This window comes from Nicotiana tabacum, chromosome 9 (assembly GCF_000715075.1).
Source record: "Nicotiana tabacum cultivar K326 chromosome 9, ASM71507v2, whole genome shotgun sequence".
Taxonomy (NCBI): domain Eukaryota; kingdom Viridiplantae; phylum Streptophyta; class Magnoliopsida; order Solanales; family Solanaceae; genus Nicotiana; species Nicotiana tabacum.
Window position 1 is genome coordinate 12,894,265 of NC_134088.1, and position 144,179 is coordinate 13,038,443.

Sequence of the window (144,179 nt, forward strand, 5' to 3'; positions counted from 1 at the left end):
ACTATAATGCAAGGCCTTAGAACTATTTCATAAAATTCATGTACTAATGTGACAATTTAAAATGAGTTGCTTTTCCATTTGTAGATCAATCAAAAGAGACAAGAAAAATTTAGAAGAAAAAAAATAGATTGGCATTGAAAAGTTAAATTACTGGAAGCATAAAAATAAAATAAATATAGTAGAGGAGGGAAAAACAAACCTGAAGAGGGAGATAAAAGTACTAATTAATAAAAGAGAGAAGAAAATTTCATCAAAATTTATTTATTCTTTCAAACAACCTTAACCAAATCCAGAAAAAACTATATTTTGGAATATTTTAGTAAGGATAATCATACATACTATATGGTAGTGGCGACAAAATAGATAAAAAAAAATAGCTATCCTCTCATATTATCCACCAAAAATGGGTTAAATAATCAACTTTTCTAAAACGGGTCAAATATAAATAAGAACCATATTATCCACTTAGAAAATAGATAACTAACGGATAACTAATGAGTTTAACTTTTACATTTGTGAAGACTCAAATTGCAGGTTCCTTAAGTTTAAGAGACTAGGAATTCTCCCAAAAGTGATTATATTCAAGAAGCAATGGATAATATAAATATCCATATTATCCGCCAGTTAATCCATTTTCTATCCATATTAAATATGGGTGGGGTCGGATAATTTATCCGTTTTTACATTACTTGTTTTCAACCCGTCAATATCCGACCCAACTCGCTCGTTTGTCACCCCTACTATATGGTATATATAATACTTAATACTTGAAATTGTATTTCTTACACCAAGATTATCGTCTATAAAAGATATTAGGTCAGATACAAAAACATAATATATCATGCTTATTTTCATAAAAAAATATATATATAAATAACCTACCTAAATTCTTAATCGTTTCAAGTTCAAAGGATAACCAATAACTCTGCATTCAGCTATTTCATCAATGTAATATTTATTTTTTAATTTAAATAAATATTACATTTATCTAGATGTCAATTATTATTACACATAATTCATATATTCTTATTCTAAATTTATACACTTTTTATTAATAAACATAAAACACGTGCAACGTACGTACACTAAAACTAGTTTAATAAAAAAGGTAAGATGAGAAAAAAAAAAGGTAACGACGCGACCGCACCAAATTAGTCGTCCATAAAGTGACATTTTTCATTGTTATGTAACGACAAATTTAACGATACGATACAATAAAATTTAAGTAACAATCAAAATAAATATTGTATTTAAAGTAACAATGCGATACAATACAACCGGTAACAACCATCCAAACAAGCTGTTACTCCCTCTTGTCCATTTTAGTTGATTTTTTGGATGTTTTCACACGTATTAAGGAATCCATCTTTAATATTAATTAACAATAAAATTGACTATATTAATCTTAATTTGTTCATTGGAAATATAACAAATACTCCTAGAAAAAGAAGTTAATTTCTTCTTGATATCTGAAGAGATCAAATATTATGAACCATAAAAAAGAGACCAAAAAAATAATTAAAGTGGACCGAAAGAATTAATATTATTTTTCTCCCTTTTTTTGGTGCACCGATGTTCTAGAAACCTAAAATCCACCTCTAATTACCACCTCTCCAATATTGAGTTATTTGTATTTTCATCTGTGTTGAAAAATATCTCATCAAAAAAGCTTCCAGATTTGTGAGATCTATGAAACCTTCTAGCTATGAGACTAGGGTCGGAATAAAAGAATCTTTCACATAAATCATAAATCATAAATATAACCATAGTTTGTTACTTTACGATTCATCATGTCTGTTATCATTTTGGCAGCACCAAAAAAATCTTGAAATTCCCAAATAATTGTTTTTTACCAAATGTAACAACCAACAACCATGGAAAAATATTTCAATTCTGAAAATAGTTACTCCTTCCGGTTTATAATAAGTGATTATTTTATTTTTTTATTTTGATCCAAAATAAGTGTTCATTTACGTAATTAAAAAGAATTTATTTTATTTTTTCAAAATTTATCTTTATTTACATATTTTAATGTGTCAAGGTAACAATTAATTAAGGTTAATATAGTGAATACATATATTTTTTTCTAGGAGTTCGTATTTCTTTAATGAGTATGCCAAAAATAAAATAGTAACTTATTTTAGACCGGAGGGAGTAGTAAATTACTAAATATTTGCTAAATAACTATGCACATGGGGTTAGAGCAAAGAATATTAAAAGGGTAAAATCTACTTTACTCCTTTACCTTTAAGGGTTGGGAAACAATACCCCTCACAATATAAATGGGAAAGGGAACCTCCTTATGCAATATTTTTTTGGTTGGATTTTTTTATTTAAAATATTTTTTCTCTCTCTCTCTATCCTTTCCAAGGTGAAGTATAATAATTTTCATCTAAATCAATACTTGAATTTTGTCTTTATTGCTTGTAAAATTTAAGATATTTTTCTATTATATTGAGGCCGTTGTTAAAAGTTTTGCAAATAAAGAAAAAAATCTTGCATACAAAATTCAAGAAATATGATGAACGCACATTCACCATGGTTACTTTAGCATTTCAATTTGAAGGGAAAAAATACATTGAAATAGTTAATTCTCTGACATACATATTAGATGAAAGAATTGGTGCTATGAATATTAATTTATTTATGTATTTTCTTTGTATATTAAAATTATTATACTAAATCAATTATTAAACTTTACTTATTTTGAAAATATCTTAATTGAACTAAAATTATAATTGATAATGTCACATTTAAAAATTCATTATGGAGGCATTTTTATGTTTTTCATTACATCATATCTTAAACTATACAAGAAGAAGGCTAAAGGGGAACTCTATAAATTATATAGATCCTAATTATTTTTCATATATTGAGATTTTGGCTATAATGAAAGAACTTGATTATTCTAAAAATTATCTATTCAAACAAGTAAAAAACATTATTAAAAAAATTATTTCACCGGAAAATTATTGCATAAGGGTTCTCTTTCCCATTCAAAATGGGAAGAAGGTATTGTTTCCCAACCCTAAAGGTTAAAGGGGGTAAAGTGGAGACTCATATTAAAATAACTACAAACTATTAGTCAGCTAAATTCCACTGTAGTAATCCATAAATTTTTCTGTTCAGTTAATTCATAAGTAGAAATATCTATCAAAATTTCATTGCAGCAATAAGTATTACTACTAATATCAATAATAAAAAGCTAATCTATATTATATTAAAAGGAGGACAGTGAAACATGGGATTAAGTCAAGTGGCATACTAAAAAAAAGCCACTTGGCACTTCTAACAAAATCGAAATAGATTTGAGACAAATTTAATAAGGATTAAGATAAACTAAATTTGATCAAATTTAATTTACATGGTTATTGGATTTGTCTTTGACTAGATATCATTTGAATTTAGTTTCTAAGATTATGCACGTTTGAGTTATTATGTAAGGAAATAATAATTTATTTTTGGTTTACTAAAAGAAAAGTAATGACCCATATGATATCCTCATTAAATGCTACATTAATAATAATTGGGTTATATGTAAGGAAAAAAAGGAGTCAGTTTTGGTTTAGAAAGGGAGAACTTAAATTTAGTATTAGAATAATCATGAGTTTTGGAGTTTTGTGAATATAAGTAATATCTTGACAGGAATAAAATTATATGACACAAAATATGCATAATTTCCTTTAAAGTGAGGAAATCAAGGATGCATGACAGGGCTGATTAAGAAATATTTTTGGAAAATGAATAATCATACAATAATCACGAATCATATTTGGAAAAAAATATTGTGACCAAGAGTCGTTCCAAAATAAAAAACAATCAAGCTTTGAATTTATTCAAAAAATTTCTGCCAAAGGAAAGGTCATTAATGATTGAAGACACCCTTAACGATAGACTCTAAACACTAATAATGTCTGCTACTTTATAAATACTACCAAGAATACTATATTATTATTGGAATATAATCCTATAATACATTACAACTTCAACCTTTAAAGTATACATCATATACAAAAAACTAGGTTGAAGCCATTACTCCTTCAAAAAAATTATACGAAAACTAACCTCATCAATGATATATCCGATACAAAGATGCTATGGAATGTAAAGGTTCGTGTCGTGTGATTATGGATGGTTCCAGATCGCAAAAAGACATAATCCATTTTAATTGGAGATGATACTGTAGGATGAGAAGATATTTATGTTATACTGCTCAATTTATTTTCTGGAGTTTATGCAGTGAGAATACTTACAACGTAAATGCATATTCAAGAGTTACTGTACAAGAATGCTTGGGGATTTTTAAAATATCTCTATGGTAGAGGTTAACTTTTTTGGTTTATAAAAATATACAAGTTCATTGCTTGCACTATGCAAAGTTTTCATAATTTATTTAGATGCTTTACTTGATAAAATTGACATTTAAGTTTTTCTTCTAAATCTTTTCTGCTTTATACTGGCAGAGTCAAGAAAGGACAGCATCATACAATTAAAATAACAGCAAGATCAATACTATAAAAGAGAAGGAGATGATCTCTGCTTATTCCTTTGATTCTGCAAACATATGCTCACGGATAATACATTATTTTTTCTGGAGCCAATAAGATAATGAAAGTACCACTTAATTTTGTTGCTTTTTTGCATTGTATATATTAAGTTCAAGCACGAAGATAGTGGCACAACCAGCTTAAAGTACCACTTATATATTCTTTTGTTAAATCAAATCAACTCTAAACTTATCCAAACTTTTGAATGAAAAAAATAAATAGATCAAATCTTATTCAAGTTTTTAAATTTAAAAAGAAAACTCCAAATACGAAAAAAAAAGAGCCTTGAGATTTCGATGGAGTGTAAAGTATGAGCATATGCATATTTTTTTAATACCTATTATTGGATTAAATATTAGATGAAATAAGTATATAAGAATTCATAATAGGGGAAAATAATATAGAAAGACGGGGATGGTTATAGTGTGAGAGAATTTATACGTTAAATTGCTTTAAAAGATAAAATAAAATTAATAAATAAATTTAAACAATGAAATAATTTAGAGGAATAGTCATACAAGATAAATTTAAGTTAAATTTCAGTAGTAATTAATAGAAAACTATATTCATTGTATTATATTAAACTGGTAAGTTACTAAATATTCATATGACAATTTAATAATAGTAAGTAAGGAATAATATAATTAGATAATCAAAGAACAAAAAAAAGAGAATAAAATATAAATTTCATGGATAATATTAAAAATATAAAACTTATAATTAAATTATGATGAGAAAAATCATACATATATTGTGATATAGACATAACAGAAATCATAATAAATAAAAAGTCTAAAGGAATATTCCTATAAAAATTCCAAGTGATAGAGTAAAATTATATACTCCTTCCGTTTCAATTTATGTGAACTTATTTCCTTTTTGGTTTGTGCCAAAAAAAATGACCTCCTTCCTTATTTGGAAACAATTTACTTTTATGCAATGATTTATATTCACACAAAATATATGTGCCTTATTTTACACCACAAGTTCAAAAGTCTTATCTCTTTTTTTAAATTCCGTGCCCAGTCAAATAGGTTCACATAAATTGAAACGGAGGGAGTATATTAATTAAATTCTTATATAGAAAATTTTAAGTTAATAACTAGAACTCATAATTTCATAATATATATATATACTGTCATAAATGTTAATAACTATAACACATAATAATAATTAAAAATATTGGTAGATTTTCTTATAAAAAAGGTTATCTCTTTATAGTTTTGATGATTCAAAATTACAATTAAAAGGAATATTATATTATGGACACACGAAAAGTGGGGGATAAAGTTAATGTTTGGATATTTATACTATGAACTAATTAAAATTTATGCACAGTCACTCACTCAACTTTTATTTTATTACACTAAACTCACTGAAGTACCAAAAAGATATTTAACTTTGTCTAAGTATGTACAAAATAAAACGTATATTTATTGACTTATAATGTACAAATTACCAAAGCTCAGAAACTGTAATTTTATCCCTATTATAATATATATTTCCAGAAATATAAAAAAAAAAGAAAAAGAAAATATAGAGCTAAAATACTTCCCAAACAAAAAAAAAAACTCTCACCAGTAACCACCACCATTACTCACACGCTCGCCGCCGTGAGAGACAAAGCCTTCACCGACGGCAACGGCGGAGAAGGCGGCGGCGGAGGGAGTCTAGAAGAGAAATTCCTCAAAGGGGCTTCATCATCCTCATACCCATCTTCAAAATTCAACGCGTAACTTAACGGGTCGTAACGGAACTCAGCGGAAGAGTGCCGTTTGTGTCGGTTCCCGTTACCATTACCGATGAAATTGAAGATTGTACGGCACTTGTCTTTGATATCAGGGAAGTCGTTCTTGATCCAAATTAGCGACGGGTTTTCATCGGAGGAGGGCGGAGGAGGCGGACGGTAGTCGAGGGAGTAGAGTTTGGTGGTGGGGGTAGTGGTGTTATTACGGTGGTGGTGGGGGAAACAGCACGAGAAACAGAGAGAGTTTTTGAGTTTTTGTTTGAAAGAGAGTGGTGATTTTGTGAATTCGTCGTCCTCCATTGGAATAGTAGAGAGTGTAGAACTTGTGATTTGTGAGGAAAAGGGTGCGGAGTATTGTATAGGGCTTCAGTTTGATTTATTTCTATGGGGATTTATTTTCACTATATTCCCTTTCCCAAATTTGTACCCTCTTATTTCGGAAATACAATAGTTCTTTAGACTAACAACCAAATTAAAGTGAGTTGCAATTACACATAAATACAATTCACACACATACATTCTAATTAGCTAGCCTATATTCAATTCTGCAAAGTTATAGTCCAAAAATAATAGGTTAAGATTGAACATCCAATTTCAAATAAGTTCTCTAATCATCATTCAATTTTTTTTTAAAAAAAATACTCTAACTTTTAATCCAATCTTTAAATCAGTAATTGTGACTCAAACACTAGTTCAACGAACTAATAAATGGTGGTGAAAATTAGATTTTTAAGGTAATTCACCAGTGTTGAACAAGCTTAAATTTCGAATATGGTTTGTTGAAAAATTTAGAGTGGGTGTTGCCTAGACTTGTTAAAGTATGAGGAAGTCGTATACAAAATTTAAAGTCGTTTTATAGATATTTGTACTGGTTTTGAACAAAAATTGCAACTGAAAACCGTGAAAAAATTCGTTTACAACGGCTTGTATAGAGGTGTATAACAGTGTATAATAGCGTATAAGATGTGTTTATAGACCCATATATACTGTGGTAAAACATTATACATTATTATACAAAAACTTACGTCATTTTCTTCCTTGATTCCCTTTTGTAATCTAACTCAAACTTAGTTCAAATCTACTCCAAATCACTTCAAATTTAAGTTTTAAACTGCTCTTGATTTTTTCAATCTATTAGACAACACCAAATAAAAACACCGGAAAAAAAAAGAAGTAAAACATTAAAACCATTTTCAAAAATTTTAACAACAAGTGTGTGGCCGATGGCGGGATTTCTCACCAATCATGACAAACATAGAATGTTATTAGTGTAACAACAACTTAATTATTCATAAGTTAAATGTACTATTCATAGACAATGATTTAGAACTTTGCTCGATTTAATTGAAAAGATGATTATAGAGATAGCCATAACATATAAATATGGTAGTGTCTAGTGTTAATACTATAACGACATACCCATATTTTTCTGTATCATTTCGATTTTCAAATATGATTGGGTAATTGAGGCTACAATGTTTGCATGATTATAAGGTCAGCAATTGATGAACGATGCATTAAAGTTTGTTATTTATATGGAGGAAAAGAAGAAAGAAAAAAAAAAGAACATTGGAAATAGGTCTTTAATGTTAGGTTAAGTGAGAAAAAAAGAATTTCAAATCATATACAAAATGAGTTAAATTGGGTAAGAAGCTAGAATATGGGCTAATTTTGGTGATATTATTACTCCAACTGATAGAGAGAATAATTTAATCTTAAAGTAATAATATATGTCACTTAATGGGATCCGAAACCAAAATGTGATTCTTTTGACTCAAAGAATCAAAATGTCTAGAAAAAAATATGGTAACCAATTTATGTATAGCGTCTTTTAAAAAGACGTTATATTTGAATTTAATAAAGCGGGAAATGATAGCGTTCTTTATTAAGACGCTATATGTATAAAGTCTTAATAAAAGACGCTATACATATATAAATGTCTTCTTCCCCACAGAATCAATAGAATCGTCACCTCCCCCCCCCCCCCCCAATTTTAAAATCACAACCCCTCCCCTCCTCATTTTTAATCAAAAAAATCTCGAGTGGAGCCCACCGGTCCCACAGAAAGTGTAGATTCTCGGTCCCACGTGCTAGTTAGGGCGTTATCTCTGAGTGTGTTGCTTGTTTCGGCTCCAAATCATCAAATTTTCAAATTTCTAAAAACTTTAAATCGAGGTATTCCGACTTAGTTTTTGTTAAAACTCGTATAAAAAATGCATATTAGTTGTTTTTTACGTTCTCTATATTATTTGGTGATTGTTTTGCGATTTAACTAATTTATTATTTTTTATCCGGATTATATTATTAGTGTGCTAAAAAAATAGTAAAATAGAGAAATTGTTATTAGTTGTTAAAAAATGTTAATTAGTTACTTTTTACAGTGATATATGTATTTTCATGATTGTTTTGTGATTAAATTGGTTTGTTATTTTTATCCGGTTTAGATTATTTATTTGCTAAATGACTAGTAAACTAGATAAATTATTACTTTAGTTCCCTATAGTGGTATCTTGTGGCCTAGTGTAGTGCTCGTATTGTAATGTAGTGCCCTTTTAGTGTAGTAAAACGTAGTGGCCTTTAGCATAGTATTCTTGTAGTTATAGAAATTAATCATTTAAGTATCTCTTATACCCAAAAATACGTCAAAAAATTGATAGTTCAAACACAAACTATCTCCAATTGTAGTCAACAAACGTAAGAAAATAACACGAGGAAACAACAATATTTGTTAAATTAAGTATTGTTATATGAATATTAAATAATTAAATCGTGTATAGTTATGAAAAATAATTATTTAATTTTATTATAGTAAAAAATAAGTCAGTGATAAACAAACATATAAAATAATAAACTAACATATACAATAATAAATTAACATATAAAATAACAGACCGGTTGAGTGATAAATCGGAAAAATTTTCTCATCATAAATATAAAAATTCAGGATACCTTGCTGTTACTGGGCCTCAAATATTGTGTCCGAAATCAAAATGTGAATATTTAATAATTAAATCTTGTATAGTTATGAAAATTAATTATTTAATTTTATTATAGTTAGAAATAGGTGAATAACAAACAACATATAAAATAATAAAAGTAATATATAAAATAATAAAACTAACATGTTAAAGTAAGATATAAAATATGAAATTATAATATTGAAAATGTATCAATCTAATTAACAATATAGTAAAAATATCGAAAAAAATTTAATATTAAAGGTATTGCAATATATTTAAGCAGTGAAAAAGAAAAATAATATAATTAATTTTGTTCAATTTACAGTAATCGTCATGGAGGTTGCGCCTTCGCATCCCGGACCTGCCTCGCTAGAGCTACTATTGCTACAGGCCGAGCATAGGTCTTCCTACATATGGGAGTGGCAGTTATCGGCCCAGACATTCCGTGCTAGAAGAGTAGACGATATATGGGACTTTCTTAAGACTCGCCATCTCAGTCCCTGTATAGTCAGACGCCTGCAGGATACGAGTTTCTATAGGATTATTGAGATTGGATGGTTGCAGCTAAATTGGTCGCTGATCACGACTTTGATAGAGTGGTGGAGACCATAGACGCAGACATTCCATTTGCTCATTGGCGATGCTACTATCACGCTGCATGACGTGGAAGTTCTGTATGGGCTGCCGGTTGATGGACTTCCTATTGCTTTGCCGCATGCCATGAGAGAGTATACGAGAGATTAGTACCTAGAGACATTGCAGCAGCTCACCGATTTTCGGCCAGCGGATGAGGGTGCATTAGTTGGGGCTAGTCATCTTGCATTGACGCCCGTGTGACTGCATTTGGAGGCAATGCATGCTGACATTACGGATGATACACCGGATCTTCATATTAACTGGTACACGAGGTTGTTGCTGCTGCTTATGTTTGGAAGGGTATTGTTCCCGAACACTTCGGGAAACCTAGTCAACTTGAGATTTCTTCATCATCTTGAGCGGCTAGATGATTTACATGATTACAGCTGGGATGCTGCTGTTCTTGGTACTTGTACAGGCAGATGTGCTGGGCATGCATGGGCACCCAACGAGACGTTGCAAGATTTATGTCGCTATTACAGGTAAAAACATAGTCAAATACTCTCTTCATTATAAGATACATCATTAAAATATACCTTAAATTTTACGTCCAAATTGTATATTAGGTTTGAGCCTGAGAGCGGTTCCTGCAGTTCCATTCACCTCTACCACCCATAGCTCAGGATGCACCACCTCCACTGTTTCTCCCTTTAGCTAGGAGGTGGGTTGATAGGCGAGGATACAGACGTGAGTACAAGGCTCGACATAATTTCCCTATTGCAGGGATTTGTTGGATTTGCTGGAGGCCGCGCAGGTAATTCTATACTTAAGTTTACTTGGCCTGGATTTATATGTGTTGCGTATACTCACAATTCCCGTTTTTACGTAATAGTTCATTTGAGGCCATATAGTGACGAGATAATAGTTGGTTTGCCCGATTATTGCTCGACCGGACGACTTTGTAGAGCTCTTCCATCCCGTTGGTGTGTCTCGATATTGTCGAGCATCATGCCACTGAACGAGTCCTTCGCCAGTTTGGTCGACCGCAGCTTGTACCTCCACCGCCGGCTTGGCTTAAGACACATTACCAGCGGGATGATCGTTTGAGGGTTGACCAGGCATATGAGGCATGGCTAGAGTTGCAGATCGAGAGTTGGGACCAGCGACATGACCTAATTCCACCACCCTCTCCACTAGAGCATATGGATGGCAAGCTTGAGTATATCGGCTGGTACCGCATTATTACGCAACTTATCATCAAGAATCCCGTTCATCGAGCTGGAGGTCGGTTCGTTCCATACGCCGGGAGGCATGAGGTGCCGGTATGTTATTTGGTATACTTAGTTATAACGTTAACCTTACCGTTCCGTAATTAATATTTTACATGTTGTGCAGGTTATTGGCCTACATCTGTTCCACCAGTTGGGACTGCAGATGCAGCAACATACCGGTGAGGGAGCGGCTGCTTTGCATGAGTATGACCGACAAGTTATAGATTTGGCTGCCCAGACATTGCAATAAGCCCGAGATGATGAGCGCTTAGGACACGAAGCTAATTATATGGTGCCAGAGCAGTACCTGTCACACCTCTTTTTTCCGCCCCCACGAGGGTACAAGGAGTTTTTCCAATTAAAGGACAATCGAAACGAGATTTGTTTATTTATTTCAGAGTTTCCACTTGGGAGATTTTAGGGTGTCCCAAGTCACCAATTTAATCCCGAATCGAGGAAAAGAATGACTCTGTATTACAGTCCGCGAACCAGAAATCCGGATAAGAAATTTTGTTAACCCGGGAGAAGGTGTTAGGCATTCCCGAGTTCCGTGGTTCTAGCACGGTCACTCAACTGTCATATTCGGCTTGTTTATCTGATTTTTATACAATTATGAGCTTATGTGCAGATTTTAACTCTTTACCGCTTTCATTATTATTATTATTATTATTATTATTATTATTATTATTATTATTATTATTATTTTACAGGGAATTGCAACGTTGTGAAAATGTATTTCGAACCGCGCCACAATCAATGTACCCGTGATCGTCGACACACTTTGACTCCGTTGAGATGTGGATTTGGGTCACATAAATGTGCGCCCGAGTTTAAGAAGATTAAATTATTAAAGGCGCGCCTAAAGCGACTAGCGTATTATTTACTTTGGGTAGGGCCGTGAAATTTTGCTAAACGGTCCATCTCGAACTCTAAGCAATTTTAAAGCAAATATTTACTGAGGGCCCCGCAAATTTGTATTTTTTATTTGGCGAAGCTCGTCTCATTATTTTTAAAAGGATAATCTTAGCATGACTACATTTTCTATTTTTCGTTTTCTAAAATAAATGAAGAAAAGGTCCTACTTTATTTATATACTTTCGAGTTATTATAGTAATGTTTCGAAAGTGAGTCGTTTAAAGAGTTTACATGGGTAGCGCATAGAATATTCTACATACAGACAGTAAAAGAAAGAAAAAACTACATTAAACTATAACTTCAAATCTTTCTCATTTTTGCATTCATGCTTCGAGTGGCTTATAAGATGAACCAGTGTATCAGTTTGTGTACCTGGTATTTGGAAAGCAATGAAAGAATATGAAGATCAGTAGAAGCAGCAGTAGTGTAAATACACATCAACAACAACAACCCAGCAGCAATTCGACTCAGGTTCAAGGCCCAGAAAACTTTGAAGAAAACCGAACAACACAATAGAACAAACCCAAAAGTATGTAAACAAAATAAACAACAACAACCCACGCGTATATTAAAACCCGAAACTAAACTCGTTTCTCACTTTGTTTTTGTTTTCTCCTTTTAAACTCTATCACACTCTCTTCAGATTTTTCAGAATGTATTCCTCTCTCAAAAATGTTCTCTTTCTTCTTTTATTCTGTTAAAATCTTTTTCTGTATTCTGTCTATTCTGTTTCTTAAATCTGATTCAAGTCCTTCTTATTTATCACATCCCAAACCCTTTAATCAATTAATAAATCAACCACTTTCTCCTACCAAACCCATTATCTTCCCACTCATCCCCCTTTTAAACCCACTACCTAATGTTTTGTCCTCCACTACATTAAATAAATATATCAAACCCCAACCCATTACCTCTTGTCCCCCATGCCTAACATAAATAATTATATCACCCACACCCCATTACATTTTGTCCCCCATGCTTAACATAAAGAATTATTCAAAATGTTCAATTCCCAAACTACCCCTCCGACCTTATTGCAATTACCATTTTACCCCTGAACGTAATGCAATTTACCAAACTACCCCATCAGCTATAACCAATTCACTTAATCAATCTCAAACAAAATATAGCCAATATGACCAATTTTTTACCCCTGGCATTTTACGACCATAAAATTGGAATTCCACACGAGTCCCAAATTTTCGTGTGCTATAGCCCACGCCTTCCGTCGTGGGCCCGGGACCTCGGACCCGGATAGCCTAAAAATTTTCCGGGACATCGAATACGGCCTAAGGAACCATATTCACCGCTCCGCCATGATCAAATTATGTTTTTTGGCAGTTTACGGCCATAAAACTGGAAATCCGCGCGAGTCCCAAATTTTCGTGTGCTATAGCCCACGCCTTCCGCCGTGGGCCCGGGACCCCGGATCCGGATTGCCTAAAAATTTTCCGGGATGTCAAATACGGCCTAAGGAACCATATTCACCGTCTCGCCATGACCAAATTACATTTTTTGGCATTTTACGGCCATAAAACTGGAATTCCGCGCGAGTCCCAAATTTTCGTGTGCTATAGCCTACGCCTTCCGCCGTGTGCCCGAGACCCCGGACCCGGATCGCCTAATATTTTTCCGGGACGTCGAATACGGCCTAAGGAACCAATTAAACGAATTCAACAACAAATCCTATGAACACAGATGAACAATATCAAATTAATGTGAATAAATTAACCATATTGGGAACCAATCCTGGTAAACTTAGACCATTAATTTGGATGAGCAAGGAAACAACAATATCAACAACAAAATAATCTGAAACAACATGAATCACGATTAACAGAAATGATGCAAACTGAAAATCATACCATGAACAACAAAAAGCAGGAATTATTTTGACTGAACAAATTTTAACAATAATCCTACTTTCAGATTCAACAACAATAACAAACAAGTAGATTCAAATCACTAAACTCAAAAATTAATTTAACTCAAACTGAATCAAACAAAATTATAATGAAGATGAATGATTCAAACTAAAATATATTGAACTACTACAGGTAGATTTCAGACTACGATTGACATGCAGATGCAAGGGACTAAACTGAATGCATTGGGAATAAAATCGTGATTTAACTTAGACAAAACTTGAACGAACAGGGAACCAAACCACATGATCAACAACAAAAAGCAAATTGGCACCATTTCAACAAATAGCAAACTACAACAATACAAATATACAAACCAACTGACGGAAACGAGATAATATTGTGAGCACGTGATTTTTGTTTACACGATAATTACTCCAAAAGAAATCAAAAATAATAACAAATGGTCTTGCTGTACAATTTTTGGAATTTACGTGGCATTTTTGGTAGTTATTTGTTGGTCTTGTCCATTCTTATTTGGGCTTATCGAACAAAAATACAAAAAAATATGTCGTTTGTAATTAAACCATAATTCGGTTATTAAAAGGAAAACCACAAAATATGCAGGTGTTATTCTATTTGTTGTCCTTGAGTGATTTTAAATGTTAATGTGTGTGATAGTTGTTTAATATTTGTAATAGTTTTGTTTTACAATTTGGGTGAGATTTTTAGAAATTAAAGAAGAAAGAAGAAAGGGATTTTCGGATTGGGCCAGTTTGAATTAAATAAGAACAGGCCCAAACCAAAATAACCTAGTCCGAATACCCTTTTATCCGGTCCAATTAGGCGGGCCACACGACCGTCCAAACGACGTCGTTGTGTCACCCTCAATTTGGACCGTTGATTTCAGAAACCCGGCGGCAACAACGCCGGTGACCACCAAAGTTACACCCCTGATGCACCTCACCACCCTGAACATGGATCTGTTATCCCCTTGCCTCGAATCATCCCCCATCGCCTCGAATCTTCGTTTGAAGGTTCGAGCAAAACCCCGATCTACACCAACCCACCTCAAATTCACACCAGCCTTTACCCTAGCCTCACTCGTGAGTAAACCAAGCTTGGTTTGGTCCGAATCTACCCACAAATCCCAAAACCCCAAATCTGAAGGTTCGAACCCTAGAACACAAGAACTATTGGAGTCCGTTTAGATTTAAACGGAAGGTTGGGGTTTAATAGACCCTAATCGAAATGTTCTCGGTCGAGAACACCTCAATTAAGATCTATTCGACCTCAAATAGGCAAATCCAGCTCGGGCCTGGGTCATCTGTGTTTTAAGCTTGTCAGGGTAAGTTTCACTTTTCCTTTTTGTTGTTTGTCTTAGTGTGTTATAGTTTATCAGCATGATCAATTAGTTTGTTTGCTCATTTCTGGGATTTGCTGTCAGTTGTTCCCCATCTCCATAAAGACCTTTTATTCTATCGATTGTTATGATTGTTTATGGTTGAATACGTATAGTGATATACATATTTCAATTTGATTAACATCGTCGAATCAATAATGCCTGTTGGTTTCCCTGTGTCGTGCAAAATTGTCAAAGACAGTTTGATGACCTATTTGTATTATTTGTTTGATCGACTGATTGTTCTACGTTATAATTAGTATAGTCGATTAGATAAACGTCGTCGATTAGTTTTATAGGACTGAATGTTCAAATGTCCTGATTCTGATAAGCTTCATATTGATTGATCGAACCATTGTCGTTTAGCTGATTGTTTGAAACTATCTGTGAATGGTTTGTTAGCTGCAGTACAATACTTGGAACTCAGTTAGGATAGTTGTTGAATTTGAACCCCCATAATTTCAGAATTTCAGTTTGTTGAAGTTGGAATAAAACAGTAATAGTCAGGGGTAGTTTGGGGTTGTAAAGTTCTGAAATGCTTAAAGGCAAGTGGGATGACAGTAAGGTACTAAAATATTAATTCAACTAATGGATTTAATTGACCAATAGTGGGATTGATGACATGTTAAGCACCTTTAATAGCTGGAAATCAGTAATAGCATGAGTTTAATAATAAAAGGTTGAAGATGCACATGAGAATAATGGTGGAACCTGTTGTAAAGTAGGATGTCCACTGCCTTTTGAATTTCAGCAGATTTTTAAAATAGAAAACCCATTCCTAGACAAGGCTAAGTGGAAATGACAACCACTAAGAGTTGTTAGCCTGGGCAGCCTGTCATTAAAGGGAGTGGGGGAAATATAAGAGAAGAGGGGGGAGGAGAAAAGGGGTTCTAAAAAAAAGAATTGAAAGGCAAAACAAAAACAGTAGGAGAGTTCAAAGATATATTTCTGAAAAATCAGAAAAGATAGTTCTGAAAAGGAGAACAGACAGTGGAGAGTTTAGAGAGGGGAGAGTTATGAAAAATCAGAAAATATAGTTCTGAAAATAGGAAGGCAGAATAGTGTGTTAAAAGTTTAGGTTTCACAACAAAGAACTTCAGTTTGTCTTCTGCTCAGAAATTCAAAACCAGAAACTACTGTTTTATTGTCTCTGCTTGCAATCTTAGCAATCTTCTTGTACTGTTGGGATTTATCGGGTAGCCTAGTTGTCTGTTGATTTTCAAGCATTACTTTTCAAGCTACTGGCTTCTTTCTTTGGGTTCTATTCTTTCCTGAAGATTTCTGCTGCTGTCGTTACTGGTTTTACTAGTCCTGCTATACTGCTGCTTTATGTATGCTACTACTGCTCTACTGACTTTTCTGCCTCTTCAATTGTAAGCACTTTCCAGGTACACATTTGAATCTCATACTGATGTAACAGTAAAAGCATGAAATTAAAGATGCAAAGGAGTTTAATCAGTTGCTATTGTACTTACAGCTTTATAAATGTTGTTAAAATTGTGTAATTCTTTAGTTTGTAGCTCAATAGAGAACACATTAGTGAGCTCGTACTTAATTGAAACTTAGTTGGTCTAAAACTGCGATATATGGTTTGTTTAGTAGTATACACGATGTAGCTATGTAATTCATGGAATGTACAATTAGCTAGTATAATTGTTAATTTGAACTCCCTCTCCAGTTATGTTTTGAATATGTAGGGCAGGTGGCCTTTAATCTTGCCAAATGCAATATAGTTTTAATCTTTTGAGTTTCAACTTTATTGGATCCTGCTTAGGCAGTTTATAGGACAAGTTTCGAATCCAATTAGTAGCATCTTCTAATAAGTAGTTGATTCCATTAATCAAGCCCAAATAAGTTAGTTTAAATTCGAACTTGAAGAACATTTAGTGTAAGTTTAGTATTTTTATTAATCTTGCCTGCAATCTCCTTTAGCAAATTAACAGCATGTTCCCCCGTGAAATAAGGCACGAAACAATTCCCGCCTCATAAACAACTAATCAGATAATCAAACAAGAATCCGGAGTTGGCCAAGCATGCAATTTAATTAGAATGTATTTTCTTTCTTCCATTTCTTAGAGACGAACATAATAAAGATGTAGTCATTGTAGGTTTACCCGTTTCATAAAATGAGACGAGCCTCGCCAAATGAGATGCACAAACTGCAGGGCCCTCATAAATGTATATATTGAATACTTAGAATCTGGGATGGGTCCTTTAGCGAATTTCATGACCCTCCTCAAAAATAATAACGTGATAGTCTCTTTAGGCGCGTTTTAATAATATTACTTTCTCAAATTCGGGTGCGCATTTATGTGACCCAAATTCAAATTTCAACGGAGTCGAAATGTGTTAACAACTACGGGTGCATTGATTGTGACGTGGTTCGAGATGCATTTTCACGACGTTGCAATTCTATAAAAATAAATGATAATAATAAAAGCGGTTTAAACTTAATAAAAGCACATAAGTCATAACATGTATTTAAATCAGATATTTAGCCATTATAACAATTTAAGCGACCGTGCTAGAACCACGGGATTCGAGGGTGCCTAACACCTTCCCTCGGGTCAACAGAATTCCTTACTTAGAATTTCTGGTTCGCAAACTTCATTTGGAAAGTCGAATATTTTCCTCGATTTGGGATTCAAGATAAACTGGTGACTTGGGACACCAAAAGCCAAACCTTTCCCAAGTGGCGACTCTGAATTAAATAAATAATCCCATTTCGAATATTGTCACTTAAATTGGAAAAACTCCCTCGCGCATTTATCCTTCGGGGCGGGTGGATCTCTTTAGTGTTTTTTAGGTTTTTTTTTTGTGTTTTGTTTTGTTTTTTTGAAATGCAAGATAGGGAGATGGGGTGTTGGGTATTTGGGTTATGGACTGGGTCGACCCGTGTTGAGATGGACCGGGTCGTGGGGAAGGTTGGACAATTTTTTGGGCTTGTGGTTTGAAATTGAAGAAGAGGCCCAATTCCGATTTTTGTATTTTTGCTCTCTTTTCTTCTTTTATTTTTCTAAAACCAAATTCTAAAAATCCTTAAATTATTATTAAGAACTAAATTAAGTTATAAAAGCGCAAATTAACTCCCAATAAAAATTAACGCACAATTAAGTAATAATTAAGCATAAAATTGTACAATTGGACATTAAATACTAAAAATGCAAAAGATGCTTATTTTTTGTAATTTTCAATTTTTGTAAAACAAACTTAATTACTAACAATTGTAGAATTAAATCCTACATGCAAAATGTGACATATTTTTATATTTTTTATTAATTTAACAAATAAACATGCACAGACAGAAATACAAATAATTATCAAAAATGCCACAAAAATTCTAAAATTGCACACAAAGGAAAATTGTTTTATTTTGGATTTTTGGGGAGTAATGCTCATATAGGGCAAAAATCACGTGCTTACAGCTGCCCCTCTTTGCTCGAAGACACGAAGGGTTTTCGTGCAAAGATAAAGTGAGTGATTTTTGCCCATCCGAGTACTCCGTGTGAAGCATTTTTTTTTTTGAAAAAGACTTGACCGAACCTTTGCTTCAGAGGTTTCCTACATATCTTGGGCTAAACAGGAATCAAGTCAATGTAGTTCGGGAAGTTTTGGTAGTTGGGACTACCCTGGGACTGCAAGGTTGCTGCTGTTGCATGCTATTACCACTGCTTACCGATCTTTTTGTTACACCGTGCTTAAAAGAAAACAAGAAGCTAGGCTAGACTGCAATTTGTTCTTGTTGCCTTGCTTTCTTGTCGGCTTGTGTTTCTTCCGGTGCTTTTCTTCCGAGACTTCTGGCCCTTTGCTTTTTTGAATACCAGTTTTCATCATTTTGTTCGGTCCGCTGGGGACGTGGCTTTCTTCATTAAGCTTTTCGGTGGTTCCCCTGGGGATACATCTCTCTTCATCAGATTTGTTATGCTGGCTATGATTTAATGTTCACAAGCCGCTTCTTTCAAGACGCGTCTTTTCTTCCTTTTGACTCAGGCGCTTGAATTTGTGCTGGGACCTTTTTTGCAACCTTCTTCTTCCCGGTGCTGGGGATTTTTATTGTTTCCTGCTGGGGATTCCTATTGTAACCTTCTGCTTTACTGCCTTCTAACTTGATCTTGAAATGTATTCCTCTGTTGTATGGGCGGGCTCCCAACTTCAACACTTGAAAAGTAAAGACTGAAATGTATTCCTCTGTTCTTATGGGCGGGCTCCCAACTTCAACACTTGAAATGAAAAGACTGAAATGTATTCCTCTGTTGTATGGGCGGGCTCCCAACTTCAACACTCGAAATGAAAAGACTGAATGTATTCCTCTGTTATTATGGGCGGGCTCCCAACTTCAATACTTGAAAAATAATACTGAAATGTATTCCTCTGTTCTATGGGCGGGCTCCCAACTTCAACACTTGAAATGAAAAGACTGAAATGTATTCCTCTGTTATATGGGCGGGCTCCCAACTTCAACACTTGAAATGAAAAGACTGAAATGTATTCCTCTGTTCTATGGGCGGGCTCCCAACTTCAACGCTTGAAATGAAAAGACTGAAATGTATTCCTCTGTTCTATGGGCGGGCTCCCAACTTCAACACTTGAAATGAAAAAACGACATTCCTCTCTTCAGGCGGGCTTCTGACTTCAAACAAACAACTTTTTAAAATAAACGTCATTCCTCTCTTCAGGCGGGCTCCTGACTTCAACAACAACTTTTAAAAATAAAATGCCATTCCTTTCTTTAGGTTGGCGAGATTTCAACAACTTTTAAAAATAAAACGTCATTCCTCTCTTCAGGCGGGCTCCTGACTTCAACAACAACTTTAAAAATAAACGCCATTCCTCTCTTCAGGCGGGCTCCTGACTTCAACAACAATTTTGAAAAATAAACGCCATTCCTCTCTTCAGGCGGGCTCCTGACTTCAACAACAACTTTAAAAATAAACGCCATTCCTCTCTTCAGGCGGGCTCCTGACTTCAACAACAACTTTAAAAATAAACGCCTTTCCTCTCTTCAGGCGGGCTCCTGATTTCAAAAACAACTTTAAAATAAAAATGCCATTCCTTTCTTTAGGCTGGCGAAATTTCAACAACTTGTAAAAATAAAACGCCATTCCTCTCTTCAGGCGGGCTCCTCACTTCAACAACAACTTTAAAAATAAAACGCAAATTCCTCTCTTCAGGCGGGCTCTTGACTTCAACAACAACTTTAAAAATAAACGTCATTCCTCTCTTCAGGCGGGCTCCTGACCTCAACAACAATTTTGAAAAATAAAAACGCCATTCCTCTCTTCAGGCGGACTCCTGACTTCAACAACTTTTAAAATAAAAATGCCATTCCTTTCTTTAGGCTGGCGAAATTTCAACAACTTTTAAAAATAAAACGCTATTCCTCTCTTCAGGCGGGCTCCTGATTTCAACAACAACTTTAAAAATAAAACGCAAATTCCTCTCTTCAGGCGGGCTCTTGACTTCAACAACAACTTTAAAAATAAACGTCATTCCTCTCTTCAGGCGGGCTCCTGACCTCAACAACAATTTTGAAAAATAAAAACGCCATTCCTCTCTTCAGGCGGGCTCCTGACTTCAACAACTTTTAAAATAAACGCGCCATTCCTTTCTTTAGGCGGGCGAAATTTCAACAACTTTTAAAAATAAAACGTCATTCCTCTCTTCAAGCGGGCTCCTGATTTCAACAACTTTTAAAAATAAAATGCCATTTCTCTCTTCAGGCGGGCTCCTGACTTCAAACAAACAACTTTTAAAATAAACGTCATTCCTCTCTTCAGGCGGGCTCCTGACCTCAACAACAATTTTAAAAATAAAATGCCATTCCTTTCTTTAGGCTGGCGAGATTTCAACAACTTTTTTTTTTAAAAATAAAACGCTATTCCTCTCTTCAAGTGGGCTCCTGACTTTAACAACAACTTTTGAAAAATAAACGGCATTCCTCTCTTCAGGCGGACTCCTGATTTCAAACTTAGGAGGAAATGCCTTTCCTATGGGTAAAACTAAACTTAGGAGGAAATGCCTCTCCTATGGGTAAAAATAAACTTAGGAGGAAATGCATCTCCTATGGGTAAAAACAAACTTAGGAGGAAATGCATCTCCTATGGGTAAAAACAAACTTAGGAGGAAATGCGTCTCCTATGGGTAAAAACAAACTTAGGAGGAAATGCATCTCCTATGGGTAAAAAACAAACTTAGGAGGAAATGCCTCTCCTATGGGTAAAACTAAACTTAGGAGGAAATGCATCTCCTATGGGTAAAATGAACTTAGGAAGTGCGTCTCCTATTGGTAAAACTAAACTTAGGAAGTGCATCTCCTATGGGTAAAAAACAAACTTAGGAGGAAATGCCTCTCCTATGGGTAAAACTAAACTTAGGAGGAAATGCATCTCCTATGGGTAAAAACAAACTTATGAGGAAATGCCTCTCCTATGGGTAAAACTAAACTTAGGAAGTGTGTCTCCTATGGGTAAAATGAACTTAGGAGGAAATGCATCTCCTATGGGTAAAAAACAAACTTAGGAGGAAATGCCTCTCCTATGGGTAAAAATAAACTTAGGAGAAAATTCCTCTCCTATGGGTAAAACTAATTTAGGAGGAAATGCATCTCCTATGGGTGAAACTTTAAACTTAGGAAGTGCGTCTCTTATGCGTGAACCATTTCCTTCTTCCTGAATTATTTACTTACCTGTGTTGTCTTCCCTCGAAATTGCTGGGGATTATTTTGCTGGGGATGAATTTTCCTTTTCTTCCTTACCCACTCTGGGTTGTCCGACCCTCTTGAAACTTGGTCGAAACTCTGTTGAGGATGCTTCTACATCTCGATGATCCGCTGGGGATAACCCTGCGAACTGCTGAGTAACCCTGTTAGGGATAACACTGCTGAGGATAACTCTGCTGAGTAAATATGTTATCTTACTCCTTCCAAAATTACCTCCTTTTAAGTAGGATGTTTCATTCCTCTGCAAACTACTTCCCCCTTTCTTGCCTTTTTTTTTTTGCATAGCTTCTTCCTTCGAAGACTACTTCCCTTAAGACTCGTTTTGCCTTTCCCCGAAAGGAATCGCTGAGGATACCGATTTTCACCAAGCTTGTATTGGACTCCTCGAGACTGCTGGGGATAACACTGTTGGGGAATTATTTACTTACCTGTTGGGGGATAAAATGTTATCAGCTGGGGATAACGCTGTCGAGGATAACACTACTGGGGTATCCTGATTCCTTCAGAACTAGTGCTTCACTCTTCGGAAGGCTGTTGGGAATGATACTGGCCTTCTGCTTTTTCTAAGCTCAAGTTTCATCCCTTTGTTCTGTCTGCTGGGGAACAACTTCCTCCATTGAAACTTATTATGTTGGGGGCAACACTGGTTCAAAGACCACTTCCCTTGAGGCTGGTGTTATCTTTATTCTTCCCCAAATGGGTACCTGACTTCCAGAAAATTTTCTAAATGGAAGGAAAATTTTCTGCCCCAGTTTGATAATCTTTCTTGTGGCATGCATTTCTGTCATCAATGCCATTTCCTTTACCTGTTTCAAATCAATCAAAATTTGTTAGTTTAAAGCGCGGTGGTTGGTTGTGATACTCCACTAGGATGGCTTTTCCCTTTCTCCTTCCTTGCTCTGCGTTGGGGATGATATTATTTGCTGGGGATAATCCCTTTCTGCTGGGGATATCCCTCTTCTTTTGTGGCATAGCTCGGAAACTGGCATTTCCCGACCTTTTAGTCTCGCATGAATTTCCCAAATCATGCCCATTGCTCTTCTTGATTTGTCCACGGGCCTTGGCCTTGTTCCTTACTGACTTAGACCATTTGGATGTTCTAATCGGATTCGGTCTTGCATAATTAGAAAGCTGATGGCAGATTTTGAAGTCATTTCTCACTTGTTCTGACCAAACAGACTCTACTAGGGAATTTTTCTATGAAAGGAGAAAGATAAAAAGGAACAGAATAAAAGACAAAGGAAAAAGATGACTCTTTAACAAAAGAAACTATAAATAAAAACCTATCAAACGCAGATACCGACTCTAATGGTCATGACATGCATATGTGTCCTATCCTCCGCCGTCAATCATCTTTCAAGACCTTCCCTTGACAATTCCCCATCTGATTCTCAATCTTATTCGACTCGAAGTGCCCGAAGGGTTTTCACTATCAAGCCTCTCTCATTTTGGTTTTTTCTCAGCTCGCATCGCCTTATGGTGTGCATAAAGATTTTCACCGATAAGACTCTCTCATTTGTATCACTTTCCAGCTGGGGATTTGGAGTGTTGCCGGTATGACTCTCTCTGCTGGAGATTAGAGTCCTTTCTGCTGTGGAACAGAATGTTATGTTCGCCGGTAAGACTCTCATTTGTCTGACTTGGAATCTTTTGAAGACTGATCAGAAGGTCTTTCTTTGGACCGTAATGTGAGTTTTTTGGATAGGGCTAGAAAGAAAGGGTATTAAAGACTTAAAAACAAATCAATTTGGGGTTCAAAATTACAATCTTCGGAACCAGATTTGTTTACAACAAGCGCAACCCTTGCCCCAATTTCTTGCTTGGGGATTATTTATTTATTTAATTTTTATTACACCATGACCGAGCCGTGAGGCGCCTACGTATCCTCTTTGAGGAATCAGGTCAAACGTAGTTCCCAATTCCTCTGTTTTCTTCTGACTTTCATTTGTTTTTTTTTGTTTTTTTATCATTTTTCGTTTCTTCTTTCATTTTTCTTTTGTCGTTTTGTTGAATTTTTTTCTTTTTGTTTTATTTTTCTTTTTCTTTTTCTTTTCTTATCTTTTATGTTTGTGTTTCTACTCTTTGCTACTAATTCCGAAAGAGGGGTATGAAAGAAAAAAATAAACAAGGCTCAAAAGGGGTAACGAAGGATAAAGTGTTTAGGTAGCAGAACGAAATGCCTTCATCATTCCAGTCTTCAAAACATGCCCAGTGCAAACAACATAATTTAAACAAAGATTTGTAGCCTCTTCTGATGGTGCTGGACTTGACAATTATATTCAACATTTGCTTTTTCATTTGTCCTTTCTAAAGCACCGTTGGGCGACACTCTCACTCTCGTTATCATGAACGACCCTCATGCCAATTGGGCGAATCTTGCTTTTAACGGTTTTCTTTGTGTTTTACTCGCCCTAGTTCCACATGACTCGGGCTCCAAATAATCTCAAATGTTTCTTACTTCCTTTAAATGCTTTGATCACCTTCCCAGGGTTTTATGATTAACTTTTATGATTAGGCCCAAACTGTGTGCGCATGTCATGTCACTAGAATCGGCGTTGAATAAAAACGATAAAAGGACTAAACAAAAGAAAAATGGAAATAATAAAAGACCGAATTTTGCATTAGATTACCGGTGAAATGGTTTGAATAACAAGACAAACAAAACAAACCAGAATAAAATCCTAAAACAAACTGGACAAGACTTAAATAGACCGCTATGACGAAATGGAAAGATAAGAAGGTTTGACACAAGACAATATTCGGATTACAACCTTAAGAATAATCCGGACAACAGAAATGACAACAAAATAAGCCACCACAAGCTTCTCTCTTGCTAACCAAGGAACGGAGCGTCCTCCCACCTTGTCATCAAAACTGGCATCTTAGCCACTGAGCTTCGCATCAGTATCGCCCAGACCATTGCCAACTTCAATATCATCAACCTTAGTCAGCAAGTCCCCAATAGGATTTGAGTGCTTCTGCTATCAGGCCTGACCCCCGCAAAATGTGCATCATTATGTGCGGGTAAGGGATTCTGTGCGATGTTCTCGGTGTCATTGTCTTGGATTACCACAAACCAACCACCTTAACTTTCTTTGCGATTCAAAACAAAACAGGTTAGAATGGACTCAGTCGGTCCTCATTATTAACAACATCTTTTTTTTTCTCTTTTTTTTTCTTTCTTTTTTTTTGTTTCTTTTTTTTTCATTTTTTTTGTTTCGTTTTTTTTTGTTTCGTTTTTTTTTGTTGTGGTCGAATCTTATGGAGATTGCCTACGTATTATGACCCCGCATGAATCAGACCTTGCGTAGTTCGGCCCAATAAAATATAAACAATACTAATTATTTTTTTTTCAATTTTCATATTAAAATAAACTGGGTTTCAAAGGTTTGAAGATGACCTACAAACTCGAAAATCAAACCCACATATTATAATTAAAAGATTTACAAACGCCAAAAACAAATGGCCAGCTTCCTTTCTCCGTTTGACAAATGCAACCAAATGGTTATTTTTGCAAACGTGGCCCCGTCCAAATTTCACATGAATTTTGAGGCCGGGGAGGATTATTTTATGACACTTTACAAACTTGTCCATTCTTTTACGAAAATAACCTTTCGACAATTGAAAGATACTCTAAGGCTATTTCGGCAAGAACGGTTTAAGACACTGCCGAAGCTGGCTCGACTTATTTTGACCAAAAGCCCAAACGGTCTGACCGCTGACTTTTTGTTTTTTTTTTCTTTTCAAATTACAATAAAAACCTGGTGTTGCAAACACGGCCCTTCAGCGCCTCGGAGACGAAGATTTTTAAGGCTGTGTGGGTCAACTGGACCAAAATCCCTAAAAAAAAATGACCCAATATGGCTGTTTATACAAAGTCAGTCTTCTGGCGTCCCTTTCGGGAACACTCGGCTATTTTTGACAAAAACAGTATCACCCGACTTATTTATGACTCTTTTTATCATTTTTCAAAAATAGAAAACTCAACATTGCAAACACGGCCTTTCAACGCCTCGGGGACGAAGATTTTTAAGGCTGTGGGGGTCCACTAGACCAAATCTGAAACATGACCCGAAAAGTGGTTGTTTATGCAAAGTCAGCCCTCCGGCATCCCTTTCGGGCACATTCGGCTATTTTTGACAAAACAGCATCACCCGACTTATTCATGACAAAATTAAAATTTTGACATATTTTTTTTATTTATTTATTTGTTTTTGGCTATTTTAGCAAAAAAGGGGGGTTGGACCCGATGAGGGTTGCCTACGTATCTCACATCCGGTGAGAATCAAACCCGCGTAGTTCGGGCAATTAACCGAACTATTTTTGGAAACAAGACTTTTTTTTCTTTTTCATTTTCCATGGCACGACAAACTATTTTTCCTTTTCTATTTTGAAAACAAGACCAAATAACGACTCTCTTTTTTTCTTTTTCATTTTCAACAAACAATAAACAACCTATTTTTCCAAACTAAAAATAAAAGACACTTTTTTTTCTTTTTTCAACAAACAACTTTCCGAAAATAAAAGATTCTTGTTCCTATTTTTCTTTTTTTTCATTTTCTCAAAATTTCTGCAGAGTTTCGACAGTACTTGGTTATTGAGTTTTTTCAAAAATAATCAATTAACTCCCTAACCGCTATTTCTCTTTATTTTTTCCCCTCAATTTCACAATATTCAAAAACCGGTCAGCATGCGGGCCCGAGACAAATAAATGCACAGAAAACAAATAGGATGCATCAGGATGGTTTTTTCATTTCAGGTTGTTAGTCCTAGACGGACCCAACCCCTGTGTTGAGTCCCCTAAGTCAAATGCAACGTGATGCAAATAAGCGTTCCTACTAGGGATCCGGCATGAAGTCACGTTATTCTATGTTCAATACCTGGGTCAGTGTTCTAGACTTTGTACCCGAGCGGACAACTCGAGTCGAGGAGGGGGCAACTTACCGGGAACCAAAAGGCCATCCGGCTTCGTAACTTGTCCGGCCTCTTCTTATTTCAAGGTATGACACTAACAGAATAGGGAGTCTCAACCAGTAAGCACATCCCCGGAGGTAAGAAGAGAAAGGTTTCGGCACAATTTATATACAGTTCAGATAATATCAAAGCGGTAAAAGCAGCATTTAGCACATTAGGCTCAAACATGTAAAAATCAGATAAAGCCAAATATAACAATTTATCTAAGCTCGAATTTCTAACCCTGAACCAGTGGTTCTGGGTTAATAATTCCTCAGCAGAGTCGCCAGAGCTGTCACACCTCCTTTTCCGCCCCCGCGAGGGTACAAGGAGTTTTTCCAATTAAAGGACAATCGAAACGGGATTTGTTTATTTATTTCAGAGTCGCCACTTGGGAGATTTTAGGGTGTCCCAAGTCACCAATTTAATCCCGAATCGAGGAAAAGAATGACTCTGTATTACAGTCCGCGAACCAGAAATCCGGATAAGGAATTCTGTTAACCCGGGAGAAGGTGTTAGGCATTCCCGAGTTCCGTGGTTCTAGCACGGTCGCTCAACTGTCATATTCGGCTTGTTTATCTGATTTTTTATACAATTATGAGCTTATGTGCAGATTTTAACTCTTTACCGCTTTCATTATTATTATTATTATTATTATTATTATTATTATTTTACAGGGAATTGCAACGTTGTGAAAATGTATTTCGAACCGCGCCACAATCAATGTACCCGTGATCGTCGACACACTTTGACTCCGTTGAGATGTGGATTTGGGTCACATAAATGTGCGCCCGAGTTTAAGAAGATTAAATTATTAAAGGCGCGCCTAAAGCGACTAGCGTATATTTACTTTGGGTAGGGCCGTGAAAGTTTGCTAAACGGTCCATCTCGAAGTCTAAGCAATTTTAAAGCAAATATTTACTGAGGGCCCCGCAAATTTGTATTTTTTATTTGGCGAAGCTCGTCTCATTATTTTTAAAAGGATAATCTTAGCATGACTACATTTTCTATTTTTCGTTTTCTAAAATAAATGAAGAAAAGGTCCTACTTTATTTACATACTTTCGAGTTATTATAGTTAAGTTTCGAAAGTGAGTCGTTTAAAGAGTTTGCATGGGCAGCGCATAGAATATTCTACATACAGACATTAAAAGAAAGAAAAGACTACATTAAACTACAACTTCAAATCTTTCTCATTTTTGCATTCATGCTTCGAGTGGCTTACAAGATGAACCAGTGTATCAGTTTGTGTACCTGGTATTTGGAAAGCAAGGAAAGAAGATGAAGATCAGTAGAAGCAGCAGTAGTGTAAATACACATCAACAACAGCAACCCAACAGCAATTCGACCCAGGTTCAAGGCCCAGAAAACTTTGAAGAAAACCGAACAACACAATAGAACAAACCTAAAAGTATGTAAACAAACTAAACAGCAACAACCCACGCGTGTATTAAAACCCGAAACTAAACTCGTTTCTCACTTTGTTTTTGTTTTCTCTTTTTAAACTCTATCACACTCTCTTCAGATTTTTCAGAATGTATTCCTCTCTCAAAAATGTTCTCTTTCTTCTTTTATTCTGTTAAAATCTTTTTCTGTATTCTGTCTATTCCGTTTCTTAAATCTGATTCAAGTCCTTCTTATTTATCCCATCCCAAACCCTTTAATCAATTAATAAATCAACCACTTTCTCCTACCAAACCCATTATCTTCCCACTCATCCCCCTTTTAAACCCACTACCTAATGTTTTGTCCCCCACTACATTAAATAAATATATCAAACCCCAACCCATTACCTCTTGTCCCCCATGCCTAACATAAACAATTATATCACCCACACCCCATTACATTTTGTCCCCTCATGCTTAACATAAAGAATTATTCAAAATGTTCAATTCCCAAACTACCCCTCCGACCTTATTGCAATTACCATTTTACCCCTGAACGTACTGCAATTTACCAAACTACCCCATCAGCTATAACCAATTCACCTAATCAATCTCAAACAAAATATAGCCAATATGACCAATTTCTAAACGAATTCAACAACAAATCCTATGAACACAGATTAACAACATCAAATTAATGTGAATAAATTAACCATATTGGGAACCAATCCTGGTTAACTTAGACCATTAATTTGGATGAGCAAGGAAACAACAATATCAACAACAAAATAATCTGAAACAACATGAATCACGATTAACGGAAATGATGCAAACTGAAAATCATACTATGAACAACAAAAAGCAGGAATTATTTTGACTGAACAAATTTTAACAATAATCCTACTTTCAGATTCAACAACAATAACAAACAAGTAGATCAAATCACTAAACTCAAAAATTAATTGAACTCAAACTGAATCAAACAAAATTATAATGAAGATGAATGATTCAAACTAAAATATGTTGAACTACTACGGGTAGATTTCAGACTACGATTGACACGCAGATGCAAGGGACTAAACTGAATGCATTGGGAATAAAATCGTGATTTAACTTAGACAAAACTTGAACGAACAGGGAACCAAACCACGTGATCAACAACAAAGAGCAAACCGGCACCATTTCAACAAATAGCAAACTACAACAATACAAATATACAAATCAACTGACGGAAACGAGATAATATGACAATTAATGGAGACAAACGACTATGTAAAACTTCTTATGTGATTAAGCAATTAAACAAACAAACATCACAAATAAAAAGGCCAAGATATCAGTATCACGTGAGTCATAAAACTGGAACGAAGGGAATCGAACCAAACAACTCATATACCCACGACGCAAGATCTGAAAATCGAAAGATGAGCAATGTTAGAATATGACCTTCTTAATAGAACTTCTTCATTTTCAACATCAAAGAAACTCCATTGAAAAGCTCGATTTTTGAATCACAAATGGAACTAATGAACGAGCGATCTCGTCGGATCCGAACTCAAACTGGCAACTTGGACATGAGCTCGAACGGACGAACCATTGGACGATCTCGTATCTTGTAATGAGGACGAGGGGTGAGGGTGATGTTCGATGAAGAAAGCTGAAGCAGTAGCAGCATGACAGAGCAGCAGCAGCAGCAACACGGAGGAGCTGGAGCCTAGAAGGAGTCGCGACGGACAAAGCTGAAGCAGGCTGGGAAACAGAAGCAGCAACACTGCTTGGAGCAGCCATGGCTGCTCGTCGTAGCTGGACGCGGGCAGCAGCAACGACGATGAAGCAGCAGCGACGAGGGTGGAAGAAACAGCAGCAACCATGGTAGAAAGAAGAGAAGCAGCAGCATCGATGTTGAGAAGAAGACGCAACAGCAACGCAGCTGAAACAGATGTTGGACGAAGCTGAAGGCAGCTTAATCCTAGTGGTTTCGTTATCGGGGTTGTGACTGATGGAGGAGCTGGTGTGTTTGGTCTGCTATGGACGTGAGGGTGGCGATGGACTGGAGGGTGGTCGACAACGAGGAAGCAGCCATGGCTGCTAGGGAGGGGAGCTTGGTGAAGCTTTTGGAGAGGAAGAAGAAAGAGAGGGGGCGGGTGGATCTCTTTAGGGTTTTTTAGGTTTTTTTTTGTGTTTTGTTTTGTTTTTTTTGAAATGCAAGATAGGGAGATGGGGTGTTGGGTATTTGGGTTATGGAATGGGTCGACCAGTGTTGAGATGGACCGGGTCGTGGGGAAGGTTGGACAATTTTTGGGCTTGTGGTTTGAAATTGAAGAAGAGGCCCAATTCCGATTTTTGTATTTTTGCTCTCTTTTCTTCTTTTATTTTTCTAAAACTAAATTCTAAAAATCCTTAAATTATTATTAAGAACTAAATTAAGTTATAAAAGCACAAATTAACTCCCAATAACAATTAACTCACAATTAAGTAATAATTAAGCATAAAATTGTACAATTGGACATTAAATGCTAAAAATGCAAAAGATGCCTATTTTTTGTAATTTTCAATTTTTGTAAAACAAACTTAATTACTAACAATTGTAGAATTAAATCCTACATGCAAAATGCGACATATTTTTGTATTTTTTATTAATTTAACAAATAAACATGCACAGACAGAAATACAAATAATTATCAAAAATGCCACAAAAATTCTAAAATTGCACACAAAGGAAAATTATTTTATTTTGGATTTTTGGGGAGTAATGCTCATATAGGGCAAAAATCACGTGCTTACAGCACCATCGTGGGCCAGCACTGCAGCCTGAACATGGTCGGTGTGGTAGGGTTGCCCAGAGAGAGGTAGGAGTGTCCCACGAGGTAGGGTTATCCCACGAGGAGGTGGTCCCTAGCAACGGGGCGTTGGGGCACTTGTTGAGGATATTGGAGTTGATCAGTCGGGTGACCACCTTGAGCCACACCATGCTCCTAGTGATATGCCGTCATCTAGCCTGGGGCTTACTCCAGGGACTTCGCAGATGACCCTGTCAGCTCCATTGTTGATCGCGGGCACGACCATTACCTCACATGGCTAGGATGCGTATTTTCCTTACCCTCCAGAGGCATCGACGGTTGCTGATGATCGTCCGGTACGAGATGTGGATATTGGGCGCCGACTGAGTTATGGATCATCACCGAGGGATGCTGAGCATCTTTTACAGGATTTGGTTAGTTTGTATTATTATTATTATTATTATTATTATTATTATTATTATTATTATTATTATTATTGTTATTATTATTATTATTATTATTATTATTATTATTATTATTATTATTATTATTATTATTATTATTATTATTATTATTATTATTTATATTTATATTTTTAGCTAACACGTACATTACTAATATATATTTCATATACTAAAATATCTTATTATTCTGTAGGTTATTGCTGGACTGACGACCTATTCTACCGAGCCTGCCAGCCTTACTGACGATCATGCTGCAGACATCCTCTGATAAAGAGGCGACGTGATGAGGATGATCCTAATAGTGTAGCCGAGCGAGATGGGATGCGCCTGAGGCCAGCGGCTTCTTTAAAGCATAAAGGCTGTGAGACACAATGATTTTTATTCTATTTATATAAATATAACAATTAGTAAATAATAGCAACTTTATTTATAATTTACATTATATGTGCATTATGTTTTTATTTCTCGGTTTCTTTGTTATTTTAATAATACAACTGGGCAAAACAAATATAGCAACTTAACATAATTTAAATTCGGTACAACTAATGAAAATACATGACACAGAAAATATAAAGATAAAATACTATACTCAACACATATATGTGTTTGTTTAGTCACTACCGCCTATTATTCTCTGCTCCAACCACTTAAATTTCTCTTCCATTTTATTTTCTTCTTCTTCTTTCACCTCTTTTATTTCTCATGCAGTGCCACAATTTCTCGTTGCATTTCAGAGATCTGGCGCTGGTATTCACCGCTCATATTTCAAACATACTGCAAACATAATTTGTAGTATTCCTGGTTAATGGGTTCATCATACCATTCCTCAAACATACAATGATTTCCGTCATTGCATCCAAACAATTGTTGACACATTCAGTATCTGCGCCCAACATTACAATCGGACCAACATGCCTTCAAAATTGCACATTTGCTACAATAGCACTTTGGTTGATCATTGTGTCCAGATATTTGTTAATGCAAGAAAAATGAAAAAAATTATGGAAAGTTTTGTTATTTATTTTGATTAAGCGCAGATAATAACTAAAGTGCACTAGTCATTTATAGGCAAGAAAAAAAAGTCATAACGTGGTATTTAACTGCGTTATGTTTCACGTGCTAATAATTCTTTACGGTACAATACAACTTTTCCAGAAGACATATTTTCCAGAACGACAGTTTTATCAGGTTGACAAGACAATACACATAATGTGGTATGTAACCGTGCTATGCTTCGCGTGATAATGATTCTTTACGGTATAATAAAGCTTTTCTAGAACGGTAACTTTTTCAGGTCGACAAGACAATACACATAACGTAGTATTTAACCGCATATGCTTCGCGTGATAATGATTATTTCGGGTATAAGAAAGCTTCTTAAACAGAACCAAGTCACATGTATTTCAAAGACCTTTTGAATAAATATTACAACATCCATTAAAAAGATGTCACTAACATTTAACAAGTGGTGCAAAAGGGTGAAGGTAGTTCAACAGATCCCTATGGATCACGTCTTAACACTATTGATCTCTACCTTGAAAAAAATATGCTGGGTTGCTACACTTACTTGAGTGATGACAAGTGGTATGGTGTTCTACGTACCTTGTAAAATCAGCCTATCAATATACATACTGATCTCAAAGTCGCAGGGCACATTATTGAAGGTGAAACGCATTCTACAAAGCCCGAAGGTATGCGAATTTAGGGGGGAAAACTACAATGGGTTCCTTTTTACTCAAAATGGTGTGATTACGAAGTATTATGTCGCTAGCATGGGCTTGTTGTGCCACAAGCACTATCTGCAGCCTTCCAAACAAACACACACAAAGATGAACCAGAAGTGATTAGGTATCTAATGAAGGAGATTCTAGAGATGGAAAAGGCACTTGGTGTTCATCATGCAATGGATGATCTTAACTTCTTGAGAGGAATGGAGGATTAGTACTGAGATTTATTAGAAAATGATAAATTTCATAGAGACAATGATTATCCTGTTTTCCCAATAGTTGTCGAGCGGGAGGGACTACCTAAGTTTCTACCACAGACATTGGGCGTAGGTGTCTCATATTGTTGTAGAAATCAGGAAAGTGGTTTTCTTGATGATAGCGATGAAATGCGAGAGATGTGTGTCAACCGGGGCCTAGATTACGATGCCCTCGGTACCGAAGGGTACATACACAATGTTGACGAAGAAGTTGAAGACAATGACAATAAAATAGTGCCAAACAGCGCCGATAATGGCGAATGACAATTGTTTTTTTTAAATGGGTTTATGTTAGATTGTTGTACTGAAGTATTAATGTTAAATATCAATAAAATTTAACAGGAATGGAAACATAATTTTATTTCATACATTCTGCAAGATAAACAAGTACATACACTTATTACAACCACATTATGAAAACATAATACCACGCGTATCCTTGATAGTTGGGCACATTAGATGAACTTCCACCAGGAGCTGGATTACCATCGCCATCTAAACCAGCTGAAGGACATTTACGATGGTTGTGTCCTGTTTGCGAGCATATGCCATAGTTACACGCATAAACTGTATCACCAATATCTATTTGGTTCCGTATATGCGGTCTTTTTTGCACTTGTAGCTTATGCAAATACTCCTTGTTACACACTATTTTAAATGGTTTCGGTGGCCAATAATGCTCAGCACCCATAGGCTACAACTATCCACTATAAGTGTTTAAGTATGCAGCAACACTATATTACTTATCAACGTAGCTGGTTGCCGCGAAACCTGTATGTTGAAAGCACTTCATGGCATATGAGCACGGCATGTGGTAGATGAACCATTTCCCACAAGAACACAACCTTTTGGCTTCATTTACGGTGTGTGTATTATTCACCTAATTTTGATGGATAGCGGTACGAACTTCAAAAATATTTTACTCGTTGCAATACTATAAAAATGAATACCAATGTGTTCGCCTCCTGTATTTCTCAAATCTTTTCACTGGTATTGGCATAACTTCAACACCCCTCTCCATCAATGGTGATGCACCTCTAGCCCTTTCAACAAACCTCTCTGCCATCTGTTTGAATGACATCTGCACCATGGCAGTGACAAACAATCTACGTGCAGACTTCAATAACCCGTTGAAAGACTCTAACACATTTGTAGTCAGGGTTCCCCATCGTCTGTCACCGTCCGTATGCAATGTCCACTTGTCAAGCTCATGTCGCATCAACCAACCATAGGCTCCTTCGTATTCCTGCTTGATCAATTCTATGTGCCTCCTAAATTTGCACTCTTGGTGATCAGTTGCAGCCATCCACATTAAATCATACAAGTCCTTGTTGGGATATGCCTTCTGGAATTGGCCTTCAGGTGCCTCACATAGTAACAGTGGCATGCATACGGTTCCTACCATGCAGGTAAATGTTGTACAAAACTTAAAATACCGCCATGCCGATCCAGATATTAGACAAATACCTGAACGTTGTCTGACAACGTGCTCCTTCAAGTGGTTCAAAAATAGCGTCCAAGTCTCTTGGCTTTTATAGGAACAAATAGCAAAAGCTAGGGGAAATATACCTCCATTACCATCTACTGCAACGACGATCAACAACTTAATACCATACTTTCCATAGACACGAGTACAGTCTATGGATATTACCAGCCGACAATGCACAAAACTATTAATTGCTGGTTTGAAGGCCTAGAACATATATCTGAATATATGTTTTGGTATTCCAGGACTCCGCTCAACACTCTCAGGGTTAAAGTGTTGCAATGCAGTCATGTACCTGCGTAGAGATGCAAATGACTTATCCCAGTTACCATAAATAATTTCAAACGCACGTTTGCGCCCGAGAAATGCCTTTCTTTTGGTAACGGTACACCCATATTCCTGGTGGACAGATGTAATGCACTCTTTGATCTTGTACCTTATGGAGGCTTCAATGTGTGGAATCAAGACAAGAGAAATCAAGTCAACATCCAAGTGAAAGTGATTCCCACTGAATGTGTTCATTTCATAATTGTGGGTGCCAATGTATTTATCCACAACCCACATATTTGTTTTCTTCTTCCTCGCATGCAGCATCCAATTACAACCCGTAAACCATCTACAACAAATAAGCTTGTATACATCCGGAGATGACTCACATACCATCATCTCACAACACTCTTTTACGCTATACATTTTTACCGCCCTGCTTAGGCGCGTTTTATAAGGAAAAAACATGTCTTTTGGAAGCACCGTTAGTCTAGATTCATTCTACATTACTGTCCGAATTTCATCAATATCCCTTGCTAGGGAATCCATATCCGGTATACTTGGCAAATGATCAAGGTAGGGAATATGCCTTGAATGAAACGGCATGTGAGACTCGTACACTGTTGGTCTAACGGGAGGTGGAACATGCTCTCTCATCAAATCAAGTTCAACATTCTCTTTCTCCTTATCATCACCCTCGTCAAGGAAGGGTGTGTCATCTCCAGACTTATCGACATTGTTGTCATAATCACTATTCTCTTCCTGACTCTGCGCATCTACCAGATCCCGATTAAATATGCCGTCTTCGGGCAATTAAGTAAGGACAAGACCATCAAGTTGCTCATTTTCACTGTACAACTAAAGAAATAACGAGTTACTCAAATTGGTCCAAACAATACATATAACTTTATATATTCACTTACAAATCATAATGTGTTGATATCCCATGATGCACATTATCTTGTTGATGCTGACTCCCGGATGGATCATCATGATCAAACACACCAAAATTTGGCATATTCCAACTGGACGTTGGTTCATAACTTGTAAAATTCATATCTGGTCGGTATGCCATGTGGAATATATGAGTGTTAATACAAATATAATACATAAAAATATACATCGTAACACAAAGAAAAATTAAAGTTAACCACTCGGCTTGTGAATTATGTAACCTAGGGAAGAAATTATTTTCCGCTCCTCATTCGCCCGTGGAGATAAGTTTAGATCCGGCCAAACTCTTTTAGCCGGAACCTGTTCGGCTAAAACTGCTCCAAAATATGATTGAGGGATATCCCTACTTTGCGCAACCTCATTATTACGAACGCCTTCAACCTTGACATACATTTCCAATAGTTTTATCACAATAAATTTTCGGTATTCATCCGGAGTCCTCAAAAAATCTCTCAGAGTTTCATCGTCTTCGATGTTAAACTCAGCATAACAAGCAACCCCTTGCGGAGTCATAGAATACAAATATCTTCCGGTTACTTTAAGATTCACCAAATGTTTGCTCACACTCATTTTTTTACATAACAACGATACCAATGTATCGTACTCTATTGTCAGTGGCTACTTAACATGACACTGTTGAGATAAACTATAGCTTACTGAGTTATTCGCCACCACAACCTCATCCCCCCAATATAATGAAATCCTAATTCTTTGCTCTTCAGACATTATGACAAAATGCAAAACAACTTGACGAAGAAAATTTTTACAAGACTTGAGAATATTTCTGAATGGAATTTTACAAAATACTTAACGTCTTTAAATAAGGTAAAACCTAATCCGGGGGTTCAATTATTTGAGGTATAGCGTATTAGCTTAAGGCGCTATACCCAGTTGAATTATTGTTATGTCAGTTAAGCCCAGAAGAATTATTTGTGGTCCCACATAATATAAATAGCGTCTTACTAAAGAACATTATATATAGCGTCTTTTAAAAAGACGCTATATATAAATTGGTCACCATATTTTTTTTCTATACATTTTAGTTCTTTGAGTCCAAAAGAACTACATTTTGGTTCCGGACTCCATTTAATATGTATATTAACTACACATATTTGATATTTATTGATTTGACGTAAACATCGAATAAGATATATTTCTTTTGCCTAAAATATCACTAGTTCAAAAAGATTATCATTATAAATGGTTTTTTTTTTAGTTATGTAGCTCTTTTAACCAGATATTGGTAATAAAAGTAGTAGATCCATCATTGTTTTTCAATTCAAATTATAACTAGACATATGAGATCATTTTATCACTATACATCCGCGGAGAAAATTTCTAGATATACATACAGTATTATCTCTTTGCAAAAGTTTGTATAAATTAATCATGATTAATGACTATATTTTAGCTCTACATATCACTTAAACATAATTATAGTAAATTGGTATATGTTAATTTGATATAAATATTGAATGCACCTAATTCTTTTCCTATTTCTCATCCTCGCTGACTTCGTTGATCTTTTATTTTCCGTTTAATGTTGGCAAATGTGAAAATTTGTTATGTGATAAGGAGGTTGTTGGTTTAAATCGTGAAAATAACCTCTTACAAAAATGTAAATTAAAACTTCACACATAAAATCCACTACAGTCTGGTCCTTATAAGAATTCCACACATAGCGAGAATTTAATATACTAAACTGCCTCTTTAGAGAATATATTCATATATAATAGTTATTTATAGTGTAACTCTTATAAAAAAAAATTTGATTCGTGTAGCCAAAAACATGACTTTTTAATGAAGTAAATAATTGTGCGAAATAATACGATCATCTAAAGCGGAGTCGAAAATGTTTTAGGTAACATAGACATTGCTTAACATAGGAGGGAAAATTTGTTATATTCACATTTAGAAGGAAATTTGATTTTTAAGCAAAGTTGAAGAGAAAAAATGAGTTTTGCCAGAAATACATTTATAGTTTTACAGAAGAATTAACCTAAATAGTCGTTCATCCAACAGTTTAAATTAAATATAGCCAACGAATATATAATATATGTATAAGCTATATATAATAAGTATATAATCTATGTATACCGACTACATAAACTAGATAGTAAATCCAGTCGGCTTTTTGTATAATGATCCCTAGTTTATGTAAAAATAGTACGGTATAGCCAGTTTTCGGACTAATCATTCAAAAATAGCCAGCGTTTACGAAGTCAATGAAAAATAGCAACAGAGACCGGTCCAGCATAATATACTGGAGTTCGGTGCACCTGTGTATGAACTCCAGCATATTATGCTGGACCGGTATACTTTGCTGGCTCCAGTATAATATACTGGAGACTGGAGCACCTATGCTGGAACTCCAACATAAGTACTGGAGTTCGGTGCACCTGTGTATGAACTCCAGCATATTATGCTGGAGTTCCAGCATACTTATCCTGGAACTCCAGTATAATATGCTGGAGTTCAAGCATACTTATGCTGGAACTCCAGTATAATATAGTGGCGTATTTTTCGGGTTTTGAACAGTGTTTTCGCTCAAATTTATTTTACATGAAAAGTGGCTAAATTTTAATCACTTTTAAAACTGGGCTATTTTTAAGCGACCGGTTATAAATCTGGCTATTTTTGAATTTCTCCCCTAGTTTATACACGCAAGCCCGCATAGGCGAGCATTCACCTCTTTATGTGTAGCCCAAATATAATTTCGTCCACCATGTTATACAAAGTGTTCATGGAGAGAGATAGAGATCCATAGTTGGATAAACAGCAGTTGGCCCTATATTTTGGCCCAACAAACAGCTTGGCCAATTTCTCTTGGGTGATTGATACAAAAGGAACTTTTTGGAGCAGGTCTTAGAGAAATCTTCTTAAAATTGGCGGTATTTAAAAAATGACCTCGGAATCGCGCACAACTCTTCAGGAGTTTCTCTAATGGATCAAATTGTTCATCGAAGTATATCGGATTGTCATACTTTTGCTCTTTAAGATTTCGCTACCGAATTGGTAGAGTTGACACTATTATTACTCTATCTGTACGTTAAGAAGATTACTGGATTGTCATGCTTCTACTCTTCAGGTATTTCTTTATCGGTTAGTAGAGTTGATGCTATATCTTTTCTACTCATCTGTTAAGTTGTTCATCGAAATCTACCGGATTGACACACTTTTTCTAAGTTGTTTTAACAGAGTGTTCTTCACCTTTGCAACTTTAATTTCGATCAAATCATCCCAAATCTGCTCCAAAATGATCTCAAATTTGAAACAGAGCTTCCAAGTACCAACAGAAACAATTCTCAATCACCAATTTAGTCGAATAACACCAAATAAAAAAGACCTACTTTGTCTTTTTCAATATTTTCTATGGTGCAACTGTAGAGTATTGAGATTTTTACGGTAAATCACCAAAATCAATGTTTGAACTAAAAGCCAAGCACAAATTATCAACATTCAAACGATTTTTAAAATAATCAATCATTAACTTTTATTTCCCACCACCAAACAAGAATTTCAACCTTTAAAATTGAAAAGCTATGATGTTAAAGTTAAAAAGGGACATGTTGCTACGACCGTGAAAAATGGGAACATTATGCCAATTTCAGATTTCTCTCTCACCATTTAAGCAGCCCAAAGGTTCACTGCAGCAGATCTGGCCCAAATTCTCTTTCGAGAGAACTCAGTCCACACATCTTTTCTTTTATTTAGAAGAATTAACACAAATAGCCGTCTATTTAATTTTTAAATTAAAAATAGCCAACAAATATATAATATATGTATAATAAATATATTATATGTGTATAACTGTGTACAGTTAATATATAATTTATGTATACCAACTAAAAAAATAAATAGTAAAGTTGGGCGGCTATTTGTTTAACAATCCCTTTTATTTATTGTTTTTCCTAAACCTATGAAAAATTGACACTGCTCAGTTATATTGGAATTTTCTTCCATATTCATGATGATGAGACATGCAAAAAAATATTTTTTAAAAATCAAACAAGAAGACTAATGATGGAAAAAGGTATTATTTTAAAATAAATTGCATACTACCTCTATGATTAAACCAATATATTTTAAAAGAAGAAGCAATAAAGAAATTGAACTAAAAGTCCTATGAAGTTTCCTACATCCTTCCTACTACCTTCCTTTCATAGTTCTATTTAATCAACTTTATTACATCTACCAAATGAAAGAGAAAGAAAACAATACACTATAGACATAGACAAGAGTTAGGTCTATTAATTTTTCTTCTTTCTTATTTCCTTTTTTGAGTTTTGAGTTCAAAAAATGGCAGGTATGCTTGCTGGTGTTGAATGTGCTAGAAGAAGAAAGTTTCATAAAAACAGTGGCTTATTAGATTCATCATATAATACATCTGGTTTTTCATCCACAAGGAAGTCTTTTCTTTGTCTCTACACAAGCAGCCACGAACATATTCTTAGCTCAAGCTTTTCTAAGGTACTAATTCCTTTCCTATCCCCTAGTAATAGCTACTGTGTGGTCGAAGGATGGTTAGTTGAACACTTTTCGTCGAAGAAGAAAAATTGTAATTTGTTATATATATAGGTCAAATTCTTTCTCCTATTTGTGTCTCTTTTGTCTAATTGAATTGGATGTACATATAAAGTCGAATCTACGATGAATCTTGTACTTGAATCCATTTCTTTCTGTTTGAACTATATGTACATACGCTAAAAATATTTAAAGTATATACTTATAATAAGATCATACTTGATTAAATCCACCGTATCTAAATCTTGAATTCGCCTCTATGTACCTTCCCAAATAAAGATCTTGTGTTTGTAAAGGCATGATAATAAAAATTCTTGTGTTATTTGAATGAATAGGAAAGAAGTGCAACAAGCCAAGAATATGAAGATGAGAAACTAGGAGAAGTTGCTAGAGAAGCCAAGCAAAGGCTAGATGAGAGGCTTAGTGCCCAATGGAAATCACAAGATAAGAGGTGAAAATCGTTCTAAATTTCTTGATGGCGCACTTTAGCAGAACCTCATACTACTTGCTAACTTGCGCCCCCTCCCCCCACCTACCCCCACTACTCCCCCATGCTTGTCTTTGACCCTTTATCTTAATGGTGCTGATTGTGTTTTTCTTTTTTGTGTAATTGATTTCAGGGGTGTTAAGGGATTGAAAAGGCTGGGACAATGGAGGGGGGTGATTTGCTGATACACAAATGTTTGGATCAAAGAAGTTGCAGTTGAGGAAAACTGTTTCTAAAGGATATGAAAAATGAATGTATCATTTGCTAGCACTAATTCACAATGGCAATTTTGATTACTAGAGTGTATATATATTTTCCCCTTTAGGGGTGCCCAAGATTTCTATATTATAAAAGTCTTTCTTGTACAACAACAACAACAATAAAAAGCTCAGCGTAATCTCATAAGTAGGGTCTACCCTAATTTGTGACAGTGGAGAGAAAAGTCTAAGCTTTCTTGTAATCAAGCAAATTGACTAGCTTGTGGGTTTTTGAGAAATGCTTTCTTGTAATCAAGCTGATTGACTAGCTAATGAGCTTTTAAAATATGGTCTTTGGAAATATTGGGCTTTTATTAGAAGTTTCATACACGTCTGTCTATTCAATTTTTTCTACTTAATTTTTCGAGTTCTTGGAAAGATAATGTTTCAAGAATTGGGCGTGCATATGTGGTGAACCGAAAGGTCATCTCATGTTTTAAAATTCAATTTTGTGCTTTTGAGCTTTAAACATCTTATTTTATCCCTCCTCGATTTGCGTGCGCAGGACGAACATGTTTCTAGAAAGTTTTTATGTTAAAAAATTGATAAAAATAAGAATTTTGCCTAAAAATTTCATTTGAGTTGACTTCGGTAACATTTTGAGTAAACGGGCCCGGATTCGTATTTTGACATTCCCGATGGGTTCGTATCGTGATTTGGGACTTGGGCGTATGCTCGAAATCGAAAGTCCCTAGCCTGATTATCGGACTTGTCGAAATTTGAAAGTAAAAGGCTTAATGAAATTAAAATGTTTGACCAATATTTGACTTTTTGGATATCGGGTCCGTATTTTGGTTTCAGAACTCGGTATAAGTCCAATACCATATTTGGTGAGAAACAAAGTTGTTTTGACGTGATTCTGACATCCGATTGTGAAAATAGAAGTTTAAAAGTTTTCTTGAAAATTTCATTTTGATTTGGTATTCAATTTGTAGTTTTAGGTGTTATTTTGTCGATTAGATCACGCGAGCAAGTTCGTATGATATTTTTAGACTTGTGTGCACTTTTGGTTTTGAGCCCCGAGAGCTCGGGTGAGTTTCAGATAGGCTACAGAATGAAATTTGAACTTAGAACCTGCTGGTGTGCTTCAGATTTTGTTGCAGGCCTTTGATCTCGCATTTGCGAGATCAGGATCAGGCTTCACATTTGCGAACTCTGATGGGTCCACATTTGCGAGCTACTCATCGCATTTGCGAAGAGTAACTGGGTCACATGATGTTCGCATTTGCGAACAATGCTTCAAATTTACGAAGGGGGTCAGGTGGGGGCAATGATCGCAAATGCGATCAATTGGTCGTATTTGCGGAGAAACAGTGTTCGCATTTGCGGACTTCACATCGCAAATGTGGTGGATGCAGAGATGCGATGGTTTTCACAATTGCGATGGATTCTTCGCATTTGCGGGTCAGGTTGCAAATGCGACATCTGCAGTTGATCAAAACTTGACTTAGACGGGATTTTTGGTTCTTTCTTCAATTTTTCAAACTCAAGAACCTTAGAGGCAATTTTCCAAAGAACTTTTCTTCCCCAAATCATTGGTAAGTGATTCGAAACTAGTTTCTTTCAATATTTTACTATTTTTCCTAAGATTTCAACCTAAAATCTAGAGTTTTCATGGTGGAAATTGTTTTTTTTAGGTAGGATTAGGGATTTTTGTAAATTGGGGATTTAGACCTCAAATTGAGATCGGATTCCAAAATAAATTACATAACCGGGCTCGGGGGTGAATGGGTAACGGGTTTTGGTCCGAATTTCGGGTTTGGACCAAGCGGGCCCGGAAGTTGACTTTTTTAAAAATGACCTAAATTGAATTCTTTACAATCGTAGGTAGTTCTTAAGGTTTAACTTGAATCGTTTGGTTAGTAATTTTCTAGATTCTATTAGTTCGGAGGCCTATTTGAAAGGAAAAGCCGTGGTTGAGCTTTGAGTTTGGTTTTTGAAGCGAGGTAAGTGTCGTGGTTAACCTTGACTTGAGGGAATAGGATTTGTTTGTCTATTTGCTACATGTTTAGATGTGGGGTACAATGTATATGTGAGGTGACTAGTACTTATGCGTTGTTGTCGGGTTAAAGCATGTGAGTGAGACTTGGTTTTATGTAATTATTGCTTTCTTTGATCATGTTATCCATGTTTAGACTAATATTGTCAAATTGATCGTTCTTATCATGTTTACGGATTTTTTGGTGATAATTGAGTATTGATTTCAAAGTTGAGGTTGATATTATGGAACCAAAAGTTGAAGAAGGCTTGTTCTTGTTATTCTATCTCCCTGTTGTTATTTGTTCATTGCTTATGGTAAGGAAGAGTGTTAATGCACGAAGCGTGATGCCGTGCCACATTGTGAGTGTAATGCACGAAGGGTGATGTCGTGCCAAATTGTGAGTGTTAATGCACGAATGGTAATGTCGTGCCATACTATTTGTGTTAATGCATGAAGGGTGATGCCGTGCCATGTTACGAGAGTTAATGCACGAAGGGTGATGTTGTACCATATTGTGAGTGTAATGCACGAAGGGTGATGCCGTGCCAAATTGTGAGTGTTAATGCACGAAGGGTGATGCCATGCCATATTGTGAGTGTTAATGCACGAAGGGTGATGCCGTACCATGTTATCAGAGTTAATGCACGAAGGGTGATGGCGTGCCGTTTCTATTGATTTATATGGTGATGTTGAGAGTAAAAGCACGAAGGGTGATGCCGTGCACTTTTCCTTGTTGTGTTTAATTGTTTTCGTTAGTTCAAAGCATATTGGTTGTTCTAGTTATCATTACTGCAGTGATTCTCTTATCTTGTATCCCCCTCCCAATATTACTTGTCTAGCTCTTACTTATTGTTATTTTGTACATATATTGTTATCTGCACATGTTTATTATGTAGGTTTCTTGTCATAGCCTCGTCACTACTTCGTTGAGGTTAGGCTCGACACTTACGAGTACATAGGGTCGGTTGTACTCATACTACACGCTGTACTTCTCGTGCAGATTTTGGTACCGACCCTAGCTGATCGTGAGGTTAGCAACTGGATTGCTTGATAGGAGACTCAAGATAGATCTGCTGGCGTCCAGAGACCCTGGAGTCTCTTCCTAGTCTTATTATTTTACTATTTCTTTTCCTTCAGAACAATGTATTCTCTTTCAGACTCTGCTCGTAGTAAATCATAGTAGGTCGTGAGTTGTTACTCCAGATCCTAAATGTATCAGATGTTCGGGTTTTATGCTATTCAGCAAACCAATTTTAGATTCTGTCTAGCTTAATTCTTCTTGTTATTGAAATTGGCTAAAATTGGCATTAAGAATACTCTAACGTTGGTTTGCCTAGCAAGTGAAGTATTAGGCACCATCACGGTCCCGACGGTAGGACTTCCGGGTTGTGACATGTTGATATTAGAGCACTATGTTGCCTAGGTCTCACAATTTATGAGTAGGCTTAGTAGAGTCTGGAGGATCGGTACGGAGACGTTTATACTTATCTTTCAGAGGCTACAAAGTTAGGAACAAATTTCACTTCTATTATTCTCTGTCGTGCGATTTTGTTCTCTCATTACTAATTGAAATCTTCTACTCTTGTTCTCTCGCAGATGGCGAGAACACATACCGCATCCTTAGCTGAGCAACAGATAGAGCCCTAAGTGGCAGCTCCTACGAGGGGCAGAGGTCGAGGCCAAGGTCGTGGCAGATGCTGAGGCAGGGGTAGGGTTCAGCCCAGAGCTCGAGCAACAACATCAGTAGTGGACCCTCAGGTAGAGTTCGGCGATGAGGTTCCAGCCCATATTGTTCCAGCAGGACCAACTCAGGTCCCAGAGTTGTTCATCGCCACCCTAGTGCTTTAGGATGCTTTGGTTCGTTTGGTGGGCCTTATGGAGAGTGTGGACCAGACTATCACATTTCACGTGACACCAGTCGTCTCTCAGGCAGGAGGAGGAGTAAAGACTCCTGCTACTCACACCTCGGAGCAGATGGCTCCCCAGTATCATACTCCAGCAGCTCAGCCAGTTGGGGTGGTACAGCTGGTTGTTGCGGCACAGGCCGCCGGTGGTGGATCAGAGATGTCTTCTGAGAGCTTATTGAGGCTGGACAAGTTCACCAAGCTCTTTCTAGTTCACTATAGTGGTGCAACCTTTGAGGACCCACAGGATTATCTTGACCGATGTCATGAGGTGTTGCGGAACATGGGGATAATGGAGACCAATAGGGTCGATTTTGTTGTGTTTTAGATGAAGGGTTCTGCCAAGAGATGGTGGAATGATTTTGTATTGACCAGATCAACTGGGTCGCCTGCTTTTACTTAGGACCAGTTCTCTCAGATATTTCTTGAGAAGTTCTTTCCCGTCACACTGTGAGAGGATTATTGCAGGCAGTTTGAGTATCTTCAGCAGGACATTATGATCGTCATTCAGTATAAGACATGTTTTGTAGATCTTGCCCGTCATGCTATTCTTCTGCTTCCTACCGAGAGAGAGAGAGAGAGGGCGAGGAGGTTTATTTAGGGGCTTGCACAGCCTATCAGGTTGAAGATGGCCAAGGAGACTGGGAGCGAGATTTCTTTTTAGATGGTTGCTAATGTTGCCAAGTGAATCGAGATGGTTCTAGCTCAGGGGAGTGGTCAGGGGTCTGACAAGAGGCCTCGTCACTCCGGTGGATTCAGTGGAGCCTCATCAGGAGGCCGGGGTAATTTTGGTATAGGCCATCTTTCCAGGCCATTTGATTCAGGACTCCAGGCATCCCATGGTGCTTCTGGTGGTCGTGGCCCTTATATGCATTATTCCGACCAGCTAGCCTATAGTGCACCACCAGCTCCTATAAGTGCACCTCCAGTCCAGAGTTTTCAGGGTTGACACTCCGGTCGACAGGGTCAGTTTCAGGGTCAGCAGTCGCAGCAAACGAGGTCCTATTATGCTTGTGGTGATCCAAGGCATATTGCTAGATTTTGCCTTCGTGCATCGAGCAGTTCTCAACATCAGGGTTCTCGTGCCATGATCCGGGCATCGGGTGCTTCAGCGCCCGCTCAGCCAGCTAGAGGTAGGGGTCATGCAGCCATAGGTGGCGATCAGGACATTAGAAGTAGAGGTCAGGCTGCTAAAGGTGGAGGCGAGCCAACTAGGGCCTGTCCTAGAGATGTAGTTCAGAGTGGTGGGGCCCAACCCCAATGCTATGCTTTTCCAGCCAGGCCTGAGGCTGAGTCTTCTGACGCCGTTATCACAGGTACTGCTTCATTTTGCAGTAGAGATGCTTCAGTTCTATTTTATCCGGGTTCTACTTATTCGTATGTATCATCCTATTTTGCTTCATATTTGGTTGTGCCTCGTGATTCTTTGAGTGCTCTTGTGTATGTGTCCACACCTATGGGAGATGCTATTGTTGTAGACCGCATTTATCGTTCGTGTGTGGTTACCATTGGGAGTCTTGAGACTAGTGTAGACCTCCTACTTCTCGACATGGTAGACTTTGATTTTATCTTGGGTATGGATTGGCTGCCACATTATCACGCTATATTGGATTGTCACGCCAAGACGGTGACCTTAGCCTTACCGGGGTTGCCTCGCTTAGAGTGGAGAGGGACTCATGGGCATTCTACTAGCAGGTTTATCTCTTATATGAAGGCTCGACATATGGTCGAGAAGGGGTGTCTAGCTTATTTGGCTTATGTCCGCGATTCTAGTGTGGATGTTCCTTTCATGGATTCTGTACCAGTTGTTCGAGAGTTTCCATAGGTATTTCCTGTAGACCTGCCGGGAATACCACCCGACAGGGACAACGACTTCTGTATTGACTTGGTTTCGGGCACTCGACTCATTTCTATTCTGCCATACCGTATGGCCCCGCCAGAGTTGAAAGAGCAGTTGCAAGATATGCTTGATAAGGGCTTCATTAGACCTACTGTCTCGCCCTGGGATGCACTCTGTGTTGTTTGTGAAGAAGAAAGATGGATCGATGAGGATGTGCATAGACTATCGACAGTTGAATAAAGTTACCATCAAGAATAAATATTCGGGTCCAAGGATTGATGAATTATTTGATCAGCTTCAGGGTGCCAAGTTATTTTCAAATATCGACTTGAGGTCTGCCTACCATCAGTTGAGGATTAGGGAATCTGATGTCCCTAAGACAGCGTTTCGAACTCGATATGGCATTATGAGTTTCTGGTGATGTCATTTGGGCTGACAAATTCCCCAGCAACATTCATTGATTTGATGAACCTGGTGTTCAAGCCTTATTTGGATTCTTTTGTGATTGTGTTTATTGATGATATATTGATCTACTGAAGCAGTCGAGAGGAGCATGAGTAGCATCTTCGGATCTTACTTCAGACTCTAAGAGATAGCCAGTTATATGCTAAGTTTTCAAAGTGTGAGTTTTGGTTGTATTCGGTCGCTTCTTGGGGCATGTTGTATCAGTAGAGGGCATTCAGGTATACCTTAAGAAGATTGAGGTAGTTCAGAACTGGTCTAGACTTACTTCAGCCACGAAGATCCGGAGTTTCTTGGGTTTGGCGTGTTATTACCGTTGGTTTGTAGAGGGGTTCTCATCTATAGCTGCCCCATTGACCAGGTTGACCTAGAAGGGTGCCCCGTTCAGATGGTCAGACGAGTGCGAGGCGAGCTTTTAGAAGCTCAAGACTGCTTTGACTACGACTCCGATGTTGGTGTTGCCCACAGGTTCTGGATCTTATATGGTATATTATGATACATCTCGTATTGGACTGGGTGCGGTATTGATGTAGGATGTCAAGGTAATTGCATACGTTTCATGGAAGTTGAAGGTTCACGGGAAGAACTACAATGAGAAGGGCCACAGTTCCCAGTATTCTATTCATCCGGGCGCCACCAAGATGTATCAGGACTTGTGGCAGCATCATTGGTAGAGGATAATAAAGAAAGATATAGTCGCATATATGTCTCGGTGTCTAAATTATCATCAGGTAAAGTGTGAGCAACTGAGACCTGGTGGTTTGCTTCAGAAGTTAGAGATACCTGAGTGGAAGTGGGAGCGTATCACTATGGATTTCGTTGTTGAACTCCCACGGACTCAGAGGAAGTTCGATGCAGTTTCGGTCATTGTGGACATGCTGACCAAGTCAACACATTTCATTCCTGTAGCAGTTACTTACTCTTCAGAGCGGTTGGCATAGATTTATATCCGCGAAATCATCCATTTTCACGGTATGATTGTGTCTATCATTTCTGATCCAGGTACACAATTCACCTTGCATTTTTGGAGGGCAGTGCAGTGTGAGTTGGGCACGCAGGTTGAGTTGAGCATAACATTTCATCCTCAGACGGACGGACAATTCGAATGCACTATTCAGATATTGGAGGATATGCTCCGTGCTTGTGTTATAGACTTCGGAGGTTCGTGGGATCAGTTCTTGCCACTTGCGGAGTTTGCCTATAACAACAGTTATCAGTCGAGCATTCAGATGGCTCTCTATGAGACATTATATGGTAGGCAGTGTTGATCGCCAGTTGGATGGTTCGGGCCGAGGGAGGCTCGGTTATTGGGTACAGATTTGGTACAGGATGCCTTAGATAAGGTCAAGGTTATCCAAAATCGACTTCGCACAGCTCAATCCAGGCATAAGAGTTATGCCAACCGTAGAGTTCATAATGTTGCATTCATGGTCGAAGAGAGTGTTGCTGTGGGTATCACCCATGAAGGGTGTGATGAGGTTCGAAAAAAGGGCAAGTTGAGCCCTAAGTATATCGGGCCTTTTGAGATTCTTGAGAGAGTGGGAAAGGTGGCCTACAGGCTCGCGTTGCCACCTAGTTTATCAACAGTTCATCTGGTGTTCCATGTGTCCATGCTCCAGAAGTATCACGGCGATCCGTTCCACGTGTTAGATTTCAGCACTGTCCAGTTGGACAAGGATTTGACTTATGAGGAGGAGCCGGTGACTATTCTAGCCCGGCTGGTTCGTCAGTTGAGATCGAAGATTTATCCTTCAGTTCAAGTGCAGTGGAGAGGTTAGCCCATCAAGGCAGCTACCTGGGAGTCTGAGTCGGACATGCGGAGTAGATATCCCCACTTTTTCACCAATCCAGATACTTTTCTATGTCCGTTCGAGAACGAACGATTATTTTAGAGGTGGAGAATGTGATGACCCGAAAGGTCATCTCATGTTTTAGAACCCAATTCTACGCTTTTAATCTTTAAATACCTCATTTATCCCTCCTCGATTTGTGTGCGCAGTCCGGATGTGTTTTTGAAAAGCTTTTATGTTAAAAATTGATTAAAATATTACCTAAAAATTTCATTTGAGTTGACTTCGGTCAATATTTCAAGTAAATGGATCCAGATTCATGTTTTGACAGTCTCGGTGGGTCCGTATCTTAATTTGGGACTTGGGCGTATGCCAGGAATCAAATTCGGAAGTCTCTAGCCTGGGTTATCGAACTTTGTCGAAATTTGAAACTTAAAGGCTTAATGAAACTGAAATGTTTGACCAATGTTTGACTTTTTGGATATCAGGTTTATATTTTTGTTCTGGAATCTGTTATAGGTCCAATACCATATTTATGACTTGTCTGTGAAATTTGATGAGAAACGGAGTTGGTTTGACGTGATTCGGACGTCCAAATGTGAAAATAGTAGTTTCAAAGTTTTCTTGAAAATTTTATTGATTTGGTATTCAATTCGTAGTTCTAGGTGTTATTTTGGCGATTTTATCGCGAGAGCAAGTTCATATGATATTTTTAGACTTGTGTGCACTTTTGGTTTCTAGCCTCGAGGGCTCGAGTGAGTTTCGGATAGGCTACGCAGTGAAATTTGGACTTAAAACCTGCTGGTGTGCTTCAGATTTTGTTGCAGGCCTCTGATCTCGCATTTTCGAGATCAGGCTTCGCATTTGCGAACTCTGATGGGTCCGCATTTGCGATCTACTCATCGCATTTGCGAAGAGTAGCTGGGCCACATGATGTTCGCATTTGCGAAGAGGGTCAGGTGGGGGCAGTGATCGCAAATGCGATCAATTGGTCGCATTTGTGGAGAAACAGTTTTCACATTTACGGACTTCACATCGCAAATGCGATGGATGTAGAGATGCGATGGTCTTCGCAATTGCTATGGATTCTTCGCATTTGCAAGATTCGCATTTGCAGGGAAGGTCGCAAATGCAACATCTGTAGCTGATCAAAACTTGACTTAGACGGGATTTTTGGTTCATTCTTCAAATTTTCAAACTCAAGTACCCTAGGGGCGATCTTCCAAAGAACATTTCTTCCCCAAATTATTGGTAAGTGATTCTAAAATAGTTTCTTTCAATCTTTCTTCACTTTTCCTAAGTTTTCAATCTAAAATATAGAGTTTTCATGGCAGAAATTGGGGGAGGGGGGTTGGTAGAATTAGGAATTTTGTAAATTAGGGATTTAGACCTCAAATTTAGGCCAAATTCCAAAAGAAATTACATAACCGAGCTCGGGGTGAATGGATAATCGGATTTTAGTCTGAATTTCGGGTTTGGACAAAGCGAGCCCGGGTGTTGAGTTTTTCAATAATGACCTAAATTGAATTCTTTACAATCGTGGGTTGTTCCTAAGGTTTAATTTGAATCGTTTGGTTAGTAATTTTCTAGATTCTATTGGTTCGGAGGCCTGTTTGAAAGAAAAAATCGTGGTTGTGCTTTGAGTTTGGTCTTTGGAGCGAGGTAAGTGTCGTGGTTAACCTTGACTTGAGGGAATAAGACTTGTTTGTCTATTTGTTACATGTTTAGATGTTAGGTACAACGTATATGTGAGGTGACGAGTACTTATGCGTTGTTGTCGGGTTAAAGCATGCGGTTGAGACTTGGTTTCTTGTAAGTTTTGCTTTCTTTGATCATGTTATCCATGTTTAGACTGGTATTGTTAAATTGATCTTTCTTATCATGTTTACGGATTTTTTGGTGATAATTGAGTATTGATTTCAAAGTTGAGGTTGATATTGGGGAACCTAAAGTTTAAGAAGGCTTGTTCTTGTTATTCGATCTCCCGGTTGTTATTTGTTCATTACTTATGGTAAGGAAGAGTGTTAATGCACGAAGGGTGATGCCGTGCCACATTGTGAGTATAATGCATGAAGGGTGATGTCGTGCCAAATTGTGAGTGTTAATGCACGAATGGTAATGCCGTGACATACTATTTGTGTTAATGCACGAAGGGTAATGTCGTGCCATGTTACGAGAGTTAATGCACGAAGGGTAATGTCGTGCCGTTTCTATTGATTTATATGGTGATGTTGAGAGTAAAAGCACGAAGGGTGGTGCCGTGCACTTTTCCTTATTGTATTTAATTATTTTCGTTTGTTCAAGGCCTATTGGTTGTTCTAGTTATCGTTACTACAATGATTCTTTTATCTTGTATCCCCCTCAGCATGTCCCCCCTCCTTATATTACTTGTCTAGCTCTTATTTGTTGTTACTTTGTACATATATTGTTATCTGCACATGTTTATTATGCAGGTGTCTTGTCATAGCCTTGTCACTACTTCGTCAAGGTTAGGCTCGACACTTACGAGTACATGGGGACGGTTGTACTCATACTATACTCTACACTTCTTGTGCAGATTTTGGTACCGACACTAGTTGATCGTGAGGTTAGCAGCTAGATTGCTTGACATGAAACCCAAGGTAGATCTGCTGGTGTCCGCAGACCCTGGAGTCTCTTTCTAGTCTTATTATTTTACTGTTTCTTTTCCTTCAGAACAGTGTATTCTCTTTCAGACTCTGCTCGTAGTAAATCATAGTAGCTCGTTAGTTGTTATTCCAGATCCTAAATGTATCAGATGCTTGGGTTTTATGCTATTCCGCAAATCAGTTTTAGATTCTGTCTAGCTTAATTCTTCTTGTTATTGAAATTGGCTAAAGTTGGCGTTAAGAATCCTCTAACGTTGGCTTGCCGAGCAAGTGAAGTGTTAGGCGTCATTACAGTTCCGACGGTGAAAATTCCGGATCGTGACAACATATCTACCACCACTATTTTCTTGATCACTACTTTTGTCATTGGTTTCTCTTTTCTCTCATTGACCTATTTTGTTAATCCATTAACTTGCATATAGTTATTTATGTTTCCATAGTCTTGGAAAAAAAGCTAAATAAGAAAGAAAAAATAATTTCAGATTTTGCTTTGTTAAAGGTTGATTTTCTAAAGTTATGACCATCCTATTAATTGCATTTCCTCCTATATTGCAGTTTAAGCGGTCATAATAAGTTACTTATCTTCTTCTTTAAGCTATAAACTTTTGCTATTGTATATGCGAAATTATTTGTATCACTGAGGGATGTGTGGGATGAGCAAGATTTCTTCATCTTTTATTTGATGTCTCAGATTTGAGCTTTGTAACGGAGAAACTCCTGATACAATTTGGGCTAAATAAGAGTGCAAACATCTCAACTTGTCCAAAGTTGCACTACAATAAATTTGGCCTAATGACACACTAACTTTTAACAACGCTTAGAAAATATTTCCAAAACTATATGTGGGAATACTTTTCAAGGATGGCCTTTGTTGATAGCTTTTGGCAACACATTTTATGGCCACGCTTGCGAAACATATCTTTTAGACTGAGACAACGCAACTTAAGTGCTGCCAAACATAAATTAATTGGCAACACTTATTCATTTATATTGCGATGCTTTTAGAGTGAGTTGTATTCATAATTCTAAAAGCAACACTTCACTAGTGTGCGCTAAAGAAATTCAATAAAATTCCTCCTACCATTAAAATTTCCCGTGAAACATTTCCCCCCATTTTGAAAGTGCAAATAGTTTCCCTCCTAATGACATCAGTTCATTAGGTTTTCTGTTTTGCCAACCTCCGCCATAATCTGCATAGACACTATCACCTCTTGTGCCGAATTTGCCTCCACCCTAAAATTTGTAGCGATGTCTCATTTTCTTTCTGAAATGTACTCTTATATATGCCAATATTTGCTTAAGTGAAATTCAATCAGGAAAAAGAAAATTTCAACAGAGTTCAAATACAGATTTCATTTGTGTTTGTTTCATAGTACTAGTCTTAAGTTTAAACGTACATGTGTTTAGATCTTAAACATTTCTATACTAGCTTTGCCTATTTGCAGAATTTCTTTTGGGATTGACCATTGCATATTACCTGTTTGATGGAATGTTTGTCTGACCTATCCTTACCGTTGAAATCATTTTGGTTTTGAAGTCAATTAATGAAGTGAAATTTGTTGGATAAATAGTAAGAATTTGAAAGAATTAGTAGGAAGCATAAATTTAGTATCAAATATGGATTGACAAAAAGCAATAATGAGTGTTTGAAAAGGAACTGAAGCATTAAGAAGGTATTTTTATGAGATGAAAATTTCTGGACCTATTTGGTTTGCCTTTTCTTATATGCTTATATATTTTAATAACTTGTTAGTTTGTATGTGCGACACAATTTTCATGTCTGCCACATCTTGCTTCATTTCATAGTACAACTATTTTCTATTTTTTTTTGGTAATTAAACTTTGTATTACCAGGGAAAAATATTTACAAGTAAGTCAAAAAAAAAAACCTTACAAGATAACCTTCTTTCCTATACTTCACCCCCTCCCCATATGCTGTTATATACACTTATATCTAACTATTACACTGGGTACCAATCTAGTCTATGTAGTATCCCCGCTGTATGTTTGGTACTTCGGTAATGTATCTCTTGAATGATCTTCTTACTCATTGCTTCCCAACCTGTCACCTTTGCTTGAAAAATTCTAGTATTCCTTTCTTTCCATACATGGTATACTGTTGCTGCTACTGTCATTTTATACAACTCTGCAGCAGCTGTATTTCTTTTCATAGTACAACTATTATTATGTCCTTTTGTTGTCGAATTACTTTCTTCAGTGCTTTGTATGTTTTTGTTTTGCATTTGAAGCATTATAGTGTTACTTCCCAATTGTGGAGTTCAAAATGTTAGTCTAAGTTTTCTACTTAAGTTTGACATAAAGTTTTTGTAGCATAAACGTATAAATGCTTATGACTTAATGGCATATATTGAGGCTTGGTAGTTGAAACTAAAATATTTTGTTATTTATATGGTTTGATAATTAAAAGATGTGCAAGAAGATATGGTACTTTTTTTCATGAAGCTTTATGAATTAATGATAAAAATATGAGATAGTGATGAAGATATACTTCAATTACAATGGGATTTAGTTTTCTCTATTGTAAATGAGATTTAGTTATATGACGTTCTCTAGCCCATAAGGGGGAGAGATGACCTTTACTTGTATTTTGGAGGAGAATAACTTTTTACAATTATATAATCTGGGCACAAATTCTTATTCTGACATTCTATTGTCTAGTAGCTAATTCTTGTTCTCTCTCATTATTAATTGTATAGCTTCTGAAGCTAAGACTAAGGCTCTAGTTTGATATTGAATAAACATGGCAATATGTTAGTTAGGTAGATCAATTTGGCATATCAATTGACGCATACTATTTATTTTTTTATGCTAGCACAATATTTAGTTCTAATGTTATTAAGATTTTAACTTTGTGGTTGAAATCTCAAATTTTAAAGATATTGTCCTACTTGTGACAGTATTGTATTTTGCATCAATTCAGTTCTTGCTTGCTTTAGTATAGGTTATACATGTGGACATTGGAGTGAACAAAGGATTCTTCATGTTCTCAAATAAGATCAACGTAGAGCAAAAGTGAGGAAGGCAAAGAAAAAGGATAGGGGTACTTCAGAGGTATGTTAAGGCATTATTCATTGGCATAGTTGGTAAGTAAACTGGGTAAACTAACTTTTTAGCTATTAACTTCCTGCTCTCCTTAAAATTGTTGTAGGAGGATTAATTGATAGAAAATATACATCGACCAGGTAATCAAACTTTGGATGTGCCATCTTTGGAAAGAAAATGTTCTGCAGTATATCGATTAGTTGAGCATAATACACAATTTATCGTCTTTCTCCTTCATTCTTTATCTCTTGATATATGAAACTTGCATATTTCTATTGTTGATTTAGTCTCTATTGTGTATTATCTCAGCTTAAGATCTTCCTTTGAGTCAACTGAAGAGGTAAATTTGGATTTGTCTTCTTTGGCTTACTATCTTATTTTTTGTTTGCTAGAATGGGAAGTACACAAATACAAATCTTGTTGTTTGAGAATTAATTTCAGATATCTTGAAATGAATTTTTTTCTGGTAACTCCAACAATTATGAATTTAAAGAGGATGCCAAGTGAATGAAGGTATCCACTTCCCAACAGGTATATCTTTTTCACTCACTTTCAATCACACAAAACATTTTAAATGTCCCCCCCCCCCTTCCCTTTGTTTAGCTCAGCTTTTAAGTGAATAAAGATCTACATGATTATCTTTATTATAATAGGTATTTAAAATATTGAGACCAATATTGCTTGAGGGTAAAATTGAGTTAGCAAATTGTCTGATGAAAGTTTTTTAGTATCTCTCTATACAGATTGGAGGGTTAATGGAATAGAAGTTGTACCTACACTTTTAATTTCTTGCAAGATTCTAAGATACAATGATAGCTAAGTGATTATAGTCACCTGTAAGAGGTACTCACTGGTAGATTACATTTCTATCTCAAAAACTATTAATCAGATAGCAGACTGGACATACCAAATTCTAGCTAACAACATCCTTGATTTGGGTAAGGTGTTTGTATCTAGTTATTTTTAGCTTAATTGAAAGTGAGCTGATTGAGTATATGCTATATGTTAAGTTAATGTTCATTTTGGAAAAGAAATCCACTAATCTAGTTTTTCCATCAGTATACAGGAATTAAACAAAAGGAAGCAACATAATCATACTATAGAGAGAATATAACTAGATGCCTGGATGTTAAGAAAACAAATGAGGAAGGCCAATTGAGCATGATTTTTGTCCATAGGCTCTGTTACTCGAATCATTCGATTACATTTTCATCTTAGCACTACAACATATATAGATTTTCCTCTACTCTGTCATTTGTTTAAGTCGTGTATATGTATATCTCTTACTTATATGTGATAGTATTGTCCTGAGTCCCCAAGGGGCCAACTCTACCACATTGCTCTGAGTTTGCACTTGCATACTATGAATTTCTATCTAATTAATAATTTTATTTTGTAGGAAAGTTCTGGTGGACAATTAAAAATGGTGCCAAAAGACTTTGATCTATTGGAATTTAACGATGAAGACTTTGGACAATTACGATTTTTGTAATTCCTGATACTACATTTGATTTTGTAAAATTACAAGCATGAACCTTGAAATAATTTGCTTCATTGTATTACACAAGATTTAATCTTTTTTTGAAGTTCATTGCAAGTATATGCATTGGAATTATTCTTTTGTTATTTTTTTATATAATTGAGTGTTTGAGATCTTCGTACGTGATTATGGGATACAAACGAAAATATATTTTATTGAAAATAAATTACTTCATAGCTTAGATACAATTGCCACACATCAAATGTGTGGCCACAGGGATTGGAAAATTTGTGTCTTATATACTAGCAAAAGCAATGCTTTCAAGCGTGTTCTAAAAAGTAACAAAGGCCACATTTTTCATGTGTTGTTGTAGTGCCGAAAGGTGTTACCATAGAGGGCACTACAAACGTGACCTTTATTAATTTTTAGCCACGTTTTTTAAATGTGGCTTCTAAAGCAACACTTAAAAAGCGTTGTCTTAGGGCAAAGGTTACGCTCATTTAGGACACTCCTCAAAAAGCGGTGTCTTAGGTCCGAAAGTGTGGCCTTTAGTCAAATATCACACTATCTGATAGTTAAAGCCACGCTTTTCAGGTGTAGTTAAATACCTAAAATGTTGTAGTTATTGAGACAAAGACTCCAGACCAAACATGACGCAACTCATATCAAGGCATAATTAATTTATAATAAAACGTTAAAGTAATTTTTCCACTATTTTATTTTCAATATAAACAATGAAAACTGACCAAGTTACATCGAAATATCTTTCATATTCATTCAACTAAAACAGAGCAAACAGAAAAAAATAATATCTCAAGCCTTTCCAATGTACTACTAGTTTCTCCCTCTTGACCTTTTCCCATGTGCTTCTTTCGAGAGACGATTTCAGAACTTAAACTGATATATTCAATTTAATTTTAAAAAAGTCTTTATAATAGAACCCTTTGCGTTTTATATCTATATTTTATGTCAAAGATGATGGTTAAGTTGAACCCGTTGATACATGTGCCCGATGCCCCTTTCCACTCCACCCATATTGAGGTCACCATGTCCTCGTCAGCTGCAAAGGATCTGGAGACCATAACATTTACTGATTTTAGGATGCAGATTTGCATTAGAAACCTGAGTTTCAATCTACTGTAAGCTTGTACATTTTTTGCAAATATTGTTACACCAACAATGTTCCTTCTTCACCATGGAAATGATGAAGCAAGTTTTGTAACTTCACTTTGACTATGGATTCTTGTAAATGGCTAGAAAGGCAGTGGCGGATTTATAGCCCAATATATGAAACACTGATCTCTTCGTCAAACTGAATATTTTATGTGTAAATGCCTAATTTTTGCCTTATATATATATATATATAATATGTATGTGTGTGTGTGTTTGTTCTTATTTGTGTATGTATAGGTTTTAAGAGTTGAGTAATGGTTTGATAAATGGGGTAGGGTTTGAACTAGTGTAATTTAATTAAAATTGTGCAAAATTGGCCCAAATTTAAGCCCAAAGAGCCCAAACCCGGTCCAAAAAGGGGCTGCCAAGAAGAGCTTAAAACGACGTAGTTTTGTCTTGAAACTACGTCGTTTTGGTTAAGTGACAAGATTCAATCTCATCCACTCATCTTGATTTAATCCAACGGTCCTAGTTTGATCTTCATCCTAGGTATTTAAAGCCTAAAATCCCCAAATATTTTCCCCATTTCCCCATTATTTCCTCTCTCTTCTTTCCCTCTCATCACTCTCTCTTCTCTCTCCCCCCAAGCCGTTGTCGCCGCCCCACCGCCGCCGGCCGAAAATCGCCGCCACCGGCGGACCACCTCCAAATTCACACCATGTAATCTCCACAACTTCCTCTTTCCATATCTCCAAACCAAATCCTTCAAAAATCCCTCAAACTCTTTGAATCTTAGATCTAGGACACTTTCCTGTCACTTTTTTGCCCAAATTATTGAAGCTCCAACCACTACCACCCCACAATACCTACATAAATGGATAAAGCTCCTCAAGACCTAGCTATTGATGCCAATTTCACCCTGAAATATCGGCAACCAAAATCCGGCCAAATTTCGGCGACCTCCCCGAACACCCTCTTTTGGCATACCACCATTTTTTCGGCCACTTGAATTGTAAAATGGTAAAATCCTATTCTTTTTTATGGCTGATTTTTTATTTTTATTTTTATTTTTCAGATTTTATTTTTTATTATTAATTATTTTAGCATTAGTTTTTGAAGTTTTGGAATGTTAAATTTTCTGTTTTTGCACTTGTTGAAGTAGTAAAATAGCTTTGTGTTGATTAAAGTGAGATAGTGAGGAAATACTTGAGAGTATATGGTAAAATCGTAATCCTGCCCCGTTATTAATTTTTTAATTTTTTTAGTTAAAGTTAGTTTCTATCTTGTTTCTTCATTTAATCCATTTTTGATTATGTTTGTCTTGTTGGTTTTATTAAATCGCTCCAGCGATAGCGTGTGTTTCGTTTGGCTTTAATAGTTAATTTTTGTTTGCTTACGATTGGTTCATAACACATGTGTGAAGTTTAATTACATGTTTTAATACTTGGTTTAGTTTGAATCAACAGAATGATATTGATGTTGGTAAAATCTGAAGTTTATGTTATTTTATCACAAAATAGGGTGCTAGTAGCCTATTTTTACTAGTTAGGGTGGCTGAAATGATATTTTTTTTTCTTTTCTCTTTGTTTCTGACATAGTAGATTTCCTTTGACCTTTGGACAGATTTTGAACAGTGTTTAGCACACAATGTCAGTTTTTGTCGGACAGACATTTGGTGAACCAAAATCTGTCCAAATTTGCCTATTTAAGGGCTGCCCTTTCCTCACTTTGAGGGGACTCCATCACACTTCCAGGGGGCATTTTTATAATTGCTTTGTCACAAAAACAAAAAAAATTCAGCAGTTGAACACATGAAAAGTAAGCTGAAATGGTGAGCTTTGGGAGTGAATCTTAGAGTGCAAACTTTTAAAAAAGTATAAGTCCTCTTTAGAGTTCGTTTCTGGGTTCCCTCTCTAAGTTTTCGGGTTGTTTTAACACGGATTTGCTGCTGGTTTTGCTGCTGTTTTTATGCTGCTTTAGTTGCTGAACTACTGTTTATTCTTTTGCTACCAGGTAATCCTTTAAGACTCGTAATGTACGTATTTTCAGCAATGGGAACAACTTGAACATGCTGCACCATTTAAATGTGTTTGATGTGATGAATAGTTTGACAACAAAAGAGCTTGTATGTTATTGTTATGTATCAAACATGTGATAATGTGAATATAGTCCTTCATAATACTTGAATATTGAGTTGTAAGTTTTTGAATGTGATATGTAAGTCGTTTATGGATTTTTTAAGCATGTTTTCAAGCTATTATATCCGAGTAACAATGCTAAGTATGCCATGAATGACTTTAGGTGTATAACACATAGCATGAGTTCGTTTTAGTTGCTGAAATTTCACTACCAACATATGCTTCTAGGAATGTTGTGATAATATCTTTGTGAATCTGGTCATTTTGCCGGATTTGCAAAAATGGCTATTTTTGTAAAGTGGACGTTTATACAATTGTGACTATTTAGTTAATGGTCATGAACTTAAACTAAGTAAAGAGCTAAAATTGTATCAACTTTGGGCCTTATTGAATCAAAGATAAAAGTTGGTCCATTTACCTTTAAACAACAAAATTACCCCTTTTCTTCTATATAGCATTGGGCCAATTGAAATTCATTTCTTGGCCCATTTTAATAATAAATTCCAGCAGCCCAAAAGCTCCATACAAGCTGGCCCATTTTTCTAACAATAAGTTGGCTCATTTCTTTTAAAATAGATAAAGTTGGTCCAACATTTATTTGCATAATTTTTCCCAACTATAAAGCTCGAAAAAATAATAATAATATAAGATTTTTCTACTATTTTAATTAACTAGTTTCCCTTTAATTAATTTAAACGTTAGGCAAATAGTAGGTGCGCTTTAACTTCACGGACTCACTTGTGTAGTGTGACGCTTAACTTTTAATAAGTTAATTCATCAATTTCATGTCATATTCAATAGTTTTAATTAATTTATAAATCTTTTGTCATAATCACGGATTCGCTTGCGTAGCGTGGTAGTGACATTTAATAAATTTTCTGGAAAAAAAGAGGGTTATTGTTTCCTCCAACACAATTGCAGCAATTTTTCAAAAGTAAATGACGTGTTAACAATCGTCTGTCATGACTGCGGATTCGCTTGCGTAGCGCCGTTATGACTTAATAATAAATTTCGTCGATCACGCATTCGCTTGCGTAGTGTGGTTATGACATCTTATTATTCAAAAATATTCTTTAATTTTTTCTAATAATCAAGAGATAAAAGAGGATAGGTAAAACATGAAAATAATATAAATCACAGTTTGTCCAAAATTAATTCAAGCCATTTAAGTTAATAAAGCGACCGTTCTAGAACCACGGGACTCGGAGAATGCCTTATACCTTCTCCCCGGTCAACAGCATTCCTTACCCGAACTTTTTTTTCGCGGACCGATTAAAATAGAGTCAAACCTTCCTTTGACTAGGGATCCAAATAAATGGTGACTTGGAACACCGAAAAAATCAATTCTAAGTGGCGACTCTGAACAATAAAATAATCAGTATTCAAATTTTGTCACTTTAATTGAAAAAACTCTTTGGCCCATACACATACTATTATTATTTGGAGGGGTAGAAAAGGGGTGTGACAGCTCTGGCGACTCTGCTGGGGAATTACATAAGAAATCGAGCTTGTACATGTTGACTTTTTATTTGGCTTTATTAATTTTTTAAATATTGTGATTTATTTGTGCCTAATGTGCTACCTATTCGCTTTTTATCATTTTGATATTGTTGAACTGTACATATAAACTGTTTTCTCACGCACCCCCTCTGAGTCTTTTTGAAATTAAAAATTGGGCATTTTCTTGACATAGCCCGCTTTCTTTGAGATAGCCGAGGTGTTCGTCACCCGGTGAAGGATTTTAGTCACACCTGTTTTAGGCGGGGAGCACCACCAGTTAAGCCGGAAAGCAATGCTACCGGTACACTGACCCTCCTCGGCTCGAGTTATCCGCTCGAGTAAGCCAGTGTAGATACTTTCTCCAATAGGATCTAAAACTAGAAGAACAAGCCTCATGCCGGATATCCCTAGTAGGTTCGCTTTATTTGCATCACGTGCATTTGACTTAGCGAAACTCGGCACAGGGGTCGGGTGCGTAAAAGACAGGTATCCTCTTTGAGACCATCATGTTCACGTATGTGCTACTTGATACATCATTCGGAAGGCTTACTTGCATTGTCGACCGATTTTAAAAAAAATTAGTGTAATTATTAAAAATGAAAAAAAAAGAGAATAATTCTCCTAGTTTAGTGCAAATAAACCTTTTTTTAAAAAAAAATATATTTTGTAGTAGTCTGGTGTGAGTTGTAAAGATTAATTTTCATTAAATAAAACAAAAAGGGAGAGTACCCTATTTTACTGAACTACGCGGGTTTGATTCTCACCGGATGTGAGATACGTAGGCAACCTCCATCGGGTTCAGCCCACATGTTTCAAAAAAAAAGGGAGCATAAAATTTTCAAAAAAAAAGGCCTATTTTGGTCACCTTTTATTGTCTGGCCCTCATGTTCCAGATGTTTTGTCAAGACAGCCTTAAAATCTTCCTGGGAGTCATTTTTGTAAAAATAGTTACTTTATCCATATTTATTCACCTTTTACCATTTTGCCCTTATGTCTGGCCATTTTTGTCGAAGCAACTTTAAACCTTTCCGGAAAGATTGTTTTTGCAAAAAGTAGATATTTTTATCTGGTTATACTCATATTGCAAAGGGTCATTTTCGTAAAAATAGTTTTTATTTATTTATTATTTTGTCTATTTTTATTGTTTTGTTCATGTGTTTGGCTGTTTTTGCCGAGACATCCTTTATGCCTTCTATGGAAATATTAAAGGGTCGTTTTTGTAATAATAGCCATATTTTTCGCTTTTATCATCTCAACTTTTGTGTCCGGTAATTTCAAAATATATATTGTAATTAAAAAAATAGATCGAGTCCTAAATTGACCAAAAAATAAAATAAAATTATGAATGATCATAATTTGCATATAGTTTGGGTAAGTCCTAACCCTTTTTATCTTATTCTTAGGATCATCATGAGTTCTCCGCAAAGAAGTAGTCAGAAAAGGGTAAGGGATGAGACACCTCCTATGTTCTTAATCAGAGATAAGACCCCGAGTAGTCTCTGTAATTGGTGGTCTAGTTTTGCTACATGGGAACAGAATCGAGTATTTAAGCACCTCAAGTTCCTCACCAATCTCATGGGAATTAAGCCTAACAGAGATTTAATCGAGGCTCTAGTAGGTTTTTGGGACCCCGCGAACAATGTCTTCAGGTTCAAAGATTGTGAAATGACACCCACATTGGAAGAATTAGGTGGGTTCACCGGATTGGGGAGAGACCTTCGTGGGAAAAGGCCTGCTGCTCTGAGAAAAGTTGGTGTGAACAACTTTTTAAAGAAGTTATGCCTTCGTTGAATTCCAATGGTTTGCTTAAACGAAGGTTGGGTTCCGTCAGAATATTTTTATGACAGATTTGGAGACGAGAAAGGGTTTGAGAACTTTTCGGGCACAGAATTCGTCAACCAGTTGAGTTACGACGCTTGGAGGGAGTTGAGAATCTTTGCGTTCATGATATCATTTCTAGGGATCATGGTCTTTTCGGAGCGTGGTGGGCGCATCAGAATTCAATTGGTTGCGGTAGTCTCGTATTTGCAAAGTAGCGAGGATCATACCATTCTTCCCATGATTTTGGGAGATATTTTTCGGGCTTTGACCCATTGTCAAGAAGGTGAAGATTACTTTGAGGGATGCAACATTCTGCTGTAGATGTGGTTCATAGAGCACCTTTATCATCATCCAATAGTAGTAAATTTCAATGATGATTGGCTGAATTACATTGGATGTCACCCAGACAGAGCTGCGAGTTGTAATCTTCCAGAGGGGGTGAGGGCTTGGCGGACATTACTTGGTTCATTGAGTGCTGATAGAATCACTTGGAACTATTACTGGTTCCCTTCTGCTAGGGTCATGCATATGTCGACGTATCGCCCATTCTTCATACTCATGGGTTTTAGGGGTTTCCAACCCTACGCGCCTTTACGCGTCATGCGCCAGTTAGGGAGAGAGCAAAAGAGGCCCCCGATTGAGGACATGTGCCCGTTCATGTGGGAATTCAAGGAAGAGGAACCTCCAAGGGAGTCATATGCACAGAAGATTTGGTTTGGTAGTCGATTTTCCAATTTAGACGAGATGGTAGCTGATCGTGAACGTGGGGAGGTAAGCCTCGCATACCTTGAGTGGTTTCACAACCAGGCTATCCCCGAGCAAAGGACAGAGATATCCATACGACATGCAGTTGATTGGGAGAGAGAGATCGAGGTCAGAGTTAGAGAAACCAGAAGGGAAGTGGCGCAAGAGTTCCAATCTCGTATTGACACTTTACAAGAAGATAAGGGCATTCTGGAGACAGCTATTGACGTACAACAAGCTGATTTTGAGCGGGAAAAGGCTCAGTGGGCACGAGAGAAGCAAGCACTCAAAGCCCAAATTCGAAAGAAGAACATAGGCACAATCGCTCAGCAGCAATAAGAGAAAGAAGCCCAGTTCAGGGTAGTCCGTGATCATGAACGTAGAGGTTTCGCTCCATTAATCCAAGGTCTGAGAGATCAGATAGGGGGAGTTGAGTCAAGCAAAGAGAGCCATATCGCAGAGTTTGAAATAGAAAGACACCACTACCAAAAGGTGATCAATCAATTAGAAACGGAGTCGCTAGAAGTTCGGCGCCAGAAAGATATGGCCTTGGACCGCGAGCGTGATGCGCTGGATCTAGCTGAGACCCGCGTGGACAGAATCAAGAGCTACACGTGGCTCAGGAATACATTAAGGGAAAGATTCTCGAGGTAGCCACATATACCTCAAAAGCATGCAGGAGTTGCCAGGGCATGACGCCCGAGCGGTTTGTAGAAGTATCATTGAACGTTGCTCGTCATATATCTGCAGACTTGGAGAGGATATACCGCAATATTGGGGGTCAGCCGCAGGAACAAGAGCCTTGATTACAGTAATGCTGGTGGATTCTACTGCAGAGATCAAAGTCTTCTTTTAGTTATCAGTCCTTTTCATTATGCTTTTGTTGTTTCTAAGTCTATAAGAGTCTTTTGGTGTTGTTTTGACTTTTATTCTAAAAAGACTATTTGAGTCAGGTTTGGTCTCGTTTATCTTTATGTAACTCTTGATTTTTGAGTCTTGTATCAAAATATTATATCGAAAATCAATGAAAAAGTTTTTGATGTTTGTTTTGTAAAAAATAAAAATATAAAATCAAGTGTCTTGCATATCTGAACTACATAATGATCTGATTCATGCGGCGACATAATACGTAGGCAACCCACAAAAAGACTCGATCAAGGATTCATTTTAAAATGGATTTAAAGTAAGGGATCAAATAAGGCGAGTGAAAAAAAATAATAATAAAAAAAAAAGAAAAAAAGAAGAAGAAGGAAATAACAGTGTCAATAAGCAACAAGCTGATAGGCCGGAATGAAACATTGAAGCCTTCCAAAAGCATTTTAGAAATGGTGGCGATGTTAGGAGCATGACATATTACGTGTAATTCATATCTATAAAATGCCTAACCCTAACACGTTTGTTGTCTCTTAAACCAGTAAGTTTAAGATGGTTGGTTTGTGGTAAATCTGGCAGCACATCATTACTTCACAAGATCTAAGGGACCAGTAGTAATGGATAACAATGATGAAATCGAGTTGGTCAATGACAATCTGCAGGGTCAGTCAGTTGAGCAAGAGTCTGAGGAGATAAGAAAATTGAGACAACAACTGTCAGATGGCTTGGGTTTCCGGTCGACCTCCACCCCAGGGTCCCTCAGAGGGAACTTACACCATACCCCAGGCTACTCAACCACCGCTCCATGCAACGAGCGACCCCATTCTACCACCAGGGTATGTGCCGAACTACAGCCTCCATGCTGCCCCCAGTACCTCTAATATGCGACCTTCAAGTTGCACCGGTCAGGAACACCCCTCTCGTCGTGTCTGGCGCACCGGTATATACAATCCCGCCACCACCTCCTGTGACGAGGCCAAATAATGAGCCACCATCTCATGCTTATGATGGACAATACTATTCTCCGAATATGGCTTTTGGGGTCTCGGCTCCATACAATCAGACTCCTCGATACGAATCACCAGTGGAAAATGAAATGCCTTCCACGACGATTGAGCCAGATGAGATGGCCAGGAAAATGAAAAGTCTTGAACAGAATATAAAGAACATACAAGGACTAGGTGGTCACAAAAGTGTTTCATTCAGTGATCTATACATGTTCCCTCATATCCATTTGCCACGAGGGTTCAAAACCCCAAAATTTGAGAAATATGATGGACATGGTGACCCTATCGCCCACTTGAAAAGGTACTGCAACTAGTTGAGGGGTGCAGGAGGAAAGGAAGAGTAGCCGATGACTTACTTTGGGGAAAGCCTTGTGGGGGTAGCTTCCGAATGGTTCATTGACCAAGACATCTCTTACTGGAATGTTTGGGATGACATGGCCCAGGCCTTCGTCAAGAAATTCCAATACAACATTGATATTGCACCAGATCGCAATTCCCTATCCAATATGAAGAAAAAGCCGACGGAAAGCTTTAAGGAGTACGCCATCAAGTGGAGGGAGCAAGCGGCCAGAGTTAGCCGCCCATGGATAATCATGAGTTGATCACTGTCTTTTTGGAGGCTCAAGAGCCTGATTATTTCCAAAACATGATGTCTGCAATGGGTAGGCCTTTTGCTGAAGCAATCAAGATAGGGGAAATGGTCGAAAATGGCCTAAAGACTGGAAGAATTGTAAGTCAGGCTGCTCTCAAAGCCACCACCCAAGCGATCCAAAATGGGTCGGGAAGTTTTGCAAATAGGAAAAAGAGAGATGAAGGTTCTATGATGACCTCGGGATCTAGGGAAGTTCAAAGAGGGGCATCGCACCCTTATGTGCAAGTTCAGCAGGGGCGATCCAGCAACCCTCAACATTTCTATCCCCCGCCAATTCCTCAATACTCTGTGGGCCCACCACAATATACAGTGTTCAATGCTCAATCATATGCTCGGCCTTCCAATCAGCAGGTACGGGCACCAGCTCCAAGGGCCCCCGACCTCAGCAACAAAATTTTTGGGCACCCTATAATGCTCGTCCCAGGCAGGATTGTGGTCGAGAGCAGAGGCCGATAGAAAAATTCACTCCATTGGCTGAATCATACTCTAGTCTATTCCAGAAGCTGAAGCAAATGGGCGTGATTGGACCCATCGCTCCCCACCATATGCATCCGAATTCACATGGATGTCAAGCAAATGCTAGATGTGAATATCATTCAGGTGCCCCGGGGCATAGCACCGATGACTGTTGGACTCTGAAAGGAGCCATAGAAAGACTCATTTCTGAAAAATTAATTGTAGTAACGAATGGCGAGGACCCTCCTAATGTGACAAACAACCTGTTGCCGGAACACAACGATGTTCAATTCGTGGGAATGATTGGCCAAGATCAGGAATACAAGCCGGTCGACCAAACAGAAATGACAGTGGGAGCAATTCAAGAAGGAACAAGTCTGGAAGTAAGACCAAGCCGACATGTGCCGTTGATTGTGAAAGGTGCCCCGAACTCAGAAAAGGTAACTTTATTTGTGCCCAAGGTCTTGAGGTTAGAGGTTCGCTCCAATGTTCCAAGCCCAAGGTTGTATGTCCTTGGAGGCCACCCCGTCACAAGGCAGAATCGGGGCGGTACGAATGGCATAACAGAGCCGATCATAATCAAACCTTCCGTGCAACCCCATGTGACAAACACAAAAACTGTTCCTTGGAACTACACAAAACTGTGATGACCTACAAAGGCAAGGAAATCATAGAGGAAGTGGGGGAAATGGAGGTTTGACTCGATCGAGGAGGTGTTATTCTCCAGAAGAGTTGATGAAGGCCAAGCAAATTAGAGGAGGCCAATTGCCAATAAAGAAGCCAGTTGCTGAAGCAGAGGCAGAAGAGTTTTTGAAGAAAATGAAAGCTCAGGATTACTTAATCATTGACCAGCTAAGAAAGACTCCTGCCCAAATCTCTCTACTATCTCTGCTCATACATTCCAAAGAGCATGCCCGTGTACTAATCAAGGTCCTGAACGAGGCACATATCTCAGAGGAGACCACAGTGAATCAGTTGGAGAAGATGGCCAATAGATTTTTTGAGGTAAAAAGAATCTCATATACCGATGATGAACTTTCCGAGGAAGGAGCCGGGCACAATAGAGCTTTGAACTTGATGGTCAAATGTGAGGGGCATTATGTAAAGAGAGTCATGGTTGATGGAGGCTCAAGTGTAGATATATGCCCTCTCTCTACTTTGCAAAGCATGAAGATCAATACAGACAGAATCCGACCCAACAATGTTCGCATCCGGGTTTTCGATGGCTCAGCGAGAGATACCATGGGGCAAATCAACCTCGCCATGACGATAGGGCCGGTGGACTTTGAGATTGTTTTCCAAGTAGTGGACATGGTCACTTCTTATAACTTTCTTCTTGGAAGGCCATAGATCCATACAGCCCGAGCTGTGCCATCCACCTTGCACCAGATGCTCAAATTCGAACATGACGGGCAAGAAATTATTGTTCACGGAGAAGACGAGTCTTCCGTTTATAAAGACCCATTAATCCCATGTATTGAGGCCAAGGAAGGGTCTGAGTCCATTGTCTATCAGGCTTTTGAAGTGGTTGTTGTGGACTATGTCGAGGAAGGAAAGCCCATTCTGCATCCTCGTCTTTCCGCCACATCTGTAATGGTGGCTACGGTTATGATGAGACAAGGTTATGAGCCAGGAAAAGGTTTGGGGGCATCATTGCAAGGAATTTCAGAGCCTATTTCTCCGTTAGGCAACCGGGGTACTTTTGGCTTAGGCTTCAGGCCAACACAAGCAGACAAAAACAAATCCAAACACCGCAAAAAGAGTGGATGGGTCTTGCAACAGTCTATCCCTCATATTTTCTACACTTTTGTCAAGCCACAACTCCGAGAGGGTCAAAATTCCTCGGCGCATGCAAACATTGATGAAATTTGCCATGGCCTCAGCGAGATGTTTTCTGAAGTGAATATGATCCAGGCTGGTGAAGGCACTAGTCGTGCCGATGTGCAACTAATTGACCTAGACACCATGCTCACCAACTGGGAATCAACTCCTCTCCCCATAAGGAAGGAGTCTTGGTAGTCTACTTTTGCAGCTTCTTTTTTGTATTTTGGGTTACTTTCAGGGTTGTAATCCAAATATCTCAGGATGATTGTTTTGTTTTGATGTTAACCCTTCTATCCTTTCAAATTCAATAAAATGCAGTTCAATTTCCTATCTTTTTCTTTTCCTAATTCCTGTCATTTTATTTTCATTTCAGTTTTGTTAATACCGGCTTTAATAACATGACATGCATGCGGAATTCATGCCCAGATCTTGAAAAGCTGTCTAATATCAAAATAACGTATCAAGAGGTTGAATATGAGGAGGATGAGATTGTTGAGGAAATAAAAAAAGAGTTGGAACTATTTAAAAACAAGCCTAAGCCAAACCTTAATGAAACTGAGATGATTAATATCGGAAGTGCTGAAGAAGTTAGAGAAACGAAGATAAGCATTCACACTGAACAAAAAACCAGAGATATCTTGATTCAACTTTTATTTGAATACAGAGATGTGTTTGCTTGGTCTTACGATGATATGCCGGGTTTAAGTGCTGATTTGGTGGTTCATAAGCTTCCTACATATCCTAGTTTTCTACCAGTCCAACAAAAGCAACGAAAATTTAAAACAGACATGAGCGACAAAATCAAAGAAGAAATAATGAAGCAACTAAGCGCCAATATGGTCAGAGCTGTCCGATACACCACCTGGGTGGAAAATGTTGTGCCCGTGCTAAAGAAGGATGGAAAAACCAGAGGTTTGTGTCGACTATAGGGACCTGAACAAAGCAAGTCCAAAGGATAATTTTCCTTTGCCAAACATCCACATTCTTGTAGATAATTGCGCAAAGAATGAGATCCAATCATTTGTGGATTGCTATGCTGGGTACCACCAAATTCTAATGGATGAGGATGATGTAGAAAAGACCGCTTTCACCACGCCATGGGGTACTTATTGTTACAGGGTCATGCCATTCGGTTTAAAGAATGTAGGGGCAACTTACATGAGGGCCATGACCACCATTTTTCATGACATGATGCACAAAGAGATTGAAGTACATGTCAACAATGTCATCATAAAATCAAAGACACAAGCCGATCACATGTGTGATTTGAAAAAGTTCCTCGAACGGCTTCGTAGGTATTACTTTAAGCTTAATCCAGCCAAGTGTGCATTTGGGGTCCCATATGGGAAACTACTCGGTTTTATAGTCAGCCGGAGAGGCATCGAATTGGATCCATCTAAGATAAAGTCCATTCGAGATCTGCCACCCCCAAAGAACAAAAAAGAGGTCATGAGTTTTCTCGGGAGGTTGAACTACATCAGTAGGTTCATTGCTCAGCTCACAACCACGTGCGAGCCCATCTTTAAGTTGCTGAAAAAGGATGCCACTGTCAGATGGACAGACGATTGCCAAAAGGCTTTTGACAAGATCAAAGATTATCTGTCAAAACCCCCTATACTGGTCCCACCTGAACCTAGTAGGCCTTTGTTTTTATATCTATCCGCGATGGATAATTCCTTTGGATGCGTTCTGGGGCAACATGATGCAACAGGCAGAAAGGAACAGGCAATATATTATTTGAGCAAGAAGTTCACCGATTATGAGGTTAAGTACACCCTTTTAGAAAGGACATGTTGTGCCTTGACTTGGGTCGCTCAAAAGTTGAGACATTATCTTTTGGCCTACACTACTTACCTCATATCCAGAATGGATCCCTTGAAGTACATCTTCCAAAAGCCAATGCCCACTGGCAGGCTCGCAAAATGGCAAATCCTGCTCACAGAGTTTGACATCGTCTATGTCACTCGCATCGCGATGAAAGCACAGGCTTTGGCAGATCATTTGGCAGAGAATCCAGTTGATAATGAGTACATGCCACTTAGCATATACTTCCCGGACGGAAAGGTCAACTCGATAGAGGAAGTGGTTCCAAACGATCACTCTGTATGGAAAATGTATTTTGATGGGGCTGCCAATATCAAAGAAGTTGGGATCGAGGCAATCCTCATCTCACCTATTGGACACCATTACCCTGCGACGGCCAGACTTCGGTTCTTCTGTACTAATAATACGGCATAATATGAAGCTTGTATCATGGGTTTGAAAATGGCCATCGATCTGGATGTGCATGAACTATTAGTCAGGCAAGCCCAAGGCGAATGGGAGACTCGAGACATCAAACTTATTCCGTACAGACAATGTGTGCGAGACTTGAGCAAAAGATTCAAATCTATCGAGTTCAGGTACATTCCTTGGTTTCACAACGAGCTAGTCGATGCATTGGCTACTCTAGCGTCGATGCTCCCTTATCCAGGCAACACTCATATTGATCCACTAGAAATCCAAGTTCGGAATCAACACGGTTATTGTAATTCAATCGAGACAGAACCAGATGGTGAACCATGGTATCATGACATAAAATGATTCCTGAAAACAAGACAATATCCAGAGCATGCCAAAGGAGATCAAAAAAGAACTATAAGGTGACTCGCCAGTGGTTTCTTCCTGAATGGGGAAATTCTGTATAAGAGGACCCCAGATTTAAACTTGTTGAGATGCATAGATGCTACAGAAGCAGAGCGGATCATGAGTGAAGTACATTCAGGGGTATGCAGACCTCACATGAATGGATATGTTTTGGCGAAGAAGATTCTACGGGTAGGGTAATACTGGCTTACCATGGAGCGAGATTGCTTCAGATTTGTTCGCAAATGTCACCAGTGCCAGATTCACGGTGACCTGATTCACTCGCCTCCTTCGGAGTTGCATCCCATGTCCTCTCCTTAGCCTTTCATTGCTTGGGGAATGGATGTTATTGGGCCGATCGATCCAAAGGCTTAAAATGGGCATAGATTCATTTTGGTTGCAATTGATTACTTCACCAAGTGGGTGGAGGCTGTCACTTTCAAAGCAGTCACCGAGAAAGCAGTGGTAGACTTTGTTCATTCTAACATCGTCTATTGCTTTGGTATCCCAAAGACCATTATCACGGACAATGAGGCTAATCTAAATAGTCATTTGATGAAGGAGGTATGCGAACAATTTAAAATCATGCATCGCCATTCTACCCCTTACCGGCCAAAAGCCAATGGAGCAGTTGAAGCGGCAAACAAGAACATCAAGAAGATTCTTAGGACGATGATCCAAGGTTCCAGGCAATGGCATGAAAAGTTGCCTTTTGCTCTTTTGGGATACCGTACGACTGTTCGTACATCTGTTGGCGCAACTCCGTATCTGCTTGTATACGAAACTGAAGCTGTAATACCTGCTGAAGTCGAAATTCCCTCTCTCCGAATTATTGTGGAATCAGAGATTGAAGACACTGAGTAGGTTAAGACCCGATTAGAACAACTGATGTTGATCAATGAAAAACGGCTAGCACCAGTGTGTTTCGGCCAGTTATACCAACAAAAAATGGCACGCGCTTACAATAAGAAAGTGCGCCTAAGGCAGTTTGAGGTAGGCCAGTTGATTTTGAAATGCATCCTTCTGCACCAGGTGAGAGCTAAAGGAAAGTTCTCCCCGAACTGGCAAGGACCCTACATCATCAAGAAAGTGTTACCAAAAGGGGCCTTGCACTTGGTAGATGAAGAAGGACGGGTACCAGACATGACTATTAACGCAGATGCAGTCAAAAGATATTATGTCTGATATATACCCATTGTAGAATTTTCACGCATTGATTTTCTCAGATTGAAGTGGCGAAGGCTATCATTTGCTCGCTATTCCAAATAGGTGTCACCCTTTTTGTTAATCCTTTTGAGTCGTATTTGTCTTCCTTGTTTCTCACTTCTTGGAACTTGTGTACTTGTAAAAAAAACAATAACAACAAATCTCTGAGTCATTGAACTACGCCCGACCTGATTCCGAAAGGATAAGTAGGCAGCCTAACCCTGGGTTCGGTCCCATCAGAACAAAAAATCTATATTCCCAGTACCCCAAAACTGGGGCAAAAGTTTGTTTTATTTCACAGTTTTTTCTGTAAAAATGATTCCAAAAGTTGTAATTCAGTTCAAGGTTCATTTCGCCTTTTTATCTTTCAAGAACTTTTGATCGATGTGTTTTAAGAATGATTGAAGTCCCCATGCCAAAGGCATTGGATAACCTCCCTCATACAGTATCTTAGTCAAAAAGAAAAGAAAAAAAATTGAGAGAGTCTTATCAGTGAAAAAAACCCATACGGGCACTATAAGGCGATAGTGAGAAGAGAAATGAGAGAGTCTTATTGGTGAAAACCCAGATGGGCACCATAAGGTGACAGTTAGTAGAGAAATGAGAGAGGTTAGTTAGCAAAAACCTGCAATGGGCGCTACTAGCCGAATAAGGGTCTTTGATTCTCCGGCATGAGCACAACCAAGACAAATTCAAGATGAACATTTGCGGCAGATTTTGAGAATTAGATAGCTCAGACAGATCAGGCATCCAGTCCAAAATGCATGTCATGATTCATTAAAGTCAGCACATACCTCCAAATAAGTCTCCCTATTCTTTTCCCCAAAAGGGACACCTTTTGTTTAAGCACAGTTCTTTTTTGCTTCCAATTATTATTTTGTTTTTACCCATAATTTTTCTTTGATTCCCCTTCGGTCTAATCCTGTATCAAAATCGAAGCAAAGAAAGGGATGCAAAATTGGCTACAGCTTCCCCGTAATGTCGAGCACAATTTGGGGCATATATGTCATTGACGAAAGCACGAATCCATCTCTGATCTCATTCGATAAGACAAACAAAGTGTCTAAAAAAAGAGCTGAAAAGGTCTCCTAAGCAAGACCTGCTTTATGAGAAAAGTTGATGAGCACTACGGACACAAACTGATACTGGGGTAAGACAACTGAGTTTGATTTTAGAGAAAAATGAATTGCCTTAGAGACAAGGGTAGAGGTACCATGGACATCTGGGTATGAAGCAGTTGGGGGCAATATTGTGAAGCCAAGGTCTCTAGAAAATGATACAGAGCGGCATAACATCTCGGTACCACGCTAACAGAATTGGTTCTTCGATAGCAGTGGTCGTGAATCAAGCTACTCAGGGCATTAAGGCCACAAACCAACAACCACTTTAAAAACTCACAAGTTTTTCTTTGTTTAAAGCAGAAACAAAGTAGTGCAGAATGTTGGTCCTAAGTGAACGAATGTCACCAAACGTAAGATCCTTAAAATCTCCATTTTCTTTTATTTTCAGCATGCATCACTATTGTTCACACGTCCTATTTCTGAATCTTAACTCAGGTAGAACCGTTTCGCCTAGGGGGATCCAGCTCATAGTTTTTGGGTAGAAGTACTCTTCACTCAGGGTGTTTTCTGAAGCTTAACTCAGGTAGAACTGTTTCGCCTAGGGGGATCCAGCTCATAGTTTCCGGGTAGAAGTATTCTTCACTCAGGGTGTTTTACGTAGCTTAACCCAGGTAGAACTATTTCTCCTATGGGGATTCAGCTCATAGTTTCCAGGTAGAAGTACTATTCGCTCAGGGTGTTTTACGTAGCTTAACCCAGGTAGAACCGTTTCGCCTAGGGGGATCTAGCTCATAGTTTCCGGATAGAAGTACTCTTCGCTCAGGGTGTTTTACGTAGCTTAACCCAGGTAGAACCGTTTCGCCTAGGGGGATTCAGCTCATAGTTTTCGGGTAGAAGTACTCTTCGCTCAGGGTGTTTTACGTAGCTTAACCCAAGTAGAACCGTTTCGCCTAGGGGGATCTAGCTCATAGTTTTCGGGTAGAAGTACTCTTCACTCAGGGTGTTTTATGTAGCTTAACCCAGGTAGAACCGTTTCGCCTAGGGGGATCTAAATCATAGTTTCCGGGTAGAAGTACTCTTCGCTCAGGGTGTTTTACGTAGCTTAACCCAGGTAGAACCATTTCGCCTGGGGGGATCTAGTTCGTAGTTCCGGGTAGAAGTAATCTTCGCTCAGGTTGTTTAAATACAGTTTAACTCAGATCGAACCGTCTCGCCTAGAGGGATTCAACACTTTATCGATAATACATGGTGCTAACACCCGATTCTATTTCCTTCCAGTAAGAGAGGGTACCAGCCTATGATTACATTTCCTTTCAGTTGCACAAGGTACCGATCCCTGGTTAAACTACCCTTCGTTACCAAATTTTATCTCTTTCAGCTAGTTTATACTACTGTTTCTATCTGCCTTTTCAATAAATTAGATAATTTACAGATTTCTCTAATATCTCACAGAATTTTCCTAGTGCCAGACTGGGGCAGAAAAATTTTGTTCGTTTTTGTTTGTCTTTGATGGCTTTGCAGGCTCTGCCGTATAGTACAAGTGACGATTAAAGCTTGCAGTTTCAGTTTCTCATCAGAAGAAAGAAATCCTTCGATCACAAGATAGTCGGAGTTTAGCTTTGATAATATGTCAGCATCCCAGCTTCTCAAGATTCATATTCTCAAATTCTGATCCAGAAAGTAAGCCATCGAGATTGAGTCATAATCTTTTCTTCAAAAGAATTAAGATCCAATCTAAGATCAACACAAGCGAGCAGGTCAAGAATCAAGATTTGACTCTAGAAGATACGTGGATAGGAATTTTTGTACTCTTAGTTTGCAGACAAATGTAGTGCTCTTCTCTTTTTCTTTTGATATAAGAAGCAGTAACGGTAAGAGTAACAACAACAACAGCAACAACAACAGTCTTAACTCCAGTGTCTGGTAGTCCCACCTACCAAATTTTCCCAAAACTACACTGACCTGATTCCTTTATAGCCAAGGATATGTAGGCAACCTCAGAAGTAAGGTTCGATCACCACCTTTTTCAAAATGCTTCCATTAGAGTGAATGTGAGCAAAAATTATCCATGGCATTTATTTGTCTTTGCACGAAAACTCTTCATGTTCTCGAGCAAAGAGGGCAGTTGTAAATGCCTAATTTTTGCCTTATATATATAATATATGTATGTGTGTGTGTGTGTGTGTTTGTTCTTATTTGTGTATATATAGGTTTTAAGAGTTGAGTAATGGTTTGATAAATGGGGTAGGGTTTGGGCTAGTGTAATTTAATTAAAATTGTGCCAAAATTGGCCCAAATTTGAGCCCAAAGAGCATAAACCCGGTCCAAAAGGGGGCTGCCAAGAAGAGCTTAAAACGACGTAGTTTTGTCTTAAAACTACGTCGTTTTGGTTAAGTGACAAGATTCAATCTCATCCACCCATCTTGATTTAATCCAACGGTCCTAGTTTGATCTTCATCCTAGGTATTTAAAGCCTAAAATCCCCAAAAATTTGCCCCATTTCTCCATTATTTCCTCTCTTTTCTTTCCCTCTCACCACTCTCTCTTCTCTCTCCCCCCAAGCCGCTGTCGCCGCCCCACCGCTGCCGGTCGGAAATTGCCGCCGCCGGCGGACCACCTCCAAATTCACACCATGTAATCTCCACAACTTCCTCTTTCCATATCTCCAAACCAAATCCTTCAAAAATCCCTCAAACTCCTTGAATTTTAGATCTAGGAAATTTTCCCGTCACTTTTTTGCCCAAATTATTGAAGGTCCAACCACTACCACCCCACAATACCTACATCAATGGATAGAGATCCTCAAGACCTAGCTATTGATGCCAATTTCACCCTGAAAATCCGGCGACCAAAATCTGGCCAAATTCCGGCAACCTCCCCGAACACCCTCTTTTGGCATACCACCATTTTTTCGGCCACTTGAATTGTAAAATGGTAAAATCCTATTCTTTTTCATGGCTGATTTTTTATTTTTATTTTATTTTTCAGATTTTATTTTTTATTATTAATTATTTTAGCATTAGTTTTTGAAGTTTTGGAATGTTAAATTTTCTGTTTTTGCACTTGTTGAAGTAGTAAAATAGCTTTGTGTTGATTAAAGTGAGATAGTGAGGAAATGCTTGAGAGTATATGGTAAAATCGTAATCCTCCCCATTATTAATTTTTTGATTTTTTTAGTTAAAGTTAGTTTCTATCTTGTTTTTTCATTTAATCCATTTTTGATTATGTTTGTCTAGTTGGTTTTATTAAATCGCTCCAGCGATAGCGTGCGTTTCGTTTGGCTTTAATAGTTAATTTTTGTTTGCTTACGATTTGTTCATAACACATGTGTGAAGTTTAATTACATGTTTTAATACTTGGTTTATTTTGAATCAACAGGGTGATATTGATGTTGTTAAAATCTGAAGTTTATGTTATTTTATCACAAAATAGGGTGCTAGTAGCCTACTTTTACTAGTTAGGGTGGCTGAAATGATATTTGATTTTCTTTTCTCTTTGTTTCTGACATAGTAGATTTCCTTTGACCTTTGGACAGATTTTGAACAGTGTTTAGCACACAAAGTCAGTTTTTGTCGGACAGACATTCGGTGAACCAAAATCTGTCCAAATTTGCCTATTTAAGGGTTGCCCTTTCCTCACTTTGAGGGGACTCCATCACACTTTCAGGAGGCATTTTTTATAATTGTTTTGTCATAAAAACAAAAAATAATTCAGCAGTTGAACACATGAAAAGTAAGCTGAAATGGTGAGCTTTGGGAGTGAATCTTAGAGTGCAAACTTTTAAAAAAGTATAAGTCCTCTTTAGAGTTCGTTTCTAGGTTCCCTCTCTAAGTTTTCGGGTTGTTTTAACACGGATTTGTTGCTGGTTTTGCTGCTGTTTTGTTGCTGTTTTTATGTTGCTTTAGTTGCTGAACTACTGTTTATTCTTTTGCTACCAGATAATCCTTTAAGACTCGTAATGTACGTATTTTCAGCAATGGGAACAACTTGAACATGCTGCACCATTTAAATGTGTTTGATGTGATGAATAGTTTGACAACAAAAGAGCTTGTATGTTATTGTTATGTATCAAGCATGTGATAATGTGAATATAGTCCTTCATAATACTTGAATATTGGGTTGTAAGTTTTTGAATGTGATATGTAAGTCGTTTATGAATTTTTTAAGCATGTTTTCAAGCTATTATATCCGATTAACAATGCTAAGTATGTTATGAATGACTTTAGGTGTATAACACATAGCATGAGTTCGTTTTAGTTGCTGAAATTTCACTGCCAACATATGCTTCTAGGAATGCTGTGATAATATCTTTGTGAATCTGGCCATTTTGCCGGATTTACAAAAATGGCTATTTTTGTAAAGTGGGCGTTTATACAATTGTGACTATGTAGTTAATGGTCATGAACTCAAACTAAGTAAAGAGCTAAGATTGTATCAACTTTGGGCCTTATTGAATCAAAGATAAAAGTTGGCCCATTTACCTTTAAACAACAAAATTACCCCTTTTCTTCTATGGGATTTTTACCTATCTATACCATATATCAAACATTATTACCTTCATTGTTTAAGGATTGTGTTAATTACATTTAAGCATACCAAATTACCTTTTATATACCATAATTCAAATTAAGGGTATAATTATTCCTTCATTTATTTTAGGCGTGATTTTAGGACTGTATTTTCACGTTATTTGGTTTACCCGCCTCTCTCTCCTCCCACCCCCCACACCCCCTACGATTTACCTTCAGTTCCCCACCCCCACGATTTACCTTCAGTTTTTCCTCCATTCTCGTACAATCTCTTCTCACCCACAATTACCATCACTTTCTTCTCCACTTAATTACCTTCAGTTGATAGTATCCCCCACGATTTGAATTCACTTCCATCTTTGTCTTCAACTCCTAAATCATGAAAAAAACCAACACTCCCCAAAAAAATCATCAAAAGCTATATTAGCTGATATTCCAACCTTTGATTTGGGTGTTTTAACACCAAAATCACCACCAAAAAACCCACAATTGACGCATGCAAGTGAACAAACTACTGGTATTTCATCTCCTAGACAAATCCGTGCGGAAATGAGAAGCAAGCATTTGCACGATGTTGATGTTGGTGGAGTTGATAAACTAGTCGAGAATCAACTGAAATGCAAGGGGAAATAGTTGAGTGTAGATGACGATTTTGTAGATGATTCTCCCAAAGTTTCATCTGTGAAAAAATACAAGGTCTCTCCTTTTTCATCAAAACCAAAGAAGAAGAAACCCTAAAAAAAAAGTACCAAAATTGGTTAAGGAAAAAATTTCAATAAAGGTAAACACTATTTATGTTTCCTCACTGTTTTGTAGTTTGATTTTGGTTGTAAAAATCTGTTGTTCAAGTGTTAATTTAGTGTTCAAGTATTTTTTGGCCAAATGTGGTATTGTCCTAATTTTGTAGATTATTTTTCGCAATTTTGTAGGTTTAATGGAACTGTGATTATTAGACAGTGTATAACTGTAGTTAGTTTGTAGTTGATTTGTAGTCTGATCGTTAAATTGTAGAGATGGTATTTTTCATTGCAACCTGTATTGCTGCTACATTTAACTTTATTCTAAATACAATTAATCTACATGTTGTGAGTTACTTGAAGTAACTGTTACATTCTTTAGATAATGTTTACACGTGCATTGTTCTTCTTTGATTGTTCAAGTGTATTTTGGTAAAATGTGGTGTTGTCCTAATTTTGTAGATTCTTTGTCTCAATTTTGTAGTTTAATTGGAACTGTGACTCTTAGACAGTGTATAAATGTAGTTAGTTTGTAGTTGATGTGTAGTCTGATGGTTAAATTGTAGATATGTTATTTTTTATTGTAGCCTGTATAGCTCATATATTTAACTTCATTCTAACTACAGTTAATCTACATTTATGTGACATACTTGAAGTAACTGTTACATCCTGTAGATAATGTTTACACGTGCATTGTTCTTCTGTTATTGTTTTGTAGTTATAGGTGTGGGTAGGCTATTCTTCTTCTAGTTAGCCTTCAGAAGTAACTGTTACATTCTATAGATAATGTTTACACGTGCATTGTTCTTCTTTGATTGTTCAAGTGTATTTTGGTAAAATGTGGTGTTGTCCTAATTTTGTAGATTCTTTGTCTCAATTTTGTAGTTTAATTGGAACTGTGACTCTTAGACAGTGTATAAATGTAGTTAGTTTGTAGTTGATGTGTAGTCTGATGGTTAAATTGTAGATATGATATTTTTTATTGTAGCCTGTATAGCTCATATATTTAACTTCATTCTAACTACAATTAATCTACATTTATGTGAGATACTTGAAGTAACTGTTTTGTAGATTCTTTGTCTCAATTTTGTAGTTTAATTGGAACTGTGACTCTTAGACAGTGTATAAATGTAGTTAGTTTGTAGTTGATGTGTAGTCTGATGGTTAAATTGTAGATATGTTATTTTTTATTATAGCCTGTATAGCTCATATATTTAACTTCATTCTAACTACAGTTAATCTACATTTATGTGACATACTTGAAGTAACTGTTACATCCTGTAGATAATGTTTACACGTGCATTGTTCTTCTGTTATTGTTTTGTAGTTATAGGTGTGGGTAGGCTATTCTTCTTCTAGTTAGCCTTCAGAAGTAACTGTTACATTCTGTAGATAATGTTTACACGTGCATTGTTCTTCTTTGATTGTTCAAGTGTATTTTGGTAAAATGTGGTGTTGTCCTAATTTTGTAGATTCTTTGTCTCAATTTTGTAGTTTAATTGGAACTGTGACTCTTAGACAGTGTATAAATGTAGTTAGTTTGTAGTTGATGTGTAGTCTGATGGTTAAATTATAGATATGATATTTTTTATTGTAGCCTGTATAGCTCATATATTTAACTTCATTCTAACTACAGTTAATCTACATTTATGTGAGATACTTGAAGTAACTGTTTTGTAGATTCTTTGTCTCAATTTTGTAGTTTAATTGGAACTGTGACTCTTAGACAGTGTATAAATGTAGTTAATTTGTAGTTGATGTGTAGTCTGATGGTTAAATTGTAGATATGTTATCTTTTATTGTAGCCTGTATAGCTCATATATTTAACTTCATTCTAACTACAGTTAATCTACATTTATGTGACATACTTGAAGTAATTGTTACATCCTGTAGATAATGTTTACACGTGCATTGTTCTTCTGTTATTGTTTTGTAGTTATAGGTGTGAGTAAGCTATTCTTCTTCTAGTTATATTTTGTATTTGTCATGTAGTTATATGTAGATTACTGTTTCCTTTTTATGCAAACTACTAATGTTCATTAATTTTATATTTTCTACAGAATGGACCTTACTTTGCACAACAAAATGTTGATTATGGTGTGCTTAGATTCCACAGTTTGTGTGATACTAGCATACCTAGCCAGATACAAGCTTTACTCTCTCCGAATGCTTTAAGGGTTTTCAGAAAAACTTGTTTTGGTTACTTATTAGGTCTCCCCACAATCTGTATGCAAAACCAATCACTTCATCTTCTGATGAAGTATGAATTGACAAAGTCTACTGACTCATATTTTTCAGTACTATTTAAGGGTGAAAAATTGAATTTTTCCTTGAGAGAATTTGGGTTGATAACTGGTCTTAATTGTGTGAATAAGTTTTCAGACTATGGTTACACTTCCACCTATGTTAGCCCTTTAATGAATACATATTTTCCGAACAAAGAAAGGGTTGAGAAATGGCATTTGAAAAATGTAGTGACTAATAAAGCATGGGCAAACGATGTGGATGCGGTGAAGTTGTGCATTCTTTATATGTTGGAATTTTTTGTTTGTCCTTCTGATAAAGACCATGTGACTTTCATAGACAAGTTTATGTTCTTTCTAATAGAGTCTGGTAATTTTGAGTCATACCCATGGGGTATCAAATCCTTCAAGCAGGTTATTGAATCTGTCCGACATCGTCTTAATCCCCATGTACATTCTTATCTGATACGGGGATGCTCATTAGCCTTGCAAGTGTGGCTATATGAGTGTTGCTCGTCCGTCAGCACCGAGCTTGCTACGAGATGTTCTGAATCTATACCTCGCATTTTAAGATGGTCAGCTACAAAGGGGCAGATTTGGTTAACTGCAATTGAAGAGAAGATGATCAAGCCTGAGTGGATCAAGGTATTTTTTTCCACTTTTGTATGATGCTACAATTACATTCATAATAACTACATTGAATCTACATTTTTTTGTCACTTGAATTAACTGTTATTTTCATCATTCAGTTCACAAACATGATTGAATCTGGAGAAGAGCTTGGAGTGCTTAATCTGCCAGACAAGATTCAATATGAAGATGAACATGGTGCTCAACCATCACATGTTCCAACTGCTGCTTCTCCATCATTTGAACCCAAATATACAGATTGTCAAGAGGACATTGAATCTGTCAGTAGCAAGCTCATGAAGTTGGAAAAGGGGATTGTGCAGGTATTATGAATAACTACAATATATTGACATAATTTGCTACATTTTGACTTCATTACATAACAATTATAGTATGTTATACATTGTAGTTAATTTGTGGTATAAATCTATAGCAATTATAGTTTGTTGAATTGTAGTGTAACTGTAACAGTTAGAATAAGATTACCAACTAATTATATATTTAATTTTTAGGTTGATGGAAAGTTAGATGCCTATAGGAAGGCTGTTTTTGAGGAACTCTCAAGCCTTCGAGAGTTCATAGATCAATCTTTGAAGGGTGTTATGAATGTGATAAACAAGAGGTTTGATTTGGACGAGTCAAAGGTAAGAATTTACATATAATTTTGTACTAAGACTAATTAAGACATATGAATAAAGTAGTCTCAAATATTCCCCAAAATTGTAGTTTGCTGGTAGTTCAACAAAAAATAATTACCAACATCAAGGAGAGAACAACCAGCAATTCCAGTTCAATGCTGGTGATCAACTGCATGGAAGCACAAGCAATACAGGTATCTACAAAATTCCTACATACATATCTACTAATTTCAAGACAGCATTATTTAATTATACTAATCATTTTTTTACTATGTGTTGCAGCTACAATTTCTCCAGAACATTTTCAACCACATGTTGACTTATATCCTGACTTCCAAGAAGCAGCTGAGGCATATAAAGCAGGTACAGAACCATTCCTTCATTACAATAAGGTTTTTATGCAAAATTTTAATAATTTACACCTTAACTACATATTCCTACATATATCTACAATTCTCATTCCCAATTATTCATTCAAGCTGAAGTTTCAGCAGAACATCTACAAGGAAATATTGAGGAAGAACCAGTAATTGATGAAGTAGCTGAGGCACAACAAGCAGGTAATATATTCTCTATATTCTCTATAACTCCATAATACTGTTCATATCTACATAGATCTACACTTATCTACAGAAGGTGAAGTTCCACATTCGCCAATTCACGGTGTGACTGTGACTGAAGTTGTTCCTGAAGGCATTGATAAAAAAGTTGTTCCTGAAGGCATTGAAAACAAAGGTTTGACATTGGATGACTTTGAGCTGCCAGAAAACTTATCACAGTTGGTCATGTATGGCGAGCCCATACGAGATGAATCAACCCCTGTTCATCCCGGTAGAACCAGGCAACCGGGAAAACATGCACGATCACCTTTCACATCTTTGTATAGTTCTGGAGGCAGCACATCTGTTGGACCTAAATTTTTTTACCTCAAGCACCCCTTCACAAGTGTCATAGGTGAAAATGTAGATCCTGAATTGACAGAAAGGTTCACCAACTGGTTATACATTCGTAGTGATAAAGTATCTAGGAGGTATGAATGCTTCATTTTACACTGTCTGTTCACCATTTTTATACTTTAAAATTGTAATTCATTTTGTCAATTTTTTGTATTTGATCATCTTTTTTTGTTATTACAGGAGGAAATATTACTTTTCCAAGAAGGATAACCAAATCAAGCCTTGGTTGGATTTTGGTTGTGAAAAGATTGATAAGAAGGACTGGTTTTATGACCTTGCTCACCCCGGACAAGTCATCAATAACACAGTAAGTATAAAGAACATAATCATTCACAATATTTGTTTTGTCTTCAGCTTGTGTAGTGTAATTGTAGTTTATTTTTCAGCTATGATGTGTAATTGTAGTAATATTGTAGACAACATATATATGTTACTATATTTATGTCTCAGCTGTGAAATTTTGCTTTTTATGGACCTTATGTATCATATGTGATGATGATTGTATGTACAAACTGGAATTTTGGTACTTTTGACTGACTTGGAATCTCCGTGTACCACAACTGTAGTTACCTTGTAGTAATATTGTTGAGCTTGTGATTGTGTCTATTAATATTAACTGTAGGTTGAACTTGCTGATTATTGGGACCTTAAGTTAGGTGGTATGTTTCATTTGTTCCTCTGTATAGTGAAAAAATGTAGACAGTGCATAAATATAGTTAATGTGTAGTTGTTTTGTAGTCTGATGGGTCAATTGTACATATAGTACTTGTTCACTATGGTTCATACAAACTACAATTAAATTACATTTTGTGAGGTACTTGGACTAACTGTTATATTTCTGTAGTTATAGTGTAGCTAATTTGCAGCAATCTGTTAGAGTTTTTAATAAATTCAAATTGTAGTTAATCTGTAGCTGTTTTGTAGACAAGTGTGGTTACACCGTACCTTATTGTATATGTTTATTCTATTTTGGCAGCACATTGATGTTATTATGTATTATCTGCGAAAAAGAGGCAAATATGGCCACAACAATAATACTAGGTTCACAACCACGGATTGCTTGTTCAAGACAAAGATTGAAAGAATCTATGACAAGTTCATAAGTTCTCCACCGGAACAAAGGTATTCGGTTGTTAAACCCGAGGATGATGTTGGAGAATATATTCTTGGGCACAGAATTCTTGCTAATGTTGCCTGGGATATTGTTGACTATGTGCTCATACCTGTGAACCTTGTAGAGAACTTCCATTGGTTGTTGCTAGTTTTTGACATAAAGGACAGACAACTTTATGTTTATGATTCCATGGTGAGAGCAAACCGTCATAAAACAGTTGAGACATTGGTTGACAAGTTTTCAATCATTATCCCTTTGTATTTGTCATGCACTGGTTTCTATGGTAAACGTAAAGACATTAACTTCAAGAGCACAAAGGCATACATCGAGAAACCAGTTACGGACCCTCTCGACATACAATGGATGGTTGCTGAGATTCCACAACAAAAGGAAGGCTCAATGTAAAAAAATAATCTCCCTTTCTATATGTTTAATTTTTTTATTTTAATCATTTGTTATATAATGAAAAATTCTCATCTTATGCAGCGATTGTGGTGTATTTGTGGCTGCATTTGCGGAGTATGTTAGCCTTGGAGATTTGGCAATCCCAAAGGAAGATCTTTCTGATATTGACCAACACCGTAGACACTATGGAGCTCTACTGTGGGACTATGCAACAAAGAAGCAAGAAGATGGGTCAATCAGTGAGAGTGAGGTTACTGGCAGGCTAGCAAGGAGGAAGGGTGCTCCGGCAAAAAACGAGAGGACTAGAGTGCAACGAAAGAAGAAATAGACTATTGTGTTCCTAGTTTGGTCTGTGAAATTTGGTAGTTGAATTGGAAAACAATGTAGGAAATATGTCATTTTGGTTTTCTACAACACTTTTTGTTGATTACATTATACTCGAGTACTCTGATTACATTTTTACAGCAACAACTTTGTCTTACAATTTGACTTTAATCTTCAAGTTATTTTTATAAATACCTTCAAGTGCCAAGTAATATTTGTACATAACTGTCATTTGTTACACAGCAGAAAGATAAAATAAATACAGGAATCATATAAATAATTTAGCCATCTTTTATCAACAAGGTTTATCAAAAAAATTCAATTTATCTACATTTAAACTACGTCAAACTACATTTTAACTACAACTCCTCTACATATGAATAACATGACTACAGTTCTAACATAGTTAAACTACATATTCACTACAATCTGGATACAATTTACGTTGAATGCATTCTTTATTAATATCAGTTTTTTTGTATACAGTAAATATTAAAGTTTAACTATTCTATAAAAAAAAGACAACTTTAGATGCTTGACAGAATACATAAAAACATAAATAGTGCAGATACACAAATTGATGTTTATACTTCTTATTCATCTTCAAAAACTTAAACAATTACACAAGAAAATCCGATAGTTTGAGCTCACTAACATTTATTTTGAATAACTATTCTAACTACATGATATTCATTTCTTTTTCGGCACATTCTTGCAAGTTCTTTTGTTATGCCCTTCACCTCCACAATTGCCACATGACACCTTGTATTTCTTTGACTTTATTTCATCAAATGTTTTATATCTTTCCTTGTGAGGTCTCCCTGGCTGCCTTTTATCTCCTGCCGGTGGCTTTACTACCTCATCCAAAATATGTTGTGGCACATCCCATTTGCCTTCATCAGGAAGAGGATTTACTGGCATTTCATAGGTAAGCAGAAGACTCTTCCTTGTGTAATACGGAGAGCAATAGTTTTCGTATGTTTCATTCCTATGCCTTAATACTGCCAAAGCATGCGCACATGGAAGTTCATCAAGTTGGAATTGTCCACAACTACATTTCTTGTTTTCTAGACACACAATGTACCGCTTCACACCATCTAACACAGTATGTATATGATCTGTTGAAGCCCTCACCTACAATTGAAGACCAAACAGAAATAATAATACATCAATCATTAAAATGGATTATCAACAATTTACCTACAAATCAGCAACAAATATATTACAACTCATCTACAAACTATTATTACCGACAATTTGAACACAGTTTAACTACAATCTGGAAACACTGCAGCTAGTACTTTTTTGATTCTACTGCACCAAAAAAAAATATCTTACCCTTAGTTTCTGAGATAATGTACTGTTGTCTTCCAATTCTTTGTTGTATTTGTGACCAAGGTATGTGAAAGTACCCTTTGCCTTCGATAACTTTTCTTTTGTCCAACGTTCAAGAAGAGTCCTCATATACTCAAATAGATCAAATATTGGAAGCTCTCTTGCATCTTTTGTTACAGCATTCAACGACTCGGCAATGTTTGACATCATAGTAAAAGTTCTATTCACCGTTGCATGTACTCTTGACCATCTATGATAGCCAATATCATATAGGTAAGACTTTACACGCAGGTCTACCTCTTCAATCTTCAACATCCTTTCATTAAATTCATCCATAGTGTATGATCGTGCTGTAGCAAAGTACAATTCATGTAATTGTAGATGTCCCTTCTTGAATTTTGACCTTATATTTGTCCATATATGCCACATGCAAGAGTAGTGTGCCAATCCCGGATAGACAACTGATGTTGCCTTCAGTATACTCTCATGCCTATCTGAAACAACACACATTGAAGGTCTTTCACCATATGCCTCCTTGAATTGCTCAAAGAACCACTTCCAAGACGCGTCGTTTTCAGAATCAACCACAGCATATGCCAAGGGAAAAATAGTACCTACATTTTTAAGACATAAAATATGATTAAATAACAACTACAATATATATTGAGAAATATAGACATGTTAACTACATTCTTTTATATAACTACAAAATAACTACAACATAACTACAATTTAACTGCATTTTAAAGACTGTCTACAAAATAAGTACAAAATTATTCCATTATTTACCTGTTGCATCCATGGTGCTTGCTGTCAGCATAATCCCCCTGTAGGCTGACTTTAAGAATGTCCCATCAACCACTACTACCGGCCTACAATGTTGCCAACCATTTATTGATGTACAAAGAGCAACAAATGCGTATAAGAAGCAATCATCTGCTGCCTTCTTCAATTTAACAACAGAACAAGGATAATTCTTCTCAAGAATATAAAAATATTTGGGTAATTTGTTGTAGGAGTCACACGGATTCCCTCTCAAAAACTGTAAAGCTTTTTCCTTTGCTCTCCATGCTTGCATGTAGCTTAGGTTCAGTCCATGTTCGGATAACATGTCAGTTTGTATGTCCTTTGGTGTGTAAACAGTCTTAGGATCACAATACTTTGGAACGACCATGCTACCAAGTACTGCTGCAGTACGTTTGCGTTGTATGAATGTTTCGTCCATTAGGCAGCATGTGTGTTGACGGCTGAAACTTCTTATCTTGAACATTGCCGAATCATTAATTGACGTTGCCTTGAAATGCCATTTATAGCTTTCAGCAACACATATAAGCCAGTAGCTACAAAAGAAATACAATATTTACACAAATTTATGAAAAAACTACAATTAACTACAAACTGACTACAATTTAACTACAATTTATAAAACCCACCTATCTTCAATCATACACTGATTTTGCTGATATATTATCCACAAATAACTGCATACCTTCTATGACTAGATCTTTTTACTCTGAACTGGAACTTGTGCATCACTGAATAATTCTTCATTGCAGCAGCTACTGTTTACTTGTCCTGATAAACTTGTCCTTCTTCAATATATGTTTGCGTAGATTCAGTTATTATTTTACTTTGATATTCCTCTATAGCTGGTGAGGATGGAAATTCAAGTAAGTTTAGGGATCCAGACGAACCTGCAAACAATAAATTCATAAATGTAGTTTCTATGTAGATAATTTTGAAAGCAACATTGCTTTATCCTTTTCAGTACTATGTGAGCTTTGTAGTTTAATTGTAGGTAATTGTAGTAATATTGTAGATAACATAGTAACACCATAACTCTCTGCAATGTCGAATCAAACATACCTGCACTGGTACTTTCATTGTTGATTGCCAATTCCATATTGAAATCTCTTACGCTTATACATAAAGGATACGAACCTAAGTTTTTATTCTCCTTTTTGGTTTCCATGTAAGCACGAACCCCCATATCATTCCTAATCTCCATTGGAGGACAATTCTCGTTCACAATGTATTTGATTTCTATAATTTTATCCGATGTATCAATCGATAATTGTTCTGCAATTGTAGAACTGAGAATTCCGTAGTTTGCATTATCATCTACCACAATGGCATCAACTTCAAAATCTCTAAATCTGCCATAGTTATCCCAATTACCATTCGATTTCAGCATTATTGGGATTTTTGACATGATTTCGTGTAGTTGATAGGAAAAAAGACGAAGAACAGATATAGTTTCTACAATTTGAGTACTGATATCGACGAAGAGCAATTTTGTACAATTTGAGACGAAGAACAGATATAGTCTCTCTTCAGTAATTGTACAATTTGATTGCGTTTTTTGTTGTAGCTGATATCAACAGAGATCTCTTTCTGTTGAGGAAGGAGAGAATTACGCAACTGGTGTCTTCATCAGGAAGAGAGATCTCCTTCAGTTTCAAAATTCGAATAAAATCCTTGACAGAATCACATCGGATCTGGTGCCTTCATTTTAGGGCCTTTTTAATGGCAAAATCTACCTATTTTTGGATTGGTATATAATTTGTAGTAAAAGTGTGGACTACATGGGTAAATAACAAATTATGAACATTTTTGGTAATAAGATTTGATATATGGTATAGATAGGTAAAAATCCCTTCTTCTATATAGTATTGGGCCAATTGAAATTCATTTCTTGGCCCATTTTAATAATAAATTCCAGCAGCCCAAAAGCTACATACAAGCTGGCCCATTTTTTTTTTAACAAGAAGTTGACTCATTTCTTTTAAAATAGATAAAGTTGGTCCAACATTTATTTGCATAATTTTTTCCAACTATAAAGCTCGAAATAATAATAATAATAATAATATCAGATTTTTCTACTATTTTAATTAACTAGTTTCCCTTTAATTAATTTAAACGTTAGGCAAATAGTAGGCGCGCTTTAACTTCACGGACTCACTTGTGTAGCGTGACGCTTAACTTTTAATAAGTTAATTCACCAAATTTCATGTCATATTCAATAGTTTTAATTAATTTATAAATCTTTTGTCATAATCACGGATTCGCTTGCGTAGCGTGGTAGTGATATTTAATAAATTTTCTAAAAAAAGAGGGTTAATGTTTCCTCCAACACAATTGCAGTAATTTTTCAAAAGTAAATGACGTGCTAACAATCGTCTGTCATGACTGCGGATTCGCTTGCGTAGCGCCGTTATGACTAAATAATAAATTTCGTTGATCACGCATTCGCTTGCGTAGTGTGGTTATGACATCTTATTATTCAAAAATATTCTTTAATTTTTTCTAATAATCAAGAGATAAAAGAGGATAGGTAAAACATGAAAATAATATAAATCACAGTTTGTCCAAAATTAATTCAAGCCAAGTTAAAGTCAATAAAGCGACCGTGCTAGAACCACGGGACTCGGGGAATGCCTTATACCTTCTTCCCGGTCAACAGAATTCCTTACCCGAACTTTGTTTTCGCGGACCGATTAAAATAGAGTCAAACCTTTCTTTGACTAGGGATCCAAATAAATGGTGACTTTGGAACACCGAAAAAATCAATTCTAAGTAACTGTTACGCAACGCCTTCCTGATGATCTTTGGAAGGGCAACGTAAGGCTAAGCAACCGATGTCAGTGCGGTTGCTGTTCGCCAATGAGGTCCTCGCCGCACGCTAGACTAGATTGTCAGTGCCGTGCGGGAAAACCAATGTCGTGAGCAATTGCGGAAGCTGAGAGAGAATTGGGTTTTGAATGCTGATGATGATTTTATTGATGACTGAAAATGATGATTACAATGATGTGGTGTCGAGGGGAGAGACACCAGAAAATGCTGATTGAAATGTTTGATTGTTTGGTCCCCCTTAATAATGCTTAAAAAAAATAAACCAACATTACAAGACTAGTCCTAATAAAGCTGTAGAAGCACACTGAAATGAAAATGATGAAAACTAGTCTATGATTACAATGAAAAGGACTTAGATTATTACAAGGAAAAACTAAGTCCGATGGCAGCATCTTTGTCTTGCGGGTCTTTTTGACCCATACACATACTATTATTATTTGAAGGGCTAGAAAAGGGGTGTGACATTATGTACATATTTTTTACTATTAGAATTGATCTTTGACACCCATGCATCAATTATCACTTACAATACCTTTTTTTCTACTTTTTATTTTTCTCATTTTTTTAGCGATGCACACGTATTATAAAAATAAAAATGGATAATCAACATTGCCTGGAGAAGTAATAATTAAAAAGTCAGATCATCGAAATATAATGTCAAATACACTAATTACGCAAATATAAGGCAAGGGTCGTGCAAAATTTGGATTAGATTTGGTGGGGTGCGCCAGGCTTTGGTTGTAGTGCAACACCAAAACGACACACGAAGGTGTCCAGGTAGCAAGCTACCTTAATGAACCCTCCCCCTAAAAAAATTAAGTTAATATCGTGTGAGTCAATAACTCACATATCAGATATTAAACTAATAAGAACAGATACTACACTTGATCTTAGCCAAAAGGCCGAGAAAGGTATGCTTTAGCTCGTGCACGGCCGTCAGCATTTATATTAGTTCTCTCCTTTCTGGCTTTTGTTAGCTTTCGATGTGGGATTCTAGGCTGGAGAATTTTATGTAATGTGCTTTTTACTTGCCTGCAGGGAAAAAAGGAAACAACTAATTCTTCTCACCTTATGCAAAGCTTATAATTTCATGTTGATTTAATGGACAAGAGAAATTTCAGCCAGAAAGAAAAAAGTTATGCTCTGAAAGTCTGTTCTACCAACCATGGTAAATACTTACCCCAGATATTTATGCCAAGCTAAGTAATTTAAGTGTAACAGTAAAAAATAAAGTAAGAATACATATCATTTAAGTATGGCATGCAGCGACAGACCTGGAATTTTATATAAGTGGGTTCATTAAAAGATGGCGGTGGCTATTCATATAAGTAAAGTCGGGTAAAACACGTAGGGTTTGATCACTTTTTTTTTCTTAAATAATTTAAACAAACATACTTCATGTTTTATCAAAATTTAAGACCGAAACAATCAAAATTCACTTTGTAGATAGATTAAGTTTTGAAGTAGGTAAAATTGTAGAATAATATTTATTGATTTCAAGATAAAAATAAAGTGAAATAGAAAGTGAATTTCACTTTTAATTCTATACGTTTTACTGTTTCAAGTATAATTTAGCAATATACATAGTGTAATTTCTTAGCGAAGCGGGTTCAATTGAACCTGCTTGAAACAATGTGGGTCCGCCCCTGATAATATGTGATAAATGGTGTATGAACAATACCGGATGCTGATAAATTAGTGTATGCAATAAATTTTCTCGTACGTCAGAATGACAAATAATGAAGATGAACTAATGTTCTTATTGATTTTTCTTCTTTTCTTATTGTCCTAATTTATTTATGGATGAACTTTACATCTAGCTCTTTATGTTTCCATATCACTACTTTCATGGATAAAGAAAAGTAAAGATAAGAAGATTAAAAAGAGAAAAGCAAAGATTTTGTTAATTTTTCTGAAAATCATAATAGTTAACGTAAGGACTGAAAATGCGATATGCACTTTATGCAAGCGCATTAATTTGCGACAGTACTATTTTTATTGGTGTGACACTTTAGAAATTTGTTTTTAATTTTGACCCTATCTCTATTTTTTTATATATATGAGAAATTTATTTTTATATATAAGAGATTCATCTTTTACACATAAGAGATCTAAAAATATCATTCTTAATTGTAAATTATAAAAGGGCATGATATTCAAATAGTACTATTTTTAAAGTGCGATAGTTATTGGACAATATGGTAAGATCATTCAAATTTGATGTGTTCGATCTTTATGTTCGTACCAATGAATCAATCATACTTTCGAAATTATAAGTTCAAAATTTAATATTTTTTAAATAATTTTTCACTTATATATATATATATATATATTATGTCAAAAATATTGAGTTCGGTTGAACTCATTAACTCTATAATATATCCGCCACCGCTAAAATGTCTGATACCAGCTCTACTCCATTTTTTTTCATTCTTTGTCACGAAAATCATGAAATAAAAAAAAAAAGTAAAAAGAACAGATTTTCCATTTAATTAATCTTATTTCAAGTTCCTAATAGTACAAATATAGCTGACGATATCTTTTAGCCTTTTCATTATCTTGAGTGTACAAATCTATGTCAATTGCATTATGATTTGACACCATTATATTCATGAGCCCCACATCAAATTTGTAAGAATATACAGCTCACAATTGCATAAACAACAATTATTGAGGTCCTTTAGAATCAATTATTCTAACTTATAGGGAGATTAATTAATTATATTTTTTTTAAAAGAAATAAAGTAAGTTAACTAGGGAACAATGTCTCGAAATAATTTGTAAGTTTTGATTTTCTCAGCCATTAACTATAGAGCAAAATCTGTCAGAATAATAAACTACACGAGTAAGAAGAAAAAAAATGAGAAAAAAACTGCTCAAACCGTATGTCAATAATTATTTCCGTTGAATTTATTTTCTATAGAATCACATAATCCTCTTTCTTTTGTCCTAATTTATTTATCGTAAGGTAATCGACTTTTTTTTTTCTTTTTTTTTTTGCTAATATGTAAATCGACTTCAAAAAGAAGGTTGTGCATGCCACAGCTAGAAATTCAAGTTTTGTAAAAGATGCTTCGACATAAATTGAATATTCCGCGCAATCCTTAGAGGGTGTTTGGCTAAGCTTATAAGCTGGTCAAACTGGCTTATAAGCACTTTTTAGCTTATCTACGCGTTTGGTAAAATTAAAAGTGCTTATAAGTCAAAAGCCATAAAGTTGGTCTCCCCCAACTTATCAAATTTAAGCTTATAAGCACTTTAGGTTTGACCAAAATATTTACTATTCTAACCCTAAAATAATTCTTTTTAAACAAAACTCTTCGTATACCCAGTTCTTCAGCTGCTTATTATTAATTTCAGCACTTTTATCCAAACACATAACTGCTTATTTTTTAAATCAGCTTCAGCACTTAAAAGTGCTTTTCAGCACCTAATGTTTATCAGCTGCTTAAATCAGCTAAGCCAAACGGGCTCTTAATTGAGTTTTCCTCCTTACTCTTTTTTTTTTTTTAAAAAAAAAAATCTCCAATGTAATAGGGAAAAAACAGGAGAGATAAAATTCAAATCCCATTTAAGTATGAGAAACGAAATATTACAAACTGAATTAGGAATTTTGCCAACTTTTTCTTTCTAATCAATCGTTAAAACCAATCTCACCTTCCTACAAAAGAATAAAACAACCTATTTTTTCTGCAAACCATCACCTAAATTACCTAACCCCTTTAATAATTTGCTTTTTTTTTTTGGTTAATTTTTTTTTTTTTTTTATTAAAGAGAAAAGGTTTCATATACTTTAAATCTTTCTAAAAGGTTATAGCATATCCTTTTCTCCAATTTTTATTTTCTTAATTGACAGCCTTTATATTTTATTAGATTTTGACAGAGCAGCTCTTTTATTTAAATATAGTATCTTTTATTACGTAATCTCAACTTTGATCATACCGATTAGAATAATGAAGACTGGCCTAGACTATAAGTTTATAAGTAAATAAATGACCATTGACCAATTTTTCATACGAAAATTTGGTCATACAAAATAAGTGGTTTACTATGAAATGACTGACCAAATTTAAATAGAATCCATAATACATAATCAGAGCTCGGATATTTAAGAACAAAAAACCTTTTAAGTAGGAAATATTTTTCTTTTAATGAATATTATAAACAACAACAATCCAGTATAATTTCATTTAGTGAGGCCTGGTGAGGGTAGTGTGTACGCAGACCTTACCCCGACCCTGGAATAGAGAGGTTATTTTAATTCAAATTCATGTCGCATAATATTCATTAAAAGTAATGGGTCTAATTTGAAAAACTTTTTAATGAGATTTTCTTTGTTATATTTTTCCTTGTTCATATTTTAATTACTCAACGACACAACACATGTCTATTCATCATGTGTACAGTTGGTCGATGATAATGTTTGGTCGTTAGGTTAGTCAAGTGTCTCGCTTTGTCTAGCCACTTCTTGTCTGGTAAGTTTGTTAAGCTACAAGAAAGGAAACACAAAAGATGATGTAATTTTTCAGTCTAAAACCCATAAAAATGCAACCTAGTGTACAAAGTATCTCGCGTTCACGCAAGATATAGAAAAGGATCGCACTTCAAAAAATGTGATCTAGATAGTCTATTCTAATATAAGTATTAGTGACTGTTTTCACAGCTTGAACACATGGCTTATAGGTAAAAAAACATAATTAAAATACAAGAACGATTAAAAATGAATGATATCAAGGCAAAAGCACTTTTGGCAAGAAATTGAGGTGTTTTACCAAGCTTTTGGAAGGAAAAAAACTGCTTTTGAGGAGAAGTAGAAGCAGTTTTGGAGAAGAAGAAAAAAGTAGCTTCTCTCCAAAAGCACTTTTCTGAGAAGCACTTTTGAGAAAAATACACTTAGAAGCAGTTTTCAAAAACTTGGTCAAACACTAATTACTGCTCAAAAGTGTTTTTCTAATTAATTAGCCAAACACAAATTACTTCTCACCAAAAACACTTTTTTTTAAAGTATTTTTGAGAAAAGTATTTTTCAAAAAAGCTGATTTTAGAAGCTTGGCCAAACGGCTATAAGTTAGAGAAGTAATGGAGAATGATTTTTTTGAAAATAACTTACAACACATCAAACGCACCTGAAATGATTATTAGATTAGATCGTCTATAAATAAAATATAGTAATATCACAGTATAGTGTACACATAACCAATTTCATCTGGAGTACATGAAGTTACTTAACTCATAAATGGAGAAATAATTGTAGGAATGTACAATAAAAATCTAAAATTATATTATGATACATATAAAAGATGAGAAAGTCTATAGAGTTAGCGAAGATCTTCCAGAAGAGGAAGATCAACATAGCTTGTGTCCAGGAGACTAGATGGGTGGATTCGAAGGCTCGAGATGCTGATGGGTTTAAATTGTGGGTATCAGCATGCGAGATGAGTAAGAATGGGGTAAGTATCTTGGTTGGAAGGATCTTAGGGAGCTAGTGGTAAAAGTTAGGAGGGTGAACGACAGGCTGATGGATATTAAGCTGGTTGTGGGAGGATCTACTTTAAATGTGATTAGTTCTTACGCTCCTCAAGTGGGTTTGGATGAGGAGATTAAGATGTGCTTATGGGAAGAATTTGACGGGTAGGTACGTGGCATTCCGCTCACCGAGAAGTTACTCATAAGAGGGGACTTCAATGGTCACATTGGGGCGATATCTAGGGGTATGACGACGTGCATGGCGGCTTTGGCTTTGGAGTTAGGAACGGAGGAGGTACTTCGTTGTTAGACTGTGCTAAAGCCCTTGATTTGGTGATCGCCAACTTGTATTTTCCGAAAAGGGAGAAGCACTTGGCTACATTTCTGAGTTCGTTGGCCAAGACTCAAATTGATTATCCACTCCTCCAGAAGTGCGATAGGAGTCTGTGCATGGATTGCAAGGTTATACCAAGCGAGAACCTCACGAATCAGCATAGATTAATGATGATGGACTTAGTGATCGTGAGGAAGAGGTTCGTGTGTGGTCAACCCAGGATAATATGGGGTGCTTTGACTAGTGACAAAGCGCATGAGTTGGGGGGGAGTTGTTGGCTATGGGAGCATGGAGGAGGAGTGGGGACGCAAGCTGTATGTGGACCACGACAGCGGAGTGTATTAGAGTAGCTGTGAGAAAAGTGTTAGGGGTCTCGAAAGGTTTCTCTAGCGGCCACAAAGGTGACTGGTGGTAGATGAGGAGGTACAAGAGAAAGTGGACACCAAGGAAATGGCGTACACTTATAGAGAGCATGGATGATGAGGCGAAGAGGATGAACATGGAAGGGTTTAAGAGGGCTAAGAAGGAGGCGTAGTTAGCAGTTATTGTGGCTAAGACTGCGGCATCTGTGCATTTGTATAAAGAGCTTAGGGCCAAAGAAGGGGACAAAAATCTATACAGGCAAGAGGCCGAGGGGGTTATGCGTAAGATGCACAGGGGTAGAGCTATCGGGCCAGATGAAATACTTGTGGGTGATATCCAAAGCTGCAATAATTATAGGGGGATTAAGCTGCCCATACTATGAATGTTTGGGAGAGGGTGGTTGAAGTGAGGGTGAGGAATAATGTGTCTATTTATGAGAACCAGTTCGGTTTTATGCCGGGGCGTTTGACTATGGAGGTCATTCACATTGTGAGGAGATTGGTAGAGCGGTATAGGGAGATGAAGAAGGACTTGCACATGGTATTCATTGACCTAGAGAAAGCATATGACAAAGTCCCGAGAGAGGTGCTCTAGCGATGCTTGGAGGCTAAAAGGGTCCCAGTAGCCTACATTAGGGTGATTAAGGACATGTATGATGAAGCTAAGACTCGGGCTAGGGCAGCGGGAGAAGACTCAGAACACTATCCGGTTATGATGGGGTTGCACCAGAGATCAGCTCTTAGTCTATTCCTATTTTCCTTGGTGATGGATGCATTGACGAGACACATTCAAGCAAAGGTGTCATGGTGTATGTTATTTGTTGATAATATATTCTTAATTGACTAGATACGGGGTGATGTTAATGAGAGGCTGTTTGGAGGCAGACCCTAGAGTTTAAGGGTTTGAAGTTAAGCAGGACCAAGACGAAATCCTTAGAGTACAAGTTTAGCAACGGTACCCAGAAAGGGATATGGATGTGAGGCTTGATACGCAAGTCATCCCCAAGAGAGGTAGTTTCAAGTATCTTGGATCTATAAGACTAGGTAATGGAGAGATTGATGAAGATGTCACCCACTGTATCAAAGCAGGATGGATGAAGCAGAGGTTCGCTTCCGGTGTCTTCTGTGATAAGAATGTACCGCTGAGACTTAAAGGTAAGTTCTACAAGGTTGTAGTTAGACCGACTATGTTGTATGGAGCAGAGTGTTGGCCGGTCAAGAACTCTCATACCCAGAAGCTAAAAGTAGCTGAGATAAGGATGTTGAGGTGGATGTGTTGGAATACCCGGTTGGATAAGATTGGGAATGAAGTTATTCGGGAAAAGATGGGAGTGGCTCCTGTGGAGGATAAGATGCGAGAGGCGAGGTTGAGATGATTCTGGCATATTAAGAGGATAAGTATAGAATCCCCATTTAGAAGGTGCGATTGGTTAGCCTCGGTGGGTAGCAGGAGGGATAGAGGTAGGCCTAAGAAGTCTTGGGGAGAGGTTATTAGGCGGGACATGGCGCAACTGGAGCTGATCGAGGGCATGACCCTAGGGAGAAGGGTGTGGAGGTCAAAGATTAGGGTAGAAGGTTCGTAGGTAGTCGAGCATTTTTCTTTGTCTTACTCAGTTCACTAGCATTAGTGTTAGTATGATATATTTTATCCATAGATGGCTATTACTATATAGAGTTTGACTGCATTCTTGGATTCAATCTTATTTCATCTTGCTTTTATTCTTACTTGTTGTAATTATCTTTTCTTTTTCAATCGTTCTCTAGTCGAGGATCTATCGGAAAAGAAGGGTCGAAGGTTTTGGGCCTGTAGCTTTCCCCGTCCCCCCTTCGTCGGGCGGTGCTTGTGTGGAGGGTGCGCCACCTGAAATCGGGCTTGAAGCTCTCACCTTACCAACAAGCCGAGAGCTGATGGCTGTTGGTCACGACTACTATCAAAAAGCTCCTATGAAGATGAATATTTCACATGGAGGAGTGTGCATCTTTATGTTGGGTGTTCTTCTGTCGTGCGACCCGGCGGCTTATGTGCGACCTGTGGCCCACGCTTTTTTAGTCGTATCAGGTGCATCGGCTTTGCTTTGACTTGCCTTGTCCGTATAGTCAGTAATCGATGTAAGAAAGATTCTTCTATGATAAGTGGTCCATTCCACCTTAAGAAGTAGCCCATTCTATTAGGTTTCCTGTAGAGCGAGGGCCTCTTCTTCCTGCCTTTTCTGTAAGAGACTTTCTTTCTTGCCTGAGTATGGGTCTACCTGCCTTATTCTTAGATGCCTTACCCTTCCTTATCCTGAGTTAGAAAAATCCCTTATAAATGCTTAGCTATCATGAGTGTTTATCCTCTCCCAATTTCCAACGGATAGTTTAATGATAGAATTGTTACATTTATATGTTTTTTTTCTTTTACCCTTTATCTAATATAATCTAGATTGTTTGTCAAATTTATAAGAAAAAGAAGAGTGCAAGGGGAATTTTTTTTATAAAAAGAGAGAAAAAGAAAAGGTCATGCCCTTCCTAAAGTAAAAAAAGTGCAGCATAGTGCAGAAAGTATCTCGCTTTCATTATAGGTAGAATTAGCCTTTTGGATACGGGTTCGACTGAACCTAGTAATTTTATCCAAACTATATATTTGTCTTAAAAAATTATTGAATTATGGACAAATTATTAATTTAGAATCCAATAACTTAAAATAATTAGAATACTAAACCCATAAGTTTCAAATTTTGGCTCCGCCTCTAGCATTCACGCAAGATCAGGTTAAAGGTCGAACGCAAGAGGTGTGATGTAGGCAGTTTACCCTAATGCAAGCATTAGTGGCTGATTCCACGGTTCGAAGCCATGACATAAAAATTACACGAAAACAACTTTAACCTTGGGTACAAGGATCACCTTCTGTTTAAGCGAAAGACAGATGAAAATAGGAAAGTGAAGCTGAAAATGAGAGCTTATCAAAAAATGAATGAAATTACTGGTAGGGACCCTCTTCCGTATGCCTAATAACTTTAGTCCAAAACTTTCATTTTTGGCCCACTTTTTTGAAGACTCAAATTAATAAATTAAAAGTCTCACTTTCAAAGAAACTTCTGCATTCGGGAGTGGTCTTTTCTATCATTATAAAACAACAAAAACATAACATTGACACAAGTTTTTAAGTTACTAATAAGGAAGGAAACTAACTCTTGCTAATTTATACAGAATCTATGGGGAGATAAATGATTGCCTCTTTCTCCTTCATTTTTTCTTGAAAAATTGAATATACTACTTAATTAATTAGGACTATATAGTTGTAGATTTTGGTTTTTCACAATTGTTTCCTTCTCCCTTTCCTCTTGAGTTTTGTGTATACAAATGGCAGGCATGCTTCCTGGGGTTGAATGTGCTAGAAGAAGGAGGTTTCATCAAAGTAGTGGATGGTTAGATTCTTCTCATACCTTTGGCTTTTCATCCACAAGAAGGTCTTCTTTTTGTCTCTACACTAGTAGCCATGAATACCCTCTCAACTCAAGCTCTTCTAAGGTATATACTAATACTCCCTCCACGTTTGTTTTGTGTATTAATTTTGCATAGGCAAATTTTTTTCTAGATCAGAAGGAACTTTGGAGCAATAGTAAAATTATCTTCGTGTGACCTATAGGTCACATATTCGAAACGCGGAAGCAACCATTAATGTTTGCATTAGGTTAGGCTGTCTACATCGCACCCATCACACCCTTTGGGGGTGCGGCCATTCCCTAGACCATGCGTGAACGCAATATTCCTTAACATCGGGCTGCCCTTTAAATTTTCATCTACCATTATTAGGATTTTTTTCTGGATGTAATGACATGATAATGATATAAGAGTGAAAAAAGGACGTTCTGTCATATGAAGCATCTCGCGTTCATGCAGGATTGGAGAAAAGTCCGTAATTAAAAGGTATGATGTAGATAGTCCACATATTAATATAAGAGTAGAATAAATTTAAATGAAGCGACACAGACAATTAGGATTCATAAATTCAAATTTACTAGTGATTGAAGCTTAATTGTTACTATAATAGGCACTAATTCTTGTGTTTTTTCTTTGCATAATTGAATTAACAGCAAAGGGGCGCAACAAGCCAAGCATACCAAGATGAGAAACTAGGTGAAGCTGCCAGAGAAGCCAGGCAAAGGTTGGATGAGAGGCTTAGTGCCCAATGGAAATCAAAAAATAAGAGGTGAAAAGCTCACTTCTCCTTTCTTGATATAGGCTCATGTTAACAAAGAGTTTTAAAGTTATATGAAGGTGTAAAAAGTGTTTATGCAATTAGATTATTTATGAGGCAATTACAAGTATATCTCTGTGATAAATATTAATGGCTAACATGGTAAAAATGTACTAACCTGCCATCACATATTAAACTACACGGCAACAAACCTCGTGAGTTCCTACAAGTGAGGTATGGGGAAGGTAAGATGTACGCAGTCTTACCTCTACCATAGAAAGACAGAGAGGTTGTTTCTGGTAGACCCTTGGCTTAAGAAAGGATGAAAAAGAAGTAACGGAACGACAAGTAGGAGGAATAACAAGATAAAAAGAAGATCGAAACCAAAATAACAGATTAATTACACTAATAATTTAAAATAAATTTCTGTCAGTATATATACCTTAAATCTTTTAGGAAAACTATATTAGTTCTAACTTGCAATTCCAACCATATGTTTGACACTTTATTCTCATCTCACTGATTGTGTTTTTCTTTCTGTGTTATTAAATTCAGGAGTGTCAATAATGGACAACAAAACCAAAGGCATGGAATGGTGGAGAATAGGCCAAAGTTGGGTGTGGATAAATTGCAACAAGAAGTGTTTTCTGGACTAAAGAAGAGTGGATCAAAGAAGTTCAATTGGGCAAAGATGATTTGGAAATCTTCAGAACAAGATGAATGTGCTATTTGCTTGGACCAATTTAAGATTGGTGATAACCTAATGCAATTGCAATGTGCCCACAAATTCCATTCTAAGTGTTTGGTGCCATGGCTAGAGTCTAATGCACATTGTCCATGTTGTAGAATGGCAATTTTGACTAGTACTACTCCATAATTTGGAGAAATGAGAAATTGCATCTGTCTCTTTCACCTTGTATATGTGCCCAAGAAATGTACAAATAGACAATAGGTTTCTTGTAATTAAGCCTATAGACTATTTGGTTTTTCAAGAAATCATGTATGTGGGAAAAAATTATTACAACAACATACTCATTATGGTCTCACAAGGTCTTGACAGGACACTATACACACAAGTTTACTCCTATCTTGTAAAGGTAATGAGATTGTTTCCGTATAAAAAATTGTGAGTTGTGATTAAAATTCTCAACCATGAGTACCATCCCTACTAAGTAATTTCTTCAAATAAAGGAAAACTAGTTCATTTGCCAAAAATATAGAGAGAAAAAAATCAAGGAAGTTGCCAAGGCCACACATCACTTTAGTTCATAAATTCACAAGCAACTACCAACACAAACTTTTTAGTCAGCCTTCCCCCTATCCTCCACTGGAATGTAATAGTTGGCGGCAGTGACAAAGCCAGAATTTCCACTAAGAGATTCAAAAATAAAGTAAACATTTAAACATGCGGAGAAGCCAAGAAAATTCAAATCCCATATGTATACATACATAAATATTTTGTATATCTTATATAAACGATATAATTTTCTGACGAAGAGAGTTCAAATAGACTTTGGCGCTCCCTAGCTCCGCCACGCGTTGGTGCCTTGGTGGATTGGGATTTGGGAGAGCCACGGGTGAGGGGTGGGAGGGTGGGGTTATGTTTGTTTAGTTCTCCCTTTTTTAGTGATGATGTTTGCTCAATTTGTATGTATCTCAATTATTTCATTAAATATCTATTATCTCGTTACAGGCAAATTTATGTTAAAATAAGATGAGCTCTGTAGTATATCCGCACGATATTGAAAATTTATGTTAAAAAGGACATTTTTCTCGCTAAAAAAAAGTTCAAGAAGTGTTTTGTCTTAAAAACTTCTGAATAAAAAAGTACAAAATACATTTGTTGAATTTTGTGAAAATTTCCGTATGAATTATCATATGGGTGTCGAGTAGCAGTTGAAACAAGTGATTTAAATCGAACCAAAGATCACTATCTGACCCATTCTAAATCCCACCATGAAAAATCAGTTGCAATAATTCAACTAGTTTTCACTGTCTTTTCTGGTCCTATATAATAATGACTCTTTAGTAAGTTGGCATGAAACATGAACAGGGAAACTCCACTATTTCTACGATATATATATATATATATATATTGTTCACTTCTTGATTTATTTGAATTATGAATCGAAGTGACATTCACCAACTCAAATCAAATTGAAACTTATATATGGGTAGTCGATGCACGAGGTATTCGGCGTTCACGTAGAATTTGTGAAAGGCTCGCACTTCAAGAGTGTGTGATATAGGTAGTCTATTTCGATGCAAGCATCAATGACTGATTCTACTGCTCGAACCCGGCCATGACCTATAGGTATAGCGTACGGAAAGGGCCACATTCCAGCAGGGGCGGCCCTTCCGTAAAGCAACTAAAGCAACCGTTTTAGGCCCCAAATTTATGAGGGCCCCATTTTTTGTTACACCTAATAGACTATGTATAAGTTTAAAAAAGAGTTCTGTAAAGTGAAAAAGTTTGATTTTTTTCTTTAACAAATATAGAGAAAAAGGATTTGCAACTGCTATGATTTCTACCAAGGAAATTGCACTTAAAATGAATATCGAACCCGAATTTCGTAAGAAACGTGTGATATATAGGAAGTAACAATTTGATGCAATATTGATAATGAAATTTCAGTATCTTTCGAAGAGTCCTTTAGAGTTGATTACTATTATACATAATAAATAAGGCTATTTTTTCATTTCAAAATAGATTTGAACAATTCGAAACATATGAAAATATTTTTGGTTTTCTATTTGGCAGTATAAACTAAGATCACTAGATGTTGGAAAGTTGAAAAAATATTGCCTTAATTTTGAATGTTCCTTAAAGCATAATAATCAATTCAATATTGATGGTTTAGATTTATTTTCTGAATTAAAAATATTAAGAAAAATAGTACAATTAGAAACTAACAGTTTAATTGATATACTTAATCAAATAAAAAAATTTAAATCTTTTCCAAATGCCTAAATTGCTTGTGGAATAATGTTAATAACTCATGTTACCGTTGCTTCAGCAGAAAGAAATTTTCAAAATTAAAATTGATAAAATCTTACCTAAGAACAACAATGTCACATGAAATGTTAAATGGATTAGCTATATTGTCAATTGAAAAAAACTTATTAGGAGGTATTGATTATAAGAAAATTATTTATAATTTTATATCTAAGAAAAGCTAAAAAAATAGATTTCAAATAAATAATAATAAAAAATAAAAAGTTAAGGTCCGTCATAAAGTTTGGCTTTAGGCCACAAAATTGGTCGGGCCGCCCCTGCATCCCAGGAGGATGTGATGTAGGCATCCTATCTTGACGTAAGTATCAGATTTCACTGCTCGAATCCCTGACCTATAGGTACACAAAAACAACTTTACTGTTGCTCTAAGACTCTCCTTCAAGAACGGAAACTTATACACAATTCAAAAAAATAAATCTAATTTGACATTAGACCGTTAGCGACTTTACTTGTACGAGTAGGAACTAATTAATTAATTAGCTTGTGATTCTTGATTCAATTAATAACTGATGTAAACTTTCGTGATTCATGAGTCGTGACACTATAACTCGAACAATAATCCTTGTTTGGTGGATTGTTGGTATTAGCACTTGGTATGCCAAACATTTAAAGGGTATTGTTAGGTAACGCATGGAATAGTAACAATTAAATTAGCACTAATTATGTGATCCAACTAAAAAGAATTTGCCGATGGTGAAGATGATAAAATAAACTATCGTCCCATTTATATTTGGGGATATTGCTTAGCTATTTTTTGTATCCGGTTGATGGAAGAAGTTCAAAGCATTTTTTTTGGTTTCCCATTAGGTATCCGGTACCCGTATTGGAGTCCTATTATATTCGGATTCGTGCAGGGTAGGGCCCCATTCCGGGGGTAGCGCTCCGTACCAAGAATTTTTTCATATTCAGGGCTCGAACTTGTATTGGTCAAAATCTGACCGTCACGGCCGAGCTGATCAACGTCCCGCCTAAGTGACCGGGCAGTAAAAGATAACGTAGCCCACTCTACTTCCCATTCCCAACACCCGTTGAGTCAGAAGGACCAATGTCTAAAAGGACGACCAAGGCACACTAGATGCGAGAAAGCGTCGGACCAAATAAATGGCAAGGGTGCCTTGACTATATATAGCAGGGGAAAAACCTTCGATGAAAGGGGGATCTGCCCCCCTTCCTCTCTCCCAAACTCTTGTCTTGTAATCTTGATAGGAAAGAAATAATCCGCAGAATAACATGTAAAGCTATCTCCCTCATCGATTGATGGGAGTCACAATGTTGAACTTCAACAAGATCAATTTTATGTCTTTCATCCTATGTATTATCTATATTATCAACTCTTTGGTGTGGAATTTATTATGTCGGACTAAGATTTACCCCTTCATTTTCTTTGATTGATTTGTTAAAAAGGTTCCAATATCTTTTGAGTCAAACAATTTGGCTCCGCCTGTAGGGATTTCTTAGTGAAATTTCCCAGTCTCTCCCAGATCAAAGACAAGAAATACGATCACCCACCGAAAAGAGCGCGAAGGAAAAACCCAACCTACGCGGGACCAAAGCGCAACACCTAGGGGGAGGAGAGCCAAGTAGAATCACCAAATTTAGAAATCTTCGCCACATCAACCATCGAAATGCCAAACGAGATGAACAACGCTACCAACCTGTTCTCCTTCATCAGACCACCGGGTAGAGGCAAGGAAAGTATCATTCTAACTCACCCTCTGCTCTTTCCTCAAGCAGGAACACAAAGGCCGCGCGGGCGAGCGGGTAAAGAAATATCTCAATTAAAGAACGAAAAACTACTGCAGAACAACCAAAATACTACCCGCCGGTGACACCTCCAAGCTGGAGGGCAGGAGTCAGACAAGGAAACCACAATGTATGCGCAGAACGAACCTAAGCAAAACAGTGACGTCTCGTATTTTCCGACGTTGCACCCTCTGATGCAAGCAATGTCAAACGAACTGGGACTCCCCCAAAAAATGTCTGATTCTCCAAAAACTAGGACTGACGACGGGTTATTATTTCGATAAGTTTGAAATAACACCTTTTGAGGCCAAGGGCCTTCTCCAAAAAGAGGAGTTCGACTTTGACCGAATGACGGCGGGTTACTATTTTGATAAGTTCGAAATAACACCCTCTAAGGGCAAGGGCCTTTGCCAAAAAGAAGAGTTCGACCTCGACCGAACGACGATGGGTTACTATTTCGATAAGTTCGAAATAACACCCTCTAAGACCAAGGGCCTTCGCCAAAAAGAAGAGTTCGACCTCGATCGAACGAGGACGGGTTACTATTTCGATAAGTTCAGAATAACACCCTCTAAGGCCAAGGGCCTTCGCCAAAAAGAAGAGTTCGACCTTGATTGAACGAGAACGGGTTACTATTTTGATAAGTTCAAAATAACACCCTCTAAGGCCAAGGGTCTTCGCCAAAAAGAAGAGTTCGACCTCGATCGAACGACGGCGGGTTACTATTTAGATAAGTTCGAAATAACACCCTCTAAGGCCAAGGGCCTTCGCCAAAAAGAAGAGTTTGACCTCGATCGAACGAGGACGGGTTACTATTTCGATAAGTTCGAAATAACACCCTTTAAGTCCAGGGGCCTTCGCCAAAAAGAAGAGTTCAACCTCGACCGAACGACGATAGGTTACTATTTCGATAAGTTCAAAATAACACCCTCTAAGGCCAAGGGCCCTCGCCAAAAAGAAGAGTTCAACCTCGATCGAACGAGGACGGGTTACTATTTCGATAAGTTCGAAATAATACCCTCTAAGGCCAAGGGCCTTCGCTAAAAGAAGAGTTCGACCTCGATCGAATGAGGACGGGTTACTGTTTCGATAAGTTTGAAATAACACTCTCTAAGGCCAAGGGCCTTCGCGAAAAAGAAGAGTTCGATCTCGACTGAACGGCGACGGGTTACTATTTTGATAAGTTCAAAATAACACCCTTTTTAGGCCAAAGGCCTTCGCCAAAAAGAAGAGTTCGACCTCGATCAAATGACGACGGGTTACTATTTCAATAAGTTCTAAATTACACCCTTTAATTCCAAGGGCCTTCGCCAAAGAGAAAGTGCAAAAAGACTGGGACTCGTCGCGGGGGAATCTATCTCGCACCGAAATCACGCGAAACGGAAACAAGGGTAGAATACAAGAAAAATAACAACGAAAAATTCTTCTTTATACAAAGCCTCCGCGCAAATGGTCGCAGATTACATAAGACCCAAGTCAACAATACAGAAAAACAAAAAAGGAGAAGAAAGGAACAACAACAATCGACTACGAACGAAAAATAGGAAAGAAAACAACAAACGAAAAACAGATCAATATCACTATCCCTCTACTCTGCATCATCATCGCCACCCTCTCCACTGCCAACTCCGGGAAGTTCTCCTTCGGTGTCCGCGCCCCCATTAGCTTCTGGTGTCGCCGCGTCATATCCGCAATCGACGCGAGCCTCCCGCGCTTTCACCCGCGCCTCTTCATATGCAGCTTCAGTCACATTACCCGCCTCCCACAAACTCTTACATATATCCCACTGGGCTTCAGCGTAAACCCGAAGCTCGTGCATGCGGCGGGGAACGACGGTGGAAGAAGATTCAATATGAGCCAACAATCACTCATTTTCTGCCTCCAGTGTTGCGACCCGATCTCCCAGAACCGATGCCTCTTGGTTAATCTCGCTAATGTGCACCTCAAGCCTTGCCTCCATAAGGGTGGTAGTCTCTTTCTCGGATTGGATGATGCGGATGGTGTTCTCCAAGGCCGCCGCCCTTGCCGAAGCTGCGGACCAGGCACTCTCGATGCTCTCCAACCCAGCAACCTTGTTCTCTAGTCCAGTCAATTTCCCCATCCATTCCGCGCTCAGCGCCTCGACCCTAATCAAGTTCTGATCCATCTCCAACTGCATTGACCTCAATTTCTGCTGCAGATGCTCGCCCTCTGCGGTGACTCCCTTTCCCAACTCGAGTTCCTCGTCCTTTATTCGAAGTTGCTCCTCAAGCACACTCTTGCTACGGATAGCCTGCATTAATTCCTGGTCCCATTTCTCCAACTCCTCGCCAAGAGCCCGACTACCGGGGTTTGCCTTCAGCCGCTCATGCATCTCGCGACACTTGTTGTGGTAGCGACGATATTTCTCCAACATCTTCAAGAAAATCTTGGCCCGAATGTTGGCACTACGAATGCTCTCCACTTCCACCATATTCGTCTGAAAAATGAAAAGACGGGTTAGAATCCTATCATCAAAGAAGATGAGGGGAAAGCGAAAGTAAGCGTAACATACCCTTAAGCCCATAACGGCCACCTCGTCCATCAAGTCAACATCGGGAACGGTCCGAAGGGCCGCATTCTCGGCTGCGAAGCATAGCATGCTGAACTGCGGCACCAGGTCCTCCGTGTCCCCCAAGAGATTGACATCCGAAGGGATCTCAAAAATACGGGCCGAGCCTACCGCACGAACCACCGAGTGAGTAAGACCCTCCTCAAACATCCTGACATCATCAGGGTCGAGGTCCGATTTGGATTCGTAGTTGTCGACCACCACGACTTTTCCTCTTTCAGCAGCTGAAGAGGAAGCACGGCCAACTGCGGAGGATGAGGGTACGTCCGAAACTACAACGGTGGCCCCAGAAATCTAACCATACACCATGATACGTTGCTGACCACCGACAACAACCCCCTACGGTGGGAATCTCTGATTGAGCCGAGGTAACGGTCGGTTCCGTCCCTACGGGGGGAGCCGCAACAACCCCCTCTTCAGATCCTATCGAAGGAGTGTCGTCTAGATGAATCTCTATTGGGGGAACTGTCTCGAACTCCACTCGCTGTCTTTTTGATGGCCCCTTTTCTTCCCCAGTAAGTGGAGATTCATCCGTCGGGCGAACGACACGGGTCGGAACATCAGCCTGAGAAGCAGCCCTCATATGAGTAACCACGATCGCAGACTCAACTGAAGTAGAAGTCTATGAAGGTAGGGCAATGGGTACCGCGATAGGGCGAGCAGATGAGGCTGGCTGCCGGAAAGCTAACGGAGGAGCCCTCACTCTCCGTACCCTCCCTGACACCGATGAACAACACGTGAGGAATTAAATACAAAGAGAGAAAAACGGTGAACAGAAACGACATCTTACCAGAAAGAGGCATGTGCCCATACTTGTCATAGAAAGTTGCCCACGTACGGACCCCCGCCGTATGAGGGAGAATAGCGCTCACCCACTCGTGTATATTTTCGACAGGTGGAGGGGGCAGTTTCTCAGCTGCAAAAACATAACAGGGTTTGTTATTGTAACGGGAAATGGTCAGATATATATCCGACTAAAAGCATGAGACTTACGTGCAAAGTTCCACTTCTCAGGGAACCCCATCGGATCCGCCACAATATGTTCAGTCCGTACATAGAAATACTTCTCATAAAAACGACGGTTAGTTTTATCGTCCATCTTCACCACCAGACTCTTCGACCTCTGAGGACGCCTGTGAAGCATCGTGCCGCGGATAAGATGAGGGGTGAAGATACTAAGAAGGTGGTCCAAGGTGATCTCACGACCGGCAAGTTCCACAAACTTGAGCAACATAAGGAACAGCTTGTACAGGTACGACGAAAGTTGGGCGGGGCATACCTCATAAAAACAGCAGAAGTCTACCACCAGGAGAGGGAGATGAAGTGTGTATCCAATAAGGAAAGGGTAAGCGTAAAATACACAGTATGCAGGACGGTCAAAGTGAACTATGTCATTTCCTTCCGCCGGCCGCATGTCAACATAGCCAGGGATCCCCCACCTGGTTTTCAACTCTACAATCTCTTCTTCTCTCATAACAGAAGGGACAAGCTCCGGCTCCGCCCCGGCGCGACTACTGAAGTCGGCCGATTCTCTCCCAGGGCGAGGCAAAATCTCAACTATCGATGGAACCTCCTCGTCTTCCACTACATCTGTTCCTCCAGTGACCTGCGCAGCACTTTCCGGTGACGAAATCGTGACGGGGAGATCGGTGCAAGAGGAATCACTAGCCATTTTGTCCAGAAGATACGGAAAAAAAGACAACGGAAAGAAAGGATGAAAATCCTCAGTTAACAAAAGGGCAAACAGAAACTTGGAATGTCAAGAAGAAAGTATATCTGCAGAATTCTTTCGAGTAAAAGGCAAAGAAGTATGTTAATCGAATGATAAGTTCTTTCTATTTATAAGAGACATAGATCCCCCGAGCACGAAACCCAAGAGTCGCCAATTGAACCTGATAGGGCACGAAACGTTTTAGTTCCCCAGGAACGTGTGTCATAATGGCGGTAACCACGAAATAACGCTTCGATGCCAAACGATGTTTTGGTTCCGAAACAGCCGCAACGGTTCATGGGTATGGAGAGAACGCCGCCACCTCGCCCCAAGTAATGTAACTAAGGAACGAGAAGTCAGATTTCGCTCAAACTGGTAGCAATCATGATCAGTCTGCGGGGCCCGACAGAGGACGACCCCGACAGACGGAGGGACTAACTGTATTGGTCAAAATCTGACCGTCACGACCGAGCTGATCAACGTCCCACCTAAGTGACCAGGCAGTAAAAGATAACTTAGCCCACTCTACTTCCCATTCCCGACACCCGTCGAGTCAGAAAGAGCAATGTCTAAAAGGACGACCAAGGCACACTAGATGCGAGAAAGCGTCGGACCAAATAAATGGCAAGGGTGCCTTGACTATATAGCAGGGGAAAAACCTTCGATGAAGGGGGATCTGCCCCCCCCCCTTCCTCTTTCCCAAACTCTTGTCTTGTAATCTTGATAGGAAAGAAATAATCCGCAGAAGAACATGTAAAGCTATCTCCCTCATCGATTGATGGGAGTCACAATGTTGAACTTCAACACGATCAATTTTATTTCTTTCATCCTATATATTATCTATATTATCAACTCTTTGGTCTGGAATTTATTATGTCTGATTAAGATTTATCCCTTCATTTTCTTTGATTGATTTATTCAAAAAGGTTCCAATATCTTTCGAGTCAAACAGAACTCAAGATCTCTGTTTAAGGGAGGAGCAACCCCGTTCACTACACCACATCTTTTGATGGTAGTTCAAAGCATTATATTTCTCGAAAATCATGTCGACTATATGTTTTTCCATATATAAACAAAATAAGCCAGAAAATATTAGGAGTTAGCTTTCGTATATTGAAGCAGAAAAAAATATTTTGGGAACGAATAAGAATTAGGAGTTAGCATTCGTAAATTGAAGCAGAAAAAAATATTTTGGACGTATTTATATAATAAATATTCAAATTTATATCGTATACTTCGTTTTAATTAAATATCATCTCATAAAAAAATAATTCTGACTCATTTAAGCATTTGTGCTCATGACTTTGCCATTATCTAGCTTGACTTGGTAGGTAAATAAACCACTAAGGCACTAACCAATAATTTATGTCCAAATCTCAGATATAATCTTTTTAGCCACGTTTGGTTTTCTTTATCATGTTTCTTCGTCGGATGAGATGTGGTGGGACAAATTGTGATTTCAGCTAGAGATTTCGAGTTCAAATTTAAAAATATAAAAATTTCCTTAAAAAACTTTTGGTTTAGTTGAAATATAATATTCGCGCTCAGAAATTTTGCGTTCAAACTTAAAAATACAGAAATTTTTTATAGGGAGTTAAATTTGAATTTCAAATGAAAATCTTAAACTTGACGCTTAATTAGATAGCATCCCATAAAAAATAGTAGCAGCAGTTCTGATTCAGATAAGCATTTGTGCTCATTAGCGTATTTAGGGAGCGGAAGGGGTTCATTCGAATCCCTTTCGCCGAAAAATTATATTGTATATATAAAGTAAAATATGTATTTTATTTTCATATATTATGTTTTGAATCTCCTTGACACAACTCAAAAGAATAGCTTAGTGGTCAAGGGGGTTCAAAACCTTTATAAGGTACTAAGGTTATTGGTTTAATTCCCACAATCTACAATCTCTTTTAACTTTTTTAACTCTCTTAGCTAGAGACACATTTACAAGCTAGATTATGAGGCACGTGAACTCATGGTCTTTTTGCCAAACTACACATTTTATGTATGTATTTTCTGAAATTTGTCTAATATTATCGACTGACACCCATGCTCCAAGAAGGCTGAATGGTGCACTTGATTAAATACTAAGTTATTTATTCAAAGGAATATGGATCGATTCTCACTTTATAATTTTTTTTCTCTTTTTTTTAGTGGTACACACATATTTTAGAAATTCTAAATCCACTTCTGCTCTTAATGGAAATTTTGTCTCCGCCGCTGTTTGCTATTATCTAAAGCTTGAATTGGTAAGTCAATAAACCAACAATTTACGTCCAAGTCTCAAATATAATTTACGTCCAAGTCTCAAGTAATAACTTTTTAGGCACGTTAAGCTTTGGTATGCACGCAAACCTGAATTAGTCCAACAGTGATTTATTCCGATTACCAAATTGTTAATCACTCCGACCAAATTAGTTATTATATTTTTGTTTCTTGAGAATATTTAAATTTAAATTTTAAAATAGTTGATTAACAGTTTGTGATTATTATTATCTATTGTATTGTATTATATTGTTACTTTAAATACAATGTTTATTTTGATTATCATTTAAATTTTATTATATCGTATCGGTAAATTCGTTATTTTATAACGACGAAAAGTGTCAATTTATGCAACGACCGATTTGATGTGATTGATTGGTACCTTATTTTTCCAATTATTTTGCCTTTTTTATTATTAAATGATCATATTTTATCCTCTGCCATTCCTTTTTATATAATAACTTTACTTCATACACTACTTTTTTTATATTACAAGTTTATTTTTTATACTATATACCTACTTTTTTTAATTTTATTCATCCAAACGTAATTTTCCCATAATAATACAATACAATACAACACAATCCATTATAAAACGAATATAATAACCATTCAAATAAGTTACTAAGCCGATTTAGCTTCGAAAATTAGTCAAATTAACTCTGAACAAGCATAAAATGATGACTAATTTAAGGGAAGAAGTCAAAAGATTATCTTACTTATTACTATATATATGGTAAATACTTACTTGCACCGTGTGTTTACACCCATCTTATAAATAAATGACATATCTCATTTTATTTAACCACATTTCTTAATATATAACCATAGTTAAGTACCATATATTAATCCTTATGGTTTATCCTAATTATTTAATTAGACGTGAGTAAGCTCTGATACCAATTGATGGAATATATACCACAGCGGAAGCAATAACAGAATCTTATTCACGTGTAATCTAAACAACTAGCATGTATGGAGATTTTAGGATTACCTCTTGAAGCGTAAACACAACAAATCTAGGTCGTTCTCCAGTTCCTCAGTTGAAAACACACTAGCAGATTTCCACAGTCTTCTACTGTGTTACCCAAACAATAACCGGAAAAAAAGAATTTTGGGTGGGCAAAATTCTAGTAGAAACCTCAGTCAGAATCATGTAAAAAACGTCCAGCCCTTATATCCATATATATAGCTGCGTTTTTTAGGTCAAAACCGTTTTCAAAACCTGTTAGGTTTCCTTCTCCCACTAAGGGACGGTTTCCACGTTTTCTTTCCCACTAAGTAACAGTTTCCACTATTTTTTATTATTTAGGCATAGTAGGGACCACAGAATTTAATTAACAAGGCTTCCTATTATGATGTTAATTTCGAAATTCTGAAACTAATTTCCATCATAATAAATTACGAATTATTCCACTAAAAATTCGTAATTGCACTCCTTAGTTCAATTTCGAAATTCTTCCATAAAACCTTATTTAACTCCCCATGTTAATATTCAGATACTAATCAATCAAATTAAATTACTGACTATTTAATTTATTGATTACTTCCTTTAGACTTATACTTAACTTATTTCATGTGTCGGATACAAAATCCACCGGCCGGGTTTACACATGAAAACTTATAAGCTTTCATAAAGGAGTATCATCAATCTCAAAATCGAGACATGGATTCCATCAACTAATTATTACTTCGCCAATGTATATCATTGTTATCCAATTTACCAGGCTTATTGACTCGCGAAAGAATCTCGCCTTTTAATAAATCAAAACAACAAGTGACATACACAACTAATAATAATTATATCAGGATTAAGAGTATAAGTACATTAAATGGACTAGAGAAATTATTTTATAAAGTCAGTATAAAATACTCATCTCTACTTGATCCGTTCAATACATACAAAATGTACTAGCACAAGAAGTTGGAATTAAACCATTCCCATAATTAAGATAAATTATATTTAATCTTGTGCTACAATCATTCCGATGATTTGTCCAATTCCATCATTAGATTGTGAACATTAACTTTTATGTCTTACAAGAACCGATGATTTAATCTTCCGTGTATAAGCTAAACTCTATACACTAAATCATCTACTATGTAAGCAATGGACGCACAAACCAACACATGATCTATTTAAAATGAAACTTTATTGAATTTAAACAAGTAAATAAATAATTATTCATAAAGAATACTATAACAATACGCATGGCTTATAGTATATTCTAACAATCTCCCACTTAGACTAATAACCATGCGTCTACAATTTTGACACCCATTCCTTCTACATGCTTATCAAAAGTCTTCTGTGGTAAGCTCTTAGTAAACGGATCTGCCAAGTTGTTCTCTGACGCAATCTTGGTGACCACTACATCCCCTCTCTGCACTATATCACGAATTAAATGATATTTACGCTCAATGTGCTTTGCCCTCTTATGGCTTCGTGGCTCCTTTGAATTTGCAACCGCACCACTATTATCACAGTAAAGCGTAATTGGTGCTTGAATCGAAGGAACCACACCCAACTCTCTCAGGAAGTTACCGAGCCAAACTGCCTCTTTGGCTGCCTCAGAGGCTGCCACATATTCGGCTTCCATGGTGGAATCAGCAACACAAGTTTGCCTGATACTCCTCCAACTTATGGCTCCACCTCCAAGAGTAAACACATTACCTGAGGTAGACTTTCTAGAATCTCTGTCTGATTGGAAATCCGAATCAGTATACCCAATAGGTACCAGGTCATCCGATTGGTAGATCAACATGTAATCCCTAGTCCTTTTCAGGTACTTGATTATATGTTTAACCGCCGTCCAATGCTCTTTCCCAGGATTAGACTGAAATCTGCTAACAACGCCAACGGCAAAGCAGATATCAGGCCTAGTGCATAACATAGCATACATGAGGCTCCCCACAGCTGATGCATAAGGGACCGCCTTCATCTTTTCTATCTCTTCATCAGTCTTAGGAGACAGATCTTTAGATAGAGAAATTCCATGTCTGAAAGGAAGGAATCCTTTCTTAGAATCATGCATGCTAAACCTGGAGAGTATTGTATCAATATAAAGACCTTGGGACAAGCCTAATATCCTTTTCTTGCGATCTCGCAAGAGTTTGATCCCAAGGATATGAGCCGCTTCTCCCAAATCTTTCATATCAAAATGTGTGGACAACCACTGCTTAACTGAATTCAACATGCCCACATTATTTCCTATGAGCAGTATGTCATCTACATATAAGATCAAAAATGCCACTTTGTCCCCATCCCACTTTTTGTATACACAAGATTCATTAAGACACTGATCAAAACCAAAAGTTTTAATTGCCTTATCGAAACAAGTGTTCCATGCCCTAGATGCCTGTTTTAGTCCATAAATGGACCTTTTAAGCTTACATAACATGTGCTCTTTGCCACTTTCCATAAAACCGTCTGGTTGCATCATATAGATGCACTCATCAAGACTTCCATTAAGGAAAGATGTCTTGACATCCATTTGCCAAATCTCATAATCATAATGAGCAGCAATGGATAAGAGAATCCTTATAGACTTAAGCATGGCTACGGGCGAGAAGGTTTCCTCATAGTCAATCCCTTCTTTCTGAGTAAACCCTTTCGCTACAAGCCTTGCTTTAAAAGTTTGTACTTTTCCGTCTACACCTCTCTTTTTCTTATAGATCCATTTGCATCCAATGGGTTTAACCCCATCAGTTGGTTCTACAAGATCCCAAACCTGATTAGAGTACATAGACTCCATCTCTGATTTCATAGCAGCAACCCACTTATCAGCATCCTTATCATGTAGTGCTTGGTCGTAATTGACAGGTTCGGAGGTAGGCTCCTCAGGGATCCTATCATATGATTCTCCCAAAAGCGTGTAACGAACTGGCTGTCTTATTTCTCTCCCACTACGACTACGCACTACATCAGTTGCAACTACATCACGTTGATTTTGTGGTTGAACCACAACATCATCAGGAACCTGAGTCTCCATGCTATCCACAGGGATATCAACGACTTCTTCCTGTTGTGCAGTCTGCTCAACATGACTCCCACTACTTTGTGGTAGTATGACTGCGGGCACTTGTTCTTGTGGTACATTAAGTCTATTGACATTTCTCCCACTACTAAAGTGCAATGGTATGTCAAAATCGACTTCCGGGGTTTGGATATGGTCGTTTTGATTTTCAGATGACTGAGTTTCCATTCCTTTGTTGAGTTCCTGTAAAACGAGTTTACTTCTAGGAACATGGTTCATCAAATAGTCCTCTTCTAGAAACTTGGCATTTGTGCTAACAATTACCTTTTTCTCTTTAGGACAATAGAATAAACCACCTTTCGTCCCTTTTGGATAACCTATAAACACGCATACATCCATTCTTGAATCCAATTTATCCGTTTTCCCCTTTAGCACATGTGCCGGACAACCCCAAACTCGAATATGCCGCAGACTAGGCTTGCGCCCAGTCCACAATTCTGTAGGGGTCAAGGGTACTGACTTTGAAGGAACTAAGTTCAGAACATAATTCGCCGTTTCTAAGGCATGTCCCCAAAAAGACGAAGGCAAATCGGAATAACTCATCATTGATCTAACCATTTCCATAAGAGTCCTATTTCTTCTTTCAGCTACACCATTTTGTTGTGGAGTTCCAGGTGCAGATAATTGAGATGTAATTCCACATTCTAATAAATAACCAATAAAGTCTGTAGAGAGGTACTCCCCACCACGATCAGATCGTAGTGTCTTGATATGTTTATTATGTCGCTTTTCAGTCTCAATCTTGAATTCTTTGAACTTTTCAAAACATTCAGACTTTCGACGCAACAAATAAATATATCCATATTTTGAGTAATCATCTGTGAAAGTCACAAAATACTCAAAACCACCTCTTGCTTGGACATTCATTGGACCACATAAATCAGAATGAATTAATTCTAATTTATCACTTGCCCGATTTCCTTTTGAGGGGAAATTTCGTTTTGTCATTTTCCCTTCTAAACAAGATTCACAAGTTGGTAGTGCCTCCACTTTCAATGAACTTAAAGGTCCATCCTTGACCAACCTGGAAATTCTGTTCAAATTTATATGACCCAAACGCAAGTGCCATAAATATGTTTCACTCAATTTAGAAGAACGTTTTCTCTTGCTTGGTAAATCAACACTATTCAGTTCTTTAGGTGGTAACGGTTTAGGAATAGAGTCAACAAAAAAAAGACCATTAATCAATGTAGCCGAAGAGAGATAACGCTTATTATGAGTAATAACACATTTATCAACGTCATGACAATTAAAATCATAACCATCTCTCATAGCGCTAGAAACCGAAATTAAATTCCTTCTAACGGAAGGTACATATAATGTGTCTTTTAAAGCTAAAACTCTACCACTACCAAACGAAATACTAATATTTCCTAATGCTAAAGCTGGGGCTGCTGAACCGTCTGCTTGATAAACATTGATTTCTCCTTTACTTAGCCGCCGCGTTACCTGAAACCCCTGCAAATAAGTGCAGATATGATTAGTGGCTCCCGAATCTATACACCATGACATGGTAGAAACAGCCGCTAAAAATGTTTCAACGACAAGTAGATGTAAATCACCTGGTTTATTTTTCAGCTTGGCCAGATAAGTTGGACACTGCTTCTTATGATGCCCGGGCTGCTTGCAGTGATAACACTTGCCCTTAGCCTTTTTCACACCAGCAGTCGCGCCACCAACAGAGGGTTTTTGAGCCTTTTTCTTTTTCTGCCCGCCTCTCGGCTTAGAAGAAGAACCTGCCTCAAAATTCAATACCACGGGAGGAGCTTGGGACTTGATAATAGTCTCTGCCGACTGCAGCTCATTCAACAATTTCGCAAGGGACAAATCCATTTTGTTCATGTTATAATTCAGGCGAAATTGCTGAAAACTGTCAGGCAAAGTCTGCAGGATCATTTCAACCTGCGTGTCCTTATCAATGTTAGCTCCAAGGACCTCCAGTTCATTCAGAAGACTCATCATCTTCAGAACATGGTCCCTGACCGATGAACCTTCAACCATTTTGGTATTCAGAAGGGCTTTCATGGCAGTCTGCTTAGCCGCACGATTCTGATCTCCGAACATTTCTTTGAGATTTTCCAGAATGTCATAAGCAGACTCCATCGACTGATGCTGATGTTGCAGAACATTCGACATGGATGCCAAAATGTAACACCGCGCCATCTCATCAGCCTTAATTCATTTCTGGTAAGCCTTCTGTTCATCATCTGTGGCATCATCTCCAGGTTTTTCTGGACACACCTCATCGAGCACAAATTTGTACTCTTCAGCAATTAGAACAATATCCAAATTTCGTTTTCAATCAACATAATTTGGACCCTCAAGTTTGTTTTGGGTAAGAATGGCAGTAAGGGGATTAAAAGCAGTCATTGTTAATCTGGGAGACATTAAATATTTAAATAGATCAAATCAGTTTGTATTATGAACATTAAAATTCAAAACACATTATATATATACAATCTATGCACCTTGAACAACAAATTTCGATGGGAAAGAAGCTATTCTTGCAATATACATATATAATGACATATTTTCACTCCATAAACTTAAACATGTCATACTCAGATGGAGAGTAAACTGTTAATTTAAGCCAAGTGAATATCAACATTCAACATATATTAGTCCCATTGAACCAACATGCATACTCAGATGGAGAGTAAATACAAATAATCAATGACTAGTATAACATAGTGATTATTCATAATATTTTTATCCGATATGAAAGAAGACCTACGTCAACGTGTAAAAACATTATATCACTGATTTTTTTAAGCCCGGGGACCAAGGGAATTGATCCCCACAATTTCTGGAATTAAAAACAACTAAAAAAAATTTCAGAATTTTAGAAAAACAGCAAAAACACCATCTAAACGACCCCGAACGCCCAAAAAACGACTTCAGTCATGCATGAAATCCATGAGTATTGCTCACTGGGCCGTTTTGCATGGACCTGCCAAGTTTCAGGTCAATCGGAGTCCGTCAACTTTTTGACCTCCGATTTTCTGCCCTAATTCAGCAGAACGTGTTTTTCCGTTTTACATGATAAAATTCAATTTTCAGATTATTCTAACTCAACATCACCAATATTAAAAGGATACATCAAGTTTCCAGAATAATCAACACAACCCATAACAGATAATCACACCAAAAAAACAGTGCAGGTTTTCAGAAAAACAAACTTTGCATGTAATTCAAAACTTGCATATAGAACATGATATTAATCCTTATGGTTTATCCTAATTATTTAATTAGACGTGAGTAAGCTCTGATACCAATTGATGGAATATATACCACAGCGGAAGCAATAACAGAATCTTATTCACGTGTAATCTAAACAACTAGCATGTATGGAGATTTTAGGATTACCTCTTGAAGCATAAACACAACAAATCTAGGTCGTTCTCCAGTTCCTCAGTTGAAAACACACTAGCAGATTTCCACAGTCTTCTACTGTGTTACCCAAACAATAACCGAAAAAAAGAATTTTGGGTGGGAAAAATTCTAGTAGAAACCTCAGTCAGAATCATGTAAAAAACGTCCAGCCCTTATATCCATATATATAGCTGCGTTTTTTTAGGTCAAAACCGTTTTCAAAACCTGTTAGATTTCCTTCTCCCACTAAGGGACGGTTTCCACGTTTTCTTTCCCACTAAGTAACAGTTTCCACTATTTTCTATTATTTAGGCACAGTAGGGACCACATAATTTAATTAACAAGGCTTCCTATTATGATGTTAATTTCGAAATTCTGAAACTAATTTCCATCATAATAAATTACGAATTATTCCACTAAAAATTCGTAATTGCACTCCTTAGTTCAATTTCGAAATTCTTCCATAAAACCTTATTTAACTCCCCATGTTAAGATTCAGATACTAATCAATCAAATTAAATTACTGACTATTTAATTTATTGATTACTTCCTTTAGACTTACACTTAACTTATTTCATGTGTCGGATACAAAATCCACCGGCCGGGTTTACACATGAAAACTTATAAGCTTTCATAAAGGAGTATCATCAATCTCAAAATTGAGACATGGATTCCATCAACTAATTATTACTTCGCCAATGTATATCATTGTTATCCAATTTACCAGGCTTATTGACTCGCGAAAGAATCTCGCCTTTTAATAAATCAAAACAACAAGTGACATACACAGCTAATAATAATTATATCATGATTAAGAGTATAAGTACATTAAATGGACTAGAGAAATTATTTTATAAAGTTAGTATAAAATACTCATCTCTACTTGATCCGTTCAATACATACAAAATGTACTAGCACAAGAAGTTGGAATTAAACCATTCCCATAATTAAGATAAATTATATTTAATCTTGTGCTACAATCATTCCGATGATTTGTCCAATTCCATCATTAGATTGTGAACATTAACTTTTATGTCTTACAAGAACCGATGATTTAATCTTCCGTGTATAAGCTAAACTCTATACACTAAATCATCTACTATGTAAGCAATGGACGCACAAACCAACACATGATCTATTTAAAATGAAACTTTATTGAATTTAAACAAGTAAATAAATAATTATTCATAAAGAATACTATAACAATACGCATGACTTATAGTATATTCTAACAATGTTAACATAAACTTGAACCAGCGGCAATTTACCGAAAACACAAGAAACCAACCAGGAAAAACTCAAGTTTTTTAGCTAGACATTTTTTTGTCAAAAAATTGTTCAATAAATTATATGACAAAACAAAAATGTGACTTATTAGGATTTATTGATAAGGAAAAAAAAAGGAGGCCGACTATATTTCTTTCCTGGTACTTTGATGTATTTAATGAAAAAAAAAACATAAAGATAACTCCACATTTATTAAAATTATATTTGTAATTTAGTTTTGCTTACTCCTAAGCAAAAAGTAACACATGCTCATTTGCAAAACTTGTCTCCCACAATATATCTTATTTCGGTTTTTGGCATAATATTGTACATTAATTTTGCAATTACATCATTGAAAAAGTAAATTTGAGCTTATTGTTAAATCAACTATGAAGAATAAAACCAATGTTAGAAGAAAAACGGAGGGAAATAAAAGATAAAAATATGACGGCAATCCTAAGTTTTATCACGGTGGCTTATTAGATATACTCCATCTTTACAAATTTTATTATTTAAAAATAGGACTCTTAATAAACTTTAATTTGTTGTTTATGTTAACTTAAGTAAATTGGGTGTGTACGCTGCGTCTTATATCTTCCCAAAGGACAAACCTTCTACAGAAATTCAAGAGACCGTGTTCTTATAAAGTTGTAAATTGACATATATTTTTTTCTCAATTTCTCCAATTAAGATCAGAACCATATTAAATGTCAGGTTTATTTGTTGGAATTCTGTGTATTACACAAAGGGGTTTTCAGCTCCGATCATTCGATTCACTTTCCTCTTCTGCTTCTTCCCAGGTATGTGTACTCAAATCTTGTGAAATTTTTTGATGTGAATTTAGTTAAAAGAATAAATTCATATATTTCTTACTTTTTGCATTTGAATGAGCAGAAAGAACAAAGAATTAGTGTAGGAAGCCATGGATACAAGAATGAGGAGCTAGGTGAAAAAGCTAGAGAAGCCAAGCAAAGATTGGATCACAAGCTAAGAAGGTAATTTCAGCTGATCTGTGAATAATTTTTCTCAGTTTGCTTACTTTTAGTTTACTACATAAATTTAGGTAAAAGTTTTCATTTCACATGTTGCACAAGAGTTAATTGCTATGCTAATCATGTTACTGTATTAAGAAGAGGATGTGTATCTGCTCTTTTTTTTTTTTTTTTTTTTAAAAAATCTTTTCTTTTTGTGTGTTTCGTTCTATAACTCAAGAAAATCGTGAAATTCTATTTGGGTAATTTTTAGGGAAGATCGGGTTAAGGTCTGCGTACACACTACCATCCCTAGACTCCACTTGTGGGATTACACTGAGGATGATGGGTAAGGTTTGTTGTTGTTTAGGGAAGGTCATAGGCCTCTAGTCAATGTTAACTCATAAGACTCCAAAATCTAATTAGGAGAGCTTATTTTGCTTGCCTTCTTGAGATTTTTGCATACTATATTTTCATATTTTTGGTTAATCATTTGGTATCCGGAACCAACTGGCTGGACTAATCCATATATGCGTCACATATGGTCCACTAAAAAGGGTACGCTCTGTACTCAATGTTAACTTACAAGACTCCAAAGTCTAATTAGGAGACCATATTTTGCTTGTAGTCTAGAGATTTTTCCGTACTCTAATATAAAGAAAGAACATTCTCACTTCTTCAAGATAAAGTAAAACTAAGCTTTTAGCTAAAATTATCCCTTATGTTTGGGTAGGTAAAAAGGCGTCATCCATATACAACCTTGTGCCCCTTTTAACCTTTAACTTTCCAAAGCTTGAGCGGATTTAGTTCGAGTAATTGAATGAACTAAAGAGATGCTAAAACTAATGGACAAACCGCAAGTGACTTGCCCATGAGAGGGCGATAGCAAGTTTCGTCTATTCTAAATTTTCATAGATATAGTTATTTTCAATAACAGGCATCTATACGTAACTCAGGTTGTCAGTTTGCTCGGGCTATTTTACCTCTGTAATGAATAGAGATTGTATGTACTTAAATGATGTTAGAATTTCTTCGCTCCTACTCGTCAACTTTCTGGTAACATGGCAAGGGTATTAAAAACTTATGTGCAGTTGTGATCCTCTGTTGGAAATCACTGGTTTGATCTTCTTTATATAAAGTCCTAAAATGCGTTTCTGAGGGTAAGTTGGCCTCTTGATGCGAGTGAATTCTAACTTGTAGGATTTGATAAGCATCTTGTTTTGAGCTTGCCTTGGGAAGTTATCCAATGACGGAAGGTGGGATAATGTGAAAAATGAGGATTTTGGTGGAGGTTTGATCTTTTTTCCACATCTGACTACTGCCCTTAAAAGGAACTTCTCTTTTGTTAACTGACTTAATATGTTGTGCTTAAGAAATATATATAAAGATTCTGTTTGATCATCTTCCCACGTACAAAATCTGCATTCTGCATTCTGGTAATTTGTTTCTCCTAGTCATGAGGTCATAAATTTTATTTTACTACTTACCTCTGGGCCGTCTAGGAACCTGGGGTGGTGGGCGGCGGAGAAGATTTATCATCAGTTCACTGTTACGTATTTGTTTGTTGGATTTCATCAGTTGTATGGGATGGGGTGAAGTACAGAGTTGGGTGTTCTTTTTGCCTCTCATGTGGTTTTCAAATGTGAGCTGCTGTTTCTTTGCGTAGTCTGTTAGTTAAATCCGCTCAAATGTTTCTTACTGAAAGGGTAAGGATGCTCAGAATTATAAATGGAGGACCATCTTGACCTATCTTTAAACGTAAAGGATAATTTTGGCTAAAAATTGAAGTAAAACTTGCATGTCATGCTAATTATAGGAACATTCTTGACCGAAGTTTCACTCCTTTTAGCTTTGTTATAAAATGAAATTACAGATACTCAAGCATTTATAATATTTCGTTGATAAAGGATTTCGTCGCATATTGGATAGCAATAATGGAAAATACCTACTCACACTCATTGTTTTACCCCGAACTACATTTCTTTATCATGGTTATTTGATAAATTGGACTATGTGAAAAGTACATGTCATGTATTGGTTGATTTAGTACAAACGCATGGTGTGAGTAAGTTTTTCCCATACCAACAACCATGTGATTGTTTTTTCTTAAGGCATGCATCTCAATATTAAATCCCCATATTCGGTGCGGAGTTAAAGCATTCTATGTTAATGTGATGTCGGTGAGTTTATACTTTCATTGTGGTTACTGAAAACAGGAGAAGTAAAGAAGAAAAAGTTAATGATGTCGAAAACGGGCAACTAGAATCAAATACTTTGCAGAAGAATTCAGAGATGTTTAGATTGAAGCAAAACGGAATAAAGACATTTAGCAGGGTAGTAAAACAATGGAAGGATTCAGAAAAGGTTGAATGCACCATTTGCTTGGACCAATTCAAGATTGGAGATAACCTAATGCATTTACAATGTGACCACAAGTTCCATTCATGTTGTTTGGTTCCATGGTTAGAGAATCATGCCTATTGCCCTTGTTGCAGAATGGAGATTGCCACTTGAAAAATTGGTTGGGTAGAGTTTGTACAGTTAATAATAACAACAACAAACTCCGTGTAACCCACAAGTGGGGTCTGGGAGGGTAGTGTGTATGTAGACCTTACCGCTACCTTATGAAGATATGAGTTTGTACAGATGAAGTTTTAAATAAGAGGATTGATTGTATCATTGGATCAAGTAGTCCAACCATTTGTGTTTTAAATAAGTCAACGGTTGATTTGTCGAGAAGTGAGATTCAGTGGTTCATTAACATATTATACTAGATTTAGAAATTATGTCATTTGAATCCTTGTGTTATATATAGTAATGTTTGCTGTTGTTTTGGTAATATTGCATTTCATCATTCTTTCTCTAGCATCTATCTTGATTTCTGCAGGTTTCCACTAGGAAGATGCAGAAATCTACACTGAAAAGGGGAGTGTGAATCTTCTTGCACCAAGCAGTGATCTTGCCTTTTTCTTGGCTTTTGCTGTGCAATTCTTGTAGTTGTATCTGCTGAAAGTTTAAACGACCAAGTTTGTTCATTGCTTAGAAGGCAGCCCGGTGTACTAAGCTCCCGCTATGTCCGGAGTTCGGGGAATGGCCGGACCACAAGGGTCTATTGTCCGCAACCTTACCCTGCATTTCTGTAAGAGGTTGTTTTCACGGCTTGAACCCGTGACTTCCTGATCACATGGCAGCAATTTTACCGGTAACGTCTAGGCTCCTCTTCTATGATATGGATAGAAGGAGTTGACACTATTAGCTGATTTTAAATTCTTTTCTCAATCACTTTTAGTAATGGTAGGTTAACTATAAGCTTATTTTTCCAGCAGTTGCTATAAATGAGCCTTCTGTCTTGCCTATACTTGGGTCTTAATGAAAATGATTAATATTCTTATTATACTACAAATACATATTCTCCTTTACTAGAGGGTAATTTGCATTGTTGGTATGGTGCAACTATTGTTAATAACCCAATCGTATGACAAAATGAAGGGGGGAAATTACATTACCGTAATCATATGTATTTTTCGAGAAAATTTCATCGTTTGTCTCTTTTTGTGTCAGTTATTTAGCGAATGGCCTCCTTTTTATTTCTCTTGCAACTAATGGACCTTATAAAATGAGAAAACATTAGATCAGTCTAAAATTTTTTTAGTTATTGCAAACTTACACCATAGTCTAATGTTTTATAAGTAAACTGAAATATGAACAAATTAGACATATGTTTAATGTTTTCCAGAAGGGAGAATTTTTCAAGGGTTATATTTGTACCGACTTTTAAAATATGGACAAAATCTAAACACTGACATAAAAAGAGACATTTGCATAAGGAAATTTTATACCCTATAGAAAAGCTTAGTACCTTATTTATTTTAAATAAATACCATTTAAAAAAAATATATTATATAGCTACCTTTTATCTTTTATAGCAAAATATCTAATTATAGTTATATCCTACACTTAAGGCGCCATATACGCTAATTAATATTTTTCTCTCTTCTTTTTCAGATTTTCTCTCACATAATCACGGTAAATTTCACAAACCACGTTCTCTCTCTTTTTGCATACACTTTATTCTCTTCTCCCACAAAACTATGATTGTTGCCTCTGTTCGTTGCCTCTGTTCGTTGCCCTAGTGGTTATAGCAGAGATTTCTTTTCTGGTTCGACTCGACGTGGCTGAAAAAGCCAATTTCTGGTTCGTTGCCCTAATGTGAAAATCTTGGATTTTTTTTTTTGGTTCTCTAAAATGGGTATGCAGGTAGCTACTGGAAAGTAAGAAAATCTGAACTTGGATTGGTTATTCTTGGATAAATATAGATAAAGAGAGTTTGATCCAAGATTTTGATCATGGCTTCGTACCTGGGTATTCTTGGATAAATACAGATGAAAATCTGAACTTGGATTGGTGAGTTTGATCATGGCTTCGTACCTGGGAGTTGCGAGGAGTGGTACAAAAGCTACGATGGTATTGGTGTGTCAAAAGCAATGTACAGGATGCGTGGGAATAGTGAGATTCAGGGTTTTTGCTCGACAGCAGATTCGTCGGAAATTAGGGTCTGTTCTTGAACAAAGACGACGGATTTTGGAGCTGAGCAACTTGTTTTTCTGTTAATATATTTCAATGTATTTTCAACGTATCATGTTGTATTTTCATGTATTTCATTGTATTCATTGTCTTTTTTTCCATTGTAATTCAATGTATTTCGTTGTATTCCATGTATCTCATTGAATTTACTGTCTTTTTTTTCATTGTATTTCAATGTATCCCGTTGTATTCTATGTATTTCATTGTATTCACTGTCTCTCTATATGCCATGAATGTATTCATATGTTTTTTTTAATTAATATAATTTATGTATTCAGATGTATTATATAATTTCTCTGAAGATTGCTATGTTTTTGGTGTATTTTTCGGTTGAGAATCTTTTTTATAACTGAAAATACAAATATGTGTGTTATAATTGAGTTTGTTGAGTTATATTAGGAGTCTATTATGTTAATTGATTCACTTTCCGTTTTAAAAACAGTGTAATCCCCTATTTCACGCCGTAAATACAGTCGAATACAATAATCTGTCCAACCGTAATCCCACGTTTCACTCTATGAATACAGTCGAATACACTCGAATACAATAACTGATTAGCGAGACTTCCCTGATTCACGCCTATTTTTGCTACTGTATTTATGAATAAAATAGCTTAAATACATCAAATACATCTTACAACCACAGAAAATGTATCTATAATCCGTAATATAGCAAATGGTATCTATAGATGGTTAATTACTACTAAAAGGTAGTGCTTTATGAAAATTTAATTATAAGTGGACAAAGTAAATCATTCGACTTTTTTCACTTTTAGCCCGCGCCAGAAACTATTTATATTTGATAACCGAAAAAGTGTATAATTTTTATATATAACATACAAAATGTGTGTGTGTGTATATATATATATATATATTCGGATATTATTTTGAGAGAGACTATATGTACAATTTTACAATGTCATTTTCCCAAAAGTGTATCTGGGCTTGCCATGATTGGGCCTATAACTTGTCCAAACAGGGCCCAAAACGCATCCAATAAAGTCAGAAACAGTTGAAACTTTAGAAAATGACACGACGTCGTTTTCATACTAGCCCAACGTTTTAAAACTTCAACGGCTAGTTTTTCCACTGACCGTTTGGAACCTCTGTTCATTACAACAAAACCTTTCACCATCAAAACATACAAGAAAATTTTCACATTCAAAATACAAATAGGACCAATATCATACCTTAAATTCTCAAATCAAATCCTCACAATACAAAAAAAAGACTTCTTTTTTGAATTCAAGAATGGTTTATTCATACACACCAACATACTACAGCTCACTTCATGATTCAATCACTTCTCTTTGTAAAACCATTCTTCCATTTCCTTTCAAGAAAAGGCGATTACCTGCGATTGCAGCTGCTGAGCAAAGGTTGTCGAAGCAGCAATCCGACAACCTTAAATGGCAGCAAGAATCTTTTCACCAAATTCTTAACTTGATGGGTCTTTGTAAAGAAGGAATCTTGGCTGAATCTGAAGTTTCTGCTTTCAGATCACATCTGCTCGATACCCTTATCGCGTCTCCTGCTGATCATGAACATTCTTCTATCTTAAGGGATAAGTTGATCTTCTTGCAGGTAATTTTTCCCTTTTTCACTTTCTCTCAATTTTTTCAATTTGTGTCATTTGATGGGGAGGAAAAATAGATAACTCAATTATTTTGTATTTTTAAGTTCATTTTCCAAGTTCAACTGAAATTTCAGCTTTTGGGAGTTGGGTTGTTCTCCTTTTTCTTTTGGTTGTTTTTATAATTATATATTTTTGGCTTTTCTTGTTAAGCTCAAATTTTTTTAATAGCTGTTCTTTTTGAAGGAATTTAGTCAAGTACGTTTTCCAAATTAAACTGAAATTTGAGCTTTCGGGAGTTGGTATTTTTCTTTTTATTTTTGTTGTAAGCTTTTAATAAAAAAAATTGGACTTTTCTTTTTATCTAGTCTCAATTCTTGCAATTTGTGTCATTTGGTGAATTGATTGTTGATTTTTTATCATGATTTAATGTGAACCATAGATAGCTATATTTACTTGTAATTTCAAGTACGTTTTCAAAATTGAACTGAAATTTTAGCTTTTGAGAGTCAGGTTTTTTTCTTTCTTTAATGTAATTTTTTTGTTTTTCCTGTAAAGCTGTAATCATTTTTATGGTTATTGTTAAGTTCATTTTCAAATGAAGCTGAAATTTCAGCTTTTGGGAGTTGTTTTTTTTTAAATTTACATATTTATAAATTTTGGTTTTTTCTTGTAAAACTTAAATTTTTATGGTGTTTCTTCATGAAGGAGTTATTGTATGCAAAATGTATATCAGAGGAAGAGTATCATACATCAAAGAGACCATTATTGCAAAGGCTAGCAGTTCAAGGAGCTGAGATTGAGGCAAAACATGTAGTTGTTGGATCAAAGAAAGAAGGCACAGATGATGAATGGTCTGTTATAGATTTAAAGGATGAAAAATCCTATCTTGGCAAAGAGATTTCGAGTTCGAAGCAAAAGCAAAACTCAGCTATCAAGCAAATCAAAGGAGGGGCTGCTTCAGTTTTTGGCTTTGCAGCGTCGAATAAAAATGGAAAGATCAAAGAAGAAAGGGGCATACTTAGTGAAAATTGTAAGCAAGATTCTAAATATGAAAGAAATGAATTAGGAGTTTCAACAGAAAATCCCTTTTGGAATACTCATTTGAAGGAAAAAGATAGTGAAACAAAGTCTATTCTTATGGTAGAGAGCTTACCTAGTGAGCCAATGAAGGTAAAAAAGCAAAGTGGAGGTGACAAATCAAGAAAGAAACCTTTTAAAGGTCTGTTTTTAAGAGAACAAAACGAAGGGCAGAGCGACGATCATCAACGTGCTGAGCCTGAATCTGAAGGAAAGACGAAATCAGGGAAAAAACAATGGGGATTTGATGGATTCAAGAAGTGGAAGAAAAATGACTGTGAAGATGAAACAGCTCCATTGTCGCTTGATGAGAAATCGGATGGTGGAACTTACTTAGGTCAGCTTGTTGCAGAACCTGTTGGAGAAGGTCCTGATACTAAGCAAATTAAAAGGAAGCTGCATCCTAATGGTGCACCCTCGGATTTCTTTGTCGATAAGGTCTCACTCATACACATTCATTTATTGAAGAAAAGTAGACTCAAAGTACTTATCTATGAACCTGTTTGAGATCTAATCTGCTGCATGTTTTTGTTGCATATTTGCAGGTTTTAGGAGACAGTATCAAGAAAGAGCTATCAAGAATTCAAACAGAACTTGGCGCCAAAAATTCAAGTGTTGCGTTAACGTAAGCAAATATCTGTTTCTTTATGTTACTCTTTCTAGTGTTTTTAGACTTGTTGAATAGAGTTGGATTTTTACTAATTGGTATCACACAACAGAGATGATCAGATTGAAGCCATTTCAACTAGGCTTCCAGTTGACAAGGCTGACTTGAAAAAATTCTTCCCTAAGTAAGCACACTTGTACAACTTTGTGTGTAACATGTAGAGTTCTAATTCTACGCGAAATCAGACATTACTTCACACTAATTATTCTGTACTTATTTCTTTGACGATTTCAGAACATGGTGTGATCGATATGGAGACGTTGTTTTGGATGTTGTAAGGAAGGAATTCAAGAACCATGTTGGGGAAATGGGAAACTTAAGAGGAGGTGGTGGTATTATTACAAGGGAGAAGAAGAACAACTCAAAAAGATGGACAACATTTGATGAAAGTGATGATGATGAAAATTGCCATCCAAATCTATTTGCACCTCAACAAGATCATCATACATTCCCTTCTAAACAAGCCAAACTCACTCCTCCTTTGAAGAGTGGTCAAGTTTATGTTAATAGTAGCATTGATAAGGGCCTCAAATATAATCCTTTCTTTGATGTTTAAAAGTAAAGTCATTTGGACAATGAAAGAAAGCTGAGAACTAATCAGCTTTCTTTGTAATGGATTCTACTTATAGCTGTAGCCTCCAAATGGTGTGCTCTACCAGAGATATGTTTATTAATTTATTCCTTTAGTCAAACCTTAAATATGTGATTAACATTAATGTAAATCATCTTTGGATGGTTTTTTCCTATTTATTTATGTTGGGCATGTTGCCATACATAGTAAATGTGATTGACAACCATATTGAATGGTGCCAAAACATAAATTATAACATCTTTGTCCTCCTTGTCTATACTTCATACTATTTGAGAAAACTTTCTTTAGCTACAACTTTTCAATCATGTCTCGTACTATGTTAGCCACAAGTACACTCCACCCAAGGCTTAGGCAGACTGAAGAAACCACCTACCAATTTGTACGCTATCTCACATTATCTTAACCCCGTTTTATTGGACATCCTTGGGTGCGGCGACTCATCTACATTCTACTTCAAAAAAATTAAAGAATCAAGATCATAACTAATCTTATCTTCTTCTTTTTCCCTTTTTTTGTTTGGGGTTGGAGGGGAGAGGTAGAGGCGAACCCAGGATTTGAAGATCGGAGGTGCACTTTTGGATTCAACGAAAATCTGCTTTGTATATAGGGTGTCCGCTACTAATATATCACTATTTCTAAAGACATAATACATGAAACTTTTGCCAAACTTATCACTATTTCTAAAGACATAATACATGAAACTTTTGCCAAACTTCACGGGTGCCAGGGTCGCCCCTCTCGATATAGCATACGGCGAGGGCGGGGCGAGGTGCGCGCGGGGTGGGGGGTGGGGGGGTGGGGGGGATGCAGAAAATTGTCTGCTGACATTACTTTACAGACTTCTGCATCAATATTTGACTTCCCATCTCAAAATGATCAAACAAAACAAGCAAGGATTCAAATTGCAGACAAGACAAGCCAGATCTTGGCTATGAAAGTCTCTACTATAATATCATATATAGATATGGAACTTCCCCTATTAGAGACATATCTGTATACATTAATGAGAATACATATATTCACCTATTTCCTAAGCCTCCACCTCCATACAGTGGCACGTGCATTGTAATATTATCTGTTCGATAAACATTAAAATGTGCCTTCTTAACAAGGGTGCATGCAGAGTGAAATCTGCCATATACATCTGTACAAGCTCTCCACAAAATTGCATGGGGCAAAGTCAGAAAGAAGAAAAGGAAGAGGCCCTTATTCTCTCACCTTGTGTTGAGAATAAGGCGAACGATGAAAACTTGGGGAACTGAAGCTACCCATGATCCGATCCTTCCATTGGAGATACAACAGTCTTTCCTTTGCTATATTTACCAAATAACAAATTATGGAGCCAGGTTTTAGCATGTGTTCCTTTTCCCTCTTCCCCTCCCTTTCCCTCTCTATTACACTAGAGATACCTCAAAGAGAAGGTGCTGCTGAGTTAGAAACTGAACCTTCAACAAACCCATTTCGGACATCTCCTCTGCAAAGTGGACATACACTGTGAAGAGGCAACATATGGAAAAACACCATGTTAGTAAAGCGGTGAGAGAATAGAACTAATGTATAGAAACATAAATCAACGGTTAGGTGCAGTTTCATGTTACCCGTGTATCTCTTTGAGCCATTTATCCACGCATGATACATGGAACTCATGGTGACAAGGTAGAACTCGTATTTTATCTCCGTCCTCATACTCGGCTAAGCATATGTGACACCTACAAATTGTATAGCATGATCATAAATTACAAAATTAGAACCATCAAAAACCATGATAGTCTGGCATATAAAATTACTACCACATAACTGCATCATATCAGTTGTCAGAAAAAAATTTGCTTCAAATCATAACGCCTTATTGCACATAGTAACTGGTTTTAACTCGTCTTCATATAATGCTACTCCTTCCAACCCATTTTCATTCACCTGCTTTACTTAGTTCGTCTCAAGAAATGCTTTTTCTTAATGGATGTTCGTGCCAAAAAGATTAACCTCTTTCCTTAAACTTTTTTTTTTTTTAAAAGAACCTCTTGATAATTCAGGTGACATCTTCTCAAACAATATCTCTGTTTTTTCTCAAAGCAGACTCCTATTTGTAAACACTTTCTACCAAACTCAATGCGGTAACTAATCCAAACATTCATCTCTTCATCTCTACAATGCCAAATGGTTAAATGAGATTGGGGTTATTTTTTTTTTATTTTTTTGGGGGGGGGGGGGGGGGGACACAATACAGGTAGTTTTTACAGGTACAGAGAACGGAATATAAAAAAATAGAAAAGTAGTCTAACAATACCAAAAATTTTCTGTACAAAGCAACATAAATTCTCCTTTTACAAGAACAAGGCAGCAAAAATGTGAAACATAAAGATAGAGAAACTTACTGTGGGACATTGTTGCCGGTATCTACTTCCTCTGATTTTGAGTAACTCTTCACCGGGAACGAGTCCACAACTGACTCTGGAGCTGGAAGTGATAACACAGATAAGGACACTGACATCGGTTGCCGATGTATTTCATCCAGTACCTGCAATTTGCCATTAATGTCAAAAAGTTGATGGCTTCCACTAATGAATGGAAAACCACTGCTAGAACATGATGAATCTGTCAAAGAAAGAGAAAACTTAAATGTAATATAATGTATCTCTAAATCATGCAAATTAAGGGTATTTAACAGGTCTACATACCAAGCATTGGGTATTACGTATAGCAACAGATTAAGCAGACCTATGTAGATATTTATCTAACATTACAACAGCTTCCTCTCTTCCAACCTCATTCCCCTTATCTCTGTTCAAATATGTTGCTCAGACTCTTCAAGAATGTTGTCGGGTTTGTGTTGGATCCTCTAAAAGTGGTGCATTTTGAAGGAACAACACTGGTGCAGCAGCATATTTGAAGTCTGAGCAACATAGTTAGAAATAGCTGGCTGTTGGGCTTCTTACAATACTAGCATTTACCAAAAAAATTTATCATTCATTGTGGTCTTTCATAATTGTTATCTTGGCTTCGGTTTTCTATATATCTTGTGTTATTATTGTGTGTTGCCACTGCTTCTTTCATCTTTTCTTTAGCTAAGGGTCTATCGGAAATAACCTCTCTGCCTCCCAGGTAGGGTAAGGCTGCGTACATCACACTCTCCCCAGCCCTCACTTGTGGGAATCCACTCGGTTTGTTGTTCTTATTATGGCCTTTCATGAGATTTTACCATTCATGAGAACCTTTTAAATACTCAATATTGGCTTAGTTCTTTAAGTTGGATTCACCTTCATTTACAAAGATTCACTACCAATGACCCATTTCTACATGTACTTCTTTCGGTCCTTCCAATATAAAAATTCTCTCCCTCCCTATTTATAAGACCCACTTTCCATTGTGAGACATGCCAATTTAATTCAACCTACACATGGTATTGTTTTATACTTATATTATTAGATATAATTCTTATTTCTTCAACAACTCAAATTCATTTAAACAATTAAATTTATACAAAACGTGTTGTTTTCGCATCACATAGCTTTTCGATCATTAGTCTTTTGTTCTCTTCTACCAATTCAATCAACGAGTCAAATTACCTTATTAAGCTTCGTACCTAGAGCCCGTTTGGATTGGCTGAATTTAAGTAGCTTTTAATGAACCAAGTGCTTAAAAGCATTTTTTAAGTGTTGGAGTTGATTTTACAAATAAGCAGTTACGTGTTTGAATAGAAGTGCAGAAACTGAAAAAAAGTTGTTGAAGTGTTTGGTAAAAAGTGTTTATCAATATATTTTTGGTTAAAACAACTGAAATATCCTTAAAACTGTTAACTCTATAAATGAGCTGATTACCACAAAGACTTTTAATTCTAAATTAATTCAAATATAAATTAATTTATATCTCAATCCATTTTCAATATAAATGGATTAGATAAATTTTAAATTTGTTTTGCTTACATATCTTTATCAAATCAATTTTCTGGGATTAAACTTTATATTCCTTCCATTTTAAATGAATAGAAGCCAGCGAAATGCAGTAGAAGCCACTGAAATGAAGAATTAGAGTACTAAATACTTGAGTTTCTTTGATGAAAATTGCATACAACAACAACAACAACAACCCAGTATAATCCCACTTAGTGGGGTCTGGAGAGGGTAGTGTGTACGCAGACCTTACCCCTACCCTTGGGTAGAGAGACTGTTTCCAAATAGACCCCCGGCATCCTTCCCTCCAAGAACTTCCCACCTTGTTCTTGGGGAGACTCGAACTCACAACTTCTCGGTTGGAAGTGGGGGTTGCTTACCATCAGAACTCACAACCTCTCGGATGAAAATTGCATACTGCATCAAAATATATTCCATGTGACATTTAGCTCATATTAAAATAAAGATATATTCCAACTCTATGCTAGGGCACAAATCGATAGAAATTACAGCAGGTTTCTTCACACTAATTTTCTTGAGCATAATATTATTGGGTGATTGTAAGAAAGGAGCCCTGAAGCGATGCCGACAAATCTCATTAATAATTACTCCGTACAGGTACCTGGTTATGCTATAACCAAATTTAAAAATTATCCTAGAGAAGAAAGAAAGAATAAGCCACATAAAAGAAGAAACAGAAAGATAGACATAGAAGGAAGACAGAGACGAGATGGACAAATGACACAGGAAAGACGACGAACAAGGAAGAAGGGTTAATTTTGGAATTATATAAAAGATAAGGGATAGGAAAGTAAATTAATCCAAAAGGCAATAAGTCGGGCACCCCCCAACTTATGGCTTTAGCTTGTTTTGACTTAAAAGCAAAGTACTTTTAAGCATTTTAACTTGCCAAACACAAAAACAAGCTAAAAAGGGCTTAAAAGCTAGTTTGACCAGCTTTTAAGCCCATCCAAACACCCTCCTAGTCAAATTGCATTACATGAAATGGAAGTGTATAACGTGGCGAACTGAAAAGAACAGTAGTACTAATTGTTTGCACCAGTCCTAATGCGTGATGACCCTTAAACGTAGTAGAAAGTATATTCCTACTAAGTAGGTGACAATCTTAACCGAAACAGCCTTTTCCTTAAAAAGTAAAATGAACTTTTATTGATAACGAGGGGAAACAATGGACTGCTGAGCATTTAATAGGGAAAACTGCTCCACATATTAAACAATACTGGAGAGGCCATAAAGAGACCAAAAAGTTGCAATATGAAAAATTACCTCAAACAAAGCCTCAGCAAGCATAACTATTCGTGATATACTTGCACGACTGCCAGTTTCTCGACTCATCAAAATTGTCTCACATGAACATGGGCCATCTGCGTGAATCCCAGTTGGACAAGTGGCACTTCGATGATCACCAGCAATAAGACCACCAGGAAGTCTTTCCCACATCTGCAAAGAGATAACAGCCGTAACTTAGTGGAGCAGCAATCAGACTTTCCACTGCAGCAAAAAATAAAGTACATCACGTCACCTCAGATCTGGAATGCCGTCGCCGTTCATTACTCCCACTAGTCCGACTTCCATTTGATGGAAAATTACCTCCAGCCCCCTCATGAAGGGAATTATCGCTAAAGTCCAGCAGTAACCTGTCATGAGATGCTACATTGTCTGAATAATCATTTGGAAAACGAAAACTCCGAGGATCAGCACGCCTCCTAGGACTTCTCCTTGAAAAAGAATCCCAAAAAAGTCTTCTACTATTCCGTCTTGCTTCGCGACTAGTTATTTCAGCAGGACTATTAGAGAAAACATTGGGAGAGACATTCGCCATATCAACGTGAAGTATACTTCCATCTCTTAAACTCTCTTCCCTTTCTGACACCAGAAACTCGAGACCTGAAGATGGTGTATCCTGACGCAAATCATCTCCTGCCAAATGTGGCGTAAGTGAAGAATCCGAAAGAACAGATACAGAACCAGAATCGGAATTATTGAAGATAAGGATTTCATTTGTATGATTTACAACAAAATCTTCACTTGATGAAGATTCTCCGTTTCCGTGATACAATGGACTGCTAGAACGAGAGGACCCGGCAAATATTTGAGAGACATCTCCATTCGCTGTAGTATCAACATTATTTACAACATCATTTTCTGTCCTTTTGTTTAAAGAAAGTGGATAGGGAAATGGTCTGTCGTCTCGAGATGTACTAGCAGTTTCACAACCTGTACTTCCAGGTCGATATCGAGTGACTAATTCCATGTCTTTGGTTGAGTTTTCTCTTCGGTTACCTCCCTGAACATTAGCATCTCCAGATGTAGATTTTTCACTATTTACCAAATTGCTCGCAGATGAAGCTCCACGTTCAGCTCGGGAGGGAATAAAATCAGCCGACGGGTCCTTCCCAGAGTTTTGGAGCTTTCCTTTGTCAGCGTGTTCTGCAGCATCCACCAGCAATTCAGCTGGATCATCTTCCATCTACAGATTAACAAAAAATATGAATTGAATTTAAACACCTAAAGTACCTAACTCTACGTCAAACTTCTCGTTTAAGATATCTAAGCACATGGCCCAAACGGTCGTGCAGCTTTAAACAAAATGAGAAATACAAGAACCCCAGATATCAGTTCATTGTGTGATAAATACATTCATCTTTCAATGGACAAAAGAGTATGAGGCCAAATACTAGAAGCTGAAATTTGAACATGGTCTCCAAGGGTTTCACCCACTTCATTGACTGCTAAACCACACCCTCGGATGCCAATTCTCAAAATAATATTTCATTATCCAAAACATCTATCAATTTCTTTAAACAATTTTCCTTTTCTGCATGTCATCCAATTCTATGGGATTTTCTCAAAGGGACCAAAACATATGACTATGATGTACCTTTGAGGAACTGAATAGAAATGCAACAAAACAAGCCCTATAAATCAATTAAATCACATAATATGAAATCAAGCATTATAAGGCAACTAAAAACAAAATCAAATTCTGGGGTCTATCAAGAAATTCATAATAATCACATAAACATGATGCTTCAGAAATATCAAAAGGCAATAAAAATCAAATCTTGAAATTGCATTTAATAAATAATCAAAAGGGGTGCCTTTTTTTCTTCTATTTGCAGCAATAAAAAAACAAATCTTGAAATTGCATACCTCAATTGCTGAGCGAGAGGATGAAGCCCCACATATGAAAATGGATGAAAATGTGCATTTGGTGCGATTTGGGCGACTTGGGTGTGACCCCAAACGGCTACTGCTTGAACCCATTAGACCCAACCACCCCTTTTCTTCTTCCTCAAGAGAGAGAAAAATAGAAATAGATATAAGCAGATAGATATAGGGAGAGAAAGAGAGAAGATGGAAAGTCACTCTCCCATTCAAGTTCTTGAAAATCAAGAATCCATTTTTATTAATATTTTTTTTCCTCTTTGTTATGTTCTGTGATGTGGTTTTTTCTAGAGGGAACAATGTTTTGTTTGTATGACAAGGTGATGACATGTTGCTTTCAAATTGATTTGTGGTTAAGACCTAATATTGAATGTGATGGTTGTAATTAATTCTTGTGGTATGTTTTTTTGTACAAGAATTCTTGTGGTATGTTACCTATTATTAGTCTTGTCTTATTTGACTTGTTTTGTATAGCTTCCAGAATTTAGAAATACTATGCTAGGACAAGTAAGATGTTGACTAGTTTGAGTTCAAATTCATCAAATTATTATTGTGTTGATCTTTTTGTAAATTACAATTACTTTGAAATAAGACTACCAAGCATTCCTCTCTTTTTGTTATGGAATAACTTAAACTGTTATATCGACCTCGTGGAACAATAGGTCACTAATACATAGAATTTACATAATATGATCTGATCAAAACCGCATGAGCAACTTGGAGCTAGTGTTACTTGTGCCTTTGCTCCTTGAGTAAGACTGATAGGACGATTGCTCCTTGAGCCCTAATCATTTTCATCATCGAGTAGGGTCTGGGAAGGATAGTGAGTATACAATTACAACCTTAGCCCTACCTTATACAGGTAGAGAGGTTGTTTCCGATATACCTTCGGCTCTAAGCAAACATGTAAAATCACAATATTATAGAGAAGATATATAGTTGTGTAAAAGTTATGAAAGCATAATAACAGCAAGGTTGTAGAGCAACCAAAACACAAGCAATATCAAATAGTAATAGAATTCTAAGAATATAAAAATATTAGAATAGCGCTACTACTGCTGGAATGAAAGAAAAGACGCTCAACTACTTCTAGCCTTCTATCTAATCCTCGCTTTCGACACCTTCCTATCAAGGATCATGTCCTCGGTTAGCTAAAGTTACACCATATCCTGCCTAATCACCTCCTCCCAATACTTTTTCGGCCAACCTCTTTCTCTCCTCAAACCCACCATCATCAATCTCCCACACCTCCTCAACTAGGACATCCAGACATCTCCTCTTCACATGCTCGAACTATCTCAACCTCACTTCTCACATCTTGTTCACGACGGAGGTCACACCTACCTTATCCTGAATATCTTCATTCTTGACCATGTCTCTTCTAGTATGCCCACACATCCATCTTATCATCCTCATTTCTTTTATTTTTATCTTTGGTCATGAGAGTTCTTGACTGGCCAACACTCCATCCCATACAATATAGTTAGTCTAACCATCACTTTGTAGAAATTACCTCTAAGCCTTGGTGGCACTTTCTTATTTCACAATATATCGGTGTTAGCCTCCATTTCATCAAATCTACTCCAATACGATGTGTGATATTATTGCCAATTTCTCCATTGCCTTAAACTACTAACCCAAGATACTCGAACCTACCTTCTTAGGGATGACTTGTGAATCCAACCTCACTTCCATGTCAACCTCTTGAGTAACGTCACATAAACGGATAATTGAATACCTAAATATTACTATTATAAACAAAGAATAATCGCTACTAAGGATAATTAAAGGTAACCTAATTACAGTCATAAGTGAATTGTATAAGGATTACTAAGGAAATGAATGTTAAATCTAACTCAATTTCAAAAGCTAGCTCATGAGGCATGGATCCATATAGGAAACCAGAGCATGGACAATATAATATGAGATCTCAACATTAGGTAAACCAAGAAATGGAATAAGTCTGACTCTAATACCATGATAAAGAAGTGGACGTTGGGTCTAACTTAACTCTAAAAGCTAGGTTATGAGGTGGGGATTGTCTTAGTCCATACAAGGAGACTAATGTAGGACTCAACAACCTCCCCCGCACGTCCTAAAAAATTAGACATTTAAAGCATGGACAATATAATAAGGGGCTAAATATTGTGTAAAACAACAACAACAAACCTAGTGTAATCCCACAAGTGAGGTCTGGGGAGGGTAGTGTGTATGCAGACCTTACCCTACCTATAGGAAGGAAGATAAGTTATTTTCGGTAGAACCTTAGCTCATGAGAACAAGCAAACTAATCGAAAATATAAGACTAATACTAAGTGGTGCAAGTAGAAACCCAAGTGAAAGAAACAACAAGTAATAACTGAAATCTAAAGAATAATAAAACGCACGGCTAACACTGAGTAATGCACTAAAGCTACTGCATCGTGCAAAGACAACGCTCTGCTACCTAACCCTCTACCTTAATTCTTAAACTCCACACCTTCTTATTTAGGATCATGTCCTCAGCAAGCTGAAACATCGCTATGTCTTGCCTAATCACGTTTCTCCAATACTTCTTCGGCGTACCTCTAGAATATAATATCTTCAACTATTTACAAAAATATGGGGAAAGGAGAAGGAATGAGGGAGCATAGTAGTGCAGAAAGCAATAACACTGATAATGTATTCAACAACTGTCTAATAAGATTTTCAACGTTCCACACATGAATATGTACTACTTAATCAAGGACATTAGACACATGGAGAGATGGAACTTAGGCAGAAGATCTTTTGACCTCCCCACGGTCACGATACTAACACAAGAGATTTTAATTGGATACAAATTAAAAAAATTCCTTTGGAAATGTCCGTGATAGAGTTCTATGCTGTTACTGCGCATATCTTTTGGGAATGTACAGTTGCTAAGCAATTTTGGGATTCAATTGGCTGACACTCAACCCCTTCAGACAACACCTTGCACTTGTTAGATTAATATAAACTTGCTTAAATTCCCTTCCTTCATAATTATCTTGGTTGGTCTGGTTTATTTTCATATGTAATATGGAATATCTTGAATAATATAAATTTCAATAATCATAACAGTAAATGCCTTGCAATTTCCACCAAGAATATCATAAATCATGCCTTAGAGTTCAAGTTACTTGATACTAGGACAATCAGAAAATAATAGTTAAATGAAAAAATTCACCAAAATGATGGTTTAAGTTAAATATTGATGGTGCACTCAAGACTTCGGGTTTTGAAGGTGGAGTCGAATGAGAAATAGAAATACTACTAAATTAGAAATATAATATAATAGTATTATATTATAATATATAAAAAAAGAGAATATTGACTTTGTTTACCTCGAAAATACGAGTAAAAATTAAATTTGATTTGTGATTTTAAAGTTATGTGATTTAGTTCAATACTAATTAATAACCAAGAAGTATAACGTATAAATGAAAGAAATGCGTGAATCAAACCAGTGTTACTAGGCAGTATCGACCTCGAGCCAAAGTGACCTCGAGAAGGACCAAGAACAATAAAGCAATAATAATGAAGTTAAAGGACAATTCTGATGAACAATGAGCGAAAAAGTAAGAGAGTATATTCTTTGCCAATGAGTAAATGATCTTTACAAATGATTGGGTCCCCTTTATATTGGAAGGGAACCCTAAAGAAGGTACATTTCTATTTACAGTAAAGAATCTTATTGGGACAGTTGTCTAACCGCCTAGTACGGATTAGTACTAATTGTCGCGCCCCCTTTTTTTCCTCCGCGGAGAGAAGTCTGGGTTCCGACGTTCATGGGGTGTGATAACTCATTTCCTTTTTTGGGAATTGGGTATTTGAAGAGTCGTCACCTAACTAGTTAAGGTGCGTTAGGGCACCTAGAGTAATTAACTCATGTAATTAGTTTGCATTACCAGAGATTAGGGTAAGGGCTCGAAATAACCTCGAGGGGAAGGTGTTAGGCACCCCTCTTGGTCCACAACTGTGGGTCCCGGCCGAACTTATATTCACAAATTAGTCCAGTACAAATAAACAGTTGAATCAAATAGGTTGCAAGTAAGGCAAATTGGATAACTCAAGTAATAAGATAAAGATTTTGAACAAATTGTAAAACAAACGTTTTAAATAGGAAAAGGAATTTTGGTAAAGGAGGAGTCCTAGGTTGGTCAGCCTATAGGATCACCCCACACAATGTCCGATAAACACTCCTCGATGAGGGGCTACACGTAAAATTAGCGCGTAGTCATCATATCCCATATCTACCCATCTCATCCCCTTAGTGGTCATGCAAAGCGAGTGTTTGGTCAGCGATCTCTATTGCGTGCTGTTACCCGTCCCTTCTTAATTGTCCCGGAGGGATTTAGGACCTCTACCTATAGGTGGTTCTGGATAGACCCCTAAGCTTTTAAAGGTGAAAATTCTATGGCGAGAGGCAAAACAATTAAGACTTTTAGCACATAAGATAAAATGGAGCAGTTAGAGGCTTAAAGTTTCCTCCTCAAACAAGGCAAATAAACAGCACGACTCAAATACAATTAAGGGCTTTTATTAAACATCATCCTAAGGCAGGATATCTAGGTGAATATGCAGAAGACAAGCAATTTATTTTTATAAACTCAAGAGTAATGACCCTAGTAGTTGCCTATTGGTTTCTTAAAGCCTGTTAGGATCAATAAAACATTAAGTCATAGAAACTGTTTCAGAAATACAGTTTTGAGAACGCCCTACAGGCTTGCCTATACGCGAAATACTGATGACTGCATTGTATAGTAAGATAGGGCAGATTTTAAAATAGACTTTTAAAAATCCTATGGGCATGCTGTCTAATGATAGATTGAGGCGGGTTTTTTAAAAGAACTTGTTTTAGGGAATATAAACTACTTAATTAAACCAATTCAGAAGTGAACTAAACGTTAACCGGATTGAGTTATTTAAACCAAACTTAGGCGAGACCCATTGGCAGGATTTGATATTGTTCCCTAAAGGCATGATATCTAAGTTTGATACTGATTTTAAAGACTTGCAGGCATGAAAACATACATAAACACTTGTTATAACAAAAACTAGGTTAAATTACATCCTATAGGCATGATATCTATTTGTTAAGCTGATTTTAAGACATTGCAGACATGATTTTATTACGGAATTATTTGAAACCTATAGGCATGGTTTCTAGCATGGTGAGATGACAAAATGTAAAGCCCTATAAGCATGATTTCTAAAGCAATCAGATTAAATGTAAAGTCCTACGAGCATGATTTCTACCCGTATTACCCCATAGATATGTAGCTACCCATCCCTTTCACTAGTTACCTCAATATTTGTTTACAAGTTATTACAGACCATATGAATGAATTACATAAGTAAATAAGAAAATAAGAAGCTAGTCTATAGGGAGCCTTCAATTAGGCCCAGATTTCCAAAAGCATCCAATAGCCTCAAATGCCTCATCCCATAGACAAAATCATAGTCTAAATGCATCAAAGTTCCCTAAGGATCTCAAGGATCCCGGGCAGTGCTTATACCTAGACTTGGTAACCAAAATTGAATAAGTACAGCGTGGAAGGGCCAGCCTCAGTATGCCAGAGTTTAGAGGGTTCTCAAGAGGATCCCAAGGCAATACACATACTAGAGGGGGAAGAACTTATTGACTTAGGAGTAGAGTGAAAGTGCTTGACACAAGTTGAAAGGTTTTAATGAAAAATTGTATTAAAAAGGAAGTTTGTTTGAAAATGATTTAGTAAAACCACAGAGGCAGTTTGAAAAGAGATTGGAGTAATGAACAAAAGTCCAAACACAACACTTTTAAGACAGATTCATACATAGCCAGGAGTCACAGCACCAAGGCAAGTTCAGTAGTCAAAACAGGGGTCAAAGAATTTGGGGATACATAGAACACTTGATTGTGAACACATAATCAAGCAAAGATCTAGGAATTGGTATAGACATTATCAGAAACAGCTGACTAGACATAGTCACAGAATCAGACACAAAGAACAAATTCATATAAATGGGTGATAGGGATTTGGGGATACATGGAACACATGGTGGTAAACACATAGAGATAATTGGTGCAGACATGTTCAGAACCAACACAGAGGGGTAATATACTGATCTTAAGGAAGGGGAGTACATAATAATGTAAACATCAACTACAAGTTTCATAATAAAACCATAAATAGAAGCAAACTAGAAACAGGATGAACTGAAACAATAAAAGAATCATATTGTTGTTGGAACTTTGAATTGAAACTAGAACATACCAGTAAATAGGTCAGTAAGCAAAGTGAAAGAGCAGGAGAACACAATGGTTAGCCTTGGCTTGCAGCTGGCTAACTTAGAGTAGTAGCAAGTAGCACAAAAGATAGCAGAAAATTTTAAGTGTGAGAGAGAGTTTTGAACCAAGAGTGTTCGTGTGTTTGTGCTGATAAGAGAGTGTGTATATATAGTTTGAAAGCATGTAGCAAAATAAGGTAAAAATCAAATTCCGTCAGTAATTATGGAACTCAGAATCAGTCAGTCAGGAAATCAAGGCAAGTACTCCCTTTAATTGAGGAGTTAACTTCAAACAGTAATAGACATATGACAAATAAGGAAGAAATCGTATAAGGCCGAACATGACAAATAAGGAAATATTTTCTGCATAGTACAAGTACACAACATTTAATAGAGGCTAGGTTCAGCATATTTCAATCAAGGAAAGACTTAAGAAATCAATTAATAGCATCATTGACCATAGAATAAGGTCAGAAAATATTCTACAAGGTAAAAAATCAGTAGAGATATCATGCGGAATCAGTGAAGGATCAATCACAAAGATTCAAGGATTCAAAAATAGAAGATAGTACTTATTTAGCACCACTTTATAAGAACAAACACATGGTAAGCAAAACCAGAACCCTAAGAGGTCGAGTAGGACAATAATCATATATAAAATAGGGATTCATGTAGAACATGGTCTGAATTAGTAGGCTAAGCATGACACAGGTAGGAGAAGTAAAGAATCAGAAATATTGGCAAACAAAATAGGGCAAAATCACACA

The 144,179-nt window shown here is 36.8% G+C and overlaps 8 protein-coding genes, 1 long non-coding RNA gene and 1 other non-coding gene across 17 annotated transcripts; 6 read left to right on the top strand and 4 right to left on the bottom strand.

Moving 5' to 3' along the window:
• Positions 1-6,144: 6,144 nt before the first annotated feature.
• LOC107810724 (uncharacterized) lies at positions 6,145-6,594 on the bottom strand. Its single transcript, XM_016635535.2, has one exon. It carries the CDS (start codon positions 6,592-6,594, stop codon positions 6,145-6,147), a length of 450 nt encoding a protein of 149 aa, XP_016491021.1.
• A 33,863-nt stretch (positions 6,595-40,457) lies between these two features.
• Positions 40,458-41,842, top strand: LOC107776374 (uncharacterized). Of its 2 annotated transcripts, XR_012694742.1 has the most exons (4): positions 40,458-40,743; positions 41,133-41,248; positions 41,418-41,637; positions 41,728-41,842. XR_012694742.1 is itself a non-coding variant. In XM_016596266.2 (3 exons), exons 1-3 carry the CDS (start codon positions 40,573-40,575, stop codon positions 41,467-41,469), a joined length of 339 nt encoding a protein of 112 aa, XP_016451752.1. In that variant the 5' UTR covers positions 40,458-40,572; the 3' UTR covers positions 41,470-41,670. The 2 variants fall into 2 exon arrangements, 1 of the variants encoding a protein (XP_016451752.1); XM_016596266.2 differs by lacking the exon at positions 41,728-41,842 and having other exon boundaries at positions 41,418-41,670.
• An 11,120-nt stretch (positions 41,843-52,962) lies between these two features.
• On the top strand, positions 52,963-56,792 carry LOC107776373 (uncharacterized). Its single transcript, XR_001645924.2, has 2 exons — positions 52,963-55,739; positions 56,608-56,792. It is a non-coding gene; the product is annotated as an uncharacterized LOC107776373 (long non-coding RNA).
• A 9,675-nt stretch (positions 56,793-66,467) lies between these two features.
• Positions 66,468-83,116, top strand: LOC142163791 (uncharacterized). The gene is made up of 7 exons (XM_075220930.1): positions 66,468-66,614; positions 81,035-81,862; positions 81,967-82,170; positions 82,360-82,491; positions 82,574-82,679; positions 82,768-82,848; positions 82,980-83,116. The coding sequence occupies exons 1-7, from the start codon at positions 66,468-66,470 to the stop codon at positions 83,078-83,080; spliced, it is 1,599 nt and encodes a 532-aa protein (XP_075077031.1). The 3' UTR covers positions 83,081-83,116.
• Positions 83,117-85,974: 2,858 nt separating this feature from the next.
• On the bottom strand, positions 85,975-88,831 carry LOC142163792 (uncharacterized). Its single transcript, XM_075220931.1, has 5 exons — positions 88,486-88,831; positions 88,190-88,313; positions 87,409-87,959; positions 86,623-87,233; positions 85,975-86,418 (listed from the first exon to the last, which is right to left on the bottom strand). Exons 1-5 carry the CDS (start codon positions 88,829-88,831, stop codon positions 85,975-85,977), a joined length of 2,076 nt encoding a protein of 691 aa, XP_075077032.1.
• A 2,138-nt stretch (positions 88,832-90,969) lies between these two features.
• On the bottom strand, positions 90,970-91,167 carry LOC142164526 (U2 spliceosomal RNA). Its single transcript, XR_012695287.1, has one exon. It is a non-coding gene; the product is annotated as a U2 spliceosomal RNA (small nuclear RNA).
• Positions 91,168-99,437: 8,270 nt separating this feature from the next.
• Positions 99,438-101,639, top strand: LOC107821946 (uncharacterized). The gene is made up of 3 exons (XM_016648421.2): positions 99,438-99,924; positions 100,491-100,606; positions 101,150-101,639. The coding sequence occupies exons 1-3, from the start codon at positions 99,757-99,759 to the stop codon at positions 101,469-101,471; spliced, it is 606 nt and encodes a 201-aa protein (XP_016503907.1). The 5' UTR covers positions 99,438-99,756; the 3' UTR covers positions 101,472-101,639.
• A 19,436-nt stretch (positions 101,640-121,075) lies between these two features.
• Positions 121,076-126,360, top strand: LOC107818531 (uncharacterized). Of its 7 annotated transcripts, XR_001655443.2 has the most exons (5): positions 121,115-121,397; positions 121,492-121,592; positions 124,456-124,770; positions 125,574-125,594; positions 125,826-126,360. XR_001655443.2 is itself a non-coding variant. In XM_016644560.2 (3 exons), the coding sequence occupies exons 1-3, from the start codon at positions 121,305-121,307 to the stop codon at positions 124,487-124,489; spliced, it is 228 nt and encodes a 75-aa protein (XP_016500046.1). In that variant the 5' UTR covers positions 121,115-121,304; the 3' UTR covers positions 124,490-126,360. The 7 variants fall into 7 exon arrangements, 2 of the variants coding, with proteins under 2 accessions (XP_016500046.1, XP_016500045.1); XR_001655440.2 differs by adding an exon at positions 122,769-122,859 and having other exon boundaries at positions 121,076-121,397; positions 124,456-126,360; XR_001655441.2 differs by having other exon boundaries at positions 124,456-125,594.
• Positions 126,361-127,257: 897 nt separating this feature from the next.
• LOC107790565 (uncharacterized) lies at positions 127,258-130,292 on the top strand. Its single transcript, XM_016612508.2, has 5 exons — positions 127,258-127,735; positions 128,433-129,242; positions 129,350-129,429; positions 129,524-129,595; positions 129,706-130,292. The coding sequence occupies exons 1-5, from the start codon at positions 127,403-127,405 to the stop codon at positions 130,025-130,027; spliced, it is 1,617 nt and encodes a 538-aa protein (XP_016467994.1). The 5' UTR covers positions 127,258-127,402; the 3' UTR covers positions 130,028-130,292.
• A 696-nt stretch (positions 130,293-130,988) lies between these two features.
• On the bottom strand, positions 130,989-137,445 carry LOC107790564 (uncharacterized). Its single transcript, XM_016612507.2, has 6 exons — positions 137,128-137,445; positions 135,497-136,444; positions 135,241-135,414; positions 132,439-132,581; positions 131,662-131,772; positions 130,989-131,555 (listed from the first exon to the last, which is right to left on the bottom strand). The coding sequence occupies exons 1-6, from the start codon at positions 137,239-137,241 to the stop codon at positions 131,474-131,476; spliced, it is 1,572 nt and encodes a 523-aa protein (XP_016467993.2). The 5' UTR covers positions 137,242-137,445; the 3' UTR covers positions 130,989-131,473.
• Between the last annotated feature and the right edge of the window lie 6,734 nt (positions 137,446-144,179).

Excerpts from the sequence above, each read along its gene's own strand:
- LOC107810724 (XM_016635535.2), bottom strand. The coding sequence starts at position 6,594 with ATGGAGGACGACGAATTCACAAAATCACCACTCTCTTTCAAACAAAAA.
- LOC107776374 (XM_016596266.2), top strand. The coding sequence starts at position 40,573 with ATGGCAGGTATGCTTGCTGGTGTTGAATGTGCTAGAAGAAGAAAGTTT. Across the intron at positions 40,744-41,132 it reads TTAGCTCAAGCTTTTCTAAG|GAAAGAAGTGCAACAAGCCA; the intron begins GTACTAATTCCT and ends TTGAATGAATAG. Across the intron at positions 41,249-41,417 it reads TGGAAATCACAAGATAAGAG|GGGTGTTAAGGGATTGAAAA; the intron begins GTGAAAATCGTT and ends AATTGATTTCAG.
- LOC142163791 (XM_075220930.1), top strand. The coding sequence starts at position 66,468 with ATGGATAATCATGAGTTGATCACTGTCTTTTTGGAGGCTCAAGAGCCT. Across the intron at positions 66,615-81,034 it reads GCCTAAAGACTGGAAGAATT|AATGGACCTTACTTTGCACA; the intron begins GTAAGTCAGGCT and ends TATTTTCTACAG. Across the intron at positions 81,863-81,966 it reads TCAAGCCTGAGTGGATCAAG|TTCACAAACATGATTGAATC; the intron begins GTATTTTTTTCC and ends TTCATCATTCAG.
- LOC142163792 (XM_075220931.1), bottom strand. The coding sequence starts at position 88,831 with ATGTCAAAAATCCCAATAATGCTGAAATCGAATGGTAATTGGGATAAC. Across the intron at positions 88,314-88,485 it reads CAATGAAAGTACCAGTGCAG|GTTCGTCTGGATCCCTAAAC; the intron begins GTATGTTTGATT and ends TATTGTTTGCAG. Across the intron at positions 87,234-87,408 it reads AAGCACCATGGATGCAACAG|GTACTATTTTTCCCTTGGCA; the intron begins GTAAATAATGGA and ends TTAAAAATGTAG.
- LOC107821946 (XM_016648421.2), top strand. The coding sequence starts at position 99,757 with ATGGCAGGCATGCTTCCTGGGGTTGAATGTGCTAGAAGAAGGAGGTTT. Across the intron at positions 99,925-100,490 it reads TCAACTCAAGCTCTTCTAAG|CAAAGGGGCGCAACAAGCCA; the intron begins GTATATACTAAT and ends TTGAATTAACAG. Across the intron at positions 100,607-101,149 it reads TGGAAATCAAAAAATAAGAG|GAGTGTCAATAATGGACAAC; the intron begins GTGAAAAGCTCA and ends TATTAAATTCAG.
- LOC107818531 (XM_016644559.2), top strand. The coding sequence starts at position 121,305 with ATGTCAGGTTTATTTGTTGGAATTCTGTGTATTACACAAAGGGGTTTT. Across the intron at positions 121,398-121,491 it reads CCTCTTCTGCTTCTTCCCAG|AAAGAACAAAGAATTAGTGT; the intron begins GTATGTGTACTC and ends TTGAATGAGCAG. Across the intron at positions 121,593-123,784 it reads TTGGATCACAAGCTAAGAAG|GAGAAGTAAAGAAGAAAAAG; the intron begins GTAATTTCAGCT and ends TACTGAAAACAG.
- LOC107790565 (XM_016612508.2), top strand. The coding sequence starts at position 127,403 with ATGGTTTATTCATACACACCAACATACTACAGCTCACTTCATGATTCA. Across the intron at positions 127,736-128,432 it reads ATAAGTTGATCTTCTTGCAG|GAGTTATTGTATGCAAAATG; the intron begins GTAATTTTTCCC and ends TTCTTCATGAAG. Across the intron at positions 129,430-129,523 it reads AATTCAAGTGTTGCGTTAAC|AGATGATCAGATTGAAGCCA; the intron begins GTAAGCAAATAT and ends ATCACACAACAG.
- LOC107790564 (XM_016612507.2), bottom strand. The coding sequence starts at position 137,241 with ATGGGTTCAAGCAGTAGCCGTTTGGGGTCACACCCAAGTCGCCCAAAT. Across the intron at positions 136,445-137,127 it reads CCTCTCGCTCAGCAATTGAG|ATGGAAGATGATCCAGCTGA; the intron begins GTATGCAATTTC and ends GTTAATCTGTAG. Across the intron at positions 132,582-135,240 it reads TTGCTGAGGCTTTGTTTGAG|GTACTGGATGAAATACATCG; the intron begins GTAATTTTTCAT and ends GGCAAATTGCAG.